The sequence below is a fragment of the Macrosteles quadrilineatus genome, unplaced genomic scaffold, assembly GCF_028750875.1.
Source record: "Macrosteles quadrilineatus isolate MER2022 unplaced genomic scaffold, UCM_ALF_1.0 Scaffold_6__1_contigs__length_79288215, whole genome shotgun sequence".
NCBI lineage: Eukaryota > Metazoa > Arthropoda > Insecta > Hemiptera > Cicadellidae > Macrosteles > Macrosteles quadrilineatus.
The window spans coordinates 72552717-72696895 of record NW_026542599.1 but is presented as its reverse complement, the minus strand read 5'-3'; the positions used below and the strand labels follow the sequence as shown (position 1 = coordinate 72696895).

The following is a 144179-nucleotide window of genomic DNA, read 5'->3' as shown; positions in this document are numbered from 1 at the left end:
CCTTAGTAATATGAACACTGACTTAGTAATTAATTCAGATACGTTGCTAAAAAAACTAGCTAAAAGATATTCACTAAGATAGCTGGGGGTAATTAATTACTTGTTGACAAAATTCAATTACAATTTGTTTACGTTGTTGACTTTTTATGTAATCAAAGTGAATACACACGAGCGCAAGGTCGCTAATTAAATAGTTGGCAATTAATACTTCTTAAAAGATTTATTTTTACAGCTTTCATAAATAGGTCGTGTATATGTTTAGGGTTAGGTTATGCTCATTTACTATCATTTGTTCATAGACTGATGATAAACACAACAAAAACTTATGTGGGAACAACTTATTGTGGGGACCAAAGTTCTGGTAAAAATTTGGTCTTACAGAATTATACATATAGATAAAATGTTTCTCTTGTAAAATTCGGTATTTTTGGTATCTTATGTTAACATTTTCTCATTAGTTTCACAATTCTTGATTAAAAAGAAGTTAGATTTAGCAGTAGAAAGTTTTATAATTAAGAAAAACTTCCTTGGCACTAGAGACTAATCGGTTTTCATTTTCAGAAAGGATCTCAGGGACTTTCTTATTTATGAAAGGTAACTTTCTCTTTAATGTTTGTCAATACATTTTGATTTTTAAAGTGTTTTTTGTTATTCGTAAAGAGAAAAGGTTAATAGTTAGGTTTTAGATGACAAAAAAACACTGAAAAAGCTAAACGCTTAAATTATTTAACTGTTTACCTGGTTTTAGTGTCCATAAGTTTGTGATATATGTTATAGGTGTAGGATATTGTTAAAATAATAGTTTTGCATTACCATACGTATATACAATTTTACTTTTTATCTTTCACAAGAACAGATTAAAAGTCCTTATTTGGAAGATCCAGTAAAGTTACGAAAAGTGATGTTTATTGAAGTAGGATATAATTATTCCATCAAAAGTTATCTTAAAGTACAAACGTCGTAATACCCATCAGCTTAGGGCCAGACGTTAACTGCTTTTGGCCAAGACCCAACTTTGTACAAACGCAACTGTAAAGCAACTCTATTGTTTAAACAGGTGTAGTTACAGTTGAATATCTCATGAAACTACACTTAAGGTTGTAGCTAAGAACTGTTGGGTATGATATTATTTTTAAAGAAAATAAATCAGAAAAATGAAATTTAAGGACAGTACTGTATTAAAAAAAAGAACTGTATGAGCTTGATTAAATTCTTTGTTATAAATTATTTATATTATAGCCAAATCATTTAATTTGCATTTTGATGATAGTTTCTTTATTGCAGTTGTGTTAAACCTTTCTATAAACTAAACCGTATCCATAACATTTTCTGATTGAAGCCTGACTATACAAATACAATAATTATATCTATAAAAAATTGAGAAGTTTGTTATAGAACATGAGTGAGTGTATGGTTAATTTATGTGTTCATTCTAATTTTATTTAACGATATAATTGAATTATGAATTAAAATATTATCATTACTTTTGCAGGAAAAGCTGCTAAATTAATAATATCTAAAAATATGTATACACGACGTAATATGTGAGCAATACATATTGTGTATGTAACATATTATGTAACTATCGTATTTTAAAATTAACAATAACAGTGACTAAGTGAGTAAAATAATTCTAATTTGGGAACAATTTGTTTTCTAAACAATACAGAATAATAAGCTATCACTGTATAAAGAAAGTTTTATTTTTCAAGGTTAAACAATACCAAATTGGTTGATTTTATTTAAAATTGGCATATTAATAAAGTTTGTTTGTTGTTAAAGTGTTCTTTAAACACTCATTTATATTTATAGTAAGCTTTTATTGGCTTAATAAAATAATTTCCATGAAATTTTAAGTATCATTTATTTAAGAAACTAACACCTTTAGGAACTTACTATCTATAATCTATTTTAGTCGAGTGAAGTAAGTTCCTTCTAGTTGCAATGGTCAGGAGTTAGAGGTTAGACGTTACGCTCACTAAATTTCACAAGTTATTATCTCACTCTTGAAACCTGATTTTAAAAATCCTTTGGTTTTGTCGCAAAAGCAAAACAATTCAAAATACATAGCTCTTGCTTTATGTGAAATAATAATTTGTACATCTTATGGTAAAGTTCTACTTTGTTGAATTGGAAATGAACGAATAAGTACAAATTATATATTTTTAAAACAAATTGCACATCGTATTTTGCAGCCACAAAAATGAAAGTACATATTTTAAACTTAAGATTTGATAAGAAAACAGTTCAGACGTATACGAATATTCAATAATTTATAAACCTAAATATCCTGGAGCAACCTTAGAGCACAATTTTTTATCTGGATTTGTTATATCTTTTATATCTATATCTATATATATATATTAATAGGCAAGCATGTTTATTTAAAACCCTTTTTCTCAGCTCATGTGTATCGCAGGAAAAATCTACGCATACTGTTAGAAACCCATTTTCCTGTAGATGTGCAGAATCTCTTTATAAATTGAAATAGGCTAAGTAGGAGTAATAGGAAATCAGTAAAAAAGTATGTCCCAAAGATTCCAACTAATCGTAGGTGAAAATTTGTAAGATAATTTACAGAATGAAAAATTCTTTAGAGATTTAAAAAGCTCTTAAGCTCGCAGCTACCCTTGTCGGATAGAGGGACAAGTCAATACTACAAGGACAGAGTTAGCAATCAATCTTGGAGAGTGAGAGGCCTTATTACAGCTAAAGTTTGACTGATTCTAATACGACGATCCAACTTAATAATAACTCAGATCTAAATTGAAGGGACAAGTTAGCTGTGACTATTTAGTAAGTAAAATAAATACTACCCAATAAAGAAATGTTTAGTGAAATCTTCATATAGAATTAAAGGTGTTAGAATTAAAATAGTATCAAAAATAAGCACAAGAAACTAATTTTAAAATTTTATAAAACTTAACATTGGCATTATGGGTTTCTATGCTGGCGACACAATAACAACGAAATATAAACAGAAATAAAAAAAATGGAAGAAAGTCCAATCAAATGTTTTATGTACAGTGTGCAGTGAAAATAGAGAGGTCTGTACATTACATATTTTTGGTAGATTTTTCAACAACTGGACGACCTCTAATTTACATTGAAGCGTGTCTCCTACATTACTGTTTATATTTTATCACTTAATGATATAGAGTTGTCTTTAGTGACGTGTCGATAATTCACTCTGTTGTCTCTTTTATTGATACACTTTCACTGAATGTCACATTGTTGTCTCATTTGATGTCACAGCCAACACTTTAACCTGATCATACCTGCCAACATATAGAAAAGAGTTCCGATTATTTGCATTTCTACGTAAACATGCATTTTACCTACGAATAACTCTTTTGGGATTGAGTAATGGAAAAAACATGCAATGTGTATTAATCTGCATTGTAAATCATTCATGGACTTGTATAATCTCACTCCGTCACAGATAAAGTTAGTTTTTATGTATTTTCGATTACTTAGGCCCTAGTCTGGGATAGTTGATCAAATTACTTGAAGCCAGGCCTAGAGATTGTGGCATTAACACTTTGAAAACTTTTTTTGTGATTGGCGGAATGTGAACCCGAAACTTTGTGGACCGAAGTTCCGCACTCTACCACTAGACCAGCTCACTCCCAACACGAATAATTATGACGAAACTTCAACTGTTTTAAAAGTCATGTTTAATTGAACCAAGGTATAACAAGAGAACTGAAATCGATGTGATGCTTCGTGCACTCATTTCCAAAAACCAAGACTAAGTAATTACTCAGACTCTTAATTAATACCATCACAATGAAAAAAAATACTCTTTGGTTCATCATTGGTTATTAACATGTATGATCGCTTAACGGTTGTTGACATCTATTATCCAAGCTTAGGCCTGTTATTGACATCTGCTGTCCAAGCTTAGGCCTGTTATTAACATCTGCTGTCAACATTAACTATATACTGTACTCTATACCCTGATAGTCATCTACTGATTGACAATCAAACAAATCAATCAGCACTCGTAACGCCTAATACCATTCAAGTAGTTTATGTTGAACCGTAAATTAATTTTGTTTGTTTGCCATTACATGTTGTGTAATATATATTTTAAATCTACACCTATACGTTATCCAAAAAATTTAAATTTTACTGATAAAAGTAATAATTTTATCAGTATGCAGATTTTTTTTACAGTTTTAAGAATATCTATTAAATTGACCAAATTATTAACTGATTAAAAAAGGAAAATTTAATATTTCGAATAAATAGAACAGAATGAAAAAATACATAACCCTATTTTGTAGATAAAAAAGATATTTTTTATGGTGAATTTCAAGACTTTAAGTAGCTAAAGTGAATAAAAAGTTCTATGCAAAAGAGGGAAATAATCATTACTCTTAAAATCGGTGGAAACTCTACAGTTTGAAACAAAAATACATATTAATTAAATATTTTAAGCTTAAGAACAGAACAGGGATCGTAGCAGTTGCTAAGGTCCAGACATTATCTTTAATATACGATGACACTTTCCTGTTAGTAAAGAATTGATATCATTTAGCCAAGTGTTGTAAGGTGATGAGAATGTAATAAAGTTTTATGATTTTCAGTAACATAGAAAATGTAATATTTTAGTTTTTTGACATAAGCATGATCATATAAGTATGGACTTGTAGATGGTTTTACTTAATTTGCCACCTAAAATAAAAACCCAACTATACTTATTACTGCGTTTTCAGTTTTCATTATATCTTTTCTTGTAGCCCACACCTTTAGGTCCTAGGAAGAAAACAAATCAAAGTAAATACAAAAATGATAAAAGCACATTGGCTATTTAGGTTTCAGTTAAAAAATCAAATCATTCAATTATACACACAATTTGATAATATTTACAAACATACATTTAAGTTTCTTTAATAAAAGCAATAGTGTTAAGAGTCATTGATTAAAATCAATATTTATGTTTGACAAACTAAAAAAATGAATAAATTTAGGTAAGAGCAAACTGATTTTAAAATATTTTAAATTTATGACTATATTTGTAAGTACATAAACCTTGGTTGTAAGTTTAATCAATCTTAACACTTTAAACAATTGTCAACGCAAGAGTTTTCACAGAATCGTTTCCCTTACATTTTATTAATGTATTCCCGCAACCACTTAATGTCCAAGTGGGTCTCACTTAGCTGTGATGGAAAACCCGATCGATTAATCATGTGATCAAATATTAAAATGTGCTGAGTCATCAAAGTGGTTAAGGGTCAAGTAATTGGTTAAACATAATCAATCATCAATTTCTGGATAAAATGTGTAATGGATCTTAATTTCACATAAATATATTTATATTGCAAAAACATATGAATTAAACCAAGCGATATTATTTAGGATTAATCATCCTATCAATTATTAGAAGGTCCTTAGGGATAAAAACGGTTTAATTTTGTTTAATTTAGCTAAAACGTGCTACGATTGTTATCCCATGGCATCAAGGACGGACTTCAATTAATTGTTCCGGTTACAAATATATAACAAGAAAATATGTAATTGTGTATCAAGTATATACGTATATGTATATATGTGTTACACAACGCATTTGAACCAATCCATTTACAAAGACAATTAAATATGTAAAAAATAAGATTTATAACATTTTGTAAGTTAAATATCAACTAGTTTAGAAGTTTTAACTATACCCTAAGGGAAGGAAAAAGTTTACAATTAGGGTAAAAAGTTGAAAATCATACTTTTTTATCCATCCAACAAATACATATAAAGGTTACCCAATATTTTTATGGAATCACATATTGCTAAGTGTTTATGGTTTAGGCAAGACCAGCATATCGGTTTGAATGTAGTAAAGACAGTGTTAACAATGCTAACGGTTACAAATAATGTAGGCCTAATTAGAACGAAGATCTTTGGAATTTTACTGATTACCAATAATTATGTTTACACAATTCCGTTTGATACACTACCAAGATGTATTTCTCGTATCATAGTTGGCAACCGCATCTGGAAAACCTCCAAGTAACAGAACCAAACAATGTTTAATAAACAATATTGCTGTGTTTTACTGAATCAACCATATATTATAGGAACTTGCTATTCAACGAGTTGAAATACATCTTCCATCCAAAGTCAATTTATTTTTCTGATTTCTTTTACTGCAGAGATCTGAATGTTGTTAAAGATAATTTCAAGACCAGGAACTTAGTATAAAACACACATATCTTATATGATTAGAGCTTATAAATATTTAATAACTAAAATTAAATATTTTATAGTTTTTAATAATGTACTCTATTTGCAGTTTTAACAATAATTAAATATTACTCTCAGAAACCACAATCAGATATTGCGTCTTGCTATTTTGTCGTTGATTTCATTCTAACGGCGTCCTAAAGTTGGTCAATGAACATAGATTGACTTGCAACATCTAGAGGTCAATTTAATTTTGTGTTGGTAAGACTGGACGTGCTGAGAATAGTGTGACCTTTAATTGTAGAGGTAACTTCGGTCGAAACCTCTCACCAAAATTTCATCCTCTGGTGAAAATGTTAACGCCGTGACAAAGACAAATTTAAACAATTGTACATATATAAAAGTAACAAAATAATTGAGATAGTATATATGTTAAGTATGTTTTTACTACAAGTACGTAGAAATCTGGGGTTCATTCAAATAAGAAATAATATTGGTTCAGTTTTCAAAGTATACATTTAATAACACATGTTATATTTTAGAAAATTTGTCTTTGGAAGGGGAGAGGAAAGGATTCTATGTATTAGGAAATAAACTAGAATAAATACAACGGTTGCAATGGATTAGTAATTTGAGAAGACGATTGTAATTTAAGTTTTATGTCTATTTTTAGGCTCAAATATTTACATCGAAGGGGTAACCTGTTATTTTCACATATACATTGAAACTGTCTAGTGACCAATCCTTTTTGGATGGTTTTGACTCACTGTAGTTAATTAGACTGTGCATGCGTTATATGTTCTACCGGGTCCAATAAATTAAAAACCATAAATAAGTAAAATAAGGTTTAATTACGAAGTGATAAAAATAGTAAGACAAGTATGTTTACCTCTGACAACTATGTGTAAGAAGTAGTGTACAATGATTTAATTATTTTAGTACAGCTTAGTCCATTTGTGGCGAGCCTTGAAAGAACCAAAACGATAACATTATTCGTTTTTGTAAGATCGTACTTAAATAATAGTTATTATCCTCAATATCTAGTTCAGTCTAAAATTTACCCCCATGTAACAGAGGAAAAAAACAGAAAATATAATATACAGTACTTGAAATTAAAATATAAAATACACACATTCCTAAACAGAATTTTTTTTTCAATCAATCCATCCTTAATAAGAGTGATAAGTAATGTTTGCCACATTTATTTGTTTTTACTTGCGTAATAAGATTATATGTTAAATAAACCATATAAGCTCGATAAGATCAAGCATACAAGATAAATGTTTCAAGTTCTAATATTAAATAAAATATTTAAAATAAGATTTTCCAGATGTGTGAACTTGAATTTAACAAATGGCTTTCGATTATTAAGAAACGAGTTTAGGATAATGAAATGGAACCGAAAACTAAGACCTCCAACTAGAGAACTTTTCAACTAAAGAAAGATATATTTGACAGGTTTACTGTCTTTTCCTTACTAACCAGCCTTTCTTAAATTAGAGTTTGTTTAACTTAATTAGCTAGTATTTTTGGTTTTTGTAGAACTTTAAACTTTTCTTATTTACTGTTTAATATGCAAACTTAATAAATCAATGTTTTACAATTAGTTTTTCACTGTACGTTGTATGATCCTATTTAATCTCTTTGTCTTTCAGTTAGTTTTCAATATAACTTGTTCAGTTAAAAATTATTATTTTCATACGTGAACAAATTAAATAACACAACTGGTTTCTACATATGCTATAATTTTACACTGATAAAATTAAACTATAAAATAGTTTGTTTTAGCTTTGTTCCAAAACGATTTATAAAAAAAAGTTTAGAAAAAACCTTGATCTTATAATTTTTTCTACTTGTTGAAAATACACGTGTATGAACAATTTTTGATAATAAATTTCTTAAACATAAGTATAAAAATACTCTATATTTTTATTTAAGTATAACCTTAACTATACAGCCTATGATCAAATCTAAATAAACACTATGTATCTAGCTTGCATCTATTATATCAGATTAAATCCATTGTTTTGTAATGAACGTAAACATTTGTTCAAATCAAATTTTTTGACAAGGGCAACTCCATTTATTGCATTTATTTTATAGAATACCGTTCTATTAATTGACACATTTAATCCATTTTTGTACGAAGAAAATTGCAACAATATAAAAAAGAACACCAAAAAAGTACACAATATTTATTTAGTTTTATATTATAAAAGTCTAGATAAATCTCAAACTAGAACTTAAGTGACTAAATATTATCCTTTTACAGTTATTAGCAAGTAACAATCATGTTTGTATTAACTACAATACTAGTAACTCAAGTTTCCAGAAATGTTCAAAGTAACAAGTTCTAACTCACAGAATTGTTGAACAGCTGATCTAGATAACCAACGACAAGTGACGCGACAAGATAAGATGATAATTAAGTTCATACAGAGACATGTTAAGGGTGAGTGACAAACTGCCTTAAGAGGGAGCGTTTATCACGTCATCAATGTTATAGTGTTATATGATGTCTTTCAAAAGAATATGAGACTTCAAAAGGCACTGCATTATTATTTATATTATTCATAGTAACTGTAGGAAAGATATAACGTGTAACACGAGTGCAAACTACCTTTGCTGCATTAGAGAAACTTAACACACTCGCCTAAGCCTCGTGCGTAAACATTTCTCTCGTGTGCAGCAAAGTGCCACATTGCCCACTAGTTACACAAATATTTATTTTGAGTATAAACTGAGGAAATCTAATAGTACAATATTCCACAATTAAGATTTGTTCTGTGACAATATAGACCAATGTATGGTCCCAAATGGTGAGCTGTCAATAAATTAGGTCGCAGATATCACAATGTCATATATCTATGTGTCAATATTAGTGCTAACTCCTGAGGTGTGGCGGTTTGTGTATACAGCGTGATACATATATTTGATTTATTTAGTTTTGTAAATCTTTATGTTATTTTTTTATTTAATTAATTGCTGGAATGGGTTCGCTCACCTTTTACGTAATCGTAGTTTTAGAAAAAACTTCTCACTACCAAGTGATGACAAATTCTACTATCAAAAACACTTAGTGTTTTCAGTCTTTTGTATTGACGAAATTTAATCAACAGCTTTGTCAATTGGATAGTTTATACAGGTTTCTATTATTGTGCAATATGATAAACATTATTCAAATACACAGCAATGTTAGGTTGTAATACAAAGATTCATAATTTTATGCTTTTACTGCATAAGTTGTAAGAAACAAAGTCAATATTATGATAATTTAATGTACAAGATGTTCCGTAAGTAAGTATACATTATTTTGGAATAGGTTTTTAAAACGGTTAAACAACAAACGAAAGTTGAGGAAAATATTAACAAAACGAGTCTTTAGCAAAATATCTGCTATTTAACTTTTGTATTTTAATTTATCCCTTACAAGGCATTCACGATAAAATTATGAAATTTAGTAAAGAATCATGGGCTAAAGCTTAACTTTTTTAATATTTTGATTAGGTTCATTAATTAAAAAATACTTTTTAGGTATTAAAAATGTTTTATATAAAATATTGTTCTATAATAATATGGTGGTAATTTCAATTTTTGTTAACCTAAACTACAAAAAAGAAACTGCTAATTTTGTAAACTTTTTATAAATAATTTAAACACATATTTTATGCATTATAACACATTAAAAAACAGTATCTCACTTGAAATAACGATAACTAACAAACAAAACTTTACAGTTGTAATGTTTTACACAGATATAATTATTGCAGGTAGTATTATAAATGCAAATTATTATAACACTCTAGCAATAGAAACTCAAAATATGTAAAACCATAACCATACAAGTGGTTAAGTAGTGAGCCATCAGAGCAATATCTCATTAATACCGGGGAAAAAAAAAATTAGTAGCAACTTTTCTCTTGAAGCGATAAGACTTCACAAACCCAGACAAAGATTTATTGCCAGTTTTGTCTTGCCAGCATTGATCAACATCTTTTAGCTACACTTCTTTCATGTTCTCTTTCTAGGATTTCCGTTTCTTGTATCAGTTCAGTCGGTCAGCTATGTATTTTAGTTACAGATCCAAATCTTCTAGCTATACATTTTACATTTTCCCTTTTTACAATTTCTATTTTCTTACATAGATCAATCAGTCAACTATATATATTGCCAACAACACAAACAAATTATTACCAAATTAGTTATAATTTTGGTTTTTGAGTTATTAAGGTGTGAACAATTAAAACGGCCACCATTTTGAAATAATACAATGTAGAACCTTGATGCTTTGTGAAAAAATAGTTTCTATTAGTCTCGTACCAAGTCTGAAGTCGTTTCAAAGTTATGGGAAGTTATGTAAAAAATACAAACACACTGACAGATGGAAAACGAATCGATGCACTGATAGGGCATATGTTTATATGATGTTTTTGGTCTCTTTTGACCTAAGGACCATGCCTACGGAGTTTCGGGAGAGAGTTTCGAAACACCCTGTATATCAGTTATACCACTGTCAAACATAGCCCAGAGGGAATATATTAAATCCGTTGGATTAGCTTCATTGGTTGTTTAAATACGTAAACGCATTCACACTACACATAGGACATAGAATTAATATTTGCAATAAGGCCTATAACGGGAATACGACATTGTCGGCGCGAGAGCAGGTTACTACGGAACATATTTTACAAACCTACGGGCCTATAGTCAATAATGAAGTTTCTTGGCTGTCACAATTAAATTATTAAATTGGTCCATCTAGAATAAAAAAAAATATTATAGAGATGCGGTACAATACTATATGAACAACTCGCAAACCTTTTGTGTCCATAGCTACCTCACTAAACTCATATGGTAGGAAATTTATTTCTAAGGAATGGAATCCATCCATATAGTCAACTTAAGTACGATTTTACGTAATTTTTTATATTGTAAAACATATATTACAAAAGTGGAAACAAAGATACTTCGTCACTAAGAACACCCTTGGGGTGGTCTTAAAACGGAAAGGGTTAAGTAGATAGATTGGCTCTTGTTACGTGACAAAGGGTTTTTGGACAAGTGCCTTACATTAGTGCTCTAAATTACAATTTACCACTCTTTCTGTCTTACTCTTCCAAACTTTAATGTCTGAGTTAAAAGCCCCGTTCACACGGGGCGAGTTTACAAGCTACACGCCGGCTTTTTTACACGCAGCTGGTAAAATAGCTCAGTGTGAATGACGTACTCGCTCAAAAGCTGCTTGTAAAAAAGCCCTGGAAAAAGTTGACGCTGCCGCTACTTTACACGCCAACTCGCCAGCTTTTGAGCGAGTATGCGTGTAAAGTAGCCCAGTGTGAACACAGTTGCTTGTGCTTGTGCGCTTGTTACTCAAAGATGTTGGAGGATTTGGTTCAAGCCAGCTACTGAGCGAGTGGAAAAAGCATCGTGTGAACGACTACAAGCGCACTCGCCGACTCGCCGGCGTCTTTCTACACGTCTGCGAGTTGGCGAGTGGACAAGCTCCGTATGAACGAATACAAGCACACTCGCCAACTCGCCGGCTTCTTACACGCTGGCGAGTAGCTTGTAAACTCGCCCCGTGTGAACGGGCCTTATGTGTCTAGTAACATATTTCAACTTGGACAGAAAATTTATTTTACTGTAATTATATAAACAAATTAAACATGGAAAAGCTAGTAGGGCAATTTAAAAAACTCTTTTACAGGGTTGCTTTTTGCTTTAAATTAATGTGTAAAAAATGGTTAAGATTTTAAAACCTTAAGAAAACTGTGTTTTAAAGCTGTGCATCTGCGTAAAACAGAAACTAAGACACTAAGAAGATTTGGAATATTTAACAGAATTGTAAGATTCTTTTATTTACTTACTGTTGTGGCTTTTCTGTACTTTTTATAGTAAATAAACGATGATAAAAGGCTTAATATTTTTAAGAAGGATAATAAGTCCACTAGCCCTATTAAAAGTCAATGTCATTACGCTGCTTAGAAAAATAAATATATCATCCACTATAATATTCAAATAATTGTTCGTGTCTTCCCTTCCACATATTATGGATTTCAAAAACAGGTTGCTATCTATATATAGGCAAGGATGTTTCTTTAAAACATCTTCAGCTCGTGAGCATCGTAGGGAAAATCTACGCATCTGTTAGAAATATATTTTTCTATAGATGTGGAGAATCCCCTTATAAATTAAAATAGGCGAAAACATAAGCACAAAAAATTAATTCAAAATAAAAAAAATATCATGGGTCTTATGGGTTGCCATGCTGGTGAGGAAATAACAAAGAAATATAAACATAAAATCAAAACTAATGGAAGAAATTACAATCACATGTTTCATTTACAGCATGGGGTAAAAATAGAGAAGTCTGTACATTAGATATTTTTGGCCGAGTTTTCGACCATTGGACGACATCTAGTTTACTTATATATCAAACCTCAAACCCCACTCCGTCAAGCTGGAATAAAGATAAAGGCAGAATTTCATATTGGAATTGAAGAATGAGGACCATATATTTTACAGGTATTGTTTAACCTTTTGTGTACTAGAACGAACAAAATGGCAAATTGGTGACATGAAACAAGATTTGTCAATTTACTTAACTGTTGAGATTGAAACATAAAACCATGTAAATAAACATTGCAGATAATATACAGTTATTGTAATTTATTGTTTTAATGATTTTTTGTATTATTGTTAGTTCTCTAAAGTATCTTTGGTTTGAAGATTTTTTTAGACTCAGAAAAAACCAACGAGTTAAAAGATATGATATTTTGTTATAGATAAAAGTATTGTTGGTTTTGTTGTTTCACGTTATTAATTGATGCATTATTAGTTCCAACACAAATTTCTACATAAAATTATAGCAGTTAAATCTTTATTTAATATAAAAAACATTTGCAATAAAATCTTTCTAAAAAAAAGAAGCTATCCTATTGAAGTCAGCTTATTTTCTGAACACGTTTTACAGTCAAAGCAAAACAGTTTTAACGATTCGCAGAAATGTATTTCGTCACATAAGGGGCTTAGGTATTGACAAAATGTTTCTTACCAGCAACGCAGTTACTTGAAAGTAAACTCTTACGATATTTATGAGATTTTACAAGAAATTCAAATCAGTTCTTACGTACCTTTCTCGTTTTAATGTGGCAGTATTAAAGAGAACAGTATGTTTAATAGAGTTAGCTCTGCACATATTTTAATATTCGTATGGTGTGTAATATTGCAATGAATCTTGTTAAAAAATAATTTTAACATTACAATGAGGTTCAATTACAGTTGCAAATTTAATCGAGATAAAAAAAGCGTAAATGCTATAAATATTAAATAATACCCCTGCCGTAGCAACCCTGCAGTGAATTTTCAATTGCCCGATTGGTTTTTCAATTAAATATATTTAAATACCATTATGTTTAACAAGCACCTAGGTTTGCTGCTAAAGGGAGGGTAATAGTTTGAGGTTTTTAGTAGAATATCAATTGCTTAGTATAAAATAAGTTAATTTGCCAAGTTTGATCAAAATATATCCGTAAACGAGCAAACTACAAGAGTTTGCGTATTCTCCTTAATAATAGCATGGTAATTTTACATTACCAATTTTTTGAATTTTCTCCGTAACCAATAAAAGTACAAAACACTTCAATATACTAAATTATTTGTTTTTAAGCTTAAAAAAATGGTTCTATTGGAATTTTTGTTTTGTTTTGAGGGTCAAAAATGAGAAAAACCAATATTTATCCCATAAAACCCCCCGTAAACCCCTGTTCCCATAGTCCGATCATGCTGGTTTGCAAACTCATTCAAGTTTATCCGGCCCTACAACTTCAAGCCAAACTTAATCAAAAACGGACAAAAATTACTCAAGTTATCGGTTCAGGACACACATATATAAACATGTGAACGAATAGTGTTTTTGGCCTCTAGGGACCTTAAAAATGAAAAAAATAAATCGCTCCCGGGCCCAGGTCTTACCATAATACGGTAATAGCTACTTCCCTATAAGGAAATTTAGTGAATTTCCTTATAGGGAAGTAGCTATTACCGTATTATGGTAAGACCTGGGCCCGGGAGCGATTTACTTTTACATTTTACATACTTTTACTGCAGAAATGTAGACATTCAGGATACACAAATTGCAAGGAATGAAAACAGAACATGTAACATTGCGTTATTAGAATCTTCCGCATATTCCTGCTACTTCTACTTCAAAGCAGCTATTAAATGTTATTTGCATTGCAAGAGGAGGAAATGGTATTCAAGGCATTTGCGTCCAACATAGCGATGTATAATAAACCTTTAATCTGTTCCTAGACTTAGTAGGTAATCTGTTCTTTATTTTGTATTTCAATACTGTATGCATTTCAGTATTGAGTACGTTTTGTGAAAGAAAATATTAGGCCCTACTATGAAAATATTCTTAAAATGGGTTAAAGAAGGTATAGTAACTAAATTTCCAATAGCCAAAGGTACAGTTGGTCCTTAAAGGACCTATTTTCTCATTGAAATTAAATTTGTTAAAATATCTCTATCTAATCTATATCGATGAATAAACCATTTCACCACCTATTGGAGGTATTACAACAAATTATTTACATCAAAAGGAATATTTTTGCGAGAGAAATATTTTTTTGAAATAGTGTCTGTTATATTAACGAAACTAAAATCAATAGCCTTATTTCAAATGAATGCGTAATAAATGTACAGTTATAGTTGTAATTAAGTCCAGTTGATGAATAACGACAAAGAGAATGTACTTAATGGTTGGAATGTTTAATTGTGAGCTATTCTGATACACACCTATTATAGAGAGTATAAAACTGGTTAGAACATAATTTTGTTATGATATTTAGAGTAGGTTACTAAGCCAATGATTCCTTTCAACGTCGGTTTAGACCTCCTACTACAAACCAAATACAACAGCTCTTCACAAAAAAAAACCTTTAGTGAGCTCCATATAATTGACATAAGAAACTGTTTCTGTTTTCATGTACTGGTTTCAAGAACCTCTCGATTTTAATTTAAAATAATTTGCTTCAAATAATTATAATACAATTTTTTTTACAATTTATGAGAAAATTTGAAATTTACACCAACAAAACTCTAGTTGTGAGTGAAAACTTAAATCTTAACTCAGTTTAAAGTTGTTTAGTAAATCAAAGTTAGTGTAAGCGTACAGATGTCTGGAAGGAAGCCAAGCGAAAACTTCATCTTCTCAAAGTATCCGTGATGAAAAATACCCTATACGTTACATATTTTATATAATAAAAGGTCATTAAAGTTGTAAAGATTCGCCTCATCTTGATAACAGTATAAACTTAATAAAAATATTTACAGTTAAACATAGTTCCTAACAAATATTGCTACAATAATATATAGCATACACATTTGACCAATAAGTGGTATCTAATGTTTGACATTTATCTAAAAAGGTAACTAATCCTAAAAATGTAGCTCTCACTCTTTAAGTATTTTAAAAATAATTTAAATATATTTATTACTCCAACAATAAGGATTTTTAAATAACAGCGCAAAAAATTTTAAAACTTGAAATGACCACAATTTTGTAATTTTTTATTCGATCAAAATAATTTTTTTAATGTGTATCTTTTACCTTACCATACAGGCCTACCAAGTTTCATAAAGATCGGTTGGAAAAATCTAATGATAAAAATGTTTATTTTTAAAATTCAAAATGGCATATATCTGGTTAACTAAGAGATATAAGGGGGAAGATACTTATTTTATCTTTATTTGAACCTATAGAACAGTTTCCTGGAATTTGGCTGTTTATTTTCGGGACATGGTGTACAATGACGCAAAATTTGCCAGATAATCTAGTTTTATTTCGGTACAGTGACTAATAATAAAAAAAATAAATGTACATGATCAAAAGCTTAACAGCTCATTCTATTAGTTTTTAAGTACTAAAGAAAAAGAAAAATAGCACTACAATTGTGAGTGAAGAAGAGATATGGTTCAGAAACATGTAATAAAGACAGAGTTTCTTTTCCAAATGAATCACTTGGATTGAATTACTCCTATGGACCTTTCCACCTTTCCTAAGTTTCTTATTGCCGTTTTTGTGATCCGTTGTTGTAGAATTAACTCAATACTTGTTTTCTTGTCTCTGGAAAAATTGAATTCTCTCACAATTATGTTTCTATACAAAATATCTTTATGGCATAAAAGGTACAATAAATACAAGAAGTGTCTTGTATCATCACAATAAAACATGATGAAATTTGATTGAAATGTACAAGTTTAGGCTAGGCATACTTTTAAGAAGTTGTTTATATGTTAACTTTGTGTTTTTTACTTAAATTATAAGATTTTAAGATATTACTTTTGAAAAAATAAAAAAACTTTAAAAACCAAATTAAGTACTTAGGCCGTAATTATGTGACCAAAATTAAAGGAAAGGTACATATTCAATAAACAATATAAAAAAATAACAAATTTTCAAAATCATTCTTCCTCAATTTAAGGTATTTATAAAACTTAAAACTTAATTAGAAATTTGTTCTATTACTTTATTAATTAATATTTTCCCCTCATCAAACTAATGGGAGGTTTATGTAACTCATAAACCCTTGTCAGTCAAAAATTAGCATAAAAAACAATCATGTCTATGAAGCTTAACTAATTTTATCTTGGTAAACAAGTGTTTCCACCTTTCTGAAGGACCAAAGTCTTAGTGAACGATAAGACAATCTTTCTAATGGTAAAGTTGTAATCTATTTGTGAGACCAAATTGCTTTCTTTCACTTGTCTTAACAATTACGTCTCCTGGGTCTCCTAATAAACTTTACTTTTTGTACACAACATGAGTAAACGAATGTTACCTTTTGAAATTTACGTTCCCTTACTTGTTTGTAATTTTCTTTTAGTTACATTATTTTTTGGTTCAGTATTTATAATGATTTGGTAACTGCTTCTAAAATCATACGTCATTATTTTTCAGATATAATTATAGTTGACAAATCAAGCTAATAAAAACTTCCGATTAACTTGGTGTTTATATTATAGAAACATAAATAATAATCTACCCCATAAAAATGCAAGTGCAGAAATGTGTGTGCAAGAACTATGATTTTTAGTTAGATTAATCTAAAAAATATATATATATTTTCCAAGTCAGTATGACATTCCATTATGCCCGATCATCGTACATATTCACCAATTCCACGTGGTTTTTAAGATGGTTGGTAATAATGAAAGGCTAAATCACCTTACCAATTTCCGTTAAAAAGGAACAATTTTTTTCAGTGCCTGTTTCGTTATTGGAACACAATCTTACGCAGTAAGAAGCGCATTACAAATGACAAGCAATAAGATGCAAAAACAATGACAACAGGCTAGTTGTGACAAAGCACACTGATATTATAGAACAGACCATGCACGATTGGTCAATTGGGAATTCAAATTTGGTCAGTGAAAACTTTCTCAAACAAAGATAAACTTTGTATGCGAGAATGGTTCATCTCAAAAGGATTTCACTTCAAAAAAATACTTAACCAAAGAGAAACAAATCTCCATGTGTCTCAAAGATAATACAATACAAAGAGTACAATACCAAACGATTCTTTAATGTATTGAGATTTTTGCACAAACACTTGTGTGAAGGAATGGAAAACCACATTCTTTCAAATCTTTGAAGTAGCCTCTATCTAATCTTATGAGTTGAAAAGTGGTAGTATACTTCTTTCAAGCACCAGGATTCGTTATAAAAAACTATAAAATAAACTAACATATTTTATATTTTATTTATATTACAACTACCTATAACAGAGGGGAGCGAGCTGTTCTAGTGGTTAGAGTGCGGGACTTCGGTTCCAGAGGTCCCGGGTTCAAATCCCGCCAAATTACCAATGTATTTTATCTATGTAATAATGCCGCAACCCCTAGGTCTAGCCTGAAGTAATGGGATAATTCCAGGCTAGCGTCCTAGGAAAAAAATAACTGACGAGAAGATCATTTAAATTGCTATGACCCATTATCTTACTCGATATTACTTAACAGATATGTTTTTGTTTGCTGCCCGTGCACCCGTATTAAAAACAATTTGAAGAGGCCTTGAAATAAATTATTACAAAATCAATAAAGGAACTTTAGAACCATTCTTGGAACCAATTTTGGGAAAATATCAAGCATTACTCATGCTTTCAACTCCTTCCTTCGGTCTAGTTAAAAGAGTTTTAGCATATTATAGACAGATTATTTTTTTCTTTAAAACTTTCTAATGATGATTGACTAGTGACTAAACCTTGAAATTTTCTTAGGCCCTTAATTTTTGACACTATAAATAATTGTCTTGAAAATATCTAAACTTTATAAAACCAATAAAAATTTTATTACTATTCGTTGTGTTTTCAATCGTATCAATAAAAAGGAATATGTTTGTTGATTTGATTCAACATTTTGATTGTAAAGGAAACTCAATAAGCTGATGACACAAGAAAGATATTCAACAGAACAAACGTTGATGTTGAACCTTTGCTAGTGTAAGGTACAATAACAATGTTAAAGGGTTACAGAGGAACCTTTGAACTCAATTATGTTATTGGTCAAAGTGTACTGATAAAACTTTAGTGGGATATAACCTTATATAACCTTTGACACAATAGAAGCACATTGTACAGTCTGCCTCTTACAACCTGTTTGGTTAAAGTGGTAAAAGGCTTTGATTTTATAGATACAACAATTCAGGAAGTATGTTTGATAAAACTAGTCACTGTACAAGTAAATTTATTAACTGATTCTGAGTAAGATTTTTTAACAAATCAAAACATACACTAGCGATCTTTCATCCTTTATTCATTAACACTAGGTTAATACATTTTGCAACCTGATTTTGTGATTACAGATTTTGATGAAAAAAAGTAATTTATCATCTACATTTTAAGTGGGCTGGCATCAGGTTGAGTACAGAATGTTTTTACTAAATATAGTCCAAAGCTACTTCCTCATCCTTGGCTAGATTTGAACTCTGTACTCCAAAACAGAGGTCTTGCACTATATTCACTAGACCAGACACACTCAATGAGAAGTGATAAGCAAAATTGTGTGTTCTTGAATGAATTGTACCACCTCAAAATTAAGTGTAACACATGAAATTAAAATGTTCCTAATGTTTTACAGCAAAAACTCAAGAAAAAATATTAAAACATAATCCATCGAAGGACCAAAATTATTTAAATTTGGCTTCAAACAGTATTTAAAACTTGGATGTAAGATATCTATTATATATAATATATTTTATATCTACTCAAAAACTATTTAGCTACAATATACTAGTGACGACATATTTGTAATTTAGTTAAAATAAAACCAATATGACGAATTGATATGATGCGGTAAAATGTAGCCGAGAGTCTAGAATTTTGTCACTTCATTTAATTGCATGTAATATTGGAGAAAGGATGGTTTGGTTTTCAGTTTAAAGTCTGGATATTTTAACGGTAATATTGTTTTTTGTACACGATACATTCTGAAATTCCTTCTATTTCATCAAACATTTTATTATATTCATTTTCATCTTTAGCAAATTTATTATATCAAAATAAAATTATTATTTGTATATTTTTTTACGGACAAGCTCACAGTATCCAGAAGAAATGAACAATCTATCATCGTAGAGCAAACTAAATAAACAAATACCGAAAGTTTTACATTTTTTAAATTCCTCCTTAAAATAATGAACAAGTATGAACAACAAGTGAACTTTGCCTGTTTAAATAAATAATTTTCATTTCAAGTATAGAAATCACAAGTACTCTGTTCCTATTATTGAAATTCACTAAAATGTGTGTATCGTGATTTTTTTTATACATATTTTAGGAGTCTTTGATCCTGTCGTATACTTATAGGGTTTGTTATGGCAGGGATTTACATTTTTATTTGTCACACAAGCTATTTTTCGGGTTCGATTTACAATGTTGTTAGTTGAACATAAAGGAACTGGTATTCATATTACCTTTGTTTTACAAAAACGTTGTTACTTTTCTTCCAATCCAGTTTGAAGCCCTGAGTCAAATTACAACACATGACTTGCTTTTAAGTGTTTACTTCGTTGATTATCTTGTTGCTGGTGAACATCAAAAGTTAATACAATCATGGTTCTTCAAACATATGTAACAATTTTTGAAATAGGTGATCTATCTTCTCCCATTTATAATTGAGTATATACCTCATTGAGGTAAGTAATTCACCATTAATGGTACATACAGCGTGTTTTCAAACTGTTTGGACATGATTTTGTGGTCTTGGTCCTTGGACAAACATAGGACAAACATAAAATGCTATAAGTATGGGTCTAAAATGTCTTGATTCCTGTTTGTCGGTTTTTTGTGATTTTTAAAAACTATTGTATATTTTTTGCATTTTTCAAGATACAAATTTCAAAATTGGTATAAACGTGTAATTTAGAAGGTAAAAAGTACTTAAACATTCGTTTCAATATCCAAAGCCGTTTCAATATAGCAGCCATTTAAAATCCTTAACGCAAAATTTCATGAAAACAATAAATATTAAGATTATTAATTGTTTTCACAATAAAAAAGATAGAGAATGTAAATCCTAATCAAATGAGACCTTGTTTGTTAAAATCGGATGACAAACAACCAAGTTATCAGTTTTTTTCTACATTCGGTTACGAAATTTAATAGGACCTAACTCAAGGGCAGTAGGTAGTCCTTTAGAAAAAACTGATAACTCGGTTGCTTGTCATTTGATTTTAACTCAAACAAGGTCTCATTTTATTAGGATTTAAATGTTTGATCTTTTCAATCATGAAAACAATGTTATTAATATTTTCGGTTCTCATGAAATTTGTCATTTAAAATTTTAACTGGCTGCCATCCTTAAATGGATTGAGATATTGGAACGAAATGTTTTAAGCCATTTTTACGTTCAAAATTTTACATTTATACAAAATTTTGAAATATTTATCTTTAAAAATGCCCAAGGTATTAAATACTGTAAATAAAAAAATCACAAATCCAACAGATAGAAATCTGTCATTTTAGACCCATACTATGGCATTTATGTTTGTCTTAGCCCAAGGAACAAATCCACAAAATATGTCCAGAGAGTTTTGAAACACCCTGTATGGATTTACAGTCAACAAGTGTAATTTATTGTACATTAGCAGTTTCATTCATGTGATAAGCGTGTTAAACGAACATTCATTTAGAAAGCTACTGCAATTATTCCTTGAAAACGAGTTTAAATTTATTGAAATGCCACACTTTCGTATAACCACTCCTCGTTATTAGTTATAAATTGTGTACTTAAATGCATAATTTACTGTTTTTTTTCGGATAAAATATTGTTGACTTACTTTAAACCAAATCATTAACTTCAGTGTAAAAGAAACCTGTATACAAAATATTCGGAGATTAAAATTTTTTTGTATAAACACCAAAGAAATATATTCAGCCACTATATATTCAAAAATATATTATGTATATTTCAAATATATGTATATTTAAAAATATATATTTGAATACATAAATATATTAAATACTGCGTCTTGTTACCTGAATTGAACTTTAATTTTGCTAAGTAAATATTGTAGTATGGTATTTTAGGAAAAATCGTTTAGTTTTTGACTTTGAAATGAAAAAAAGGTGATAAATAAAAGCAAGATAATATAAACGTAATAAATACCCGCTCAGAATTCCGCCGTCCGTTCTATTCATTCATTGCTATGCTTTGATTTTTGGTTTCAATGGACATTTAATACGAGCTTTTCATCCTTTGCAAGACATAAAGTAGTAATTTTCCCTTTCAATCTTTCTTTGCAAGTACTTTTATTGAGAGTTTATGCAGCATCTAAATCATTATGCTGGAAAATTATTCTTGCTTGGCATTTTCAAATATTATAAAGCAGACATACGCTATTAATACCACTATCTTTCCACTATGTGTGCATAAGAAGATTAAAGATTTATCAGTCAGTATAAAAATACAATTGAACTGCTGGAATCCATATTTTCATACTAAACATACAACTGGTATGCAAACTACTTACACCATCAACCTATATTTTTGCATCGACAATGATTTATTTTCATGTTTTCAAATAATCTTCTAAGGGCTTTACTGAGGTTTACGTCAATGTAAGTGGAAAACCGAGATTTAACTGGAAAACATCTTTTGCAGAAGTTACTTCTCGTCGTCAATAGAGTTATCTTGTTGAGTGTCACAGCAACAGAAGCTATTCCTGAAAGTGTTAAAAACTCAAGTCTGGCAATCATTTTATATCCAGACTCTAATCTCCTTGCATACATATTATATAAGTATCTTAAGCCACTTTTGAAAATCACACAAGGTTAATAAAAGTTTCTGGAACTTTTTACTCAATCTACAGTTATCACCCCATTTTCCAGCATTAGAAAAATTATATCATCTCTCCTGGTTTTATCATCAATATTGTATGTAAAATATATAGATTTTTTCAAAGCTTACACATGTGGTAACTTAAAGAGTTACAAATGAGGTATAAAGTTAGACGTTGCTTGGAATCGTAGATGTTTAATGAAGTTAATTTGTTTAATTAAAGCCAAAGGTGGGAAATAACAAAGGGGAATTGCTTAACCCTTTCAGTGCTAGGCCAATAATTCATATTTTATAAGACTTTTTTGTTTGCCTTTTAATTCCATTACCCGTTGTTGAATTTTAACTGTCATGTTGTCACTATTTTATTAATTAGGCTAATTTTGAATAATAACACAATAAGAAAATATATAAAAAAGATAAATCCCGGTATTTGTAGTAAACATCAAATAAAACTTAGTTTTTGTTGTAATTTTCCTGGTTTTCCTATAAATTTTTATGTTCTGATAGCATTATTTGAAACCGAAATCTCACAAAATCAAAAGACATATAGTTTACAATTTAATATTGAATTTAACCCTGATTTAGTTGGACGAGGTTATTGTAATATAGCAATTTTAGGGAAACTAATGTTTTGCAGCAAAGTCTCAGGAACACATTTACTACTACTAAAACTAAAAGATTGCATCTAAATAGTCCGTGACTAGCTGGTGCTGCTACCTAGTAACGCATTGAACAACTATCTGCAGCGCCATCTGTTCGCAATCGGTGGCGACAGCTTAAATACCGGGTTTTGACTCCCCAGTCTTCAAGCACAGATAGCCGAGAAGGCTAGGGCGTGTGTCACTTGGCCGGTGGCATTCGTCTGCTCGGGTTCGAATCCCGTCCTGTGTGGCAAATAATTGGTGACCTGTGTGTTTGTAGCGATATACTACAACCACTGGGGCATAGTGAGGTGTTCATAATCCTTGGTTTAGACATACACCTCGAAATCATCGGATTGGGCGAATCTTTTAGCTAAGTGGTTGGTAGTGTATCCTATGAACATGCAGGTCACCAATGGCCGTTTTGCTATTTTTTTTTTAAATAACCTTCCTCTCTACCTCCTAAACAGAGGGACTCTTTGAACTCAATTATTAGTGCAGTAGAAATAACTGAAAATATAGCTTAAGGTGGAACTAATTGCAACAGAAATGATTCTTGCTGTGAATGGTAGGTAGTATGCTTCTAATCAACATACTAAAAGTATACATCCGTACTGTGGCGCAAAATACGTTTTTTTGGCCGCCATCTTGAAAAAAATGTCAAAATTGGAATATTCGTAAAAATAACTTTTTGGGTATCAAATTATAGGAAATTTAATGCTGAAAAATGTTATAATAGTGGTTATAAGCACTATTTAGAAATCGTAGTAAAAAATACCCCTGCCGCAGCAAAGCTGCAGACTAAACGAATTACCATTTGTCTTAATTGATTTTCAAATAAATCTAGTAATTCAGTTTTAAAAATCTTTATACAACTAAATCTAGACTTCTACTAGACCGATTGTATTGCCTAATGGGTCGTTGGAAAGCTTAATTTGTGTAGATTTTCAAATAATTATGAAAGTTTGATTTTTTTAAAGATTTGCTAGGTGAAACCAAGATTTGTTGAGGTTGCAAGCATGATCTTTTGACTATAAATCGATGATAAATAACTCAATTTTTAAACAATACAGGTTGTTTGTGATTTAGCAGTGTGCTTTAGGTAGATCCAATCTTAATAATCAATAATTCCAATGGAAGCTGGTATTTCACTGAAGGTTTTAAGATAAAAACAAAACATATAGGATATTTTTAACCGACTTCCCCACTACCAACAAAAGGAGGAGGTTCTCAATTTGTTTGTGGCGATGTTTTTTTTTTTCTATGTATGTTCACCAATTTCTCTGTGATTCTCTTACCGATCAGTGTGGTTCCACCACCAAAATAACCAGGAGAGCTTCTATGTGGTACCTTATATATTATGTTTAAGTATAATATTGGTTTCGGTGAAAAATTCTGAAACCCTTAAATATTCAACATTCATTTTGTTTACATTTGTGCAGATTGTTTACATTTGTGCAGAGAAGGCAATAAATAATAATAACATTCCTACAGCTGTTAGTTAAACCCTTTTAAATGAAGCTACAGACAGTTTCTTCATGAAACAGTTGCTTCATATTGATTAATAAACTATTTCTTGCCATGGAGCCTAAATAAGTTACATTGAAAAAATGCTTCTTGTTTTGGTTACTATAAAAAAGGTATTTAAACGTTTGGCCTGATTTGTGTATGATTCTGTTTTGAGTATTGAATGTTCTGACTTATAAAAACATAGTGAATTACATGGTGTATGATATTGACAATTTATTATGGAATATTTATTGTAGAATGTTTATTAATATTCTTCACTGTCAATAATATTATGCCTGCTTCGGAAATGGGAAGCTGATTTGCAATTTCGACTACATCTTGAGCAAACAAAACCACCTACCCCTTACAGCAATTTTAGCTGAACCAATCTTTCATACACGTATTTTTCAAAGGTAATATACGTGATAACAACCAATTTTCTACTTTTAAGAGATTTTTTAGTGCTGGTGGCTGAGGAATAACTTTCTTATTGTTCCAAAAGGCTTGAGACATTACTGTATTTCGTTTTATAATGTAGAAGTACACCAATTGCAGGAAACGATGTCTGGCATTTCAATGTCTCTAGGAAAGACATTCTTTTTTCATTAGGCCTAATATAATGGACAACTCTTTGTTTTTTTAAAGGAAAATCCAAAAATGTTAATTTTTATACCCATTGATTATGTAAACTGAACAGGTGACTCAAGCAGTTTAAAAATAATGATTGTTCTGTGGCACTTTTGATTGTTTCAAGCAGTTTTGCTTATCAAAAAACTTCAAGTAATTAATATAAAATAACAAATTATACAGTCACTAAAAATCATGAAATAATTTATTTTTGTAAAAAAATACGACCGACTTCAAAATGCTCTAAAAAGAATGAAATAATTTCAATAAAGTAAACTTTTGTATTAGGCAAGCTCACGTATTTTAAGTCGGCGCGGCTCTATGATGATTTTTGATACAAAATTGAAAGAGGGTGTCCATATTGCAGGTGACTATCTATAACTAAAGGTGTTAATCTGCATGTCTTTTTCATAGTGTTATGCGTTAAGTGTATTTTATTACCGTCATCAGAGATCGGCATTATAGTGGTATTAACGAGTATCTTTAAAAAGATTATAACGCATTTAAATGTTTCTAACTTGGAAAAGTGACGTTTAATACTAAACTAGCTTCTTTTCCCTATCATAATATCAAACTAAATTATTTTTCTATTCATATAGAACATTTGTGTGTGTTATTTTCATAATGCATTTATTCTGAAGTAAACATAAAATACAAGAAAATATTTCCTTTAATATATTAACAAAACAGTTCAGTATGTTTTTTTATATATTTATGTTATCCAGCTACAATTTATTGATTTTCAAAATACACACACAATATTTAATTTAAATCATATTTGCAGTTTGAGCCACGCCGACTTAAAATATGTGAGCTTGCCTAATACAAAAGTTTACTTTATTGAAATTATTTCATTCTTTTTAGAGCATTTTGAAGTCGGTCGTATTTTTTTACAAAAATAAATTATAACTGCTGGAATACATTTTTAATTGAAGTAAAAAATGAAAAATTCCAATTTAATTTTTTTCGTAGAGTAATACATTTGATGGATTAATGATGATGCTTGATGACAAATATGTCCTTGCATAGCTTTGAGACCAAAATTATGAAAATCGATCGGGTAGAAGAGCCAAACGAACTAAAAAAAAAAAAAAAATTATCTCCCGTAAGTAATGTACAGGGAGGCAGTTTGTGCATGACTCGAAATATACGTCAAAATGAGTGCTGATGCTTGATAGCAAATCTATGGGGCGTCCATAGGTTTAGTTTAAAGCCGGATTTACACTATGTAGCAAAACCTGCTATATAACTTTTGCTATATACTATTGCTATATAACTTTTGCTGTATGAACAATTTACGGACAATTTTTGTGATTCTATGGTGCTCGTGCTATATGCTATATGTAGCACAACCTCTTTCGCATTCCGTATCGAAATGTGCGTTGAAGAGACATGGTTCGTGGCAGCTATTGCGGGGATCTTGGAAGTCAGATAGAGAGGCGGAAGCGAAGATTCTAGCAAGTTTTAGGTTCGACTGCTTCTTGCTTCGAGAAATAAGTACAGTATAGCAGATTTATTACGGGACCTAAATGATGACGAATACGCTGACAGTCCATGATTAAAACGGGAAATACGGCTTCAAAAACGTTTTACGTATAACCACAACACCGGTTGTCCACAGACCAGTTCAATTAAGTTTATAATTGCATCCCGATCCTACGCACTTTCCGTCACTTTCCGTTTCCAGTCCCTCCCAAAGATCGCTGAGCAAAACCGTCCGCACCCAGGAGGCTACAACTGTGAACTGTTGGCACTAAATGATAGCAGATGCTAGGCAAAAAAATATATGTTTATCATTGCTAAATATGGCAATGTTAGATGTAGCACGTATTTCTTTTTCTATTTACCTACTCCCGATGGATAGCACAATTTTAGCTACATATAGCAGGATCTGCTACATATAGCAGTATTATATAGCACTTTTGACAAGTTACTTTTTCTTCTTGCAAATTTTATACAACATTGCTAGATGTTACAAAAATCTGCTATATAGCAGGTTTAGCTACATACAGTAGTGTAAACCCGGCTTAAGGCCAAAATTATGAAAACCGGTCTAGAAGAGCTAACCCGACTTGGAAAAGAAAAACCAATTGTTTTTATAGATGGCAATAATTGATTTACCAGTATGTATAATCTAATCATACGAAAAATGAGTTAATAATTTAACAGCTTATCGTTATATTGTTATTTATTAGATTTTTCTTTGATTAAATATTGTTGTTAACAATTTGCATTTGTGTTTAAAGTGTGTTCCTTATGTTAAGTGTGTGATTCTAATGTTATGAGCTTAATCTGTACCAAAATATTAGTGAGTAAAGTGGTGTACGGATTTCAACCCCATTATTTTACTAGAGACTGTTGTATTTAACCCACAATGGGCTCTGTTGCTAGTCTATTAACCTCTTCAGGGAGTAAGGCTCATATGGGTACATTAACTTTTTTAAATTTTTTGTATTATTCTCAAACACCCACATTTGTGCAGTGGTTATTTTATTATTTTATAAAATAAATAAATCTGCAAAGTTTTATCAAAATATATCCATAAAGAAGCAAACTACAACATTTTACAATATTCTCCATAAGAATAACATGGGGATTTAAAATTTCCAATTTTTTGAATTTTCTCCGTTACCAATAACCGTACAAAAACACTTTGATAAACTTAACTATTGGTTTTTTAAGCTCTTTAAAAAGGTCTAGAGAGAAATTGGGAAATTTTATGTTTTAAGGGTCAAAAATGAAAAAAACAAATTTAAAGTATAAATTAACTTATAAATAAAAAACCGTTTAAATGGCACGTTTTTAAACGCACCTTTTTTCACCCATAGTGCATCACTGTTAACAGTATATCTTAAATTCAACCATTATATTCTTTTCCAGCATGATATTTTCTATAATTTGATACCAAACCAGATTTTTTAACAATAATTTAAAATTAAACACTTTTTTTAAATGGCGACCAAAAACCCGTATTTTGCGTAACAGTACAAATGTATATTTTTAGTATGTTTTTTATAAGTGTATTACCTATCATTTATAACTGAAATAATTTATGTTGCAATTAGTTCCACCTCCAACACTATTTCTACTGCACTATATGTTATTGGTCAAAGTGTACTAATAAACTTTTAGTTGCATATAACCTTTGACACAATATAAACACATTGTACAGTCTGCCTCTTACAACCTGTTGGGTAAAGTGGTAAAAGGCTTTGATTTTAGAGATACAACAATTCAGGAAGTATGTTTGATAAAACTAGTCACTGTACAAGTAAATTTATTAACTGATTCTCAGTGGGATTTTTTTTAACAAATGGAAACATACACTATAGATCTTTCATACTTTCTTCATTAATACTAGGTTGATACATTTTGTAGCCTGATTTTGTGATTACAGTATTCGATGAAAAAAAGTAATTTATCACCTACATTTTAAGTGGGCTGGCATCAGGTTGAGTGCAGAATGCTTATACTAAATATAGTCCAAAACATTTGCCTCGTCCTTGGTTAGATTTGAACTCTGTACTCTAAAACAGAGGTCTTGCACTTTATTCACTAGACCAGACACACTCACTGAACGAGAACTGATGAGCAAAATTGTATGTTCTTGAATAAATTGTACCACCTCAAAATTAAGTGTACCACATGAAATTAAAATGTTCCTAATGTTTTAAAGCAAAAACTCAAAACTTACAGGAAAACTATTAAAACTTAATCCATCAAAGGACCAAAATTATAAAAATCTGGTTTCAAACCGTTTTTAAAACTTAGATGTAATACATCTATTGAAGATTTATTTTATATCTACTCAAAAACTATTTAGCTACAATATACTAGTGACGACATATTTGTAATTTAGTTAAAATAAAACCAATATGATGAATTGATATGATGCGGTAAAATGTAGCCGAGAGTCTAGAATTTTATCACTTCATTTAATTGCATGTAATATTGGAGAAAGGATGGTTTGGTTTTCAGTTTAATGTCTGAATATTTTAGCTACAAAATATTGTTTTTTTATACACAATATATTCTGTAATCCCTTCTGTTTCATAAATATTTAATCATATTAATTTCATCTTTCGCAAATTTATTATATCAAAATAACATTATTATTTGTATATTATTTGTACGGACAAACTCACAGTATCCAGTAGAAATAAACAATCTATCTTCGTATAATATACTAAATAAACAAATACCAAGAGTTTTAAATTTTTTAACTCACCCTTAAAATAATGAACAAGTATGAACAACAAGTGAACTTTGCCTGTTTAAATAAACCATTTTCATTTCATTTCAAGTATAGAAATCACAAGTAGCCTACACTGTTCCTATTATTGAAATTCACTAAAATGTTTGTATCGTGATTTATTTTATAGATATTTTAGGAGACTTTGATCCTGTCGTATACTTGTAGGATTTGTTATGGCAGGGATTTACATTTTTATTTGTCACACAAGCTATTTTTTGGGTTAGATTTACAATGTTGTTAGTTGAACACAAAGGAACCGGTATTCATATTACCTGATCTTGGCTTGATCTTGGACAGCTGGCTCTCATGGACTGACCACGTGGACGAACTTTGCATGAGGCTGAGTACTGCAATCTTCGCTCTGTGGCGCATTAAGACTGTTAGCACAGTGGCAGCTCTTAAAAACATCTCATACCACGCCCTCTTTGAGAGTCGTCTGAGATATGGGATTCAGCACCTCCCTCACAAACATCAAACGTGTGCTGATCCTGCAGAAGATAGCACTGAGGATAATGGCGGGCCTGAGTTGGAAGGAGAGCTATCGAGTACCTTTTAAGCAGTGGCACATACTTACTGTGGTGAACGTAAACTTATTGGAAGTGATCTCACTAGCTTGCCCGAAGGGCCTTCCCAAAAATGAAGACACACACCACTACAACACCCGAAATGCTGGAAATTTTAACCTTCCTGTTCATCACAGCAAACGGTACGAGATGAAGCCGTCATACAATGGGGCTAAGTACTTCAACCTGTTGCCAACTGAGGTCAGGAACACAAGTCCAAGGCTGCTCAAGTCGAGGCTGAACGAGTGGTTGCTAAATCACCCTTTCTACTGCATCAACGAGTTCATCGAGTGGAGGAACAGCTGAAATTAGAAAATCTGAAATTTCCCAAATCCAAAGACTTTATTGCACTAATGTATACTACTGTAAATTCTCTGACACTATTACAATCTTGAAGATTAAAGATAAAGATCTCTCTCTCTCTCTCTCTCTCTCTCTCTCTCTCACCTTTGTTTTACAAAAACGTTACTTTTCTTCCAATCCAGTTAGAAGCCCTGAGTCAAATTACACATGACTTGCTTTGAGTGTTCACTTCGTTGATTATCTTTGTTGCTTTTAAACATCAACAGTTAATACAACTATGGTTCTTAAACAAATGTGACAATGTTTGAAAGAGGCGATTTATCTTCTCCTATCGGCAATTGCGTACGTACCTCATTGAGGTAAGTAATTCACCCTTAATTGTACATACAGGGTGTTTTCACACTGTCTGGACATGATTTTGTGGACTTGATCCTTTGGCTCAGACAAACATAATATGCTATATGTATAAAATATCTAGATTCCTGTCTGTCGGTTTGTTTGTGATTTTTAAAAACTATTGTATATCTTTTGCATTTTTCAAGATATAAATTTTAAAATTGGTATAAATGTATAATTTAGAAGCTGAAAAGATTTAAAAAATTCGTTCCAATATCCCAATCCATATCAATATGGTGGCCATTTAAAATCTTTTTAATGCCAAATATTATGAAAACAGTAAATATTAAGAAAACTGTTATCATGATTAAAAAGATTGAGAATGTAAATCCTAATCAAATGAGACCTTGTTTGTTAAAATCGGATGACAAACAACCGAGTTAGCAATTATTTTCTAGATTCGGTTACGCAATAGGACTTAACCTAAGAGAAGTAATAGTTCTTTTTGAATTGAGTAACCGAATGTAAAAAAAAACTGACAACTCAGTTGTTTGTCATCTGATTTTAACAAACATGGTCTAATTTTATTAGGATTTTATTTGTCTATATTTTTTCTCGTAAAAACTGTTCTTAATATTTACGGTTTATATGAAATTTGGCATTTAAAATTTTAACTTGCTGCCATCCGTAAATTGATTGAAATATTTGAACGAAATTTTTTAAGCCATTTTTATCTTCTAAATTTCACATTTATAGAAAATATTAAAATATTTATCTTTAAAAATGCCCAAGATATTAAATAATTTTAAAAAATCACAAACAGTCCAACCGAAAGAAATCTGCCATTTTAGACCTATACTATGGCATGTATGTTTGTCTTATTCCAAGGAACAAGTCCACAAAATATGTTCAGACAATTTTGAAACACCCTGTATAGATTTACAGTCAACAAGTGTAATTTATTGTAGATTAGCAGTTTCATTCATCCGATAAGCGTGTTAAACGAACATTCATTTTGAAAGCTACTGCAATTCTTCCTCGAAAACGAGTTTAAATTTATTGAAATGCCACACTTTTGTATAACCACACCTCGTAAATAATTATAAATTGTGTACTTAAAAGCATAATTTACTGAATTTAATTCGGATAAAATATTGTTGACTTACTTTAAACCAAATCATTCACTACAGTGTAAAAGGTACCTGTATACAAAATACTCGGAAATTAACCTTTTTTCTAAAGTATAAACAACAAAGAAATATATTCAGCCACTATATCAAAAATATATTATGTATATTTAAAATATATGTATATTTAAAAACATATATTTGAATACATAAATATATTCAATACTGCGTCTTGAACTATAATTTTGCTAAGTAAATATTGTAGTATGGTATTTAAGTAAAAATCGTTTAGTTTTTGACTTTGAAATGAAAAAAGGTGATAAATAAAAGCAAGATAATATAAACGTAATAAATACCCGCTCAGAATTCCGCCGTCCGTTCTATTCATTCATTGCTATGCTTTGATTTTTGGTTTCAATGGACATTTAATACGAGCTTTTCATCCTTTGCAAGACATAAAGTAGTAATTTTCCCTTTCAATCTTTCTTTGCAAGTACTTTTATTGAGAGTTTATGCAGCATCTAAATCATTATGCTGGAAAATTATTCTTGCTTGGCATTTTCAAATATTATAAAGCAGACATACGCTATTAATACCACTATCTTTCCACTATGTGTGCATAAGAAGATTAAAGATTTATCAGTCAGTATAAAAATACAATTGAACTGCTGGAATCCATATTTTCATACTAAACATACAACTGGTATGCAAACTACTTACACCATCAACCTATATTTTTGCATCGACAATGATTTATTTTCATGTTTTCAAATAATCTTCTAAGGGCTTTACTGAGGTTTACGTCAATGTAAGTGGAAAACCGAGATTTAACTGGAAAACATCTTTTGCAGAAGTTACTTCTCGTCGTCAATAGAGTTATCTTGTTGAGTGTCACAGCAACAGAAGCTATTCCTGAAAGTGTTAAAAACTCAAGTCTGGCAATCATTTTATATCCAGACTCTAATCTCCTTGCATACATATTATATAAGTATCTTAAGCCACTTTTGAAAATCACACAAGGTTAATAAAAGTTTCTGGAACTTTTTACTCAATCTACAGTTATCACCCCATTTTCCAGCATTAGAAAAATTATATCATCTCTCCTGGTTTTATCATCAATATTGTATGTAAAATATATAGATTTTTTCAAAGCTTACACATGTGGTAACTTAAAGAGTTACAAATGAGGTATAAAGTTAGACGTTGCTTGGAATCGTAGATGTTTAATGAAGTTAATTTGTTTAATTAAAGCCAAAGGTGGGAAATAACAAAGGGGAATTGCTTAACCCTTTCAGTGCTAGGCCAATAATTCATATTTTATAAGACTTTTTTGTTTGCCTTTTAATTCCATTACCCGTTGTTGAATTTTAACTGTCATGTTGTCACTATTTTATTAATTAGGCTAATTTTGAATAATAACACAATAAGAAAATATATAAAAAAGATAAATCCCGGTATTTGTAGTAAACATCAAATAAAACTTAGTTTTTGTTGTAATTTTCCTGGTTTTCCTATAAATTTTTATGTTCTGATAGCATTATTTGAAACCGAAATCTCACAAAATCAAAAGACATATAGTTTACAATTTAATATTGAATTTAACCCTGATTTAGTTGGACGAGGTTATTGTAATATAGCAATTTTAGGGAAACTAATGTTTTGCAGCAAAGTCTCAGGAACACATTTACTACTACTAAAACTAAAAGATTGCATCTAAATAGTCCGTGACTAGCTGGTGCTGCTACCTAGTAACGCATTGAACAACTATCTGCAGCGCCATCTGTTCGCAATCGGTGGCGACAGCTTAAATACCGGGTTTTGACTCCCCAGTCTTCAAGCACAGATAGCCGAGAAGGCTAGGGCGTGTGTCACTTGGCCGGTGGCATTCGTCTGCTCGGGTTCGAATCCCGTCCTGTGTGGCAAATAATTGGTGACCTGTGTGTTTGTAGCGATATACTACAACCACTGGGGCATAGTGAGGTGTTCATAATCCTTGGTTTAGACATACACCTCGAAATCATCGGATTGGGCGAATCTTTTAGCTAAGTGGTTGGTAGTGTATCCTATGAACATGCAGGTCACCAATGGCCGTTTTGCTATTTTTTTTTTAAATAACCTTCCTCTGGAGGTCTTGCACTTTATTCACTAGACCAGACACACTCACTGAACGAGAACTGATGAGCAAAATTGTATGTTCTTGAATAAATTGTACCACCTCAAAATTAAGTGTACCACATGAAATTAAAATGTTCCTAATGTTTTAAAGCAAAAACTCAAAACTTACAGGAAAACTATTAAAACTTAATCCATCAAAGGACCAAAATTATAAAAATCTGGTTTCAAACCGTTTTTAAAACTTAGATGTAATACATCTATTGAAGATTTATTTTATATCTACTCAAAAACTATTTAGCTACAATATACTAGTGACGACATATTTGTAATTTAGTTAAAATAAAACCAATATGATGAATTGATATGATGCGGTAAAATGTAGCCGAGAGTCTAGAATTTTATCACTTCATTTAATTGCATGTAATATTGGAGAAAGGATGGTTTGGTTTTCAGTTTAATGTCTGAATATTTTAGCTACAAAATATTGTTTTTTTATACACAATATATTCTGTAATCCCTTCTGTTTCATAAATATTTAATCATATTAATTTCATCTTTCGCAAATTTATTATATCAAAATAACATTATTATTTGTATATTATTTGTACGGACAAACTCACAGTATCCAGTAGAAATAAACAATCTATCTTCGTATAATATACTAAATAAACAAATACCAAGAGTTTTAAATTTTTTAACTCACCCTTAAAATAATGAACAAGTATGAACAACAAGTGAACTTTGCCTGTTTAAATAAACCATTTTCATTTCATTTCAAGTATAGAAATCACAAGTAGCCTACACTGTTCCTATTATTGAAATTCACTAAAATGTTTGTATCGTGATTTATTTTATAGATATTTTAGGAGACTTTGATCCTGTCGTATACTTGTAGGATTTGTTATGGCAGGGATTTACATTTTTATTTGTCACACAAGCTATTTTTTGGGTTAGATTTACAATGTTGTTAGTTGAACACAAAGGAACCGGTATTCATATTACCTGATCTTGGCTTGATCTTGGACAGCTGGCTCTCATGGACTGACCACGTGGACGAACTTTGCATGAGGCTGAGTACTGCAATCTTCGCTCTGTGGCGCATTAAGACTGTTAGCACAGTGGCAGCTCTTAAAAACATCTCATACCACGCCCTCTTTGAGAGTCGTCTGAGATATGGGATTCAGCACCTCCCTCACAAACATCAAACGTGTGCTGATCCTGCAGAAGATAGCACTGAGGATAATGGCGGGCCTGAGTTGGAAGGAGAGCTATCGAGTACCTTTTAAGCAGTGGCACATACTTACTGTGGTGAACGTAAACTTATTGGAAGTGATCTCACTAGCTTGCCCGAAGGGCCTTCCCAAAAATGAAGACACACACCACTACAACACCCGAAATGCTGGAAATTTTAACCTTCCTGTTCATCACAGCAAACGGTACGAGATGAAGCCGTCATACAATGGGGCTAAGTACTTCAACCTGTTGCCAACTGAGGTCAGGAACACAAGTCCAAGGCTGCTCAAGTCGAGGCTGAACGAGTGGTTGCTAAATCACCCTTTCTACTGCATCAACGAGTTCATCGAGTGGAGGAACAGCTGAAATTAGAAAATCTGAAATTTCCCAAATCCAAAGACTTTATTGCACTAATGTATACTACTGTAAATTCTCTGACACTATTACAATCTTGAAGATTAAAGATAAAGATCTCTCTCTCTCTCTCTCTCTCTCTCTCTCTCTCTCTCACCTTTGTTTTACAAAAACGTTACTTTTCTTCCAATCCAGTTAGAAGCCCTGAGTCAAATTACACATGACTTGCTTTGAGTGTTCACTTCGTTGATTATCTTTGTTGCTTTTAAACATCAACAGTTAATACAACTATGGTTCTTAAACAAATGTGACAATGTTTGAAAGAGGCGATTTATCTTCTCCTATCGGCAATTGCGTACGTACCTCATTGAGGTAAGTAATTCACCCTTAATTGTACATACAGGGTGTTTTCACACTGTCTGGACATGATTTTGTGGACTTGATCCTTTGGCTCAGACAAACATAATATGCTATATGTATAAAATATCTAGATTCCTGTCTGTCGGTTTGTTTGTGATTTTTAAAAACTATTGTATATCTTTTGCATTTTTCAAGATATAAATTTTAAAATTGGTATAAATGTATAATTTAGAAGCTGAAAAGATTTAAAAAATTCGTTCCAATATCCCAATCCATATCAATATGGTGGCCATTTAAAATCTTTTTAATGCCAAATATTATGAAAACAGTAAATATTAAGAAAACTGTTATCATGATTAAAAAGATTGAGAATGTAAATCCTAATCAAATGAGACCTTGTTTGTTAAAATCGGATGACAAACAACCGAGTTAGCAATTATTTTCTAGATTCGGTTACGCAATAGGACTTAACCTAAGAGAAGTAATAGTTCTTTTTGAATTGAGTAACCGAATGTAAAAAAAAACTGACAACTCAGTTGTTTGTCATCTGATTTTAACAAACATGGTCTAATTTTATTAGGATTTTATTTGTCTATATTTTTTCTCGTAAAAACTGTTCTTAATATTTACGGTTTATATGAAATTTGGCATTTAAAATTTTAACTTGCTGCCATCCGTAAATTGATTGAAATATTTGAACGAAATTTTTTAAGCCATTTTTATCTTCTAAATTTCACATTTATAGAAAATATTAAAATATTTATCTTTAAAAATGCCCAAGATATTAAATAATTTTAAAAAATCACAAACAGTCCAACCGAAAGAAATCTGCCATTTTAGACCTATACTATGGCATGTATGTTTGTCTTATTCCAAGGAACAAGTCCACAAAATATGTTCAGACAATTTTGAAACACCCTGTATAGATTTACAGTCAACAAGTGTAATTTATTGTAGATTAGCAGTTTCATTCATCCGATAAGCGTGTTAAACGAACATTCATTTTGAAAGCTACTGCAATTCTTCCTCGAAAACGAGTTTAAATTTATTGAAATGCCACACTTTTGTATAACCACACCTCGTAAATAATTATAAATTGTGTACTTAAAAGCATAATTTACTGAATTTAATTCGGATAAAATATTGTTGACTTACTTTAAACCAAATCATTCACTACAGTGTAAAAGGTACCTGTATACAAAATACTCGGAAATTAACCTTTTTTCTAAAGTATAAACAACAAAGAAATATATTCAGCCACTATATCAAAAATATATTATGTATATTTAAAATATATGTATATTTAAAAACATATATTTGAATACATAAATATATTCAATACTGCGTCTTGAACTATAATTTTGCTAAGTAAATATTGTAGTATGGTATTTAAGTAAAAATCGTTTAGTTTTTGACTTTGAAATGAAAAAAGGTGATAAATAAAAGCAAGATAATATAAACGTAATAAATACCCGCTCAGAATTCCGCCGTCCGTTCTATTCATTCATTGCTATGCTTTGATTTTTGGTTTCAATGGACATTTAATACGAGCTTTTCATCCTTTGCAAGACATAAAGTAGTAATTTTCCCTTTCAATCTTTCTTTGCAAGTACTTTTATTGAGAGTTTATGCAGCATCTAAATCATTATGCTGGAAAATTATTCTTGCTTGGCATTTTCAAATATTATAAAGCAGACATACGCTATTAATACCACTATCTTTCCACTATGTGTGCATAAGAAGATTAAAGATTTATCAGTCAGTATAAAAATACAATTGAACTGCTGGAATCCATATTTTCATACTAAACATACAACTGGTATGCAAACTACTTACACCATCAACCTATATTTTTGCATCGACAATGATTTATTTTCATGTTTTCAAATAATCTTCTAAGGGCTTTACTGAGGTTTACGTCAATGTATGTATTTAAGTGGAAAACCGAGATTTAACTGCAAAACGTCTTTTGCTGATGTTACTTCTCGTCGTCAATAGAGTTATCTCGTTGAGTGTCACAGCAACAGAAGCTATTCCTGAAAGTGTTAAAAACTCAAGTCTGGCAATCATTTTATATCCAGACTCTAATCTCCTTGCATACATATTATATAAGTATCTTAAGCCACTTTTGAAAATCACACAAGGTTAAGAAAAACGTGTTTGGAAATGTTTTACTCAATCTACAGTATTGCACCATTATTCGGCATTAGAAAAATCATATCATCACTTCTAGTTTTATCATCAATATTGTATGTAAAATATATAGATTTTTTCAAAGCTTACACATGTGGTAACTTAAAGAGTTACAAATGAGATATAAAGTTAGACGTTGCTTGGAATCGTAGACGTTTAATGAAGTTAATTTGTTTAATTAAAGCCAAAGGTGGCAAATAACAAAAGGGAATTGCTTAAACAAATTAGAAATTGGTTCACAGAAGCACCTCTTTACCTTGTAAAGTTAATCAACGACACAAAGCTTTTAATCACTAAATGTGATGAAGAAAGACCTTCAAATGTTTTTGTCACATGGTAAATCATAATAGACTGATATATTTTGTTAAATAATTAATTTGCTAAGCGTTTCCTCATTTGCTACACTTTATTGAACGATTTAAACCAAACACAGGTAGATTACAAATGAAATAGTTATATAAAACTACATAACTGAATATTCTATCTTTACATACGATTCAACGATCACAGTAACTTATATAAAACTACTATAGTTTCAGTAGATATATCTGACAGCTTTACGCCCCGTGTCTTATAACTACTCCGTTGGGTGTTGTAAACCACTTATCAGGAAACCCAAGTGAATCAAACAATGTAGTCCTTAGTTTTTTAAATATATAGTTAGACTTTAAAATTAAAGAATGCTTCTCTTATATGCAGGAAAAATAATTTTGTAATTACCTTGTATGTCCCTTAATTTTTTTAATTTTTGAAAAGTATTCGCAATAGAGGGTTTAGTTTGATGTCGACACTAGACTATTATAATAAAAATTTTAAATGTGAAAGATGAGTTGGTAAGATTTGTATATAGAAAATAACTGTGAGATTGCATTCACAAAAAAGAAATTGAAAAAAGAACAAAGGAACTTAGTGTGATAACCATTTTTTTTATTTTGGACTGGTTTGAAGTTTAAATAAATAACTGAAAAATTTCTTGTTTACAATTTCCGATCTAAGTATTTCAGAAATTACATAAAACTTTTGTTTGGATCAAATGGCTTACATTTAGTTGACAAAGCAAAAAACTGCTAAAACACCACTTTTTTCTTTCCATAAGTATAACTATTCCTGCATCATAAGTATTATCAATATATGACTAAGGATTGAAGTGATATCCCCAATATACAAATAAAACGTTTCTTGTATGTAAAATTAATTCAGTAAAGCACAGCAATATTGTTTTTCAAACAACGTTTGTTTCTGTTATTTGGAGGTTTTCCAAATGTAGTTGCCAACATAAGAAACAAATCGTGGTGTGATTTATCTAATAGAAATTGCTGTAAACATAGGTAGTGACCAATTTTGAAAAAGCCACATAAAATATCTGTTAGAGTTAAACCCAATTAAAATATTTCCAGACTGGTAACCATATAACCATGGCTCCAAAGAAAAATGCATTCTGATGTCGACTCAAATTGTTAATTTGTCTAATTTGGGACGTCAATTAGAATTGCAAATAGCCAATGTAGTAGTTTAATTTATTACTTTTATAGATATGGGCAAAACAACCTGTGTCTGAGATACAAGACATAATAAATCATTAAAACTTTTATAGGAAATTACTCCGTAGGTGAAGAATTGACTGAATACCATTCAAAAGTAAACCACAAATGCTAATGTCGAAATTTAAAATATTCAAACCCCTTATAACTAAACAACAAAGATAAATATTTGTTTGTGTAATTGTGCTTTTATTACTTTTTTTTTAATGGTTACCATACGAAGGTAGGTATTATAAAGCCAAGTGTAAATGGTAATGAGTTTAGGATGTGTAGCACTATCTTGTAGTCTCGTTAATGACTAAGGCCTACATGTTCCTTAGACACGACTGTTGATTAACTTTTTGTTTATTATAGCACGTCGTACTATTTTGGCCGAAAAATATTCGGGAATTAGTAACAAGGTAGTGTTAGCGTAAATCAGTGATTATGTTACCCTTATGAAGATAGGGACTGGACCTGAACCTTGATATAGTTTAAGACCTCAATTCTGTTCCTAAAATGAAACCACTGCAATAGGAGTGCTACAGTTTAAATGTAATCAATATCTGCTTTATAATAAACTCAACTTTTGATTAAGAACACTGTTTATCAAAATGTCATAATTTATAGCTTTTCAAATAGATTACCCATCTAATAAAGAAGAAGATTAGCCATGAATGCTTTTGCCTAAAAAATAAGTCAGCAGTTAAAGAAAATACTCATTGATGTGATATTATAAATAACCTAGTACTGTATATAATAAAACAATATTTGTTGACGACTGATAAATTAGATATTTTTGACAACAAATTATGCAACAAGGACTATTTCAAATGGTAATAATGTTTCAAACACGATTGTTTCTACTGAAATATATGCATTAAAATTAATGTCCTCAACACCATTTATATGAAGAGCGGATATATGGTTATTTTATGATTGGGATGGTATTTGAAATGTTTGTCTTGATACATAATTCATCATGATAGAATATACATTAGCTAAGATAAAATATACAACTTAGACGTAATGCATTGAGCAACTCAAATGCTGATCGATTTGTCTGATTGTTAATCAGCTGATTACTATCAGCGTCAAATATGGCACACATTGACAGCTGTAGGCCTACTGTTAGCTCGGACAGGGGAAAGACGGTTTTGCTTATTAATATTTAACAATAGGGTCTCCAATTATAAAAAACCAATGGAAATCAATTCAATAGGCCTACTTTCAGAAAATGTAATGCAATTTTTTTCCTAAGATGAGAGGGATGAACGTAAAACAAAACCAATCATTTGTATCGTTTGTAGATCAATCGCAAAACCTGAAGTAAAACGTTCCGTTATTCCAATGGCAATTTTAACAATGCTTTGTAAGTAATGGTGAATATGCTGGGCTTACAAACTAACTTTGATATGCTTGTGATGATTGATAATTACTAGTTTCCTATACAATAACTATTGAACTCCTTTTGTAAAACGTTCATTGATGTGATATGAATTGTACATTTGCGTTTCAAACACAAAGCCTAAACTGGATCCAAATTCAAAAGTAGATTTGCTTTGATTCTATTTCAATACACGTAATTTTGTATTGATAGTTTCTGTTCATTGCGTATCCAAATAGTTAGATTATATGGTAAAAACATAGTGCCTTTGTGGGCATCAAATAGTTAACTTAAATCCTCATAGAGTGATATGAACCCTTTTATCTTTTATACTTTGAATGCTATACATTAGTACACCAAATTGTACAGATCTACAGAATCCTTTTCCAAATTATTTGCTTTTAGTGATTTCTGATTTTTATAAAAAGCACCAATATCATTGTTGGTAACAACTAAGTTTTGCAGCATTATAAACCAATTAACCCCTTCAGTATTTTTTTTTTCAAATACTTGGTAATATCAGACCAATTGCAACACTATTCGTCATTTTGCTCAATTACTTATACATAATATCGCTACGATTGTTTCTATATTTTCGTAGTTTAACTTTTTTATGATTTTTACGTCATATTTCCATTATTATTGCAAAATCAAAGATAAGTGCGATCAGTTGGGTTCTACCAAGACCTAGAATTATGTGCATTCTCCTGAATATCATACACAATCTGAATCCTTTTCAAAGGAAAAGCGATTATGGTAAATGATTCATCAACACATTTTTTTCCTTACAAAAGTACAATTGTCCTGCACTAACTGAAAAAACAAATTGGAAAGTTTAGGAAAAAAGTTTTGGAAAGTTTTTTTCTGTTATTTACGCATTTAATTTAAAACTGAAGTATTCAAATTCCATGTCAGTTGTACATAGCTCAAAATAGGTTTTTATACATTGTTAAAAAAAATGTATTATTTACCTGTAAGATACTTATCTATTCTTCCGTTGTCTGGTACGCATCTGTTCTTCTTCTTGCTTTATTTTTGTTGTCTGTAAATACTCAAAGCGTTTTTACATGAGGTGATGTACTCAAATACTTTTTCGGGAAAACCACACATATGGGTTTGATTTTTGATCTTCCCCCACGCTGTTCAGACATATTAAATGATTAAAGTGGGTGCCAAAGAAATTTCTAATAGACTTAGGAAGAGTTATAGAGTTTCGGAGAGTGAACACAAAAGAAACCTCAACAAAGGGGTCTGAAAGACTTCGAAAACTTTGGCTGACCTGGACTCATTAGGCAAGCTTTCTCTTCTATCTCCGTTTCCAAGAATATGCAAAGAGATTAAATCCTAAATTACCACTAATTATGTTACTAAGCTTGCTTGCGCATTCATAAAATTTAAAATACAAGGTCAAAATCCATTACGTGCCCACAACTCTATTTTTTCCAATTACACTTCTATAACTTATTGAAACATTTTACAGGTAATAAATAATGAAAAGAACAATATTTAGAAAAGGTTTTTGATCACACGATGTATAAATTTGGAGAGAACACACATAATAGTAGAACAACTAGTGCCAATCTTAAGCTGTTCTAACCTAACCTAACCCCACCATACATCTAAAAAATTGTTATTTTAAGAAACTGAACTAAAATTAATTGTTATCTCATTGTTGTGACAAAGTCAACAGTGTTTCATAACCGCGGGCCGCTGATACCATAATTATTATTATTAATTTTAATTACGAGGTGTTTTTTTTAAAGCGCAACCCATATTCCAAGTACTGTGAGGCACCGATTAACGACAAAATAAGCTTATATGTTGGTATCCCTGTTCTCATTACTTCATTTCTTATCAGCTGATAAGTACTGTACTATAGTTACCAATGAGGTTTAGTATTATTGGAAATTTATTGGAAATAAGACTCAACCTGGACTCAACATAGTGTTTTCTCAAGCTCTAAGGGTTAGTTGAATAAGTTCATGATAAATCATTGGTTACTGCCAAGAAAGACAAAGACAAAGAAAGAGTTTACAGGTGTGATTCCAGTACATAATAAATTAGATATTACTGACATGAAAAAATTTAATTAAACTGGATTCGTAGTAATAAAAAAAAATTACCTATATACATATATTTGACCTTGTGAAAACGCAATGAGTATTATTTACAATACATTTCCAATAGCACTAAACCACATCGATAAATAAGCAACAGTGCATATCAGCTGATCGGAAATGAAGTAAAGAAACCAGGCATACCAACATAAGCTTTATGTTTTATGTCAAAACACTCTGTACCTATTAAAGTTATTTAAGCATGAATCACCTGAAATGTAGTTTAGTTCACACCTAAATATACCACAAAAAGCAATATGTTTATTGGTATAGTGGTTTATTAAATGTTTATTTTATCCCTCAAAGATATATTTCGGATAAAACACATTAATAAGAAGGTCGGTAAATAATTTTACAAGAAACATGTATCTTGATATAAACTCTAAATAATAACCACTGTTATTCTGTAGCTACTACTGCTAAAGCTATTTTATGCTGAGGTAAATAATCGTAAAATGCTACCAAAACTCTACTCAGTATCAATATCCGAAACTGTAAAATAATCTAGACTGGTTTTATTTCATACTAAGCTATCAACATTTTAATACAAAAACACAACTTTCATACCTTCCCTGAAGCAACAAACCTGCTCAATAAAAATCAATATTATTTAAATAGAGGAAAAATACCTAAAAAAATTAGGCTATATTTAAGTAGAAATCCAGCAAGGTAAATATAAATTCGCTTAGTCTGCAGGTTTGCTGCGGCGGGGGTATTTTTACTAGCGATTTAAAAAATACATGTACAGGTACGTGTTTTTTAGTATGTACCTAAAATATGATCATCGCGTCCAAAAAAATATGGGAGCCTTAACCTTTGGTATAATATGAACCTATTCCTTGCTTTAGAGGTGATATGTTTGCGCCATAAAATACATTAAACAGAGTATAACATAAAACATTTCCACCAATGTGTTGGCTCAACACCTTGTCGACTTACCTTATTTGCTTTCCAAGTTAATGTGCGTTTAAGCCTAATTCCCGTACTAATTAAGCCTAACGAATCAAAGTAGGGTCAGAGATTTGATACCCTGTGTGGTGCTATTTTAGCTTTGTAACGAGAGATTTATGGTGTTTATAATGGCATTTGTACGTTTGTTCACCACATGAGACTGTCTTTGTAAATTAATTATGTTAAAAGCAAGAGTGTTCTGCTAAAATACAATTCCATTACGGTATTAAATATTGTATGTTTTATAAGTACATTTCATACCTTAATAATGATTTTGATGGGATTCTCGCCTTGAAAAATGTGATAAATATTGGACTTTTCTAAAACTTTATTAATTTAATTATTGTAGTAGCCTGGGGGCAGCGAGCTGGTTTAGTGGTAAGAGCGCGGGACTCCGGTTCCTGGGGTCCCGGGTTTAAACTCCACCAAATCTCCAATGGATTTTATCCAAATGATATTGCCGCAACCCCTAGGTCTAGCCTGAAGTAATGTGAAAAATTATTCCGGGCTCGTGCCTAGCGTCCTAAGAAAAAAAGATTTTGTAGACTAAAAAGTAGGCCTAGGGACTACAATAGATTATTAATTCAGTAAAGTCTATAATATTTATTTTTTCTGTTAGGAAATGATCAACCATTTTTAAACCGAAAAATTTTACAGGTGAGTTCAACACATGTGTATTAGTAAAAAATATCTTCAATCACACAAATAAATATAGAGAAAAATAGTCTCAGATTAAACCTAAATATTTTTATGTTCATTGAGAAATACTGCAGCAAAATACATAATGGGTTAACTCAAACCACATACAAGGAAATTTGAATAAGATATATTTTACACGTGTAGGATTGACATATTCTACATCCATTACGGATTCTTCTAAAACCACGTCACAAAATAGAGGTTAAAATTTAAAATAAAAATATTCGAAGTGGTAAGTTTAATATTGTCATACTAATTGGAAAAAAGTAAAGATTATACTGAAATAGCTTGTTTGAAGCTACACAGGTAAACAAAACAAATGTAAACAAATCCATACTTTACCAGTATTTAACTATTGAATTTGCGAACCAAAACACAGCACAACACTACACATTCAATCCAAGTTCCGGCATCGTCCTTTGTTGTCCGGTTTGGTTCCGGGAGGACATGCTATCCTGGGAGCGTCGAATATGTTGCGGTTCATGTCGTTGTCCTCTTCCTGGATCTTCCGTCCAGGATTGTCCTCTGGGAACATTATTGGGTGCTCTGTATAACTCACTTTTGTGACTTTATCAGGCTTGAAACTGCCTTCTCCACCTACTTCAATCTTCTTTGTTGAACTGAATTGTATCGACTTCATCCTCTCATCTTTGACACTAGCTGCTAAACAGTTGAGAAACAAAACTGTTAGAAAAAATGCAACAATGGGGTTTGTCATTGTGAACTATGAATATGATAGAGACTAACTGAAACCTGTTGTCTAAGTTGAACTGATCGGAGATGACACATATTGGCAAACTATAAACATAGTGATATCTCACTCAGATAACAAAAGATTACTAAGGACAGAGGTCAGAAATACTTTGCTTTGGCCTTTATCACCTTACAAATGTTTACATTGAAACAACCCTAACGAACGGAATTTTTTTATCAGTTTCCTGAACTATTTGGGTAGGATTGATGACAAACTGAGCACTACGGAGTTTGTATGTTTGTTTACGTTTAGCTTCAAATATTAAATAGAGCCTCCTTCAAGATAAGTCTTTAGCTAAAATAGTTACGCCACCAAATTTGTACAACATAGTAACATGGTCTCAGACCACATAGACATAAGGCAGTAGGGTAAGTGTATGTTTTCGCCTTAAACACAGCAAAATTAATCAATAGCTAAACAAGCCAAAATTTAATATCACAGATAGTTTCTTGTTTTGAGACATCCTTTGACCTGTAAATCGTAATATTACGTTTAAGTTTGTTGTCAACAGCAGTCAAGATGAAAGGCAAGAAACAATGAATTGTCTTTGTAACAAAGTCACCATCATTATTTTTATATTACTTCATAGTAATTAATACTATTTTGTTTCTATTTTAACCTATAAGCTCGTCCATGCAAATAATTATGAGTAGAACAAATTCAGAGTGCTACTTTGAATTTATATATAACTTTCTGTTAAGTGAAGACGGCAAAATATAACCAAGCAATATTTTGTAAAGCTGGTATATAACTCAACAGTTAACCATTCAAAAGTTAGTGTGACTGTGACAAATTCTAAAGAAATCAAAAATACTTTGATCCAAATTGTTTGAAGTTTGTCAAAGTTGACTCTCTGAAGATTCCATTGGTATAGCGATACAAGTTCGTTATATAGTGAAGCCAAGAGACGTGTCGTCCTTAGCGACCTGGCGTCGTCAAACTTAGTTATAAACGTCAGTTTGTCACAACCAGGATAAAATCGACGTAGAATTTTAAATTAGATATCGGGTTTAGCTGAAATTCAGTAACTAAATTGCGAATAAAAAATAATTTGAAGATGTTTTTTTACTTACAATATGTTGAAATTAACTTTTAAACTAATGTAAAAACTATACCTAAAAAGGGTTTTCAAATCAACTAACTTTCATCAACTGACGTTTCGGCCTCGATGTGACAAGTGCCATCATCAGGGTGAATTGACTTACGCAAAATTATCGCAATGACTACATCCACATTGGTATCTCCACATCTTTCTTTAAAAATATATTTATTACGTAACTAAAGTTATTAAAATTTGAAACTAAATAATAGAGGATGTAACCATTTCATGATTGAGTAATAATTTGAAAAAGAAAGTTAGTTGACGACAGTCAATATTTTTTCGGTTTCATTGTTTTACTGTTTCTATGATTCTTGTTTATTTTTATGGCTTCAAATAGTAAATACAGACAAATAAATAGAACAACCTTTCCTAGACACATTTCTCAGTAACACAATTAATTATGTAGATACATGTTGGTATATTTAAACAACAGAGACATGTAATCGTAACCATTTGTTAACATTAAAATATTCAGCTATTCAACTATTCAAATATTCAACTATTCAAGTATTTGAATATGCAACAATTGATACATTGAATACACTGAATCACACCAACCATCCGACATTGGTTTGTAAATATTTATAAAGAAACCCCAACTGTGCATCTTCTTGAACAACAATAGGAAATGAGGTTTCATTTTGAAAATCTTTCGTAGAAGAAATAGCTGTCTGTATTCTGATGACAATGTAATATAAATAACATACGATTTAAAGTACTTTATAGGTTATTGTACTCCACAAACAATTGTTTTGGATAAAAACCTCTAAATTGTTGTTAGTTTTATGTAGGTTGTTGTATTGGTGTAATAGCTAAATAAGTTTTTAGAGGGAGAACTGCAGATTAAATAATGTTTGATATAAAATTAAATGAACTATTTTTTACAGTAAACTCACCTTATCCTCCAAAGAAACGCCTAGTTTGTAAGGATATTTACTAAAGGGTTAAAAATTTTCTAGTAGAATCAAATGTATTAATACCAATTGCACACCTGTTCATAATTATATAATATTGGAAGTTTAATCTACTTAGTGAAATACGGTGTTAAAAGCTTATCCTAAAACTCTAAAACTGTTAACGTAATTTTTGAGCTAGCTATTGCCAAATCACATCACATCGTATTTTTACAGCGGTTAAACATTACCTTTGTCATTTTGAACTTTAGAAATTGTTCTACATGTTGTACTATTTAACACATAAAAATATATTTACAATATAAAATTGCTATTGGTAGAAAAAAACAACTTATTTTACTGATTTTAGATCTATTTATGAATGAATTTTATGCCAAACGGAATACAAAAAAATTATATTAAAAAAGGTACTTAGTGGTTTTATTTTCCAGGTAAGAAATACATTTTGAAGGCAATAATTCCTCAAATCGCGGCACTTCAAGCGTTACGTGATTAATGGTTGTTGAGTTTCATCAAGGTTAAGTGTTTTCATTAAGAGGCTTTCGCCTCAAGAGAAAATCACGTTAGAAAAGTAAAATTATCACTGTGTTTAAAAGCGTGAAAATACTTTTAAAGCTCCTTCGGTTGATGGTTGGTGTTAATAAACAATTTTTCAGTTCTTATTACATTTCCAGATTCTGTTAATAATAATATTATTACATTATTCTTAGTTTCTGGATATTTTTGTAATACATTAGTGGTATCAGTAGTAAATGGTTGGCAAAGTTGCCTTATGATAGGTGCCATATAGCTATAAGTCATATTATACGAACACTTAATATTTAACTATGTAATTTGTATCCACATCATTAGGCACTGCATTGTGCAGGACTTGCTCAGTCAGTAGCGAAAAGGACTAAAAATCCAGAAGGACTGTAGTTGGTGTCAAACATTAAATTGTATTGGTCCATGTAATCATTCCTGATCTAGTTCATTCCTTTTTTAGCTCAATATATTTTACGAACAAACTCAATGGGCGAATACAAGGTGTGAAAAGAGTAAAATTTATTGTTGAAGAAGTACTTCTTTCAATCAGCTGATCTAGAATAACCCCCAGAAGGGTAATTTTGAGTTGTTTTGCACTGATTTTGTTTTCTAAGGATCTTGAAAAAAATGTACAGTGGTTCTAGAAATAGGCAAATCCTCTTAAGAGTTCTTGGAGGCTAGCGGCAATCTTGGATAGTTCCAAACAGCTGCTGAAAAGTTACTTATCGTAAAAAAATATTTTTTTAAACACCAATGTGATTAAAATTTAAATATTAAGTAAAATGTGGGATTAGGAATGTTCTTTGTAGTTTTAAAATCTTCTTCAAGGGAGTCCATGGAACCTAACGGCCATTTTGGATTTGCACTTAACAGTAATGTTAATTTTGTTAATTTCAAACAGCCGGTGAGAAGATATTTACCATTTTATAATATTTAACACCAGAGTGATTGTAATTGAAATATATATATAATAAAATGTAGGATTCGAAATTTTCATAGTAGTGTTTTAATTGTTTTAAGAGATAGAATGTTTAGGCTCCAAGGAATCTTAAGTACATAGTATTGAAATTATATAGTAATTAGATAGTAAGTAATCATTTAATATATAATCTATGATATCCCCTGTAATGTTTGAATATAAAATACTCTCGCGTGATAAAATTTCGCTTTAACTCTAGAAACGCAAAGATACAGGTAGACCGTACAGATGTAGTTGTAATAGTTCTAGCAGTCATGTTTTAATTAAGTCTAGTTGATTCATTTGACGCAGGAAATGCTAGTGAATCGCAGGTTGGAATGTAATGTAATTTTAGTTTCAATTTCGCCTTTACATTGTTTAGTAGCATGCCTTTAAGACTGCTCTCATTTCAATCTCATACATACTTCGGTATACCTTTCTAGAAATGGTCGACTAATTTTAAGAGTCCTTGGAGGCTAGCGGCCCTCTTGGATTATTTCAAACAGCTGTTGAAGAGATTATTTATCATCCAAAAATATTTTTTCAAATACCAACGTTATTGCAATTTAAATAGGTATCTGGTGCACAGTGAGATTAGAAATTTATTGTTTTTCTACTTTTGTAATCGTTTTATGAGCTAGAACGTCTAGGCTCATAATAATTTAAAGCTGTGAATACTCGGTTTTAGCCCGGAAAAAATGAAAGAACACCGTTTTTATACTGCCTATAGTGGAAAATACTATTGTTTTTTTTTTATCACAATTGAATGTCTAATAATAGTATTCTTAAATTTCCACTTATTGTAAGCTATATTTTAGCTCATTTATTAATCAATAACATTATTAAGGCTTAAATTATGTGCAGAATTAGTATGCTCCTTAAATTGCTTCCACGCAAAGATTTTGGTTCTTCTAAAATAATTTTATTAAAAATATTTACATGATCAAAATTAGTTTTAATTTATCAGTTGAATCATGGAATGATGAAGCTACATGGTTTGAAACATTGCATAGTTGTATTTATATTAGATACATTTCCCTTAAATATAGGTCGATCCATATTCCTGATCTATATTTGACATTTGGGTTGGAAAGTAAAAAATACAAATTAAAGTGTAGTAAGTATTTTATATTAATATGAAAGACCAAAAAGTTAAAGAAACATATGTCGTACTAGCTGCCATAAGCCATCCTGTTACCTAAATGTTATTTATTCAGAAAATGCATCACCCTTTATGTAAGTTTATGTAAATGTTTACAAAAGTAAATGGGTTACGTCGATTTTTTGTACACATATTATACAATAGGTAAAAGCACGGCTGTCATTTTCAGATTTACAAATAAGTTACTTTTCAGATGCATAGGCGCCTCTTACAGCTCAATATTTAATTCAGGTACCAAAATTCTTCTCTTTTCAAATATAACACCTGTTAAGATAAAATATTATCTTGATAGTTTTTTTACACTTTACACCAATGAGTACAAAATCATTCTTTTTATCTTAAATCAACATCTTTCTTAATAACTAAGTTTTGTTATAATCTATTTAGGGTATATCTACAATTACAATTTATTAGCTTCGATTTTGTAACAAAGTATGTAAAACACATACAAACAACGAAAACCATTTTTTTTGGGGTCAGGGGAACCCAGAATGAATATTTCTGCCAAAAAATCAAACTTAAATATTTTGATGAAAACAATACTTCTCGTATACTAAAATTCTTCGTGTAAAGGCTATAGTAAAAACTATAACTGTGCACCTCTATACTTTCTATAAGGTACTTTATATGTATTATTATTAAAAAGGAATATGCTTTCTTACTTGACTTTGCATAAACAAGTAAAAGATGTAGACTTTAGTAAAGTTTTCAATAATGAGCAAATTATCACACCTCAGTAGAACTTTATTGGCTACAATATTGCTTCAGCGGAAAGTTGCATTGACTTGAATAATGAGAGTTCATTTGTAACGCAGCAAAGTTTGCCCAACAATAAAGTTTCAAACCATTAAAGGTTTGATGGGCTTTTCATGTAGTTTAAAGTTTAAGGCTTAGTTTTCACACATTTTACTTGACCTTTTGCTTATTTTATGTGAAACATCATGTCAAAGTTTGATTAAATACTAAAATAGAGTTTAGCTAATAAACTTTCTTATATTATTTTTCCATTCCTATAGATGATGGATAAAACACATGACAATTCACTGGTTCTTAGTTATAACCAATATATTTTCATATTACACAACTAATTGACTAAACGATCTGTAAGTATTAAAACAAAAAAATAAAACCTCTTATTCTTAAGAATATATTTACTTGTGTAAAATTAAATCCCTTAAGTTTAGTAGCTACATAAGATTTTATTTATTTCAATACAGTTAATTGATTTCCACATTTGTAGGGTTGCAATTTTGCTTCCCATTTTGAAATAAATATTGTCAATAGCATATGATTGTTTTGATATCAGAGATATTGTACTTTTATATTTTAATTGAATAAAATTCAAAACACGTTCGAAAATTGATAAATGAACATATATTACTCGACGCAGCGTCCAGACACCAATTTAATTTTGAGTTGGTTGAAGTAAGTCTGGACGTGCCCGGAATTGTGTGTCTAATTGGGATAGGCATACTTCGGTTGGTAGATTGCTAAACTTAGATGGACATTCGTTTTATAAATATTTTTTTTTATGTATACAATTAATTATTTTATCAATCTAATAAGATTTTATATATTAGGAAATGTCGAGTGTGAGATCACACAATAGTTAAATGTTTGGTTTTAATTTAATAAATATTTTAAAATGTTGTAGATTTTTCTTGGTTTAATATTTTTAGTAAAAACCTTTATCAATAAACCTATTATGGAATTGATCACATATTGCTACCAAAATTAAGACTTGACAATAAGTTCAGAGTCTAATTAAATAATTACGAATGGGTAACAATTACCTATTATTTTTAGTTAAATACCCGTTTCGATTTAATAATGCCATAAAACAGATACGGAGACGTTAAGGAGAACTTTAACGTTATATAAATATTGGTATAATCCAAATGATTAAAATAAATCTAAAATTGAAAAAATTTTAGTATTTGTCCATGCTTTTAACGACAATATTGTATATATGCTTGTAAATATTGTGCAATTAACTCTTGCTATAAATTGTTACTATACAAATTAAATTTTCTAATTACTTTCCAGTTACAACCATGCATCAACCCAAACTCGTTTTTACATAATTTGATGTAAAATTTTGATAAAAGCCTCTTTGTAAAAGGAAGAGAGTGTTTGCTACCATCTTATTTTCCTGGAACAATGGAAAATACGACAAGTGGTTACTCTTTGTTGTGATATTTTTATCGCTCTTTTGTATGAGGGATGAAGATTTTTCTAAGGAAATATTATTTTACTTCTATTTCAGTAAATATGAAAACTTACTTTTAAAATTGAAATGATGGGAAATATTTCTCATTCCAATTATATTTATCAAATTAAATTACGTTACATGTTATCCGAAAAGGCTCACTTTACATAAACAATTTAAATTGTTGCCTTTAGTTAAATATTACTTTTTAACCACATTAAAGATAAGAAAAATGGGATGCATCAGCTTTAGTATCGATGGTATAATCTATAATAGCCCATAAAAGTTAATAGCCCATGATAGAATTAAGAGTTGCATTGCAGAAATTTTGAGAGGGCCGAGTGGGCTCAGTGGTAGATTTGAGTTGATAAGCCAGTCTTCGTTGATTAGACCTAGGGGTTGCGGCATTATCACTTGGATAAAATCCGTTAGTAATTTGGCGGGATTTGAACCCGGGACCCCAGGAAAGTCCTGCACTCTACCACTAGACCAGCTCGCTCCCGGATATAACCAATACCATAGCGATACTTCACTGTACATCCTTAAACCATCAAACAAGTAAGAAGTCTGTTGACAACCAGTTAAGGTTATTTAGAAAATTACTAAGAAATTACTTCAAGCTTTTAAGCTTTTAGATACTTTGAGTCCCAACGTCTCACCCTGAAGTGATAAATGACTTTTAAAAGTCATAAAACACTAAGTGTTTTCAGTACTTGGCGCCCACTTTAGTTAATTACTTTATCTTTTTATTATGGATGTACCGTAAAAAGTATAGAAAATTAGGCAGTTAATATATATTTATGTCGATGTAGTAAATAAATTGATCACTAAACTGTTTTGTTCATGAAAAAAGGGGAATGATGTTAAATCATTATTTTTATTGATAACAAAACTTTAGGGAAACATGTGTTTGTTTTTGCAATTACCTTTAAATTGATTAGACTTTAATTGTGTGTTTCACTAAATGTTTTACACTATTGTATTGGTGTTATGCAATCATGGAAACACTAAATAAAACAAATGACATGACAAGTGTCACCCTAGACCAGTCACACATTTGTCGTGTAATTTGTTTTATTTTGTACGTTTCAGATTTACTGATTAAATAATCAATGTTTTAATTTTAAATTATATTGTACAATCAATTAATGATTTTAATTACCTAGCAGAACACTTTTCAATCCGCTGCGATATGTACTTATTAAAATAATATACCTTTTAATCTTAGAAGTGGCATAACTCAAACAAATAACTCCTCCTAGTAGTATAAGTAGTTATAGATAAAACCTATAAAACTAATCTGAGGAATTTTTTTAAAGAGGAATTTGCAACAATTTTGTTTATAAAATCAGTGATTAATTTAAAACTTAAAAAGAGATCTTTTCACAGCAAACTTCTCCTGGATGTTTTTTTTTTAATACAAAAGAGCTCAGCAGATAAATTGGGCCTTGTTAAGTGAGAAGGAATTTTTGGACAAGTGCCTGACATTAGTTTGCTTAAATTAGGATCTACCAAGCCTTTCTTTTCAAGAGTATAAAGAAGGAAATGACTTTTATTAAATTTGTTTAAAAAGTCGAGTCAAAAATAATGTTTTATTACAACCTATACAAAAAATCCTGGGAAATAAAAAGAATAAATCGCTGAACCAAATTAAACGGGTGTTCTAATTTGGGTGTTTAAATTTTTTTTTAAACATAAATTATTTTAAATAATTTATTTACCAAGAATTACCAGTAACCATAGAAAATGTCCTTATTACTTTTTAAAATGTAAATCTGAATGGTTTCCATTACTACTTACTTGATCCTACTAAAAATTAATTTTCCAAACAATTTTATATTAATTCAAAACTTATAATTATTGATAAATGACATTTATTACTATTTATCACCTATTTATCTATTTATATTATTCGTCAGTATATAGCTACGAAATATATTTAATTTTATATTAATGCATTATGAGCTATATATTAACGGCATAACAAATTAAACAAAAGGTTTGTCTGATAAAGTTTGCTTGACACTTTTCAATCCACCCTTTATTCATGTTTTTTACCAATGCATAAGTTCTCCCCTGAAATATCTAGACGTACGACCTCCATCAACATCAACAACAAAAACCTCTGATTTAAGGATTATAATGAGTAAAATATTATCTCTTGAAGAAAAAACATGATTCCAAGTATGGTTCTAGTTTTTTTTTAAGTGTAAAATGGGAGTTCCGCTAACATAAAAGTCGGATTGAAGCATGTCCAAAAACAGTTTTCAATTATATGTTATTCAATTAATTGTGTGTAAATGTATTTTATTAATGGAAGCATTTTGTGACTAATTACAATTAGCAAAAACTCGTTTAACGGTAGTTAATTTTGATGTGTACTTCAACTAAAAGTAAATAACAATGAATTATATTTTAAAGTATACGTACGTAACAAAATTTGTACAATTTATATAAATTCACCTATGTTTATCAAATAAACTAAAAGAAGTAAATCTGTTGGTACACTACATAATCAACACGTTTAAATACTTTTAAATGTTTTATCACTAACTGTTATAAGCCTCTAAAAATTCAATGTTGTAACTATTTTGCATAAAAATATATATTTTTTATTAAAATTTATAATATCATTTTTATAAAAGCCTCTTGGTTAACAACAAGGAAAAAATGTTTACCTACGACCGTTTTTTAAAGTAGCCATTTCAGTCCAGTTCTTAGAATTGAAAAGTTTCACTTTACAGCTGTTTACTTTCATATCCGCATAGTTTCATTTCATATCCGCATAGTTTTCTCATATCCACACAGGTGACGGACCAATGAGGTTCAAGTATTGAGAGAAAAGAATTAAAATTGTAATGCTTCGAACGTCAACTAATCAGCTGATCAGCTGATCAGTTGACCAATTTAATTGTTGATCCAACTTGTTCATGTTGATACTCGCGTATTCTTAATTAAGTTGGTAGAAGTCCAAAAATAAATGAAATATTTGCTGAATTGTACCTGATACAATATTATTTATGGTAAGAATACTGCTAGCAATGTAATATTTAACGAAGTTTAACAAACACGTAATTACAGGAAATCAGCTGATTATACAACAAGTCGTTGCATCACTTTCAGTGGCAATGGCAATACACGAAAACATAACCTCTCTAAAAAGTTATCAGTAGTTATTGTTAGTAATTAAATCCAGATTGATAGTAATTAAAAAACGGTCGTAGGTAAAGTAGTGTACGCAACTCGCGTTAATAGTCTTTACGACACTCGTAGAAGTTTTTAAGGCACTCGCCAAGGCTCGTGCCTTAAATTTTCTACTCGTGTCGTAAAGACTCACTTAACGCAATCGTTGCGTAAACTACTATTTCTTTATCTTATTTTATTTTGAACAATGGAAAATGCAATACAAGTGGTTGCTCTTTGTTAAATTATTGTCATTGTACTTTTGTATGAGAGTTCGAGTTTCTTAAAACACATATTATTTACTTCTATTGGGTTAAATATTAAACCTACGGTCTAAAATTTCCTTACAAAAATGTTGTTCTAATAAATTGCTTAACACATTTTAACATTGACTTGTTATTTATATGCTTAGTAACTGTAGGAAAAATATAATTTGTATCACGAGTGCAAACTGATTTTGCTGCACTCGAGAAACTTTCCACACTCGCCTACGGCTCGTGCGTAAACATTTATCTCGTGTGCAGCAAAGTGCCACTTCGCCCACTAGTTCCACAAATAGCCATTTACTTTTAATACAGCTAAAATTTCATAGGTAAAAGTGGGTTTCACTAATTTTAAAAATCAAATTGGAGGTACCTGTGTTGAGCCGCCGACAGAATGCACTGACGTAAATAACTGATTTCTGACGAATTCACCAATAGAAACGTTAAAATTACGGAGAAAAATATCATAAAGAAAAATATCGTAATTTTTATAACTGTGTGAAATATATGCTAAATCAACAAAAAAATGAGACAGAATACAGTATTTTAGGTTAGCACTATGCAAGCTGCTAATTTACTATGTTCCTAAAAATATTACAGCTGGCCAAATAGCTACATAGGTATTCTACCTCAGTATCTAAAGGCCAATGATTATATTCAGATTATGTATTATCAAATAGTTTTTATGTTTCCTATATGGTCTGTTGTGGTTTTTGATTTGTTAAAATATAAGGCATGTTTTAAGATCCAAATTATTTTATAGTCCTAGTTTTCTACGTCTAAAAATTATCGTTCATTGTCTCAGAGCTAAACCTTTATTTTTCCATCTCTTACTTGAGATATTGCTGATTTGATCGAATTAGCACAAACGTTGAAGACACAAATATTTACAAATACATAAATATAAAGATCTCAGACGCATAGCCATGAACTTCTTTTTCAACCCTAACCTTTTATACATGTAACAGTATGTTAGTCTTGGATGAAGAAATGCAATTTTAAAGATGTATAAAATGGCTAAAAGCATGACATAAAATAAAGGTAATGGGAAGATGTTAGAGCTTCTGAATGTTTAACAAGTCGTAAGAGTATTTTATCTACTGTTCTTTTTCAGGATAAGCTTAGGAAATTGAAAACAATCTTCTTAATTTTGGATTAAACGTAAGTGTTTCGTATGGTTTATGAATATATGATACAAGTGACACCTGTAAAGGAAATATTAAATCAATCAAAGTTTATCCTGACTGATTATTAAAGCTTGTATCGGTCTTTTACGTAACCAATCCAATTTGTACGTAAACAATACAACTAAGATAGTGAAAGTAATATTATCAATTTTTAAAGAGTATTTAGTTGAAAAGGAAAGGATGTTTTTAATTTGTAGAATTAAATCCAAGACTGAATATACATTACGTATTCTTACATTATATAATCACTTTCAAAAAATCTGATTTATATATTATTCATATGGTTTAATCCCAAATCTTTCAACCAAGAAAAAAATTCGGTCTGGTGAAATATTTGTATAGCATGATTTTTGTGGACAAATCCTATAGCTAATGCTTTTTAATGAATGTGCATAGTAAGCTTATGATACCAAACCATTGTTACAGTTTTACTAGTACTTTAGAAGTGTAAAGGTTGAGTAAGTCAGTCTAGTGTTAAAACGAATATCTACATATTTACTCCAGTCTTATCTTATTTCAATACTATTCTAAGCCTAATTTACAATTCAAACTTCAATCAAAAACCCTTTGATTAGAGTTCGCAAGAAAGGAGATTAAAGAGATTTTCAAAATAAACTGACTACTATAAAATAAACCCCTGAAACCAGTGATATTTATTTATTTTATTTTTGCTATTTCTGGCGTGTCAAATGGGTAACAGGATTATGCTAGTGCCTGATCCACAGAAATTAAACTCAGGGTTTGCCATGCTACATATATTTTTTAAGATATTTTAGTTTCAAATTTATTCACAGACATAAAGCAAAATCCACCCTTTTAAATTAGTTTGCCAAACGAATTTTCGAAACTTTTATTTCATTTGCATTTTTGTTTTACTATCATTATACTTTAGACATGGTAAAGAGTTTTTTGATAAACTATTATTCATAATCTTTAACATCTGTATTCATTTATTAAAGAATTATTTGAACAAAAAAACAAAACTAAGAGTTAAACGGAATACGAAATACGAAGACGAGGCGTTAACAAATTACGCCTCACAAAATGGGAAAACCCAATTCGTGCGTTTTAAGATGGTGTTTAATACTTGACATATTTCTTAAAGGCTTATTAAAATGGCCTGATTTGATAAAAAAAAATATCCTTAAGGCTTCGTTACCAATTGTTAGTACCCAAATTTATTATATCGTATTGTAACCATCTGAGAAAGTTAAACACCTAAACAAAATTATCCGATCAAATTCAAAACATACAATAGTAAAATTGTCTAGACTAACAATCAAAATGAAGAAAATTGTGCCAGTTTTTATTTTTAAGTGGATAAAAATTGGAATGAAATATTTCAAAGAGTAATGGAATGGTCTTTTTTAACACTGGCCAAATTATATAAAGAAACCTATTTAGTTACTGCTATCAAATTTTAATAAGCACAGTGATAATGACTAATAATTAGTTATTTTGCTTAGTGCATATAATCCAGGGCAATATATAAGACCGTGTAAACCAAGCAAAGTGGTAAAGGGATGTGACACGAACAAAGCTGACTGCTTTAAACAGATTACGTTCAGTAGAGGAGAACCAAGACTACTTTAGCTTTGCTAATTTGCTTAGCAGAATGCTTTGTAAAGCTGCTAAAACTGCTTTGGTTTGTTTATTACGATAATTCTCTTAGCTACATTAACATACCATTAAAAAAGTACAATGTTTTGTATATTGATATTAATGTTTACATACAATAGCAAAGCTGGGATACTTTATCATTAATGTATCTTTTTGCCCGAGGAATAGATATACGAATAATTAATGATTTTGTAACGGTTGAGTTCTGAGATATATTTAATCAAGTGTTATGTATAATTAGTTAACTGTCTTAAACATTGTTTAGCTTCAGCTTCATAGGGTAATTAAACCTTGTAATATAAGTGGTTTGTCATATTTTAACTCTGAAAGATGTTAACACCTTTGCCGATTTCTTTAAACCAAGATTTTGCCCGTCTTCATAAGCCTTTCCCCCACCTGCGCGTGGAGCAACATGGTAAAAGATAGCATTTTATGGAGGCAAAGTGGCAACATTGCATCCCCGGCCTACTAAAACAGCTGTTCCACTAGTTCATAATGGAGCTTCTGTGCAATGTTTACAAGCTTGTTATTACTGTTACCATGGCAACAGACCGATGTGATGTTACCACATCAACGTAATGGCCTTGTATTAGAGGGGGCTTTGCTTTTGACCAAAAAGAATGTTGTAGGACCTGCCTCCGGGAGCTCTAGTAGGTAAGCCCGGTTAAGTCAACGTAAAAGTTGTTTGACCGCCAAAGTCAATAGTTCCTTGTCCTTTTTGGGTATTTAATATGATATTAAAACCGGTGTCTACTTTTAATAGTAGTTTGGCACGACATATCTAAGAATAAGCCAATCTTAGATGAAAGGTTCAGTGTAAAAATTGAAATAACCTTAGATTAGCAATCAATGAGATGTTTATACTTACAAACTATCAAACATTTACAGTAAGCGAATCCCATCATGCATGGCTTGTTTCTAATAGTCAAAGTAACTGTCTCACTCCGGTTTAAACTACTTAGCTACTGTAGGAAACGTGACTAGAAAAATAAAGCAGGGAACAGTGATAGTTTATTTAGTTCCAGGATTATAAAACGGTCAACAGGTGATTTAGTTTTTTCAGGTGGATTATATATTTATTGACAATTTTGAACTTTACCAAACATATTCAAAAAATGCTCTACGTTAAAAACACTGAAAAAGTTATATCAATGTTTAGTTTTAATAAAATGACTTGATTAGATTAAAGTAAAGTGTGGAATTTCAACCCTGAATGCAACGGTTTAATTTAAAATAGTGGTTCCTTTGTAATAATATTTTGGTGACTCGGTGGTTCGAGACCCACCCTTATTTGTGGACCAATCTCCCTGAAAAATATAGGTTCTAGGGTAAGGAGAAACCTATTTTACCTCACTTAAAGTCTTAATAAAAAATTTAATCGATGAAAAGTCAGAAATTTTTCAAAAATGTAATATACAAAAAACCATGTCAAGCACCGAAGTTGAAAAAAAAAATCGTAAATACTTTATGGTATATTACTTTCCTCTGATTCCACATACAATTGTGGGATGTACAATTTACTATTGCTCAAAATCAACCAATATTTTCAATCATAACATGACCTAAAATTGGTGGGCAGCATTAAGAGCACAATACAAAATTGTGAAAATTAACACAGAGCCAATCAATAAGCATTATGCAGTTTTAATATTTAAAAACGTTTAATTTTCTCACAAACATATATGAAAAGGACAAGAAAAACTTTATTATTCTATCTCAACTTGTGAAGAATCAATCAAGAGCTCAATACAATAACCCCATCCATTTTGTCACAGAGGTTTTAACCTGATTGGTTAAAAAGCACAATGTTTCATTACACTAAGAGTTTCATTGTATTAATGTTTTGTTGTATTTGTGTTGCATTACCTTTAATCTCAGTTTATTACTATATTGATAACTTTTAACTTAAATTATAGAAAATTCAGTAAAACATAAAATATATTATTGAATTTGACAATAAAAGAATAAGACACATGTAGTTTTTATGATTACAATTTATTGTACTAGCATCATGGCTAATTTTGTTTATAATTGACTTTTGAAAGGTAATTGTTGTGAATTTGCTATGAAAAGTGTTGGTGTTTTTTGTATATTGTCCGAATCGTGTTTAAATTGTCTTAAGATTTTTTGCCTACCGAACAATTCTATTCACACTATCATTACTAATGTTCAACTTGGGGGAGCGAGCTGGTCTAGTGGTCAGAGCGCGGGACTTCGGTTCCAGAGGTCCCGGGTTCAAATCCCGCCTAATCACCAATGGATTCTATCCATGTGATAATACCGCAACCCGTAGGTCTAGCCTGAAGTAATGTGAAAAACAATTCCGGGCTCTTGCCTAGCGTACTAGGAAAAAAACGAATATTCAACTATCACTTGGACATAATCTGTAGTAAGATTTTGGAAAAAGACAAAAATGAATCTCTTACACTGTCGTTACAGTAATCCATAAAATTAGCTCTTAGTTTAGAGAATAAGTGCACATATTGAAACATGTGAATCAGTAACAGACTTTATTAAAAATTGGTAAAGCAAATTATTTTATTTAAACAGTATAAACTTATTATTTCAACAAAGAACGTTTTGAATGCCGTTTTTGTAAGAAATAATTTTATCAATTTGATTAATTAAAATTTGATAAAAACAAATACATTGATATCTAATGTAATTCACCTTTAGAAATAATTGCATCACTCAGTGGCTGTAATTTAATAATTTAAGAGTAGGCGTTGATACAACATAAGAAAGAAAAGTAAGTTGATTATGTTCACAACTATAAACTTAATTTAAGTCAAACGAGTAACCAGTTTGTTAACGGACCACTCATCAAGCATCAGAGGACGGAATTGATTTAAGCTTAAGATGTTTGGCAGACTCCCAAATGCTCCTGTCCCTGCAACATAACACAGTTAAATCTTTGAATCTGCTAGTAACGTCATTTTTTTAAATAAGAAAGCAAATTCCCAACAACCACAAGTTTGTTGTTCTAAATTACACTGTTATAAAATTAATTAATTAACGTGCATAATGTGCAGGATTAACAATGAGTAAGAAAAAATGTATTTATAACATGGAATTCTTTCTGATTTCATGTAAATTTCAAAAACACAATCTAGCTTTGAGCTTAGCTTATTCTTATGTTACTGGAATAACCTTTACACTGTATAAGCTGCAGACATTTTTAATTAGATTTCCTAACAATAAACCACCATATTGCTTAATATTATACGATGGTCATCAAAACATAATTCTTATAGCTAATGAACTATATTCGACATTTTAAAGTGTTATTGTTAGTAAAAATGTTATGGTAAACATAAATGTGGATGGATATTTTTTATTAATTCAGATCAAAATAAATTCGTCTTTAATTTTTTCAGGATTACTATTGATTATTTACGTTAACTCTACATACCATTACACAGATTTATCTGCACAGAAACGCAACTAAAATGTCAAATAAACACCTTTATTGTAAAACAAATCTAAACTACCTTATTATTTACATATTTCCTACTTAACTACCAACACAAAAGCACTAATCTAAGTTGGAAAAACCTGCTATGATATGAGATTAATTTATCCTACTTATGCCTGAAAAAATTGGCAAATAAAAGCATAAACGAAACACATGTTTTGTTGATTTACAATATCTTAAAACATGTAAGTACCCAGGTACAGAAGAAATGTTGAACACTCAAAGGTGCACAGGAATTTGAGTGGAAAGAAAGTTATAACATGGCATTCCAATCTTTTCTACATCTTTCGCATATTCCTTGTACGTTTACTTCAAAGCAGCTATTAAATGTTATTTGCATTGTAAGAGAAAACGGTATTCCAGGCATTCGCGTTTAACTTACTTTGCCTTATTAAGTTATTCTGAAGTTCCTGCTGAAATGATTTAAATACTATATTTATCGTAAGTAAAACCAGGAAAGAGAATGGTATATGCCAAGGAGATCACATTGTATATATATATATGTGCAAGGATTTGTCTAACATATTAGCATAAACAATACTACAAGAAATGTTCCGATTTCTTAGGAATATTCTAATGCTTGATATATTGATTAATGTATATTGAATACTAAAGGGTAATGATTAATTTATCATGTTTATTGGTTAGCTCTTTAAACAAGTAATATATGATTTATTTGTGTGTCTAATTCTAAGTTAGAAACACTAAAAGTGAATTATCATAAAGTTTAATTGCAGTAAGAGTATTTTGTAATGTGCCTAAGTATTATAATTACTATTAGTAATTTACTTATGTTCTGTAAAAATCAAAGGATTAAATAGAAACTTTTGACAGTTATAAAATTAGTTTTCGGTGTTAACATGTCATAAATTGTCTCATTTACAAAATCCCCAACAATTCTTTCCTACTAAAACTACTTTACAAAGGGGTTATTAAAAAAAAGACTGGCTAATTAAAGCGGGAATGTTAAGCTTTTATGAGTTCTACTTAAAACCGACAGATAGTTGCTGTTTTGGATCATATCAAATACTTAGAGCGTCGGGTGATATCAATGGACTTTTATACTTTTATACTACAGACTTTTATACTATGTTCTGCTCCCATTAACCAACAAATGAATAGTTTATAATTGCTTAGAAATAATATAAAAGTTGTCATTGTTTTAAGTGCTAAAAAGCTGTTAGTCAAATAAATTATTTTCAAAAACAAAATTGGATTTTTTCAAATAAAATAATTAGAGGAATTTTATTTTCATAACTAATACCCAGAAAACCCGTATGTCTATATGTAATTTAATGTAAAATCTGTTTGATATTGATTTAAAAATCTTACAAAAGAGATTCTTTGCTAAGTCTGTCGCATTCCTGTAAAAGAATACATAGTGAGTTTTTTAGATTTTATTTTAACCATATAGTTTGTTTACGGTAAAATCTAGGGGGTAAAAAACTAAAACCCTTCCTCAGAGGAAGTTTATTAAATCAATCCAAGTGACAGAGGAGGGTCTGATGTCTGGAAGATGGCCAAACATTGTGTTACATTCAAACTACTTTAACACCGAACTACTTATATTATTAATCCTAGGTAGAGTAGTATGTCGTACGTATACAAATTAAAATAAGTAAATAAAGACAAAAAAAACATTGACAACTAATAAACATACTTTCACTACACTATTGTGAAATTTCCTTTTTTTGTTCTATGTCATCTGCAATAATAATTCATAAATACATTGTTTACTACACACAAATAATATTTGCTATGCACAAGCTATGTTTTTTATCACTTTTGGATTTTTTCCGACGCAAATAAACAAAGATGTGTTACAATTTAAAACTGTACAATCAATAAAAATATTAAATATTATAAAATTCTATGAGTCTTTTAATGTTCCTAACTGAAATAAAGAAATAACCAATGACTGTTTTAATAAAACAAGTAATTATCCTTGTGGTTTAGTGAAAAGTAACGTTCAAAACACGAGTGAAATTATACATATTTGAGTTTCAAGAGCAAGATTTTTCGAGGATAATGCATGCTGATTTCAATTTTTAAGTTTAAGTTTTTACAGATCTGTTATTTTTGCTGTTGGTATATAAAACAGAATAACTAACAAAATACCTGTGAATTTCTGAACAAAAGCATATACTTACAACTAAACCAGTTTTGAACAATCATTAAATCTAAGCCTCGTGTATTATCTAAAGAATCAAACTAGTTAGAATCATACGACAAACAATTCGAAAAGAACTTTTTAGTATTTAAATGTAAGCAGTAATAAAGTTAGGTCTCTCCTTTAATAAAACACGAACCTTAAATAAAACCTTAACTGGAAGATATGTTCATATCAAGGCATTATTAAGGTAAGGCAGTAACACATTACCTTCTTGATCTGCTTTTCACAGCAACGTTAAATTCTATTAGATGTAAGAGGTCTGACACTTTATCACTAAGGTTCAGAAATATTGAGACGGATTTAGTAAAGCCACAAAATAATATAAGTATGTATATAAATATTATGCCATAATTGATCCATTTTAAGGGTTCATATTTTTTGTAAAAAATTCTTAGAATGTTTGGTATGGATTAATATATCATATACATTTTATCTTCACGTCAATTACACATTTGAATTAAATGTAAACCATCATTATGGATATATCTTTGTTATCTTTATTATTTTTATATTTTATCGTTACGTATCTACTCTCCACAAACTATAGACCTGTGCACATACGTACTTTATGACTTACTCATTTTCAAATACAGAATGTACGGAACAGCAGCTGTTAAATGCCTGTTTAATATAAAATTCATTGTTTTTAGAGCTACATTGGTAATTTAAACAAATATTTAAGCAAGCAGATTTTTTATATGAATTAACCTAAACAAAACATTGCATCTAGTAAAACAAACTGTACATGGGAGGGATAGTTAGGCTGCTCAAATGTATTTAATTACAAAATGTAGCCTTGCTTGGTCAAGGAGAATTTTGTTTCATACCATGTTAAAACAACTAAGTTGAGTTTCTCTAGGAAAGCTAGTAGTAGACAGAAGGTTTCAAGCTTCATTCCTTCGTTTGACTTGTTAAGCTTGTGTGAAGGTGTCAGCTTATTATATCAAAACAAAAGTTGTATAATAATATATGGTTGCTTCACACAAATTTGGTTTAATCATCCATCATATTTAAGCTAATTATTTTAATACTATTTTAATATAATGTAAGATGGAAAACATTTAAATGGCTTGAGGTATTTGAAGACAATTTTTTAAGCTCTTTATTTAACTTCTAAACTACACATTTATACCAATTTTGATATTTCTTTCTTAAAAAATGCTCAAGTTACAGAAGTTTATATAAATCACAAACAGACCGACAGACAGAAATCCAGGCATGTTACACCTATATTATATGGCATTTAATGTTTGTCTTAGCCCAAGGAAAATGTCCACAAAATATGTGCAGACAATTTGGAAATACCCTGTATATTCCACATTACAAAATTCTCCTTGCGGGGTTAGGATGGGAAGGCAAAGGGTAAACATGACACAATTATCTGAGAAAACGTAAGCTTCTTAAACTAAGTAAACAGCAAATGTGGCAACTTTGTCAAGACACAGTTGCTTTGTATGTGCCACATGTGCACCACATTTTTGACTTCAAATATCGTTTGTGAAAATTATTTACGTATTTAACATCATTGCCAAATCAAATTTACGTGTGAAGAAATGACGCATATTCCTACGAGAGTACTTTAATACTGGTTTCATAGTACGAGTCAAATCGACTGCTAATTGATAACCTAATATAAGTTTTTTTAAGAACTTTTTCAAGCAAAAGTACAAACATATTTTACGCATGTAAATTATTTAAATACACAATATTTATATAATAGACCCGTTATTTAAAATTCACGTTTCGTAAAATGGCTTACACTTATTTACAACAGCCTAAAGCACCGTTGCACATTTTTAATTTTAATCTTTATTCGACTGAACTAATCACTTTGGTACATCATACTATAGCATTTAGTTGTTTTTTTGTTAGGTTTTAGCCTGGATTTTTTCTTAAACATTACTTCAAGTCTGACATAGAGGCTTGTGGCATTACTATTTTGAGAAAATTCATCGGTGATTAGCAGTATTTGAACCTGGTACCTCTGGAACCCAAAGTGCCTCGCCGTACTATTGGACCAGCGCACTACCATTGGTTATTTTGTTAACGATAATACATAATACTTTTAGTGTTAAGTGAACAAAAATAGGTTAATTTAAGTAAAAAATATATTTAGAATACTATTTCCTACTGTCTAAATGTTAATGAAAAATTTTAATCCATGCACATCGAATGCACTCAATAATGATACAAAATCACCAGAAAAACCAGGATCAGGCGTTAATATCTTTCTCCTGAGGAAAAACATCATTTTTTACATTTGATAAAAAAAAATTTATTAAATAACGTTAGCCGATAAATATTTTATTTAAACAAATCGTACATGTAGGCCTACCATTTGCCTATTTGCACACGAAATAAATTTAATACAAAATATAGGGGTGCTTTAATACTGAGCAGAGTGAAAAAAGTAATTATATCAGAATTTAATATTTGCTAATAAATCTATATGTAAACTATTTTGTATTCATGACAATTCTAGGTCGCACTCCATTTTATTTACAGCTGACCTGAAAGCATTGTTGGAAATTTGATTTATTTCTCGTATGGTTTTGGCAGGAAAGTTAACAAAGACAAATACAATGATTTATTCCTTTAATATTACCAACTGGACTAAAATACTATTATTATATTTTCCCGGACATGTTCTTCAAGATATATACGATATCAAAAGAAATCAATAGTATATGTTCGTTAAAATATTTGTCACTACATCCTTTAAATATTTACAATGAAAGTAGGCTTGCCAAGTATAGCTTGATTGTCGTGTGAACTAACCATATGTCTAAGACATTATTCAATATGTGTTGGTGATGTATGTCAGTGACATATGCCACAACACTGCTGTCAAGAAAATACTGGGACAATTTACAGAGGTCTGTAACAAAAATTAAAAATGTAACTTTTTGTCAAATGTAATATTCTTTGTTAAACACAAATGTAGTTTTTCAAAAGAAATCTTTAAATGAATAATGGTTCAATTAGTTTTATAACAAAGTAGGTTTCAAAAATTCTACACATACACAATTCGAACAAATGAAATTCTACTCTGTGTAAAAAACAATAAGGAAAAAAGACTCAACTAAAGTATCATTTTCAATGGAGGAAACAATATCCAAAACAGTTTTCTGCCCCGGCTGACCAATATTTTTATATTGATATTTTCCCTGAAGCTCGTTGTGAGTTCTAAACGAACCAGTCAGTGTATTGTTGCATAACATGAACTCTTTTAGCCTCCGTCAAAAAATGAGCGAGGGATAAAAAGACACTTTTTGCTCGTGTAATGAACTAGTTTTTTTGTCGCATTGCATCATTATTAACAAACTAAGCTAGACTCATATTAATGCAAAGATAACCTCTCAAAACGATTTCAAATTCGTATGTAAACAAGCAGCTGTTTAGTTAGTATTAAATAATTTCGTCTATTATGATGGTATTAGTGTACATTATACTATAATATGCCGAACTATTGACTACAATACAAATAAAAAACTATAATCGATTAAATTAATCAATACATAATTTCAATACATGCGATTGCTTAAAAATCTAAGTTTACAACTTAGATTACAACACCTGTCTTTTATCTTAGGATTAAAAAGGCTTTTTACTCCTGTTTCCCTTTTTGAAAGACAAGTTCCAGTTGTAAAACGCACCAAATATAGTAAAGACCCTAAAAAATGTTAAGTCCTATTCTGATTTCAAAGTAAACATCGAGTTGTTATTTTTAAAAGTAAATTTTGCTGTAAAAAAAATTAAAATTAGCTAGGAATTGCCTAATTACATAAAAGTCAATTAATTACAATAGTTAATGATCACATTTGCTCAATACAAAAGTTAATGCATTTATTAGAGTACGTTGTGCATTTTTAAACAGTTTAATATTCTCTGCGGGTGCCTAAATTTATAATTGAGTAGTAGTATTCACTAACACTAACGTACATTTTTTGCAAAACTTAGGGCTCAAATTGTTTATTTTGTGTATATTTAGAAAATTATGTGTACAGATATAAAAATGATTCTTTTATATACATGAAATCATTAAAATTTTACTATAGATTATTATTACAGTATAACCTAAACGAAGAAAATGTTAAAAAAGATAAATATAGGCCTAACTATACAATAACTGACCGCACTATACATAATTGTTTATACAATGGCACTACAAACTCCATTCTTTCAATCTTAAATTGCCATAATTTAGCGAAGGAAGTCGGGATTATGGGTCTGTTCCAGACTTTTTCCCATAGGGTAAAAACACTCTTTTAAGCTACTAGATTGAACCTTAATTGGCTTATTGTCTTTTAACTATAGACCTACCTCAGTGACCTATAATCTAACGTATACTTAATTCAGCTATTGCCTTAGGTTTAAGGAGGTTACAAGACTGCAAACGATACTTGACCCATAACACAATAGTATTTCACCCAGTGCAATGATATATTTTATTTTCTCCAGTGTTCTCCTAGCCTTAAGAAACTTTTTTTTTAAGCACATAGAAAACAATATACCTACCCAATGTATACTAATTAACCAATACTGCTTTGCCATATAATGCGATTATGATTATTGCCTAAATGACTTCAAAGAGCAACAGGTACAGCTTTACTAATGACGCCAGTGTAGAGAGACTAGCAAATACTGCAATCACTTAGTGTAAGGTTTCTACAATATCTGCTGTTTTGTCATCTCTATGCGTCGTGAATCGTAGAGTGAGCTGCTCAAGTGGTAGAGTACAGTACCTCGGTCTCTGAAGTCCCTTAGTTCAAATCCTGCCAAACACCAAATAATTTTATAAAAAGTGATAATGCCGCTACCTCTAAGCCTAGCCTGAAGTGAATGTGTAAAAAGCGAGCCCAAGCTAGAATCTTTCGACCTATAAATAATGATTAAATACGATGTGAATTAAATTATTGACTTCCGTGGTTAATGTAAATTTTCTCATTTAATAAATGAGGCCAATGCAAAAATTTATAAAAATGCAGGAGCATTGGATTGCTGTTAAATCTTTTACTAACAACATAAATGTCCTAAATATTGTAAAATATAAAACCTCAGAATGTTTTTCAATTATATAAATATTTAATCGGCTAAATGTATTAATAACAAACGTAGGCCTATACAAGAACTATTAATATTTTAGAATAGTTTTTATATGACATAGGCATACTACTTGAAAAACAAAGCACAGTTAACATTTCATCCTAAAATTATAGTTTTTTTAAAAAATAACTCTTCAAACGATTAATTTTTGATGTATGTTTATCATACATATATTACATATAATGCTTAGTAAATTTGTAATCCTTATAAATCAACTATCAATTTTAAAGCTATTCCGTATGGTGCCTCTAAGGGTGGGTTTCTGTTTACTATTTGTTTCATGTTACGAGTACTGTATTTCAGTTAGTTTGATACTAGCTTAACTAAATAACACGATCGATGTACAAACAAAGGCACGACCTATGGATTTACGACAAAATAATAGAGCATAAATCATAAAAGTATTTCTGAAATAAGAGAAACCAACATGGACTAGATATAAAATCCTGATTTTACAATGTGATAAGAAGGCTAGGCATACTTGTGTTGGTAAGTCCAACATGGTTATGTCTTATATATATTTACTGTACTAATACGACAAAAATGTTTACAGAATATGATGACGATATAGAACATCTGTGATTATTTATAAATGGAAGTATGCAGCCTGTTCTAAATAAGTACCGAAAAAAACCTTTTAAATTATTCATTACCTATTTTGTTGATTCCGTTAAGGTGGATCGACAGTGTCAAAAGTTGAAATGGACTACCTTGTTGTGACGTCAGTAATATCCTAGGGATGAGTGTTTTATTTCAGGACGGATGTTAGTCATAACTCATTTGATAACGAAAAATGAGGCTATATATATTTATCGTATTTTTATAATAGTTTACAGCGGTCCATAACATTAAATTATTCTAAACAGCCTACACGTCAACTTTATGTTAAGGTAATATTGTATCAGTTGGTTATTGAGACAATATGACATTTTTCTCTACAGCTGAAGGTATTTCAATTCGTATGTAATAGCAATATTCTAAAATATTATCATATATCAAGATTTTCGCAGTTTTGTGTTAGGTATGAAATATTCTAGGAGGAACATCTGATATTATTTAATTTACATAGATCCTTTGACTTGTATGTTAAAACATGGTAAAACTTAAAACAAAATGAGTCTAATACCCCACAAAACTGGGGTTTTGATTGTTAGTTTTTTTATTACCAAAGGACGTAGACACGTCTCAAGTAATTATACACCTTCTCATGCATGTAGAGAATACATACGAAATAGTTTAATCATAATCTGTTTTGTCGTTTTCCCGGAGAAGAGAGCGTAAAATGCCATCTTGAGTGTTACAAACAGACAGAAATGCAGACAGACAACAGACAGACAGTAGACAGCCAGACAGACAAAAATGAAGATAACACGCGTTTTGGCTTTCCTATCGTATGAAATGAAAAAATAACTGAAAAATTTATGATTCTATTCAATGTACAGACAAAACCCTAATTTTATAATTAGGGCTAATTTTATATATTACTTACCTTCACGTGCTTAATTCGTCATCGGAAATTAGTAATTGGGATTCCAGGCATCGATAAAACCATTTAAAAATTATTGGGGTATCTAATTCAACGTTTTATTTTGTCAAGATTTACTCTTCTTTTTGTTCAAACCTTCCATTATTTCGTTCTTATAATCACAGATTCAGCTGCTATTATAAGCTACATTATATTAGTGTATAATAAACGGCGTGTAAAAGGATTATCAGATACCCATATCTATTTTAGTATATAGAACGGTGATAAACCTATGTTATATGTATGAAATTGTATATTGTCAATTATAATTTTAGAACTTGATCTTGAAAGAGCTATAACCGTAGACATTTTGATAAGACTTAACTCTGAGCTCACCGTCATTTATTACTTTTAGGATTCCAACAAGTCAGAAACTCAGTTTGTTTGAATATTAAACATCAATGTTCGAAGGTAGTGTAACAGCCTACAAACGGTTTTTGGAGTTCAAAGCTAGTCAAAGTCAAATTAATTTATTCAGTTAGATTAACAAACTTAGGGTTAGTTTTGTTTGTTTAGCATTAGAAATTTTTTTTTTCTAATTTTAATATTAAATAGAATACATGTAATTTCAATCTATTCAAAACACCTGTATTAACGCTACTTCCCCGAGTAATTATACAACTACTAATTAAATAATTTTCTCTTCCTGAAAGATTAAAATTTTTAAACGAGTTGTAATTTTTGCAATTTTACGCAATAAACAGGGCAAGAACAGATGGAATCTGAATCCAGAATTAATCTTGATGGATGAAACAGGCAAACGTAATATTTTGATGGAAACATTGTGTTAAAGTGTGATCGAGAACTTTTGACTGATCGGTTATCTTATTATTGAAATGATCACTTTTAAATCTTTACTATACAAACTTCTATGTTTGCAGAACATTGTGGTAATTCTTGTATTCTAAGCCAAGTACCTAAAGCATAAGTTTACATAGGCCACTTAAAAAAATACTCTAGGAAAGAAGTTAATGAATGACATAATTTACGAATATTCAAACGCCAATTCATTAAGTAAATATGAGTAAATGCAAACAATTAAGAAATGATTCAGAAGTTTGAAATAAATCAGACAGAGTGCATACTGTGTTATTCAATTTAATTCAATTTGGTTTACCACTCTTTTCTATCACAATGTTAACATTTTATCCTTCACTTCTTCTGCTTTAAGTCCATTAGCTCTGATTGATTTTAAAAGCTCTTTCACCATATTGCTTGTTGATAAATGTAATTACACCAAATACTAATAGAACTGTCACTACAATAGGGTGATTGCTGTAAACTTTTGACAAACAGATTCATTATCAAGTAACAAAACTAAAAACAGTAGGTTGTTAAAATAGGACATTCAACTTTTAATTAAAACAATTTAACCGAAAATTGCCATGTGTGTGAAGAATATGAATATTTGCCAAGATAAATAAAGAGGAGCAAGCTGGTCTGGTGATAAAGAGCGGGACTTCGGTCCCTGCGGTTCCTGGTTCTAATCCTGCAAATCACCAATGGATTTTATCTAAGTGATAATATCGCAACCCCCTTGGTCTAGGCTGGAGTAATGTGAAAAAAGTCCTGAGCTAAAAAAGTCCAGCGTCGTAAGGGGAAAATTATATTTAGTAGTTTTTAATTTTGTATACAAAAATCATCAGTGAATCTGTTAAGCTTAATGTATAACATGATAATTTTTGCTTCATTTTGGCTGTGTAATACTTATCATGTAATGGTATGGTTTTCTTAAGGAAGCATTTTTTTTAACAGGTTGGTGTAATAAACTATTTTAAATAATGTGAGCATGGGCTAGTTTTAATAGGCTTGTTCGGCCTAATTCAGCCGCAAGACAAATAAATTACTGGAATTTTCGAAAAATAAAACATGGTAGCCTATATTACATTATGGCAGCTTACAGTGACAAAGCCTATTATGCCCTTTTGTGTCGAAAAAGCAGGAAGCTTCAAAGAAAGAAATAAGGATTAATGTATATGACGTAATTTCCAGGAAGGGACGCCAAACTGTCCAATTCATTATTCTTAATCCCTAGATCGATCTGTTTTGAAACATCCATTTTGTTGTGCTAAACTTAAAGGTAGCTTTAAGGTTTTGATTTTAAATTTTACCTTCAAACTGAAACATGAATCCTATTATTATAGTCCGAAAACAAGTTTTTGATTATAGCAATACTTTCATAAGATTCATATTTTATAAAAAAAATGCAAGATTTACTATTTTTCTTCAAGATATATGTTTTAAAAACGGTGTCCTGAGATGGTGTAAGTAAGACTTATTCTGTGTATGTTTGTGCAGAAGTAATTTAGTTAACAGTTAACATAGTTTTTACCGAAACAGTGAAAGCTCTGGCCGTAGATAGAGTCAAACTATTTTTTTTTTTTGCGAAGTTGACTTTGTTAGTATTTGTTTTAAAATACGAATATCAAAACAACTCCTCCCCATCTTATAAGTTGGTAAACCTAAAAGACTTTTCCTAATTTTTTAAAAAGTTATTAGCTATCAATTGTGATTTTAAAACAAAACTTTCATATGCTGAAAGTAGGCCTGCATACAAATACGTCTAATAACACATGACACTGTTACACTTGTTATACATTTTATTTAGAAGCCGGTAAATACACATGAAATATGGTAAGTGGTGATCGATTTCGATTGGACTCTCCAATCATCATCAGACCCAATAGGCAAGTTCCAGTTTCCCACTATTTTTCGTTAAATGAAAAAAAACATCTGCAGCTCAATAAAATTGAACCTGGCTATAGAATTGGTATTTGACATGGTTAAAAAAAATAGCTTTGGGTTGAATGAACTGAATGTAAGTTTCAACCTGGAGTAGATTGCACATTACTATTGGCGTTGACAGTTTTATATGCATTGTGTCAATTTGCCGAGCAAATTCTCTGTTTGTATTTGTAGCTTATATTAGCACAATCATAAAGTACACTTAAGTGCCTTGAATTGTTCACACTTTAATATGTTGCTCTGTTTGGTTTTGACAAACCACTATTATTTTGTTTTTAGAAGATATGCATTTGTTTTAAATAACTTTCCCTACTTTCTCTCACTAAAAGTGGAAACATTTATCTCCAGTTTAAATAAACCATCAACACGATTTGTAACCCTAGTTATTTGGCAATATCACATTAAAAATCATAAAGTAATAAAATCTTATAAAAAAAAACAGAGTGCTATTAGCAATAGAAAGTAACAAGTTTTACAATTACTATTGTTTGTTTAGCCACAGCTAAACTTCTTACAACATTCGTTTTACCTTTTAACTAATAGTTATAACAGTGAAATGGGTCTGTCATAACCAAACCAATCAATTAACATGTCCATTTGCACATGTCATTTGTCTAATTAAGTATTTAATTAAATTAATGTTCAGTTTGCTGAAGTATTTTAACCAATATATGCAATAAAAATAACATGAGGATACTTTCACGTAATCATTCTCGTTTTGTACCAAAAATTATCCTTTACTGAAAATTCATGTGGTTTAATATTACAAATTATTATATTATTATTACACATTAAACTCAGATTGTACTAATTTAGAGATACGTTATAGATTATATTAAAAAAAGTAAAAATACTAAATAGTTTGGTTTAGTTAAAAAAACGTCTCTTTCATCACAATGGAAAGCTCTGTATGTAAAAAAGAAAAGAAATTCGTATTTATAAAATAGCTTTTGACATGGGTGTGATTTTCCTGTTTGCTAACTACAAAACGACTTAAAACTACTCAACTAAGTATAATGCAACTAACATTTGCCACGTGGGAATAAGAACATTGTGGTGAAGCTGAATATATCTTATATTTAATTAACAAGCCATCGGAATCTCAATTTGTGAATTGCAACAGCTCAGTTTTAAGGAGCGTACCATAAAATATTTAAATTAAAAAAATATAAACGCAAAATATAAACTGAAGGAAAGGAAGATTAACATGCATTATACTTGCAAACAAAATTCATGTTTCGAGTTTATTACTAACTCTTGTGAACCTTAACTTTGACCCTTGAAAATTAATAAAATAAATGTCCAAAATATCTTTGTATGCAATTAGACTACGTTTAGACTTATAAAGGACAAAACGGTTGATATATTAAATGATCAACAATTTCAGTAAATCTTTATTGTGTTGAGGTGGAAAATCTGTAAAGGACTCGCTAAATTTTAAAATATCATCAATCATATTTTTCCAATGGTTTTGCAACTTTGATGGATCAGTTTTGTAATCATAATCATGAGCGCAATAGCAAATTAGTTCTTAAAACTTTGACATGTTCAACATAATTTGTTTTAACATTTAATGTTTATTATTATTATGTTAATTTACGTAATACACTATTGTTCATTTATGTAGCTGTAAGAAAAAGTTTTCGTATTATTTTCATACAGGGCGAATAAAAGGGCACCCCCATCCAATAATTTTCTAGCACGAAGAGGTCGTGAAATCTTAGCAGTTAGTTTCATTTTATGATTATAAAATCTTTGAGTGTCCCCCAAAAATGGGGGATTATTTTAATTACATTGATTTCTTCCTATATTTTTCAACAAATTCGATCTCTGGTTTTCACCATTCTTTAAATTTTTGTAAATAGTTGAAAATGGGGTGTCACTTGATGGGGGTTTATATTAAAAACATTAGACTTTACCTCACAATCCTCCCTTTTTTAACCAAAAGTATATCTATGTTTATTTCCTTAGGAAAAAAATTAGATGGAGGGTTTCGAATTTCTCGTCACCTAGCATATTTACTCAATAACTTCATTTTTTTAAATAAACTGGACTTCCATACATTTCATACACATAGAGTAAGTTACAGTATATTAACTCATAGAGTTAATTGGAGGTGGCTATAAGTATAAATACTAAGGGAGAAATCAACAATAATTTCCTCTCCCACTTTATAAATATAAGTACTCTAATACAACAATTATATATTTAAAATATCAATGTTAAATTAATACACTTTTGTATGACTAAAAGGCAATTTTCGAAAATATTCCTTTGTTAGTAATCCTATAAATTTTAATAGGATTAAAATAATTAATATGTATAATGGTTAGTATTAATATGTATATGGTCATAATTAATATGTATGTATATGGTTAGTAATAATTAATATGTAATTCACATTTTCAGATAAGTGAGCAAAAAGGATTCGTTCATTAAATTTCACAACCAAACCAAAGATTTATTTCTTGTACCATAGCTGGCAACTACGACTGGAAATGGTCCAAGTAATAGAAATGCACATTGTTAGAAAACAATATTGCTGTGTTTTACGGAATGAATAAAACATTACTGTATCGTCCTATTTCCAAAATTGAAATATTTCGCCCTTAGAAAATTATATTTGGAACATGTCCGTACATTGAAGAATGTTTATGTACTGAACTTAAATACTTGGATATGAGGTTTCATACTTTTGTTTTTCAAAAGCATCTGAAATTTAAAATTTGTATTCTAATTACTTTCTCTTTACTGAAGATAGTTCAAAAGTTTACCCATTCTCTTTATACCGTGGTTGCAAGATATAGGATTAGTAATTATTTTTTTAGCTTTAGCAGAGATTAGATAATTTCATCTAGCCATTTTAAATAAACATTTAGCCAGTTATTGGATAGTTACAAAATCGTGAATTTAATTTTGGGAATTATAGTTTTGCAGTGATATTTATACGCTAAGCTGTTATGTGGTTTTCAAACGTTATGATTCAGATGTATTATCTACCGATCTTCACTTCACACAATAAAAGACACTCTAAGCTTTAGACATTAATTCGGTCACTTAATCTTACGCTATTAAAAAATTGTATAGATTGTGTTTTCAAAATATCCCGAAGATTTACGACTAAAAGGTTGATATAGAGTTAAAATTTGGTTTATTCATATTAACTATCAAGTTCCAGTAGATTTTTTCCATTTGATTCCAAGTAATAAACCCAAAACAACTGCTCAACCATGCCTAAAACAAACCTAGCAGGCTTACAAAAGGTTATTACATCCAAGCAAAGGAATTTAGTTCTAAAAGAACAAAATTTTACCTACGTACAATAAATAGCAAGAACATACAAGATGTAAGAACTTGCCATTTTAATCTAATCTGGTCTCGAGTTAAAGGGTTTACAACACCCATGGGTACAGTTATAAGACACGGAACATAAAAACACTATCAGATAAATCTACTGCAACTATTGTGGTTTTATTGGACTTATTTCGCTTTGTAAAGATACTTAGAAATGAGGTATCATCTAGATTCGTATACGTCTATTTAAGTAAACCTAAAACTTTGTAAGCTATGTAAGGTTATACTAAAAAATAACTAAACGAAAGGTTATACAGTAAAGTTATTATATACTTACGTTCTTTTTCGACAAAATATTACTAAATGAACCAAATAGTTAGTTCGTTTTTCGACTAAACTAAATGAACCAAATTTGAAACAGTAATGCAAAAATAAAGCATTTTTCGTCCCACCTCTACATCATAAGATGGTACTCAATGGAAATAAATTAATTTATTTATTTATTCATTGTAGTATACTAGACTCTAGTTCATAATATTTTCACACATTACCTTAGGATATAGGCCCCAAGGGTTGCAGCATTATTTAAGTAGACTATTTAAGTAGTAATAAATGGTTTTGTTGTATACATCTATAAGTATATTTTATTGGTGATTGGTAAAATTTGAATCCAAGACCTCGAGGACCGATAAACTCTCTTAGGACCTACTAAAATCAGAATTATTAAAAACAATGTGGTTAAAATGATTTAAAATTGAAAAGTCGTTAGAAATAAATTACAAAAAGGCATTGAGTATAGTGAAAAATTTACGTTTATTCTTAGACCGATTGGACAGATATTTAGTTGGTATTAGTCTGTATTGGGTCAAATCATTATAAACAAGACAGATGCGTGAAGGTCTCCAACAATAATTAACAAAGTCGCTCAGGTAAAAATTTCGAAAAAATTCAAATTATTTCTGAAAGTCTCGACTATGAAAATTCTGACATTGGTTAATCACAAGCTCACGTTTACGTTGATTAACTTACACAAATTCAAAGAAATAATTCTGGGAACCAGGATTTAATTTGTTTGTGTAATTGTGCTTTACCTTGATTTTATATCTCGTGTTTTCGAGGGTTTTCAGTATTTACCCTTACGAAAACCTTATTTTAATTAAATTTGCTTTATGAAATGTTTTATCCTACCGTGGTTGGAGCGCACTCTTTAAATTTAGTTTGATAATTAAGTTTAGTTTCTCACACTTAGAAATATTTATAAAATAAAAAAAGATTAATTACGAAATAAAAGGTGTATTGTAAAAAAGAAAGAAGGTTGGTTCACAACCACAAAAGTTATTCGGTGAAAACTCATAGGCATTAATAATTCAGTTTGTTTGCTTCAAAGCATTAGGCCGCTTTGTGGAAACGTTTCTCTCTAAAAAAACGGTATTACATATTCTAACAGTATGACCGTCCCATTATATAATATATTCAATTTAGAAACTGCCGCCAAACATATTATGACTTGCTTGTGTTCAGTTGGTTACGATTAAGATAACATATTTTTAGTCCATACCGATCATTGTAATAAAATCAAAACTACTGTCTTCAAATTTCACTTTTAATCGACAAAACAATTGAAAAAATCCTAAACCTGGTTTCTAAAATGATGTAGAGATATATCATATAAAGTTCATGTAGTCAACTTACTACCACATCAATATGCTCCTACAAGATCAAGTTTAGGAGATATCGCAAACATGATATCATTGTCTTATGAAGCTTAGGCTTCATAAACTAAATAAGCAGCATGTGGTAACTTTGTCAAGTCATAGTTACTTCAAGTTTTCCATGTGTACACAACTTTTATCGCAGTTAAAACATTTTTAAGAGAAACTATTTACGTTCTGTTTAACAATATTGACTGTTTCGCATTAGCAGTTTGGCAAATTGGTTTTGACAGGATTTGAACCCGGGAATGCATGATTGAGCTTCTGTGTTGTAGCCAATGGATCAGCTTTAGCTAATCTAACTTTAAGCAGCTTTACCTTTAAATTATGAAATGCGTAAGGCAAATAGCATAATAGAATTTCTTAAATACGTGTACTATACAGCTTAATAAAAAAAACGCGCATTTCGTCATCAAACAAATTATTTATAATTAAAGATTTTGTAAAAAATTTAAATACAAAATCGGAAATAATTTGTATGTATAATGATAGTACAAACAAATATTAGGGTTGTAAAATTACCTATAAAATTTTATAAATAATTCCTATAAACGGCTGACTATATCAAGTGTTTATAAAACCTTATTGGACATATTTTAAAATAAAGTATCCTATACGAGCAGCTTGAAGAGTTCTAGAAAAATTGGGAACGTTCTGAGCTTGTAGACTAACAGCATTGGCTGAGAACGGGTCAATGCTGTTAAGGCAAAGTGGGCAATTCGTCTTATTCTGAGTTTGAGAAGTCTTATCGCAATGAGAGTTTGGACGGGAAACATTTGTTCATTTCGTAATCGAACATGGCAAAACTTATAACAAATTGAGTGAGCAGATGTAAAAGTCCTTTAACTCGGTACAACCAATTTTGCCCTACAAAATATTGCTTTACTTTATTTAATTTTAAGTCTGTGAATCTTTGTGAATTCTATAGATTTTTCATCAAACTATGTATTGACCCTAACTTGCTATGTAATTTTGAGTATTATCGGTCTTCTCTATGTTTTTTCGAAAGACAAATTGCAAACTTGAAACTAAGTAATGAAAATTGATAACTATTTTATTTAGTCAAACTAAAAATGTACACTACATTAATCAAGTTAGAATTAACAGTTAAAATCGTTTTAGAGGTTGTGTGTGGATGTAATCTGTAAAAAACCTAGACTTAAAATGAAATAAAATATTTAGCTAGAATTAACAATACAATTTACATTAGCTAAATTATTTATGCTTTCAACTATCCTGAACAAAAATAATTTCCTATGAAAGAATTATTTACTTGAAAGAATTTAGACCGATTGGTTTATTTAAACATGAAACATGAGTAACGCAATAGTCCAAAAACAACAAGAATCGAAAAAACTTATAAAATCCAGTTATTAAATAATGCTAATTCATGTGGAATATTGGGATTAAACAAAACATCGTCAAGACTTGTTTTAACAATGGATACTGACAAGATAACTCGAATTCATAGCACAATAATGTAAAGTTTGAATCTAATACAATTAAACAAAAACTAAGTTTATAGATTCCTTTAGGATGATTCATCACAGAAACGTCAATACATCACTTAGTGACGCTCAAGGTAGAAAACTAAGTCATTGTAATATTTTAAATAAAATAAATTTTTCTTTCATAATATCAAAGTAAATGTTTGTAACTTTATGGACAAATGAACCTAATATGGTTAGAGAACGAAAGCTGTGATTATAAGGGACCAGAGGCCATATGCCAGGTGGATTTTGATAGAAAAGCCGGGCACATAACATACAAGGTTTACAAGTCAAAGGAAGGTATGAGGCTTGAAACCTTCTGAAAGGCTACTCTAGCTTTTCAAGATAAGCTTGAGCATTAGTTATTACGACATCGTATGTAATAACACTCTCCTTTGTCCAAGGCAGTGCTACTTTATGTAATAAATATATTTGAATACCACCTTCATTACTCTTCGGATCTGTTTGTCTTATTTAAGTGTAGTTAAGTAATTGGGTAATTCTATGTTAATGTAAATGAATCTAGATCTAATCCTAAAAAATCATTTTACAGTATTATAATTGAAATATACATTTTTATAACAAAGTACTGTAGTTTCCACCAGTTATTAAATTTGGTATATGTTTTTATACTTTTAATATAATTATAATCGACTTTTTTCAATTAAAATTATTTTAGGCAGCCATCTCAATGAAATGTTTTGTTAGCTGACTCACAAAAGTATAGTAGTTAGTTTGCTAAAAATTACGTTATAAAGTAGCCTATATTTTTTATGGTTTTACCTTAAGCTGGATTAAAAAGATGAAAGTGTGTTAAGTGTAACCAAGTGTTTGGCAATCTTCCAAACATCTGACCCCGCCACTGTGACTGGTTGATTCAACAGATTTATCACTGAGCAGAGTTTTGAGTTGTGTACCAAAAATATTTCACAGATAGTAAAATTTATATTACTTGTTAAATATATTTGCATTATTGAATTTGATCCATTCATGTATGGAATTGTTCAACTCTTCATTATTAGTGTTCATAGCAGCTCAATAGGCTTGTGAGCAATAATATAAACCTGATATGTTGATTGGGAATTAACGTTTTTGAATATTCGCGAAGTATTTAAAAGAAACAACATATTGTTCAGTATTTTTACGAGACTATCTCAATTATAAAAAACGAAAATATGAACGTTTATTTATTATATTGAACCAATATGTTTTTTTACACTTGAACAAAAATTGTACCTTCTTACAAGATTTATTGTGTAGTATCTGCAAAATCAATATGCTCACTCTTCAATAATCAGTAATCACATCTTCCTGAGTTCTCTAAAAAAGATTTATTTCTCTTCATGCAAGTCTCATATAACCGTATTGATATTCACATTAATTTGATGGAGACGCCACCTAGGTGCGTATTCTAACCCAAATATAAGTGAAGGATGAGTGTAGAATGGAGCGTGATGCCTTGTGTAGCTTTGCTACTGACTTAGATCAGCTGTTTCATTAGTGAAGATCATGTATTAAAAGGTAATTATCAAGGACAGCTGGATCAACGAAAAAAGGTTGGCTTAGTATCGAACAATATCGAAATATCGGAATATCGAAAAATCACACTCTTTTTTATAAAAAAATTTGATAGAAGCCATACAATATAAAGTAGAAAAGCCAATTCCATTTTAAATCGACATAGCTTAAATAGAGCCATACTCACCTATGAAATAACCTTTTTTTTATTTGAAGCCTTTGTTTATAATGTTAAGCGAAAGTTAGTTTAGTAATTGTCTCAACGAATTAATAAACGAAATAAACAAACCCAATCACTAAACTGTTATTAAAGCAGTTTAGAAATCTTAAACCAAATTCAACGAGCACTTTTCATCTATTTGACTACGCCAGTCACGTTTTCTACTCAACATTAGTTAAGTAGTGGAAACCTCAGCGAGGGAATTACTTTGTCTGTTTGTAACTAGTGTTTCGTGCATAATGTAATTTGCCCAATGTTAATTCCTGTATTTCTAAAGATATATCAACTGAGTATAATTAATAAATGTATACAACTTTCATTCCATATTTTAGCTTATTTTAAATAATTAATATCATCTTTCCTTCTTATTCATGAAAAAAAGAAATTTTGACAAAAGTAGAAATCAAACATAACTTCACCTATAGAAAACGGGTTTTAATATTGGTAGTAGGCGGCTTGCAGAGGTAGAATCTGCCAAAATATAACAGTTTTTACAGTGATGCAGGAATATATACTTAAGAGTTACAGAGACACAGGTGTCTACGAGTTATAACTCTTAAACTTCACTATTATTTGTAAAAATTGTCGAACTCATGTTACTGTTGAATTCGTTGTAATGTTTAGGGGCCGCTCAAAATATTGTAATGTTGACGGATGAATTGGTCTGCGATGTTACTATGAAGAATGATGGTAACTAAGACTGATGGTCGCATTGCGAAATATTATATTTTAAAATAAACAGAATACCTAAAACAGAGTGAATTAATTTGAGAAGAGCTAGACTGTACTGGGGAAAGCTAGTTCTGTTGAAATGTGATAAGTGGTCCCGGTTGGCCAAAGTGTGGATAATATAATCAGGTAAAGTCTAAGGGTTTTAAATCTGCAGAGGTCTCGAACTACAGAAATGAAAGTTTATGTGCGTAAACTCATTTTCAAGTTTCTTTCAAAATTCTTAAAAGCCCCCTTTGCTTATTCTGGTATCAAACCATGTAAGATCAAATTCAATGTATAGTTTAAGGGTTATAACAATACAGTGTCACAAAGGCACCTTTAGCAATATGTAAGCCGATTAGGACAAAATGTGTTGGGCAATATTTTAAGATGTTTAATTGTGACAGTAGAAGCGTTTGAAAAATACGAGTAGTCACCAAAGTCATAGTTTAATTTTAGGACTCGAATATTTTACCAAACGTTTTGAAGGTATGTAATTATACATTTAATAGTCATATTAAAAAATCCATCGCTCTTACAAAATTCTATACATAAAAAGGAACCTTTTATTACAAACTTTTGTTTTGAGCAGAAAATTATTTAAGATTAATAACTTTTCTCCACATGAGTATAAGTAGGTGACATATAAGTGTAACGCCAATTCCAAATTAGTAAAAAAGTTTCATTACAAGATAGTTATAATCAACATGAATAAATAACTAATCTTACTCACTATCATGGCAAACCTAAAAAAAAACACTACTTTGAAATATTACTGAAATTATACCTCACATTCATAGAGCTAATACAGCAGTACCTTCCATTATTGACGTAGCTCAATTTTCATATCTAGTATATAAAATTAAAATACATGTTTATATTTTCATCTTTATTAAAGGAAAAGAAATAATGCAATAAACAACTAAAACAGTTTTAGCAGTTTCACAAACATTCTGCTAAGCAAATTAGCTAAGCTAAAGTAGTCTTGGTTCTCCTCTACTGAACGTAATCTGTTTAAAGCAGTCAGCTTTGTTCATGTCACATTCCTTTATCACTTTTCTTTAGTACATCTAGAAACACGTATTCCAGTGGAAAAACAATTCTTATCTGTGTTTATCCAACGCATTTTTATTTAATTTAATTCCTTTATACCTGTCTCAACATTTAAGAGAACCCCCCAGAGATGTATATTTTCTAGTATATACCTGTACAATTCGGTTAGATGGGCGATTAGATCACAGGCAATCATATCACCACTCAAAGATGGTTTTAACCATTGTGTTTACCCTAACAATTAGTCAGGTAATATCATGTGGAAAGTTAAAGAGTTTGTTGATCAGTGTGAGATCAAAACCCGAAGATAACCGACCATATGGAAAACTTATGAACATCATAGTAAAGTATAATTTTTTTTGTCCTAGGACGCTAGACACAAACGGAATAGTTTCGCACATTACCTTAGGGTTGCAGCATTTTAACTTAGATAAAAACCATAGGTGACTTGTAGAGATTTGAACCCGGGACCTCAGGGACCGAAGTATCGCACTCTAACCACTAGACCATCTCGCTCCCCAAGCACAAATATACCTAATAACAATCACTCTTTACTAAAAAAAATATTTTTTTGGAGACCTTACGTAAATTTATTACAGAAGGTTTATTTTATTGTAAACACAAAACTCGATCATAACAAAGAAACGTTTGCATTTGCCAAAATTATATTTGATTACAGAAATTTGAACTCTTATACAGGAGGACGATAAAAATATCACAACAAAGAGCAACCACTTGTATTGTACTTTCCATTGTTCAGAAGAAAATAAGATGGAAGCAAACAATCTTGCTTTGTTATTTACGAAGAGGCTTTTATAGTTATGTCAACATCAAATTAAAAAGGTTTGGGTTAGAGTATTACAGTAATTGTAAAGTAATTGTTATATTTGTCTGTTAGCATTACATTCTATTTTACAGAAGTGACACGTATTTTAAGTAAAATTTAATTAAACGTATTATTTAGTACTTTACTTGAATATTTCATTGTTTTTTATTAAACAACAAAGATTTTATTCACATTTTATTATAGTCGGAAATATGTGATAAATTAAAACAATACTTTTGTAAAAAATATTTACTAAGAAAGTTTTTGACTGATCGCATATTTTCACCTAGCATTAAAGTACACCAAAGTTTATAGTATATTGTGCATTAAAGTTTATTAGTTGTTAACTTAAATAGGTATTTTCGGATTTATCAAACTACATATAATAGTTAGTTTCAATAAAATAGGAGGACTCGGACTTTTTTTGGAATAAGTTTTAGATATTCAAAACAAAACTCGAAATAAATGGTAGAATAAACGTGCTTAAATTATTTAATTGAAATTGTATAACACCCATTTCTACTTATCGGTATGCATATGAATACCTAAAAATAAAATTAGTTGATTGCTGATATACTTATTGTTGTGAGACTAGTTTATTTCATATCACCTGTTAATTTCTATTAATTATAATCAGATGTGTATTTGTTATTCTATGTTTGTAAAAAGGTAAATAAAGTTAGTTGAGTTTGAGTTATGACATAAAACAGTGCATCCACTTAATTCTTAGTAAAATAGTACACTTATAAAAATTAATTAATTTTGTAAATGAGAATACAGTTATTATAATCTACCACATTTTAGTCCCATCAACAAATTTAATTCATAAAACCTACATTTAGGCATGTAAACATTTTATAATTTATATATTTTTTTAAAGCTATTATAACGGAATTTTACAGGTTAAGAGAAAATTAGTAAATTATGACTTGAAAACTGGAAACATGTTCTCAATCCAGAAGAAAATATTACAATTATTGTAATGTTTATCCCAGAGCTATTCTTGATGGATCTAGTGTATATTCCAAAGTAAATAATAGTAATTTAAGAAAGTAAAATATTTTTTAAACATAACTATACTGTATACTACAATAGTTAAACAAAATCTAAATCACGTAAGAGTTAATAAATATCTGGCCTTACATTGAGTAAAGATGACGAGTTGAGTACCTAAGGTTTCAAAATGCTGAGACGCGGCCATTTATCAAGGAAAGTCTGCGTAAGACCGTTATCTAGGGACAGCTTAACAAAACAATTCTTCATACAACCCCTTGACTGCAAATCCTTGCAGCCGACACTTTCAAAATAAATCTTTCCTTTTGAAACATTGATTTCTTATTCCCTTGGTTACAACAATAAAAGTATTTAGTCATAGGTGCGTGTTGGCATATTGATTTTTGGTTCCAGTGTATATTTGTTGCACCTAATGATAAAATTTTCTTTTACACTTTTTCATATGCATTTGGTAGATAAAAAGGTGTATCGTTTGTGTGAACTGAAACTTATGTATTACACAACATTTTTGGACAACGCTGCTAACGTTTAAGTTATAATTACAGAATATTAGGCTATATTTTAAAATTTATACTTCTAACATACCACTTGAAAGCTACTTTTATCAATGTTATTAGAAATTGTAAGATCCTAGGTCTATTCTATTAATTGTTTTCCAATTGAGTTTCCAAAATATATCAAAAATATCTAGAGAGAGAGAAAAAATAGTTTTATAGTTGTTATTTAGTCAAATGAATAAATGGTAACGTAATCCTGAAAGAGTCAGTTTATAAGACCTGTGTTAGTTAAAAAAATCAACAATATACTAAAATATTATTTTGTTATAAAATTACGTGTATTTTAAATGCTACCACTTCATCAAAAATAAAAAACGTTAGATTAAATCTAAGTGTAGTCGCCACAAATTTTGAGGTTCCACAATTCCAAGCACGTTTAGTGTTACTTCAACCAACGCAAAAATTAAATAGACCCCTGGATGTTGCGTCAAGTAATTTAGGCCCATTGATCAAGATTTGGACGTGCTTTGAATTGAAATTTTTTTAAATATGTCATAAAATATCTGATATTCAATATATTTCTTAAACCTGAAAATAACTATTACTTAGACATAACGTATGTATAAAAAACTTGAAACTTTTTAATTATAAAACGTACTAGTTTGTAAATACAACAATTGGTTCAATGAAAAGGTTGTCGTCTAGAAAACGCAAATATGATGTAAGTGGTTGCAATATTTAGAACCTAATTCACCTACCACTGATTTAATAAGCCTTAACCTTATAGGAACTTTAAGGTCGCTGGCGGAATTGTGCGAATTGGAACTCCCATTTTTGTAGATGGTTAATTTTAGATAGCCCCGATTAGGTCCGCAAGAATATGAAAAATATTTGAAATGTAAAAATATCGTATTATAGGGACATGTGATGACACCTAACTATGATTATTATTAACTCTTATTAACGGAAAAATTAAATAATACACGGAGTGCATAGCATTTTTGACCATGTCTACTTTTTCACAATTATTCCAAGGTAAATATCTACTAAGAAACCTAGTTACAATATTGTACCATAAAGCTAATAAATTAACTGTAGTTGTAAAAATATTTGAATTAAATGAACTAATTTGGTTTAATTGACTGAGATTTTGAACGAATGTATAATGAATATGATTTTTATTTGCTTTATTATGGAAAATAGTAGTATCTTAAAAATGTTCAAACATAATATCGCATTAGAGTTTATAAAAAAAACTTATTTGAGCTCTTAATAATCAAATAGCTGTCATAAAGGCCTAATGCAACCGAAAAGTAACTTATATGCAAATCTGAAACTGACAGATGCACTTAACCGACAAAAAACGTTTTACTTTTGTAAATATGTTCTCAGCCTAACATAGAGGTGAAATGTCAATTTTTCGGGAAAAATGATTGGTTTAGTACAGTGATTTTCCTTTATCTAGTACTATTTTTATAATGCAAATAACTTTTTCTACTATATAAATATATAAAGAATCCTACAACAGCAATGATTTATAGCATTCCTTATATTAGAAAACCCCTAGTTTTGTACTGTTTTATTTGTACTCTTGGACTATAGGCTTTAGTCCAGGTAAAGTGTTCTACCTTACTTTAGGCTAGACCATATAACCTCGGTTTTGTGTGTACGTTGAGCTAGGGTCTACCTCGATAATCATTGGTGAACTGGCTGGATTTGAACCCGGGAACAGAGGGACCGAAGTCTCTCGCTTTACTACCAGACCAGCTTGCTCCCCATAACTCGTAGGTTGATAACTGTGTTAATCCATAATTAAATATTTCAATAAGTGACCATATTTAAATTGAACATTTCAATCGATTTTCTATATTTAACCAATAAAACAACAATATACTTGCTCAAGTAAGAACAAAGTAATTATGGTTTCACATGAATAAGTCACTGAGCACAACACAGCCTAAAAATAGCTTAGGTAAGTTATTTGCCAAAATGAAACAGTTTTTTTCATACCTTTATGATTGGTAAAAGAGACATTAAAATTTTAATTTTTTGACTCTTTGCATACTATATTATTTTGATTAGCTCGTAAGACAACTAAAATTATCAATACATTATTTGTATAATTTAATAATCACCTGAAACAAATATTTATGGAATTTTATAGCCTTTTTTACTCATATATGAAATTAAATAAGAGAAACCATAAAGGCATAGACCTACCCAATGTGTTTGCTAGAACCATCATTTAAATAACATTACATTCCGACGTGGAATACAATAACATTTCCTGCGTCAAATGAATCAACCAGACTAAATTACAGTAGTGCTAGAGCTATTAAAACAACTCTTACTATTACAACTCTATTACAACTTCATGTGTAATAGTCTACCTGTGTCTTTGCATTATGTAGAAGTTATGAGTAAGTTTGTTGGTAACATTAGATAAGATGAGTTAAGATTAGATAAGATTAGTTAAGATTAGATCAGATTTGATAAGATTAGGTAAGATTAGATAAGACTAGATAAGATAAGTTTAGGGCACATGTAAATCAGACTTTAAAGGATGCGTAACATATAAAATATTTTATCACAACATATTATAAATATATAAACGAGCAGAGTACTACCCAACAAACAAAGCAGTTAAAATGACTCATTGAAACATTTAAAGTAACATTTTATGTTGAAAGAAAGTTATGTCTGTTTAAATACAACCTATATTAATTGTGTTAGTAATTTGTTTTAGAAATCTCCAGAGTGTTATGCTTGTATAATACAATTTTATATACCATCGTACTATTTCATCTAATTTATAATACAGTAGTACACAATTTATGAACACCTGCAATTTATATTATTAATACTACAAAGTACTTTATTGACACTATAAATTTATGAAGCGAAAACGTTTTAAAAGTAATTTACTATAAAATAAAAATCTGTGGTCTTTTTATTTTTCTAACAAGATTTTCTCTTGAGGTGAAAGCCTCTTAATGAAAACACTTAACCTTGACAAAACCCAACAGCTTTTAATAACGGTTGAAGTGTCACGTTTTCAGGGAATTATTGCCTTGAAAACATTTGTTACTCTGAAATATACAACCACAAAATACCATCTTGCTAATACAATTTTATTTTTAAAATTTAAACATAACAAATTATTCCATCTACTATTTCGGAATTTACAAAATGTATTTAAGGGGCAACCTCAAATAAAAAAAAAACTAAAATATTTTTTAAGTCTAAGAAAAAGTTTCTTAAATTACAGAATACATTTTTAATATAAAGTAATGCTAAGTCATGTTAACTCTTGGATCAGAAGCAATATGACAGTAATTTACCAGTATAGCCAATATGAGCTGTAAAATCGTTCAGCTGTAATGAAAATAGCAGGAGAGTTAATTTCACGGATTTTTAGATTAATCAATTATTTAATGACATTTTAATTTAAATGTTGGAATAAAGAACGTACGTATTACACACATTATTACAATTTAAGGTCAATTTGTTCCTATTTATGATTCGTAAAGACACTTTGTGATTTATTATTTAGTTTTATAAATTTGAACGTAATAACACAATTTTATACATTCTTAATATATATTTTTTTATTTGGTGATGTACCTGTCATGTGAATAAACATGACACATAATATAATTTACAATTCTCATCCACAAAACTAAATCAACTTAATTAGTTGGCTCAAAATGAATAAACGTAATGGTAAAAGTAATATGTACATATTTGTCCGGTTTAAATATTATTACTTCGTTTAAAGTACTGATACTTAAAGTAAATGTGTACTTTAATATGAATGTTTAAAATAATCTTTTAGATACTTTGAATCTTAATCTTACAAATATAGTCCAATCCAGATTCACACAACTCAATCTTTTTCTTTTGCAAAATGAAACCTTATTTCCTATTGTTATGTATAGAGAAGCTTAGTCTGGGTTTCTTATAAATATTTAAAAACCAATGACAAATGTTGGATGTGCTCCAGTATGTCTTGTAATGTATCAATTGTTGAGTATTAAAGAATCGCCAGCTGCATATTTGAATGTTCACAGCTTTCAAATTTAAATGTTAATAAAACACATGTTAATCTATTCCCAATCGGTGTTACAGAATATTTAGCTTTTTGATGTAAGTTTACCGTTTTTATACATCACATATTGAACTACTTAATCTTTTAAACCAACGCTTTATTTCCTGGGTTCTATTGCTTCAATTTAGACTAGATTTGATTTTTATTAGTAACTTTTATATCAGTGATTAACCTAAGATATACGTCAAACGATTGATCCTGGTTGTGACACACTGACATTTATAACCGAGTTTGTTTGATTGCAGGTCGCTAAGGACGACACGTCACTTGGTTACACTGTGTAACGAATCTGTATCGCTATAATGATGGAATCTTCAGGGAGTCAACTTTGACAAACTTCAAAACAGAATTCAGGACATGATTGACTTTTCGATCTAGGTTGTTTTCCATTTCTATATAAATATTGTTTCTACATTAAACTAACTTTTTATAATAAACTATCGTAAGTTAGTGCGATTCAAATAATTAATGTGTATTCGGTTGTATTAGCCACCATACTTTTAGTTTGAAATGAGTTCAAAGAAATATCCTGAATTTCTTAAGACAGAAAATAATTTGCATGGATTACCGTTATACATACAATCATAATCATCAACTACAATTAATGAATATAAAAGAAGTACAATAAATGAATACTGTCAGGAAGTTACTAACCAGCATTTATAGATGTCATATTTGTAGGAATTCATAATAAATCGATGATTAAATAGGTCTCATTTAATTCAAAGACCTATAATGTTTTATTGAAATTATGTAAAATTTTGCAATAGAGAGAATATACTTTTCATTGACGAATAACATAATAGTGAATAATATTTGAAAGTTAAAAAAAAATAAAATGAAAGTTGTTATACTTAGATTAAAAAAAAAAAAAACTTTGCTTTCAACCTGTAAATCTTTACGGAATATGGTAAAATACATTTATAACATTAGTAAACTAAATTCGACAACCCTTAACCAAAATGTAAGTCTTAAATTACTTTTACTTAAATATATTTAAAACGATTGAAATAACTGTTCAATATGTGTTAGTTGTGTATTCGTCATATTCTTGTAGCAAATGTAATCGACTGTCAATAATGATGTAGAAGGCCAATCTTACCACGTCAAAGCTGAGGTGTTTGGTTCAAGCTGATAACAGTGTTTCAATATTTATAGCTTTTAGTGTCTTCAACATCAGAAATGAATCAATACTGACTGACAAACAACCTAAAGATATCATCAACTCCCCCTCTATGCCAATATAAATTGTTACTTTCTCAAATAATGTTGTTGTCAGTTTGGTTGAAACTATGTCGACAAACAAAATAATAATTTTGAAGTGCATTTTCACAATGAATCGGTGTTTAGTTAGCCTTTAAACTAGTACATAGCCTTGAAAATAAGTAAATAGTTGATTTCCTATCATGGAACGGACTTTATTTTATCTGTGCTTAAATGTGTCTATTTGTTCTCAAATATAAATATAATTACACTAGTCTAGGGGTGACTATGCAGATAATAAACGAAAACTAGTCAGAATCGATTTTAAGATTATGTTTCGTAGTATTTTCCGAATTTATAAGGTTGCAATATTAATTTTACTATTGAAAGAAATCCCTCACCAGATTTTACAATATTTTATTTTATGACATCGCTTACTTTCAAATGAAATTTATTCAAAATATCAGGTAAATACTATAATGCATAGCTGAATAAACAAAAACAAATATATATGGTAGTGTAGATAATTCGCAATATAAATTATTACACCACGAAACTCTCCGCGTATAATAATACAATGTAATATTTTGGAACTTAAGAAATAAAATAGTCTATATAGCAATTGTTGCAGTTGTTACCTTGTATAGAGTAACAGGGGTTTCGATAGCTTGGAATGGGTCAATGCTGTTAAGGCAGAGTGGGCAATTTATCTTATTCTGAGTTTGAGAAGTCTTATCGCAATGAGAGTTTGGACTGGAAACATTTGTTACTTGAAACTAATCGTTGCCGTAATAATACTGCTGTAGTTAAATTCTTTATGTTTTAGAGAACATAATTGTTTGTATAGATTGCAGACAAAATATAACACGATACACATGTTTTACTGAGGTTTACCCCTACTAGTGGTTTTAAGCTTCTTAGATAGTGTTGCCTTATTAATGTCTAATATTATAGCGTGTAAAAGGTAAAAAAAAACAAAAACAAAACCAATACACATAATCAGCCTACAAATGTAGATTAAACTTTGGTTTACTTACTGTATGCAAAAAATACGAGTTTCGAGTGTAGTTTAATTTAAATTCTGGATACAGCGTGATATCCTAAAAGCGTACATGCGTATGTGCTTAAATAGAACATAAAATAACGTAATGTTCCTGTAAAACTGAAATATTTTCTTACAGTCTCATTCAGGAGATGAGTAGGCTAGCTTGACTCCGTGCCCTACTTGAAGGTTTACTATATCCATATATCATTACTTGATGAGGGTTAATTGGTAAGTAAATACCACAGAATTAACAGTAAAGATTTTTTTTTATTATATTTTTTATACCGTAAGACATTACAAGAGCTCCTGTGGTTTATTTGTGTATCTTATTTATTAAATACCTCAGCTCGCTGATTATATTATTAACAGTCAGTGTGGTAATAAAAGTTCAAATTATTTGCGTACTAATTTACTTTTGAAGTGACGTGGTAGGAAAGGTATTCCACAATTTTACTCAGGGCTAAAGAATATTTGCACTTGTTAAAGTTAAGCAAAGAGATAGGAATTTTTTAAATAATCAAAAACATATTTATTCTTTTAAAATATACTATAGGGTAGAATATACTTGTTATTTATTAATTACCTCAACTAAAAATTTATTTGTTTGTCCAATCTTAGATGTTATGACAGTTCGAATATGACAAATCGAAATGGAATTGACCTTAAACCACACATTATCAATAAAATAAGAGTACAACTGTATGACCAATATTTTAAATTGGTTTTAATTTACTTAACACCTTTTAAATACGAAATAAATGCAGATTTTAATATGTAATATCATATTTTAGCGTATAATACAAGTTTTTCAAGTACAGTATTCAATACGTAAATATCTTAAAGGGGTTAAAGTCAACATATTTGTGCGAGAACCCGTAAACAACTTCAACTTAAGTAGTAAATGTGGTAACTTTGTCAAGTCCCAGTTTGTTAACTTGTTCCACATGTACATTGAATTTTTGTTTGTTTATCCCAAACATTTGAAGCAGAATTTTGTATGTTCTGTTTAACTTCATTGCTTGGTTAAATTTACGGTCAAGTTCCTAAAACATAAAATGACTATGTGCTGAATTGCTGTATCATCGAATATACGTTTTCCTGAAGCGGATGTTTTTCTGTGAAAAATCATATACAATCATTGACACAGGCATCAAAATTTAAAATTACTGTACAAGTTTTTTGTGTGCGCAAAAAAGTTTACTGCCCTTTAATGCACTGTGGTAGCAATTTTTATTGCGTGCGAAAAACATGTGGCCCGACTAGTGTTTATATCAACTGTAGTGGTGGAGGAAAGTGCTGCCAAATGTTTTCTGTAATTATTTAACCGTTGCATTTGTTTTGTCAACTACTATCACTGGCACGCCAATCGTTTTCATCCAAAATCTTAGAGTAGTTACTTCCTTTCTCCAACTTTCCTTAGTTTATTAGCTTTTGTTTTCTTGAAAAATATTTCTACTTATTTCTTATATTTGAAAACTAGTTCGTCACTTCTACTTTCCCTACTCACAATGAAACAAAAAATTAACACATCCTTCATAAAATAATAATAGTTACGAATTCTTTCGATTTGTTAGAATTTAGGAACTCTAATGTGCCGCTACTTTATACATGAATTGAGTTGTACAATAATTGAGGCTAAATAATTGTGCAAGTTTCATTTCTGTCATCATATACCGTAGTTATTATATAAAAAATCAAATAACCTAGCTACAGTGAGGGTAGTACTTGAATTGCTAGAGTTTAAAAACTTGTCATTTTAACTACGTAAAACAATTGGTAAAATTAAAAAAAATCTACTACATTTTAATTTTGACTAATAGGTATACAATGATTATGAACTTCAAAATAAAAATGGAGTAGGTTCATAGCTTTATATTTATTTTAACTCTGATTTTGTAATTATATTTAGAGGACGATTTAAGAGGAACAAGTGGGAGCTTTTCAGATGGAACTTCATAAAGGTCTTGGCCAAATTATATCAAGGATTTAGTAAGAAGAAAGTGTCATCGTATGTCACAGATAATACTACCCTTGTGGAGAGAAGAGCTGGACCTGAGCCACTGATATAATTTAGGTTTCATTTTAATACTATTTATATTACAGTGTATTAGGAGTTCAGTTAAAAATACTTGCATCAAAATGTTATTGTTCACCAAAACATTTTAACATCGGCTTTATCTTTTGCCTTTGCCAAGTTTAGGGTTACTAATGTTATAGTGTAAACGGGCAACTGCGTGCTGCTTAATAAAAGAAAACAAAAGTAATATATGGAAATTAGTTATTATTATCATAGCTTTAACAACTAAAATAGCTTATACAATCTATATTAAAAGTCAAGTTGCTTTTACCAAAGATAAAACGTGCTCCCTGATGTCCTATTTGGGAAACGAAAACTGATTGGTCTCTCAGGCCACGAATCTTGTTCTTAAAGTTAAAAGTTTCCTCTTCTAAAACCAACATGTTTTAAGATAGAATTAATGAAAACATAACTTCCCTTAAATTATACAGTATATTGAGAAATGTTGTAAAAACATAAATTTAGTAGAAGCTGAAATTATTTCCGTTAAAATCTTTTTCCATAGAATTGTCTCTGTAAAGGGATTTTTTTTTAGCATATAACCTTCTAGGTTCAAGCTGTTTTTGCACAAAAACTTACCATGCGAATGTTAAAGAATAAAAACATATATTAGTTTTGAAAACGTTATGGGTTTAGATAACTTTGACTTATTCATTTCACTCTTGCCTTAAAAAATTAAAAAAAAACTTACAAAAATCTTCTCGTGCTGTAATATCAAGCTTATTACTTTATACAATTTATTGTATAACACATGTGAGAAAAAGTCATTTGGCATGTGATTAAAATATAATAAAACAAATTACAAACATTTAAAGATATTGTTAGGTTTTGGGTTGATAAAGATTTTTATTGTATTACATTAATACACTAATTTAATTTTTTACATATCCTCTATTTTTCAAGTTTAACAAAGGGGATTATTGGAAAACAGTAAGAATAATAAACAAGCTACCACAAAGTTCAAGTTTAGCAGCACAAAATGGAAGTGTCAAAACCGGTTTGATAAAGGGATTAAGAATGACGTATCGTGCAGGCCTACGTCACATCCTGTAAACGACATTATGTACCATTAATCTTTACCCTCCCTTTGTTGTTATTCTTGGTTTTCTGATTCCCAAATAAATGATAGGCTTTCTCACACTATATATCATTGTCGCCTGTTTCTAGAAGTAGAACTAAGTATATTTATGCTGTTTAATTCGGTTAAACTTTGTATCATGGTTAGCAAAACCAAAGTTTTCACTACTACTGGGGTAGGTATATATATATATATATATATATATATATATATATAACTTTTAATTACAACAATGTATTCCTTTTATTAAAGTAATATTGCTAACTTAATTTTTATACAATCAAAGCTTTACCATCAAATTAGTTATTAAAAGTAACCTAAAAAATCATGTCCGACAAACATGTATCTTAAAATGAGAGTTAAAATGCACAAACTATTAATTTAGAGTATTATTTTATTAATCTTGAAATTACTGTAGAGAAAAGCTTACATATTTTAAAACTCGTTGTTTAAAAGTGATTTTCTAAGGATTTTGTTATATAAAAGAATCATACATATTGGTGGTTTCTATTCTTAAATTGCATTGAATTAATTCCTATACTTTCCTACCTTTGATCAATTCGAAAAGTCGGAAACCTTTTTTTCTGAATCATCATGTCTACCGTCTTAGGCATATAAATTTTAAGACCTCAGTGTTCAACTTCTTAAGATTAAACAACATTGGAAATTGTGTTTCCCCCTATAGGCTGTACCAAAACAACCATTTAAAAAATTATAATAATGTTTCTGTATACATCAATAGTCAAGTAATTCACTCAGGTTTTCACAACAAAATACACAATAAAATAGTAATGAATCGAATAAAATTAATCACTACAACACCATTAATGTAAGGCTAAAAAGGTGCCTTTTACAATTGTAAACTATTACACTGAGTTTATAAAGCTGTAAGCAATTTCGGAACTCATTTGGTAGGCAGTGAAACACAAAGATCACGGCTATAAATTCAGATTCAACATTAATCGGCCTTTGAGGGAATTGTTCAGTGTATTATTGTAGGGACTTATTACTTTGGTCAATTAAAACTCGGTTTTGTAATTGTATTTTAACAATATAAATGGTTAGTTAGATGAAGAAGTATGTATTGTAGTTTATGTAGTTTAATATAGGTCTAATTATATTTATAAGTGATGCATAAGTTGAAACTAAAAATAATATTTAAGTCGAATAATTGTTTTGTTTGGATTGATAAGAGTGATAATTAACCAAATGCATAACATCACTCAATGTATATACACTAACAGCTGCTTTATTAATTATTAAGGGCCCACATAGTTTTAACTCACTAAAATTGCTCACTTACGATGTTTCAAAATGAAAAAAATCCACAACTTACAGGGGCAATATCAGTTTTACAAGGTTATCTAAAAGAAATTTGGACGAAACAGTTTATCATCCAAAAACTTGACTTACAAACTAATACTTATTCATGATGGGTTTATGATGCTTTTGTATAGTTTATGACTCAATTTTGTAATACAATATAAAACCATGATGGAAACATCAATTAATGTAAAAAAACAAATAAAAAAAAAATTATCATTTATATTAGTTTATCAATTTATTACAATCATTTACTTGGAAAAGAAAATTAAACCTGTGTTCCTATTGAAAAGAAAATATATTTAAGTAAAATATAAGTAAATATACTCGAGTAAAAATAAACTGTTTTACTAAACAAACCCACTGTCACAACTTGGAAAACTATACTTTTTCGGTTCAGGGGGGCACAAAACAGGTATTTCCACCCACAACTGTTATTTAAACATTTTTTGCGAAACGATACTGTTTTTATATAACTATTTACAGAAAGATAAAGTCTTTTATGCATTTATTTTGATCAGATTTCGAGTATTGTTCTCTTTCTCAATAAGTTCAAAATAGTTTTATTCAGTGACATAAAATCAAGTCTGGCAAATATCTCGTGACAAAAACTACGGACCAATAAGATCCATTACTCTCACCAAATATTACGTGGACCTCTAAATACTACAAAACTCAATTAATTAACAATGTTATAAATAAATATAAAATAACAATGATGTAAATGAGCTCGTCGTGGTGTATGTTATTTGTTGTTATTGTGTATGTTTTATTGTTGTTATTTGTATGTTATGTATATTTGACGTTTTATTGTTGAATTTTACACTATTTAAATATATTATCTCCAAAAATATAATTTATATTTAATATTAGCAATAAAAATCCAAAAGAACTAATGGTTTTAGCGAATTTCCCTATAGGGAAGTAGCTATTACCGTAGGTCTCATGGTAAGACTTAAGCCCGGGACCGATTTACTTTTTCATTTTAATGTCCCCAGAGGCCAAAAACACCATTCGTTCAAATTTTTATATATGTATATATATATATATATATATATATAGATTTATATATATATATGTGTCCGTGAACACGATAACTTGAGTAATTTTTATCCGATTTTGATAAAATTTGGTTTGAAGGTGTAAGGTGGGATAAACTTGAATGAGTTCACGATCCAGCATGATCGGACCATGGGAACAGGGTTTTATGGGGGGTTTTATGGGGTAAAAATTGGTTTTTCTCACTTTTGACCCTCAAAACAAAAAATTTCCCAATTTTCCTCTAAACCTTCTTAAAGAGCCTAAAAAAACAAACAATTCAGAATATATCAAAGTGTTTTTGTACGGTTATTGGTTACGGAGAAAACTAAAAAATGGTCAATTTAAAATTCCCATGTTATTCTTATGGAGAATATTGTAAAATGTTGTAGTTTGCTTGTTTATGGATATCTTTTGATCAAACTTGGCAAATATATTCATTTTATACTAAGCAATAATTATTTTACTTAAAACACACACTTTATTAGTTTCCTTGTAGCAGCAAACCTAGGTACTCGTTAAACCTAATGTTATTTAAATAGATCAATTGAAAATCAATTCAGCCAAATGAAAATTCGCTAAGACAGCAGGTTTGCTGCGGCGGGGGTATTTTTGTAAACTGTAGTAATCCTGTTAGCTTTGTTTATGACTAGGATCAGCTGTTTTATTAAATCAAATCAAATCAAATTATCTTTATTCACTTAGTACATTTTATATACGAAGTTAGAGAAAGCAAGTTTTTACGTAAGAGACAAAAGATTGATTCAAGGAGTTTGATGAGCTAGCAGGTTGAATGACTTCGAATCACTTGTTCTTCCTTACTGTAAGGTAAACGGCAAATTAGGACTCTCAAAGAACTGAGGAACCTGGAAAGGATCTGTTGACTAAAGCTAAACTGGGTCCTGGACTGTTGATAAGGACTTCTAATCTCCTGCTGCTTTTGAAAATACTCCAGACCAAATTTGTTGAAAATGTAAGAAACCTTAAGTAACAAAATAGAGGCCAGTAAACAAACCTAAAAATATAAAGTATTCAGCCTGAAACAAAATTTATTATGATTGACGAATATTTAACAATAATATAATGCGTATAGAAGTTTAAAAAAAAAATTAATTTTTGTGTTTTATAACTTTGGGATACAAATACTGTACTCTGTCAGTCTACGTTATTGCCAGTTACACCATCAAGGCTGTAATATGACATTCAGCTAAAGCTACATCTGTCTAAACATAACAGTTGCTTTACAGTTTAGTTTATACAAAGTTGGGCTTCAGCCAAAAGCAGATTTCTGCACCAACTAGCTCTAAGTAACGCATATTACTGTAACGTTAATATGTTGACTTTATCACTTGGCTCATACAAAATAGCAATCCCCTTTTATAGTTTGAACTCCTAAATCTTGAAATAATTTAAATAATCCATTTAAACATACAACCTTTTATTAAGTATCTGTAGCCAAGTGAAAAAGTTTTGTAAGATTGATTTAAAAAAATGAATCTCAAGTTATTATGCTCAATTTTACTTCGAAGCCAGAATAATTGGTCGATGAACATTGTGAATTAGGGTAAAGTTAAATCGTTAAAACATTGAAATGAAATAAAAATTACCACAGGAAAAAAAATAAAAAATAAACAAAAAGGAAACAGACTAAGCGGAAGCAAACTCCTATTACCCAAAAGATCGCTTACTTCACTTATTGTGATGATATGTTTCCGTTACAAAGTAAACACAAAATTCCTTAACATACGTCGAATACTTTGTCATATTCGTATAGCATCTTGAGACATTATTTAGTATATTTATAAGATGATAGATTAGGATGAATAAACATAAACGTACTAGCATTGAACAAGTTTATACTGACGTTAAAATTAAAATTGACAAAGTCACATAGAAAATGTTTGGGTTAGGCAAGTAGGCCTAAACAATTAGGATTCAATTGCATATTGATATACTAGCTCTACAAATGTTTGCTTTGCCCTTTGATGATATCTGTGATGACTAAATCACATCCCCTATATACGTCTTATGCATGTTTTATAACGAATTTTGTTTGTGGGGTAAAATAAAATATGTGTTCCCTATGTTAAGAGAAATGTTCTGTTTTCACAAACAGAAATACAGAGATTGATGAATCAAAAGGTGATTACGCTATGTCGAACTAATTTGATATCAGTTTGTTTGTAATTAGTTTCGGTGTATCTGCAAATACTTTGCAAATTAGTAACATCAAAGTTTTCCAACAAAAAAGTAGCAACATACACGTCATGATGTAATGAAAAATTCCCCGCACGTTTAGTCCTTAACTGAAACCAAATTAAATTGTCTCCAAACAAATACTGTGTCAATCGTGGCTCCTCTGACTAACTTTAGAACATCGCTAGATTTAGTGCTAACACTAAACTAGAAAATATAAGTCGGAGGGTTGAGGTTAGTATTCTAAATGGATGGTAATCTAAGGATATATCACTGACAGTTAAATTTACATTGCCAGACATAATTGTGAAATTGTAGTTTTTATTGTAATTAGATCCAAAGCAGCTTTTTTTCAATGTAATCCATTACAAGCTCTTAATTTTTTTTTAGGTCATGTGGATTATGCACAACCTGTAATACCATTAATTATGTATTTAGAAATTATAACAACGAAAATCCTAAAAAAGCTTTACTGAATAGGTGTTTACTTTTCAAAAACCCATTTAGATGAAAAAAAAAAACTCTTTCTTTAAACAACGATATAAGTGACAAGTATTTCATGCCAAAAATGGCTGTTGAGTAAAATAACAAATGGGCCTATTGGAAAATTTGTTTTTCACCTTGGGAGTTTTATTAGTCAATCCTTTAAAATCCATTAAATCTCCTTAAAATTGTCCATATTTTTTTATTACAATCATAAAATATACCTTGGACCACCTCCATTCTTGAACCCCAATCACTAAACCATTCTTGAGATAAATCGGCTATGCTATGTTAGAGCTAATATTTGTCATAAAAATCTTATTTTAATATTTCTATTACCTTGTTAACCATAATTGAAGACAATTACATAAAAGACAATGGAATCATCGTTACTTGATAATTCATCACTTACTAAAATTTAATAAGTAAATATGAATTTTTAAATAACCTTGTACAGTTATTTATATGTTACACTAATCTATGACTAACTTTTTTGAATGAGATACTTTTTTTAATTAAATAATATTCTTTATGTTACATCTGCATAAAGTAATAAAATTATTCATATCACAAAAGGTAAGAAATATAATAGTTGGCAAAGAATGAAGTATTTTATGAAACTGTCTGGATATGTAGAAATGCAATGCATATAATACATCTGTCTCATAGTAGTTTGATTCTATATTCGAGATTATATTCAGGATTCAAGATATAATTTACATGTAATTTCTTAAAATATATATCCTAAACGATATCAGTGGCTCAGGTCCAGCCCTTCTCTCCACAAGGGTAGTATTATCTGTGATATACGATGACACTTTCTTGTTACTAAATCCTTGATATCGTTTGGCCAAGACCTTTATGAAGTTCCATTAAAAATATATATAATTTATTTCTATGGAATTATCTCCAAACTAGTCAAAACTAAAGGTAAGTTAAATTAATATGAAAGTCGTATTTAAAGACAATGTATGGAAATGATGTATATGAAGGTATAAACCTGGTTCATACTTGTAAAATTTCATTTCCAGCGTATATGATTCCAAGTGCTTATTTGAAAAGTGGTAGGCATTTCACACCATTTTTAACTCAAAAACCATTTAATATCAATCAATCTTACAAGAATGTGTCTTGTATCTCTAATCAATCTATTTGTTATGTTTTCTTCTCAAATCATTTCGTAAACATATATATATATATATAAATAAATAACATACAGGGTGATTCCAAACTCTCTACCAGCATTTTGATGTATCTTTCCTTGACCCTCCACGTCCCAGGTGTAAATTCCACCAATTACCCAGTGATCTTAGTACATAGCCTAAAGTAATGTGTAAAAGTATCGGGGGTTGCTTCCTAGGATGTTAAGGAAGAACAAATATAAAACGCTGCACAAATGTTTGTGATAAGAAAACGTGGTATATATGACATAACCCTTTTAGAAAAATAATCTTCTTCGACCCAGAACTCAGCAAAGGTGGAAAGTTTGTCAAGAAAAATAGCCATACATTTGTGGAAAATAGTCACCTCGCATGCACCACCCCTTAGAATATTATCTTAGGCCCTGTGAGAATCAAATTCTGAACTATAACTATCTAAAATCTATTAGTGTAAAAATATATATATAATTTAAAATATAGGGGAAAAGTAGTTATAATAAAGTGCAAATTTATAACAAGTCAAATTACAATTATGTCAAAAACAAATTAGATCCTACTTCCCAGAAACATATCATCGAGCTTCATCAACCGTGTGATAATTTAACAAAGGTCTACTACATTTGCACAGGTTAAGATAATCAACGAAAATTCCAATATTTGGGACCTATTTTGGTTTTGTGACTTAATACACGCCATAAAGTAGATCTTTTATGAAGACGGGTTTAATTTCTCCTAATGCAAGCTTAATTTGTTTAAACCTAGACTAAATTAATAACAAGGTTCGGATTATCTTTTGTAGTGCTTTACTAGAAAAAATTGGTTCAATTACTTTATCTCAAGAATAGTTTTTTACCTTTTTGAGAAAAAATAAAAAGTAAAAAGTATATTCAGATATACGTATACACGATTCTGAAGATGTTATAACCTTATCCAACATAAACAACTAGTTGTTCATAGAGCAAACTAACTCCAGTAAAAACTACAATAGTTTCAGCAGATTTATCTGACAGTTTTATGTTCCGTGTCTTCTAACTTGCCCCCTGAGTGTTGTAAACCCTTTAACTGGAGACCAGAGAAGTAAAATAGTAAGTTCTTAAAAGATTGTTTAGTCATTTGTCATACTTTTGTAAAGTAGAAGATTGCTCTCACATAACTGAAACTACTATACTTAGATGTAAATATTTTGACCTACGACCATTTGTTTAAACTAGCCTTTTCAATTCAGTTCTTAGAATTGAAAATATTCAATTTACAGTATTGTTTACTTACTTTACAGTACAAGTCTGGACCAATGAGGTTAAAGTGTTGAGAGAAAAGAAGTAAAACTGCAATACTTATCAGCTGTTAAAATTAATTAAATTTGATTATACAATGAGTGAATGTTTGGGACAATAAGTCATTACATCACAATCAGTGGCAATTAAAGGTTATAAACAAAACATAACCTATCTTAGAAATTATGAGTAGTGATTTAAAGTAATAAAAAACGGTCATAGTGCTGTACGAGACTCGTGTAAATAGCCTTCCACGATTGTATAGACTACTATTTGTACACCAGTTGTACTTGTAATTTCCAGAGGATTTGCAATTTTTCTTCTGTTATTTGATCAAAATATCATAAAATAAATGTCATAAGAAATTGTAACATAGGGTTCAAGTAGAAGCACGTGCACACACAATGTGAATTCTGTTAAGAAATAATTTCAGTATTATTTACGTTTCATCTATATTTTTTATGAATAAGTATTGAGAACTATGACCTTGGTTATTAAGCTATCTATGGATCTATTTATACATGCATAAATATAAAAAAGAGAATCTTGCCTAATGAGTTTAGCACAGCTAAGGTGTTGGAGGATTTCAGACCTCTTTGTTGAGGTTTCTTTTGTGTTCATACTCGCAAAGTCGAAAGATCTCTTGGAAAATACATACAGTCATTTCTTTGGCACTTATTCAGGGTTCATTGCAGTATTATCGAATGGGAAAACGAAGATAAAATAGGGAATCGGTTTGGATATATCCTAGAGAACTATAGTAAAACGATGTATGACACAACCATTTAAGAGGAATCAACCTTAAACAAATACGTATGGACATTGTTATATTAAACAAATGGGGCACAAATAAGTCTTATACTTGTTAGCTTTTCATACCTTTGGTTTGATAATATTATTTAACATTCTTTTCTCCTTCAGTTTCTTTTATTTAACTACATATCAACGATTATAAGGACGCTATGTTCAACAAAAAAGGTAAATGTTTAACCTGAAATACAGATTTTAGATTTATTTTTAACAAAATGGTCTAAGAATAGTATAATTTTCAATACTCACTAGGTTTACAAGTCCTTAAAAACTTATTCCAAGAGGTTGATAAACTATGAGACAGAGTCAGCTTATTTAACCACAATGCTCTTATCCTCAAGTGGCAACAACTAGTTGGATTATAATTAGTTGAGTAGCATTACTCTAATGCCCTTAGATGGATCAGTTTCTTAGTAAGGAAAATATTAATCATAATCCATTATGCTCAAAACATTTCCTCGGTTGGATTAAGCTGATTTTAAAGTTCAGCTTATGTTAGTCCTACCCTGAACCGTAAACTTGGTTTGGTAGCATTTTTATGTAGTAGGCTTTTAGACTATATTTGGCAGAGTAAAAACTAATTAATGCTCCCCAAAGGATTTTCAGAGTCACTATAATGCCACGAACTGTATTCCAATGTTAGGCTACTATTCAAATCTGAATTAAAGCTTCTAACACTTAATATTTAATTGTAATTCTAATGTAATAAAATGATTGGAAGTAATGGCTGTGAAAAGCTGTCCTAAAATAACGCATTCGTCTCCAGGATATCGTGAACGTCACAACAAGTCTGTCCATTTCCGTGTTTGAAACTCTGAAAAATTATCTTGACTTTATTAATGAAAATAAAAATTGAATCTTTAAGTGTGTGTATTAAGTGTTGATTAATGTAAATTACAGAATACATACGAATTAGTCAAAATATTTTTTATTTTGCATACTGTAGTCGGAAATAAAGATTAAAGAAAAGTTTAAGGGAAAATATTTCAAGAACGGACACAAAATTTAACGTTCGCTGAATACCATGAAGAAAATGAAATTCATGATAGGATTTTATAATACACAAGAGTACTATGGACCGAAGAACATTTTAATTTATTTATGATCTTCTCGTCGATTCTAGTCGATTATGAAAGTTTTACATTTTAATAGAAGAGATATTTCGAACCGATTACTCTTAAGAAAAAAAAAATAAACATAGTTCGTATCTTCATATATCTATATTTCTTTTAAATTGTTTAAATGACTTTTTAAAGTAAAGGATACTATTGGTTAATTTTGTTTTGCGAAGTTTTATAGATTTATTTGTGAAGAAATGGATACGTATCACATTTTGACCACAGATCGTATATTTTCAAGTAATATAAATATTATTTGCAAGGCCAGCAATTGCTCTGAAAAAGGTTAATAAATGCATACATAAAAAATTTCTAACTTAAAAAGTTACTTTTAAGTTTTTGCAGACTCGTAACACCAAATCCATTACCACACGGCAGTTAATTTCTTAATGCTGAATGAAAAAAGTACCTAAAATAGAAATATTGCTTATTAAACATATGTTGCCTATAGTTTCTGGATCAGACAAAAAAAATATTGTTTAAAACTCATGTTAAAAATAAACTTCTCGTAAAACTGCAATTGCCAGGGTACGAGTGCGCTTTTTGCAATTAGTTACTAATAAACTCAGCTTATAAAGCTGTAGCAATTTTAAAACTCATTTGGCTGGCGGTAAAACACAAAGATCACAGCCATAAATTCAGATTTAGTAACGAACTGCTTTAGAGGGAACTGTTCAGAGAATTCAATGAGGGACTTATAACACATACAGTCAATTAAATTCAGATTCACCTTTGTTATTTTATTTTATTTTATTTACATGCTTCAATACAGCTTACACCGTTTACATTGACGCGCTACATTGAATTGGGATTGATTTAAATAAAATATCAGAAATATTTTTTGTTTTAAAAAATATTTCTTATTTTTGAAGGGAAGGATGCGTTAAAAATAGTATGACTCCCTAACTTGATTCGATAATTGATTAGGTTCACATTATAACACACAGTAAAACTGTCACAAAACAACTAATTTCGTACTCATCAATAGCAATTATTAATCATCTATTACAGAAATATATTTGTTGTATTAAATTATAAATACGTTTATCTCTTAAAGTGTTTCAAAACGAGAAGCCCCAACAATATATCAGTAAGTCACTTTGAGACGGTTATCAAGATGAAGGTTCAACGAAACAATTTATCATACAAACACTTGTGTGAAAATGAAAGTCTTGTTTGTCACAAGCGATTGAATTTTTACGGTATTGTAAAATATTTTATGACTTCCTTTTCAAAACATTACAACTGAAGCACTCATAAAAAATAATGTTAATTAAATAGGAAATACAAAATACAATCAAAGGAAATAATTTAGTGCAATTCAAGCCAGGACATGGAAATGCCCTTGGTCTCCAGGTTTCCTGTGGTGGGGGTATTACATAGTTTTTGTTATAAGCATTAATTCTGAAAAAATTCAAAATACGAGTAAATCTGTTTTGGAACATTTATTATGCAAAACCGAACAAAGTGATAAAATAAACATTTTTAATTAATACAAAATAATGTAATTACGTTTGTAGCAGTAAATTGTCTAGATTGTAAAGGAACTGTCACACGTAATGGGCTTAGTTAGTATTCTATGTCTTACAAATGTATTGGCTTTTTACAATAAATTGTAAATAGATTGTAGGATATGTTATAAAGTATTGTATATGTTAAGATTTGAATCCACAGGTTAAGTGTAGGAGAGGACCATGTGGCCCTAACTTTGCCTGTATAAATAACCCCTTTTTCATTTCATTTCATTTTAGTCGCTTATACGTTTGGATATCTGTGACATAATTTGAAAACTTAAAATATACTGCAATCTATGATCCTTTAAGTGGTACTGGTTGACGTAGATGTGACACTCTTAGTAAATATCTGAATGAAACCATTGTACAAGGTTTGTTAGATAGTTGAATTTTATACTTCATGTAAGAAACAGCTGTATATATTTTTAATTTATAATTTACTATTGTGCTATCAAATAAAAACTATAACAAATAATCGTGTTTTAAAAATAAAAACCGAAACTTAATTTATGTTTTTTTAATAACGTGTTCACTATTTTATCTGAACAGTTTCATTAAAAACTCAAATAAAAATTAAGGCTAAAGAAACTATTAAGTAATTATATAACCTTCGGAAAATTAATTTAATACCAGTTTATAATGAATTTTCAAAACGAGACAATTGAATGATTTATCTTTATGTATATAATTTAATATTTATTACATTAAGGTGTTATCAATTTCATGTTGTAATACAGATTATTAAACCACCTTTAAATTATCGATTTTATTTGAATTATCTCTATTAAATTAGCAAATAATTATTTATTATATACGAAAATTCTTTGTTTACATGACTATATGTGTTTGTTTTTGTTTCATGTTTATTGTCAACGTTGCATGAGATATTAATGCAATGGTACACTTGTATAAACGACACTATTGCCTTACAGTTGTGTTTATACAAAGTTGGGCCTTGTTCATAAGGATATGTGTTCACTAACCCTCGATAATGCTTATTATGGCGTTATATACCTTCAAATTACCTCTAAAAGTTAATATAGCAAATGTAAAAAAAATTCTTTTAAATACTAAATTTTCTTTTACAAACACTAATGATTTAAATAAATCTTTACACACACCTTAAAAATATTTTGTAAATATAGCCCTATCAAAAATCCAACAAAGTTATAGACTTTTTACAATCATGGTATTAACTGAACCAATATGTAATTACTTGGCAATTATATTTACCAAAGATATTTAAAAATCTAAAACACATTTCAAAGGTGGAAACATGTTGATAAATGCTGTGCTATTGTGAGCATGAAGCTGTGTTATCAAATTCTATTCCAAATTTCCAGGTGTAGTTTCATGTGCAATAGAGCTCCAATATTACATATTCCACAAAGACACGAATTTAACTTCACAAAGTTAATTGTTACACAAAGCATGGGTAGTGCATACGTTATATTTGTAGAACATTCGTCCTAAATATGTACAGGTGCCTTTTGCTCATTGTTGTTGGTGTACATTGTAGGGTTAAGTTGCAAGCTGTAATGCAACATCATTAAGGTTTGGAAAAACTGTATAAAATATTTAGTAACCAGAAAATGTCATTGTATTTCACAGACATGTAGTGAGAAGGGCCAAACCTAGGTATTTAGTAACGTTTGATAATTTTCTTTTATTTATTTATTTTAACGAACTTTTCTAAGGACTTTGATAAAATTAATTGCATGTATAAAGTTAAATGTTTGTGGCAACTGATGTCAGTAGCATGTCTCAGCTGATAAATGTGAAGACTATATTTAATGCAGTATAAACACATATTATTGTGGTCTAAGGTGTCGATTGTCATTTCCACTTTGAAATAAACAGTCACTAACAAACTCATACAATGCACCGGACATGTTTTACAATAGGCCTAATATGCACTTTTATCTATCAGTCCTTAATGGCCATTTAGTTAAATCTGTATCTCATTGGATATAATAAAAAAATATATGCAATATCATAGTTGAACAAAAATAATGTGAATATAAATGGCCCGTATTAAAAGTAATATTACTTTTCTCATAGATAAGATATGTTCCCTGACGTCTTCTATGGAAAATGAAAACTTATTGGTCTCTTAGGCCAATAATGTTTCTCCTAAAGGTAAACTATGTTTTCCAGAACTAAGAAGTTTTAGTGGGTACAATTGATTATACTTTTAAAGCCAAAAGGGAGTCAGTTATGTTGTAAAAACAAAAAAATACAATATTTTCTTGCATCATGTTTTGTCGTGAAATTTAAAATTTTTAAATGCAATCGTTCAGTAAAACCACCTTTTAGAATCTATTCTGTTTGATTATTCTGTATATCGTTCATTTAACTTACAAGAGAATGTTTAGAAAAATAAAGGTTTTATAGTAGTAACGTCATTTTTGCGGATTCAACCTTCACTTAGAACTTTTAGCCAGTCAACTATGAAATGTATACTATAATAAAACTGAAATATTGAAGATTAGTCGGAAAAACGTCTGCATTCTTTGTTTATATTTAAATCATATACTCAAGTTTCATTTTTTCATGCTTTTACGTTATTGTCGTGTTAAAGGAATAAACGACATAGAATAAATATTCTGTATAAATAATCAAAGAGTCGAAATTAAATCTAACTTCTGTTTTGTTTTTATTTTTAAATCATATGTTCAAGTTTATTTTAAATTATGTTGTTTTCTTTATATTTCTACACATTTTAAGGTTAAGGTTGTGTGAATATATACAACTAAAATAACCTATAAATGTTATTGGTTCTAAAATGGTGTATTTGCATTCCTTCGTAAGTAAATTTTTTTAGTGCAGTGAATATACAACGTAGAGTAATCATATTCGATCATACTTTTATAAAATCACCAGGGATTCAAGATGTTTTGGTATGTAGGCTGCTGGATATATATTCTTTTCATTATAAGTACTGTAATTAATATGAACGCCAGGGGAATACCACAAAGGAGGGGAACTGTTCATAGGAATGACAGTGCGCGTAGGAGAGCAAGAGTAGATAATGACGAACTTAATCAAGATATGTTACAACCCCTTTTTAGGAGACCCATGGTAGCGAGAGAAATGTAAAGATCCATGATGCAGGATTATTGGACCAAGAGTGCATTCAATGTAGTGCTCTTCATTTTAGAGAAGAACTAACGAATAATCATTTTATGACATGTTGCCATAACGGACTTATTAACCTTCCTCAGTCAAAAACTAATGTAGAACTTAAAAGTTTGTTTGAAGAGAGCCCACAACTGTATAAATTCATTCGACAATGCAACAGTGCGATGGCTTTTGTTTATTTTTCAGCCAGTAAGAAAGATATTCCAGGAAAAGGACCATACTGTTTCAAAATTCAAGGACAGATTTATCGTTCAATCTCAGATTTGCTGCCTCAACATGATGAAGACCCCGTGTATGGCCAATTGTACATTATTGACACATCAACAGCAACAGAAATTCGTCAAAGGCGTCGAGAAAATAGTGACTTAAAACCTGAAATATTGTCAAAACTAGCTGAAATTCTATTAGAAAATCCATTTGCACAAATTTACAAAAGAGCTTCGGAAGAAATGGTTGTAGAAGGTGACAGTGAATTAGAACTTAGGTTTGTAGACAGGATAAATATGGATCGTCGTAGGTATAATAAGCCTACTGCAGATGAAATTGCAGGCGTCTTCAATTCATCTGAAGGCGAACCTCCAATGAATTTTTAAAATTCCAAACAGGGAAGCTTTTATTTATCCTCATTAACCACAAGACCAAAGCTACCTTAGTAAACCAGTATTTATTCACAAACAATGCTATGTTTGGTGCCTTTTCATGAAACCACTGGAGTGATTCAAATTATTTATTGAAAATGACATCAACAAAAGCAAACAAAGAAGAACAACAAACTGGTTTTTACACAAAAGATATGGTGTAGGGATGCCTATTCTGACACATAGATAATGTTATTCTGAGTTTGTTTAAATGCAGGTATTGCAAAAAGTTGTTTTACATTTGAGCTTTTTAGGGACTTATGTCCCTACAAGCCACTAGTACCTATGTAAACCAGATGTGTTATGGTACAAATAGACTGTGATTTAAATAACCTTTGACAACAAAACCCCTCAAACCGACGAGAAACCATTTGAAGTTATGTTAACCTATTCATTTCGTAAATTAAACCGCAGCTTATTAAAATTTTAGGCTAGGTTAAAGTAAGTACAAGTATTTATTCTTATAGAAAATACCCTACTTCCCCTATTATGATGTAGTTTATTCATCGATGAACATGGTTAGACAATATAGATTGATGAGTTTTGAGTTTATGTAACAGATAAACCGTAGCCATGAATAAAAAGTGGTAATTATTTATCAATAAAAATTAGGCTATTTAGGCAAACAATGAGAGTTATAAAACTCCTTTAAGTGGTTTATGGTGTATTTCCCGGAACTGAATGATAACTAAAAGCCATTAAATGTAAATATTTTTATACCCTATAATAAACTAGTATCAAACCAATTGTTCTATTTATGAGGTTATTTAAAGAAAAGCTTAGGCCTATATAAAATGTCATCAAGTTGTCATGAAATCATCATCGTTTTATCCATCCATTATAACTTTTTTTATTAAAAGCTGATATTGGTTCTACTAGTTTTGTTAGATTTACTGACTGAAAATGTTCAATTATTTTATATATTAAGCTCTTTCCTTCTATCTTAGTTGTGTATATTTATCTTCGATAGGCGTGCTGAATAACAAATTCCAAAGAACATTTTTTTATTTTTATGATCAAAATATTATTAAATGAGGATGTCACTTTATTTATAACTCATGGCAAAAACGACTACTGTTTTGTGTTTGGTTTTTCTGAAATACAGTGTCATTCGTTGTCAAAAGGAATTCTCTATAAAACAGTTTAAGAAGTTAGAGAGTCATCACTTTTCTAAATATCTGATATCTTATATAAAAAAAAACCTACTTGTCCTATGGGTTTATCGACGATATTAAGTCATACGAATTTTCAAATAAAATAAATAAGCTGTTGAACTAATTTGATTTTAACACGGTATCTAATTTCCTGAATGAAATTTCCTGTATAATGTTACTGCGACACGAAAGCACGGAATATTAGTTTAATTACTTGCCTAATTAGAGAACTGCCATAAGCTAATGTACACATTAACACATCGAAATGGTGTGCATATAACCAATCTAGCCATTAATACTTTTAATTATTACATACATGGATTATCATTGGATATTTACCAATAATAATAATAAAAAATAATACTAAGATTTCTTTATTTATGGTATTTTTATATAAACCGTTTCCATATTTATAATAATTTAATGTAATTTACTTCTTTGCTTTTCTTATACTACAAATACATTTTTTTTATGTGAAATGTTAGGACCACTTTTTTTTCCAAAGTGAGATGATCAAAAATAGTTTAAGCTTTGTACATACGCAATTGAGCATTTCCATTATCAACATAATGTACAATTATTGTACATATATCAGCAATTTGACATATATTTGAATATACTGTTACTCACAAGACGGTAAATATATACAAAAGATGGTAAGTGGTGATCGATTTCGATTTGACACTCCAATCATCATCAGACCCAATAGGCGACATTCGCCTATTGATATATATCTTATTGATATATATATTTTGCATCTTTTGTATATATTTACCGTCTTGTGAGTAACAGTATAAGCGTAAATATATGTTTTAAGTGTTATAAGACGTATCTTTATTTACTTTTCATATATTTAAAGTATAAATAGCAAGGAGCTGAGTTAAATTCATATTACACGTATTTGACTAGAAAATTAAACTTTAAGCTTCAGGATTCTTTAAAAATTATCCTGTTACACACATCTATTAACATTAAGAAACATTGTTATATCAATCAAACGCGTATAATATTTTAGCTGGTTACGGTGAATTAAATTAACACAGTGTACTAGTTTAATCCAATGCTTATTTTAGAAAGTACCATAAATATTAGGTATTTCTACATAAAATCACAGATAAGCACAACAAACTTGGAACTAATTAGACCTAGTTTCTTACCGTGTTTTGTGTTAGAATTCTAATAGTGTACTAAAATACAGCTTTAATTTATCTGGTTAATTAAATGATGCATATACTTTTGCCAACATACATATATTACTTTTTCAATCTTTTGCAAACCATACTTTACATTAAATTTTATCACATAAAAGAATATCTTTAATGCATACACAAATACATGACAGTCATAAATATGTATATACATGTATACATACAATATATACATGTATGTTACTTTTTTATATCCAAGTTTTTGTAATTGACATTTTTTGTAATGCACGAAATTTAGACTGTTAATACCTTCCGTAAAAATGTAATACAGAAACTAATTTTATTTCATTTTACACACGTATAAATGAGTATGATGAAGCAGCAAAATTCCTGACACGTTTATACTTATTTCAACCAACCCCAATTTAAATCAGTGCCTGGACATAAAGCTGTATCAACTCTAGTCTCTTCAACCAACTTTAAAACGTTGTTTGAATGGCTGATGTGGCTCAACTACATTGATCTGCTGAAATAGTCAAAGCCTTATTGGTGTGGATATCAAGTATTCAGTATACCGTTTAGAAGAGTCTAGATAATATTTTATATATTTTAGATCTTTATTTCAGAGAGACTTTTTATTCAGCCATTTCCTCCTTAAGTATCATAGTTCATTCAATATTTTTTAAGACCTTGGAGAATAAGGCATAAATGTCTAAATTTAAGAAACACCAAATACTTTAAATTTAGATCGCACCCGTTTAGTAACCTGAATATCATGAAGTTTTAGGTTGGTCTAGATTTGTTAATTTGGGTATGTTTGATTTACTTTGTTTGTTTACATTTAATATTGAATTTTTCAAAAGCAATGATTTCAGTATTTGTTACCAGGAAATAAGGAGAATTTGTCCCTAACCAGGACATTCACTTAATAACTGATTTACTAAGTAAAGGATCGTTGGGGCATAGACTAAGGAGAATTTGGGGCTTCCATTGGAGTTTTTGAATATGGTTTTGGTCACAATTACAATTTAAACATCTTTGCCACCAAGACTGATATTCGAATATATAATAGGTTACGTACCTTGTTCCGTCTATATACCAAGACGGAATAAGGTGCGTAACCTATTATATACACAATTACAAGTTTTGCATTGACGAGACTGGAAATTGAAAAATTGTTGCTTCAAATTGTCAACTAAAGTATGACCTACTCTGAAAAGTTGGATTCTATTAAATCACTATTAAAATGAAGTGGGAGGTTAATTTACACTTTGAAAAATAAAGGCAACGTACATGCTACACATGCTACAGTTTGCTACATTAAGTAATTAATTGTATTTCACAGCAAATCTGATCAAAACTTCGCCATACTCTTTTTCAAATTACATGATAGGTTACGATTTGTGTTGTGCATTTTTGAACATGGTTTAATAACTGCAGCCCTATGACGTTGCTTAAAATAAAAATATAACAAATTATACTTTAATAATGTACTGGTTTATAGTTATTGGTATCTCTCTAGCGTGTTTAGTATTATATACATGTAAGAAAATAAGAAATAAGTTACTTTTATTGGCTAGGATTTAAAACAATATATACCTTACACTGGTTATTAGACAATTCCTCATTAATTATGGAATATTTTCATTATAATACCACACACTATAATCAACTGCTATCACACAAACATAATAGACTTACTAAGTGTTGTAGAAGTTCCCAAGCCTGCGGTGTGACCGAAAAGTTCCAACCAACTTTATCCTTTGTTCTGTTGGTGTAATGTTCAAACCTACAAGTGTTTAGGTAATGAATTATACTTTAATGTTTTGTAAAATATTGTTGCATTGTGGTACTTATTGCACAAAATTGAAATTATCAATAAATTTCTGTCAGGAAGTAAGAAAATACTCATTTTTTAAATATTCCCAAGAAAAATCTTATTACTTATTACATTTTATTGAATCTCCCTAAGGGAAGTAGCTATTACTGTAGGTATCTTGGTAAGACCTAAACCCGGGACCGATTTGTGTTTTCGTTTTAAGTCTTCAGTGGCCAAAAACACTGTTCATCAAAATTTTTATACAGGTAATTTTTTTATGTGATTATTTTTTGTATACATTTATTCTTACGAATATTTTATGTATATATATATATATATATATATATATATATACACACACATATTTAATGTGTTTTACATATATTTTATGTGTATCGTATACAAATTGTATACATATATTCTTTATAAAAAATCAATTAAATTTAATATTTACTTGTGGTCGTTCTAGACAACATTTTGTACTATAACAGTAAAAATTATACAAGTAAACATATAACCTTGTTTTAACCTATAACAAAACAGTTATGGCTATGAATAGCCCCAAATAAATCACCCATCTAAAGGATATTGCTGACGTCACAACAAGTCAGTCAATTTCCGCTTTTGACATTCTGTCGATTCATCTTCACTTAAATCACAGAATAATAACCGAATCAAATGCCAGGTTTTTGTTTATTTTAAAGTCAGTCATTGTATGTCAATCACTCTTGTTGTAGACATATGTCGAGGCATAGTTATTGTTCAATAAAATCTAATAGTGTTATATGGGAGAGCGAGCTAGTGGTTAGAGCGCAGGACATAGTCCCTGAGATCCCGAGTTCAAATCCCGCCAATCACTAATGGAATTTATCCAAGTTATAATGCCGCAACCCCTTGGTCTAGCCTGAAGCAATGTGAAAAGCTATCCCAGGCTCGTGCCTAGCTCTTAGCACAAAAATAGGGTTAGTCAGAGACTACAAATTTGTTATTGTTGTGTTCTGATGATTTTTTGACAAAAAAAGATTATGAAAAAGCATATAGTGTTTCCATTACACATACTTTGACTGATTGCTGTATTTGCTAGTCTGTTTTTCGCCCGGCTTATTGGATAAAGCAGCGTTGGTAGATATGCTCTTTGAAACAATTGTGGTCTATCCAACTTAGTTAACAACCGTAAAACTTATTCACGTTTGGCAAAAATAGTTTTTCTCACCATTGTTAATACTTAAGATTTATTAAACACATACGAAAGAAAAATGTGATACAGTATTGTATTATTTATAATGTTAATGTTAAGAACATTTGTTCTTATTTTTTTTTCTTTGTCAGTTATTGCTGAATAAGGTGTACGGCTTAAACCATAGAGTAATCAGAGTATTATTACGATTAATTGGATAGTATAATTTGAGAAATAGCTTGAGAGGAAAAGATTATGTAATAATAGTTTCTCACGAAAATACGATCTCTGGGCCATACTAGCAAATTTACTATAGAATAAATTGACTTTCAACTTGTCGTAAAACGATAATTGGCCAGCTACAAAGGTTTGTGTTACAATTAGTTAAGACTTAACTCAATTTACAATGCTGTAAGCTGAGCAATTTAGAAAGTAGGTAATTTGGTTAGAGTTCAAGGATGGCAGTCATAAATTTAGATTCAACATCAAAAGGCTTAGGACTGAATTGCAATGTGTGGGCCTATTCATTCAAGGTTATTACATTTACAGCCAATTAAAAGCAAATACTGCTCTATACTTGTGATTGAAATTAATCTAAAAATAGTAATAACAGGTTATCAGAGGAAAAGGCGGAACTTGTAGTTTTAGAGTATGTTATAAGAAATCAAAAACAAACCTCAAGAATCAAATTAACTTAAAGAAATGTAACACTTTTTAAAGACGCAATACTGTTATATTTCATCTCAAAATAACTTTTTGACTTAAAGTGTTTCTAAACGAAAGACGCCACAATATATCAGGGTGAACTCAGTTTGAGACGGTTATCTAGAAGAAAGTTCAACGAAACAATTTATCATCCAAACACTCGTGCGAAAACCTTGTTTATCCTTAGCGATGGAGTGCTTAGGTTGTTGTTGTATATTCTATAATTTAATTTTAAAATTGTTAAAGTTGTTGTTGTTGTGTTCATTTTAGTACTGTAAGGATGTAAAAAATTTGGAATGATCTATCCAAACAAAACATTTATATCATGAAATAATTAAGTTTTTCACATATCCATAGGTGAGCACACAAGAGTCTTATTGCGAGATCGCAGAATCATATATTAGATAGTATCCGCTATACCCGTGCTTTAAGGATGGGGTGAGAAAAATGGTTCTTCAAGTACATCGTATAAAATAGTTACAAATCCATCATCAATTTCAAAACAAAATTCAACTATGCCCTATTTCATTTGATATAAGTTAACATTGTTTTCGTTATACTGTAGCAAAAACTGTCGTTTTTAATGCATGTGTTGCGGGTCTAAAGTATCACCTTTTACTCTCTAGGGAGTATAAATCATTTTTAGTCAAACTACTATGTTTTTAAGTTAGTCGGTGGCTACGATTAACTCTGATTATGCTAGGAGGCCAATTTAATTTCGTGCTGGAAAGCAAGCCTAAACAAGAGATATTTACTATCTCATAATGTAAATGTTGTTTGATGCTTGAAAAGATAGATTTTTTAAAATATCAAATTGAATTGTAGCAACCCAAGTACTTTTTTAACTAATGTAATTTAAGTAGGGGTCAATACATCAATTTTAAGGAGTTTTTTTTAAATAAGTATTTAGACAGGCAAATGTCAATTTGCTTAGTCTGTAGGTTTGCTGTGGAGGGTTTATTTTTAATCCATACAAGTGGTCAAATAATTCAACAAAAATATTTAAAACCAGTTGCATTTCCTATACAGCAATGACGTAGTTTTAACGTTGTTTTACTAAAAGCATCCTAAATTAACGTTGTCTCTCACAAACTATGTTTAATGGAATTATTGTTTAGCAGCATTATGTTCCAGGGAAATGGAGATGGGCAAGAGGAAAGAGCAATCCATTAAAACTTGAAATAGCCATTTATTCAGGTCATTTTTAACCCAAGGTATTCATAGTTTACTATTGTATTATATCACTTTTGTTCATTACTAATCAATAAAAAAATATATAATTATTATTTTAAAACAATTGATATTTCTTACAATTTAGATTACTGTGACTGACGTCATAACAGACTAACTGCAAGGGAATTAGGAATTTTCTATCGACTCAACATTACTGTGTTATAGAGGGCACCGTTTTCGAGATATTTACAGAAAACCGAAAATTTGTGCATTTACACCCCCCTCTCACCCATAGCACACACCCCATCAGTCAGGACTTTTAGTATGTTGTTCAGGAGGGTATCCCCTACAACTGTACAGAAATCCGGGACTACACCATTTTTTCCCACTCATTCAGCTTCGTTGACTGGACTATTACACCTCTTGCTATAAGGTGTTTCCTTAGCCCAGAACCGTCACAACATTTATGCAGAATTTTCAGATGTTACATTATTAAAATCATGTTTAACAAACTGGCACATACTTGTTCCCAATAGCTTGATAAAACCCCTTATAATGGACAGGAGTAACTATAATTAAACGTAAAATAAGAAAAACTGCAATAACCTTTGCACCGTAATTTTTTAAGGCTTTGGGGTTGTACACTTTTTTTTAGAAATGATCATCACATACGAAATTTTAATCAATATATTTTTTAGATGCATTTGTGAAAATCAGATGATTGATTTTCACAGGGAAAACCTTTTAAAATCTCAATTTCAAAGCAATGATAAAAACCACAATATAACATGGAATGTAGTGGTGTAATTGTTTATATTGTATTAATTTAGTATTCAAAAATATTTATTGTAATATAGTAACACCAATTACATACCACCGATTACGCAAATAGATAGACAAAAGTGATTTGAGTCCTTTCCGTGGACAGTATTTTACTAAGAGAGTTTTGAAAAAGCTTGCTTGGCCTATGAGAATGCTTCGGACTTATATTTGTGCAAAGAGTCGAAACAAAGTCATTAAGCCAATTACATACCAATATGTAATACAGTTACATGTTTTTATATTGATTCTTGTTATAAACACGGTAATTTCGCCTAGCAAGCACGATGTAGAATTTAAATACTAACAGTGTTTGTGGAATTAACAATATTGTTTACACGCTCCGCCAAGTTTCTAACGTTATTTGCATCGAAGCAGAATATGTAGACTGTAGACTGTCAAACTAAAACATTATCTACAGCACGTTAACGTTTCCTATTAAATGTATAATATTGTTAGCTCAGCTTGTGAAGTTTACATGTCTTGTGAAGCTTGTTTGAATGCAGTTTGTAAACTGCATCTTACGAGATATGGTTGAGTTAAGTTAGAAAATTATTTTATATATTGATTTAACAGTTGGTTCTATAAGTTTATAGCATATTATGGAAAAATATTTAAATGTCGATTTACATTTCTTTGGTCTATTCCATTAAATAAGTCAAGCAGACAAATGGTTTTCCTGACATAAAAAATACATACATTTTTTAAATGGGATTTTCGCAGAGTGAAGTGTTTATGGATTTGGCCAAAATAGGGGTTTAAATAATGGCTGGAATTTGATAACGTTTAAGGTTTAGAACTAGTTTTAATAAGATAATTTAATATTCAACACTGTTATAATTCTCTTAGTTTTAAGTAAAGATAAACAGAGATACTAGTGCGTATGAGAGGATGAGGGTGAGCCATTGGATAGTTTTTTTACATAATTTTACTACAATATTTCTCAAACTAATGCTAAAAACTTAAATAACCCGATTCTTATTTCTATTTTGCTTTGGTCATATTCTTACCCAAACCAAACAAAAAACATATTAAATTCTTGCAAGCCTTTTTGTTCGACTATAAATTAAACAGAATGCAATCTAAAATGTTAATAAATTTGAAAAAGGACTGATTTTTAAAATTATTTGTATATAAAATTCATCAAATCCTATTTCAGCTTACACGTGATTTTATTCTTAAATAGAGTTCTAACCTGGGATACAAAATCTTTTATTTAATATGCACTAATATATCAAGTTTTTGATATAGTGAAAAGTTTTCGTAAAATGTAAAAACTGGTCATGAAAACTTGACTGATATTGAAAACTTTCAGTTTGAGTATAATATTTTATCCTTCTTCTTTTATTTCTTACCAATTGATTTTCATTTTTATTCACGGAAACCGTATGAATATTATCCGTCATCCGATTAAAAAAATAGATAGACGAAAGAGATTTGAGTTATTTTCCATGGACAGTATTTTATTAAGAGAGTTTTGAAAAAGCTGCTTGGCCTATACTTACTTACTTGTAATACTTGAAGTTTCCGTCCGTAGTCCAGGGCAGGAATTGGACAGGTCAATAGGTTAGGTCTAATAATGAGAAGGCTTCGGACTTTTAATTATGTAAAAACTTGAAACAAAGTCTTAAAAATAAAATATTTATGTAATTTTCAATTAAAATGCAGTATATCTTAGAATAAATAATATATAATTATTGGAATATTACAAATACAATACGATGTTTTACAATAAAAAAAGTTTCGTGGTTAATCTTTTTAATCTATTATAAAACATCGACAAAAAACATTATTGGCTGGTATAATACGAAAGTGGCGTTTAATGCCTCTGAATGTATTAAACACTTCTCTGTAATATCCATGATTGCATGCAAAAAATAATATTTAATGAACCAGTACCACTTAAGCAGGAAAATGTATTATCATTGTGTTTAAATATTTAACGGCATGGCAACGGTGTGTTAAGCTCTGGATTCTTGTATTAGAAGATAATATTTAAAGAAAGTTGTATGATATTCACATTAACATTGTTTGTAGAGTTTACAATATTGTTAACATAGGAAGTTTCTAAAGCCACGAGAATCAGTACACCATTTGTCAAACTAAACTTTGTCGAGACTCCAGTTCACTCAATAAATGTCCAATGATTATGGTTATTTGTGTATGATTTTAAATCAATTTTGTAAAGACTACGTTTTTTGTGTAATGTATTACCCCAAACCAAACGAATATACACTTTTTAGTATGAACGTTCAACTAAGTGGAAAACACATCAAACTAAAAATTAGTTTGCTATTATGTTTTAACTAAAATGATATAATGAAACTGTTATAACTAAAAGGATATAGATGATATTATATTGACGTAAAACTAGTAAAACGATAGTAATGATATTATCAAAAAAGAAAATAGTATTTCCATGCTATTGTATAGACCCTTCAATGTTAAGACAATTCAAAAGATTCTATTGATTCATTAAATTATAATGGACACTACCAAATAATCTAATACAACTCTTTTACTGTATTTTTTATACAGTATTTCACAAACATACCGTTAGAATTTCGTTACGATATATGAATACATTGTTGTTCAAGAAAAATCACATACGTACATAATTTAAAATATTATTTGATGTATGTTTTCCTGTTTTCTGTAGATAGGACCCAATGGCCCAGGGTCTGTTAGAGCTTACTATCTTAAAGGGTTTAAGTAGTGTGAGAAAGTAACATAAGGATGTGTGTTTAAGGGTTATTTTGCTTCTTTATTCTGAAATGTTGTTGGTGTAAAGTATGTTAACATAGTTTCTACAGTGGTTTTGTTCATGTGAAATATGTATCATGTATTTTTTTTTTGGAAACGTGCTTAACTATTATACTTTTTTATTTTGATGTCCTATTATGACAAAACCACTATCTGTTGTATAAATATGTGTGTAGCGAGTTTATTTTGTATGCACAATATGGACTAATTTTAATATTTTTTCATCTAGAATATTCTACTATTCTTTCAGAAATCAATGCATTACATTTTATGGCTGATTTAAGTGAAAACATATCACACTCAGTTATAATAAAATTTATGATTTAAGTTTTATAAGCTGTGCACTTTTTACAGCAAAAAAAAAAAATCTGGTAAATTACCAGAAGGTGTGAAATGTAGACTTTATCCTCATAATTAACAACTTTCTAGCGAAATAATCATAACTATAGTTCGGCCGCTTAGAAAGCGACCTCCTCCAGCATTGGTTTAGCATTAGCGCGAAGGTCGTTTTCTAAGCGGCCGAACTATAGTTTTTTAATTAACTAATTACTTGGATATTGTTAAAAACCATATGTCATACAGACAGTATAGCCTACGAGTAAAAGAATTGTAAGCTTTTCTTCCAACAGGATATTAAAATGACCTATACCTTTTTTAGATTAGATAAGTTAAACATGCTTTTTTTGCTTTTTTATGCAATGTATGTATTCATTAAAAAAAGTGAAGGCGAATGATGTAATAATATGTAACCAAACCTATGAAACGATTGATCCTAATTCATTTCTCTCAAATACATATTTGTTCAATTGAATACAACTATTTGTAAATGGAAAAAATCCACATTTTTTGTTGGGTGAACTTTCATTGCCTGGTGCCTGTGCTGGCTTATATAATAAATCTGTCATTTGAATTGCTGGACAAAAGATGGATTCTCAGAACTCTGTTAAGCTCTTTAATCTATTTTTTTTATTTTTTCCAATACTGTTTACATTTTCATGAGAGGGAAATGTTTTAAACCCTTGAGGTACAATATTTTTATATCACATGAAATAAATTACCAACAATTGTTTTAATCTTAATTTAACAACCACTAAAGCGTATGGGGCGTTTACTATGGTAGAGGAACTACCAGGCAAAGTTCGTCCCCTCCTTGTTCATTTTTCCTTGGACAAGCCAGGATATATTTGCGTTTGTTTAGGCTATCTATCCTAATCATTGCATTACTTATAGGAAATCTTTTTCAAAATCAACATTCAAATTTAAATGCTAAAGCAATGAGAAATTAACCTTAGACTACACCTGTATAAACAACACTTAGGTGCTTTATAGTTGAGTTTATACAAAGTTGGGCCTTGGCCAGAAGTAGCTACCTGCCCTAACTAGCCCTTGCTAAAGTTACTACAGTAACATTGTTACTATAACATTGTAACATGGATTTTGCTAATTACTTTTCTCTTTTACTGCATGTTTTCTAAAGAAACTAAACAATTTTATAAAATAACTCTAACAAACAACCATGAATCTATTTTATGGATAGCTATAAAATAACTTACTACAATTTCAACGCATGATGGCTTGGTATAAAATCAAGTTAGGGGATCAATAAAAATAAAAATAAATCCATAATCATCAGCTGATGAAAATTGATTTAGATCAAATCTTCAATTAATAACGAATTGGCCCATACTAAACACATTATGAATAATGTCTACCTTAGGAATTTGATTTATTCAGTATGGTACCAATATAAAATGTATAGATAGGTATTTCATATGTTTCACCTAATAACAAATGAGTTATAAGTTAGCAAAATAAATGTAAACATTCTGTTATAAAAGTAGAGATACACATCACGGTGTAATGAAAATGCCTCGCACGTTTAGTCTTACTTAAACCAAAGACAAATTAAATTGCTCTCCCAACAAACACTGTGTCAATCGTGCACCTTTGACTAACCTTAGAACACTATTTGAATTCCAAAAAGTACTATACCATTGAACAGAAAACATGAATTTATAAGATTATGTTGATATTTTTGACATCCCATTATCTTAAATTGAAGTTTCTTTATTGAAAAATGTAAATTAAATTCATTGTCAAATAAAGACTGACTTTTTAAATTTAAGATCAAGTTTTGTTGGTATTTCTATAAATATAAATTGCAGGTTATGGACACTGCACACATTAAATCTGTGAATAGCCCATAAAGATAATGGTGAACAATTAAGTGTCTGTCAACTTATCAACTAACTTTGCTGCAACTTTATTAAAAATAAACTATCAGATCTTGCTAATTAATAGCTAAAAAGGGGATTCTGGTTACGAGGTTATAAATTCTGTCAACATAAAACAATTCAAAATAGTAATATTTGACATTAAACTTTCTCTTGATTAAAATCCATTCATATTTTATAAACGCACCTTAAGTGGTTTAACTTTTTTTAATTCCTGCAAAAGTTTAGTGATTGCATAAAAATTTTAGGTCCATGATACTCTTGCTGTTTATAATTATTGTTTAATCAATATAAACTTACATTGCACCTACGTTCGTGTGAATGGTATTTATTTATCTATAGTCACTCTAACCGTAGGCCTAACAAACTTTACAAAGTTGTTATTTGCACGAATCGTTGATGCAGTACCGTACACACTTAATAGTATACAATCTTTCACCCCAAATAGTCATGATAATATTTTTTTTACTTAAACTTTTAAATAGATTGGTTTGTTTGTATTTAGCTGGATTTCTTTACGTTTTCCATTGCTTTTTGCTATTTTATAGATAGGGTTTTTATTATTTTCCCGATTGCTAAAGCTTAAACATTTTCCGTCCAATTTACATAGTAAAATGCTTTGGTTGAAATATATACCTTGGATATTACAAGGTATACACAGCATTTTACAACTTTAAAGCTTAGAACACCTTCTAAAGGCGACCAAGAGCACAGTCTCCTTAAGGTTAAAATTAAATTAAGTCTTCAAAATAGGGTTTAAAATCCCATTACCTTCGCTTGAACTTATAATATATACACACTTAAAACTTGCGCATGATGCATGTAAATATTTTTTATTACAGTATTTTAATATTTAGAAAACTACGTAAGTTTTAAATATGTCCAACAAAGTATCTTACATAATATAAAGTATATTTCGATCGGATTGTAAATACCATAGGTAGAAGCAGTCTGTTTGAAATTACCACTGCTGTGGCATGTGTCACTAACATACAAACTGATCAATACATCTTGAATAATATCTTAGTCACGTGGTCAGTTCACACGACAATCATGCTACTCTTGGCACACTTGTGGTACATATGTTACGTGAGAGTATAAAAAGCTTCAAATAAAATTACTAATAGTATATTTGCACTTATACTATTTACATACAAGATGGTTAATACATATGAAAGATGGTAAGTGGTGATCAATTTCGATTGTACACTCCAATCATCATCAGACCCAATAGGTGAATGGACAAGAATCTCTAAAGGCGTTCCTTATATACTATTTGCTACTGGAAGTATCAGCTAAAAAGTTATTTAATTATTTTACGTATATATCGATACAAAAAATATTATAGAGTAGTATATTTCGAAGTACTTTTACTCTAATCAATAACGTATAATTATGTAACTAGGTTATATTTAGTTACCCATAGATGAATAATTAAGATAATTAAGTTAAAACAACTAAAAAACACTTCTACTCAAGAAATGATTTACTATTTCCATAGTTAAAATGAACACGATATTTACTCTTAGTAGTCGAACCAATTTATTTATTTTTCTTTAAGATTACATTTTGAGGTAACTAAATTTCCCATATAATGTCTTTGTGGAGCAAAGATTATTGTTAATTTTAGTATGTAGTCACGAGCTAGAATTTCAAACTAACAATATTGTTTACACGTTTCAGCAGGATTATAAGGTTACATGCGAGATTCAGAGTATGTAGACCAATAAACTAAACCATTGTTAGTTAAATGTTTAACTCTTTCAATAAAAAAAAATTCTACAAGTTTTACTTAAGTACAGAAATGCAATTCTACTGTTTTTAGCTTCAAAATTCAAACTATTTGTTATTGGCTATCGTTTTTGACCATGAATGCTTTTAATCGTACCCCGTTATATGAAAGTAACTACATTGAATGTATATATTATTTTGCATTGTATAAAAAAAATCTATAATGTGATATTACAATGTATTATAAAATATATTGTAAACAAAAAGTTTATTAATCATAAAATATACGATCTTTTTAAAATTGTAATATTTAGTGCTATTAATGTAAGTGTATTGATAAGTGCATGTAAACAATTATTAAACTTTAAACATTAAACTAAATCAAATAGATAAAAAATCTGAAAGAAAATAAGTATAAAATGGTTGTATTACATATAAATTCGCTTTTCATATTACATTTATATTTATATTCCACCAAAATATATTATATTCGCATTTATATTTATTTATTTATTCCGCAGTTAGTTTGCTTTAAAAACTAATTAATGGATACGCAAACAATTTCCGTTTTCTGTTTCGGAATTTCTAATTAACAAGTGAAACTCAAAGAGCAACATCTCCAGTTTCACAGTAAATTCAATTTATTTAGTCAATTAGTGGATGTAAATTAAACACGTAGACTTTATTGATACCAATAAATTAAATGTTTTCTGATACAAATTTTAGCGTTACTCTTAATAAAGACATATGTATACAAATTCAAGATTTCTTCATTCTCTACATACAACAGTACATTAAAAATCGTTTATATAAAATCATGGACCTTATAAGAGATTTTTGAAAGTAACACATAACAATATAAAATATGTTTTATAATAATAAAAAAGATAAAGTAAAATTAATTTATAATTATTTCAATAAGACTTTCAGCAATTAGTAGGTTGTCTCGTCTAAATAAAATCATTATGGCTAGTTGTTTTTACTATGGGATTATCTTATGCTTAGCAATTAATTTAATTGCATATCGGAACCTGTAATCTGTATTTATAAAAAGCATCTCCTTATAAAGCAATACTATTAAAAAGGTTATACATAATTTTAGAATAATAATTTCACAAAATTGGTTTCGTTGAACTCTTCATATATCCAGAAGTGTATTACATGCTAATATTGGTTCAACGTAATATTCACAGTAGCATAAGTTTTACTTTGTATAACTTTATTGTCAACATAGGAAGTTTCTAAAGTAACAAGTCAATACATCGTGTGCAGACAAACTAAAACATGGTTAACACAAGTCTAGCTACTACATAGAACGAGCTCCAACCTAAAGATGAGTGAGCGTAGCGAACAAACTTCAACCAAGACGTGATTGAGCCATGCGAACGAGATAATCTTGAAAATTAAGAAGTTAAACCGGGCAAAGCCCGCGGGTTACAGCTAGTAGTTAATACGTATAGGATAAATTAGAGGTGGTTGATAGTTAATATGCCTGCCACGAAATAGTTTGGAGCAATCTTGGCATTCCAATCTTTTCTACATCTTTCGCATATTCCTGGTACTTCTACTTCAAAGTAGCTATTAAATGTTATTTGCGTTGCAAGGAAGAAACGGTATTCCAGACATTCACGTTTAACTTATTTGATCGTATTATCAAGTTATTCTGAAGTTCCTGCTGAAATGAAATACTGAATTTATAGTAAATAAATCCAGGAAAATGAACGATATATGCCAAAGAGATCACATTGCATATATTTCTGTGCAATTCGTCTAACATATTCGCATAAACAATACTACAAGATATAATCCGATTTTTTAGGAACCTTCTAATGTTTGATGGTTTTAAATGTATATTGAATACCAAAGGGTAATGATTAATTTATCATGTGTATATCGGTTAGCTCTTAAAAAAAGTAATATATTATTTGTGTGTCTAATGTTCAAGGTTATAAACACTAAACGTGAATTATCATAAAGTTTTATTGCAGTAAGAGTATTTAGTAATGTGCCTAATTATAATTACTATTAGTAATTTAATTATGTTCTGTAAAAATCAAAGGATTAAATATAAACTTTTGACAGTTATAAAATTAGTTTTCGGTGTTAACATGTCATAAATTGTCTCATTTACAAAATCCCTAACAATTCTTTCCCACTAAAACTACTTTACAATGGGGTTATTAAAAAAAGACTGGCTAATTAAAGCGGTAACGTTAAGCTTTTATGAGTTCTACTTAAAACCGACAGATAGTTGCTGCATGTTTTGGATCATATCAAATACTTACAACGTCGGGTGATATCAATGGACTTTTATACTTTTATACTACAGACTTTTATACTATGTTCTGCTCCCATCAACCAACAAATGAATAGTTTATAATTGCTTAGAAATAATATAAAAGTTTTCATTGTTTTAAGTGCTAAAAAGCTGTTAGTCAAATAAATTATTTCCAAAATCAAAGGTGGATTTATCACGTAAAATATTTATAGGAACGTTAAAACCTACTACTTAAATAAAATAACACTGGTTGATCAATTTAGTTTTATATTGTATCCAAAAAGTAGCGTGTTGTATATTTAGAACTATAATGGTCTATATACATTTACAGAATATATGAAGTTAAAATATATAAATAACTTGTTGTGTATGGTGACAAATAGTTTCCATTCATAACTTACACCGTCTTCAGGCCGTACAAGGAGTTAACAAACACTTCATAGAGGTCACCGGTTAAATTCCACGAGATCTGAACTGGACCTAGATGCCATTTGTCATTTGACTATTAATTGCGATATCTAACATTAGGTGGACGTTATACAATGACAATACCAGGGGTTGGACCGTTTCCTTACTAAAAAAAAAACTTTAAAAACTCCACATGCGTAGATATACACAATACAAAATATTGATAGTGGGCCTACCACATTGTCATGTGCACAGTTATAAGCGAAACCCTCCGCTAAAAGTCTATAAGTCCACTAAGTTTCGCAATTAATTGTCTATAGACCTCCCATTCAAAGTAAATTCTAATTATTAACTTACTGTAATAAGAGAAACATTTGATGCTTTTTAAGTTTAATTTTAGTTAAAATTCACTAGTAAGTAGTTTAGGTTTGATTGTAGTAAATTATTTTGTATCAGCTTCAAACTGATGCCGTTCGATTTGAATTGTATTTTATTTTAATTTATAATACCCAGAAAAACCAGTATTTTAATAAATGTCTATATGTAATTTAATGTAAAATCTCTTTTTTTATCGTTTAAGAAATTGTATAAAAGAAATTGTTTGCAATGTCCGTCGCATTCCTTTAAAATAATACATAGTGACTTTTTAGAGTTTATTTTAACCATATAGTTTGTTTATATGTGGTAAAAAACGAAACCCCTTCCCAGAGGAAGTTTACTGAATCAATCTTAGTGACAGTGTCGGGGTCTGATGTCTGGAAGATGGCCAAACATTTTGTTACATTCGAACTACTTTATCACCAAATTACTTAATCGTAGGTAGAGTAAAATGTCAAAATATACGTATACAAATTAAAATTAGTAAATAAATACTAAAAAAAACATTGACAACTAATAAACATACTTTCGCTACACTATTGTGAAATAACCTTTTTTCGTCCTATGATCACCTGCAATAGTTACATTGTTTACTACACAAAAATAATATTTGCTATGCACAAGCTATGTTTTTTTATCACTTTTGGATTTTGCCGACGTAAATAAACAACGATTTTTAATTTTTTTGTCAAATGATAAAATTTTCAACAACTAAAACTGTACAATCAATGTAAATAATAAATATAAATAAATTCTATGAGTTTTGTAATGTTTCGAACTGTAATAAAGAAATAACCAATGACTCTGTTTTGATAAAAAAGTTACATCTTTTTAGTGTAGCGAAAAGTAACGTTCAAAACATGAGTAAAATTATACATATTTGAGTTTCAAGTGCAAGATTTTTTAAGGGTTTTAACAGAACTATTATTTTTGCTGTTGGTGTATAGCACGGAATAACCAACAAAATATCTGTGAATTTCTGAACATAAGGATATACTTTACAACTAAACTAATTTCAAACTATCATTAAAACTAAGCCTCGTGTATTAACTAAATAATCAAACTAGTTAGAATCATACGACAAACAATTTGAACAAAACTCTATAGTATTTAAATTTAAGCATTAATAATGTTAGGTCTTTAATTAAACACGAACCCTTTAATAAAACCTTAACTGGAAGATATGTTCATATCAAAGTAAGGGATAAATTGACGCAGTAACACTTTACCTTCTTGATCTGCTTTTCGCAGCAACGTTAAATTCTATTGAATGTTAGAGGTCTGACACTTTATCACTAAGGTTCAGAAATATTGAGACGGATTTAGTAAAGCCACAAAATAATATTAACATTAATAATAATATAAACATTATGCTATAATTGATCCATTTTAAGGGTTTATAGCTTTTTGTTAGACATTTTTAGAATGTTTGATACGGATTAATGTATCATATACATTTAATCTTCGCGTCAATTAAACCTTTGAATTAAATGTGAACTAAACTTATGAGTTAATCTTTATTCCATATTTTATCGTTACGAACTCCACTCTTCGCAAACTATAGACCAGTGCGCATACATACTTTATGACTTACTCATTTTCAAATACAGAATGTACAAAATAGCAAAACTATAAACATTTCTGTTAAATGTAAAATTCATAGTTTTTCAGCTACTCTGGTAATTTAAACAAATCTTTAAGCAAAGCACATTAAATATTAATTCATCTAATATTTACGAGATGAATTAACTCAAACATTGCATCAATGAGTAAATCAAACTGTATCTTGTAGGGATAGTTAGGTTGCTCAAATGTATTTAATTACAAAATGTAGCCTTGCTTCGGACACATGAGAGTTTTGGTTCATTCCATGTTAAACAACTAAGTTAAGCTTCTCTAGGAAAGCTAGTAGTAGACAGGAGGTTTCAAGCTTCATTCCTTCCTTTGACTCGTAAAGCTTGTGTAAAAAAAATAGTCTGGCAAGATAAAATAACCACCGGAAGTGTCTGGACGTCTCATCATAGCTTCCCAAGTAACATATATCAAATTCAGCCTTTATACTATAGTTCGGCCGCTTAGAAAACGACCTGCGCGCTAATGCTAAACCAATGCTGGAGGAGGTCGCTTTCTAAGCGGCCGAACTATATGATGTAAATTAACAACATTACGATGTGTTACTAACGAACCCAGATTACAAATTATCACAATTATTTTGTAACTAAATCGTAATTTATTTCTTACTTTTTCACTAAAAAAACGAGTTAAATTATCTCCCAAGGTCTTAGAACATAATTACGTATTTTCAAAACACTGAAGGAATAAACAAACTATTAAATGCAAATATAACCGAATGGGAATACGGGAGGGACGATGGCTAAAGGTGTGGTGACGTCATCTCTCTAGTGGCTAATATCTTCTCTTGAGGCAACACGGTTACCATAACGAGACCTATGCGGTCGTGGCATAGATGATAGCGCATCGGACTAGTGTGCAGGTGGTCTCGAGTTAGAAACACGTCGGGGACACTAAATTTTTGTCAAAGATTTTGCTTTATTTGATTTTTATCTTATATCTTTTTTATATTATCAGCAAGTTTTTTTGGTTAGGTTAGGTTATGACAGTTTAGTTTCATAATTAAAAAGTTAGTTTTAGCGATTCTAGCGGCGAACGCTGACACTATGTTAGCCATCGTCCCTCCCGTGTGCCCCACCGCAAATATAACATATGTTTACCTCAAACATATGGTTTATTATAAAAACTGATTGTGAAGAAGAAAGTAGTAATTTCACCGTTTACATTTGGCAAAGAAATCTGTTCAAAACTGGAACTGAATCCATTGTTTGCGGGTGACAGATAAGCTTATCATGGCAGACTTTAAAGTGTCTGGCAAGATAAAATAACCAACGAAAGTGTCTGGCTTTTGAGAAAACGTCTTTTGATAGCTCCCCAAGTAACATATATCAATTTCAGCTTTTATAAAATGACGAAAATTAATCTTCGTCATACCTAGATTTTAGGTTACATAGCCGTACATATGTTAGATAAACGGTGCCTAGTAATTATTTGCCACTAACTAATTAGACAACTAAACTACGTACTGTACATCCAGAGATCGTAATGTATGTGCGCGTCTCGCTCTACCTTTAAAATGAAACTAATATTTACTGTGGTTTTCGGATCATTTCTGGTAAGATTTCATCCGTATGAACTAATTTGCTTTAATTACCCTTTTCACAATTTCTAAGTATTTGATTAAATACAAATTACATGTTTTATGTGTGGTTTTTATTGTTTATTAAATATCATAAATTACATCTCTGTATCGAGATTCATAATCTAATATCATGAGTTAAGGTCTAAATCATCAACCGATATATACTTTTCCTTCTTCAAAAAAAAAAAAAAAACATTTTATGAGAAAATTATATAATTTTGTATTGATCCCATTCTTTAATCACAGTTATCTGCCACTTTGGAATAAATAATAACGTATGATAGTTGTTGTTTTTTAAATAAATTTTAAACCCTTCAATTGGCAATGCAGTTATAATAGTGGCGATAGTTAGTGTCTGATTGCAGAGTTTATAATATTTGCTTTTTGTAAGGTTTATCATGACGCTGTTTAAAAATGAATTTTCAAAGAGTTTTTTGCCTCTATATTACTCTATATAAGCCGCCAGTCACGCCCCTAGCCAAGTCACCAGCCACGTCACGAGTCACGTCACCAGTCACATCCCTAGCCAAGTAGCCAGCTACTTCACCAGTCACGTCACCAGCTACGTCACCAGTCACATCACTAGCCACGTCACCAGTCACGTAACCAGTCACATCCCTAGTCAAGTAGCCAGCCACGTCACCAGTCACATCACCAGCTACGTCACCAGTCACATCACTAGCCACGTCACCAGCCACGTCACCAGTCACATCCCGAGTCAAGTAGCCAGCCACGTCACCAGTCACGTCACCAGCTACGTCACCAGTCACATCACTAGCCACGTCACCAGCCACGTCACCAGTCACATCCCTAGTCAAGTAATCAGCCACGTCACCAGTCACGTCACCAGCTACGTCACCAGTCACATCACTAGCCACGTCACCAGCCACGTCACGAGTCACGTCACCAGTCACATCCCTAGCCAAGTAGCCAGCTACTTCATCAGTCACGTCACCAGCTACGTCACCAGTCACATCACTAGCCACGTCACCAGCCACGTCACCAGTCACATCCCTAGTCAAGTAGCCGGCCACGTCACCAGTCACGTCACCAGCTACGTCACCAGTCACATCACTAGCCACGTCACCAGCCACGTCACCAGTCACATCCCTAGCCAAGTAGCCAGCTACTTCACCAGTCACGTCACCAGCTACGTCACCAGTCACATCACTAGCCACGTCACCAGTCACGTAACCAGTCACATCCCTAGTCAAGTAGCCAGCCACGTCACCAGTCACATCACCAGCTACGTCACCAGTCACATCACTAGCCACGTCACCAGCCACGTCACCAGTCACATCCCTAGTCAAGTGACCAGCCACGTCACCAGTCACGTCACCAGCTACGTCACCAGTCACATCACTAGCCACGTCACCAGCCACGTCACCAGTCACATCCCTAGTCAAGTAGCCAGCCACGTCACCAGTCACGTCACCAGCTACGTCACCAGTCACATCACTAGCCACGTCACCAGCCACGTCACCAGTCACATCCCTAGTCAAGTAGCCAGCCACGTCACCAGCCACGTCACGAGTCACGTCACCAGTCACATCCCTAGCCAAGTAGCCAGCTACTTCACGAGTCACGTCACCAGCTACGTCACCAGTCACATCACTAGCCACGTCACCAGCCACGTCACCAGTCACATCCCTAGTCAAGTAGCCAGCCACGTCACCAGTCACGTCACCAGCTACGTCACCAGTCACATCACTAGCCACGTCACCAGTCACATCCCTAGTCAAGTAGCCAGCCACGTCACCAGTCACGTCACCAGCTACGTCACCAGTCACATCGCTAGCCACGACACCAGCCACGTCACCAGTCACGTAACCAGTCACGCCCCTAGCCAAGTCGCCAGCCACGTCACCAGTCACGTCGCCAGCCACGTCGCCAGCCACGTCACCAGTCACGTCGCAAGCCACGTCACGTAAAAGAACTGATTCAGTCCCGCACCGAGTGTATTAAAACGGCTGTATTTTCTGTTTAAAATAGGGAAACTAATTTTTTTAAGCAACGCTGAACCTTTAGAAGTGAAATCTAGAAAAAAGAAAAACGGTAGTGCTAAGTTCTAAATGACACTCCGGTACTTATGTATTACACCGACCGCACCGATAAATTAGCTTCCGAATAAGATTTTATTCGGTTAAATAACACATACTAATTGAATTGTATTGTCTATCGAACCAATACATTGTTTTAACCTAACCTGTCTACACTTACGATCAGGTTAGGTAAGGTGTGGTCGGTATAACACGTAAGTACTTAAACTCTCTTTTTATTTATATTCATCCAAATGCTGACCTCTCAAATGCAACCTCTTACAATAAGGCCTAAGGTATCAAATGATTCTTCAGTCTTAAACATCGATTAAACAGGATAGCCAAAAACGTTATGTGACTGAGATTATTTGTAATTTTACAATTATTTAAATATTTAGAACACCCATCTTATTGAATTTTAATTTAAATGTACAGTGCTGTCCTCAAATGCTAGTCAAAAATCAAAAGTATTAAAAAGTCATCTGTTCAATAATGTTAGCATTAATAATGTTCACAGCTTTTTGCATAAGAGAATCCATACCAGCCTATACAGGATTTATGATAAGTATAACAGAAAAATATTTTGTTACACTGAGTTAAACCATAGACTAACCAACACAAGTAGACTTCTCATCTCATTGTAAATTTTGAAGCACGTTTTTCGTGTCTAGTTCATGTACGTGACGAATGGGCGCTAGTGTCGACGAAATTTTGTTTCTATTATTTTAGGGCTAATTTCTTGATTTGTGCTTTACTGTTTGGTTATATAACTAGGGGACAAGTTATTGTTTTTGATTAGATCGTATTATTTGGTTAAACGAGGTTTTAAATGGCTGTAATAACGGGAAACAAATTGTAAACAAAACACGACCTCTACATAAACCGTACAGAACTAACAATAAAATTGTCTTCAGCTGTTCCATAAGGATGAGAAGTCTACTAAGGGAGTATGTTTTATCTATGGTTAAACACTGACGCTGCACCATGTAAAAAAACAGCCCTGCCACAGCAAACCTGCAGACTAAGCGAATTCCAATTTGTCTGGTTGGATTATTTTTCCTTCACCTGGTCACATTTATTCTCCTTTTAAACAACATCAGATCTACTAATAGTCCAGTCAATGAATGATCCAAAAGTGAGAGTGTAGAGTGCTTGAGCAGGTAACCAAGCAAATCCTTCAGAAACTTGTTCAGGGGGCTTAGGGTGTTAAAATACCAAAAGTCCTGACTCCTAGGTGTTGTACCAGGGGGATGAGGGGGGAAAGGGGGGGGGGGTAAAGGTATGCATTTTGGGTTTTTTGATTATATATCGAAAACTATCAACTTTTTGTATATAATACTAAATTAAGAAATTTAAGAAGATTAAATTTTCTACAAGAAAAGTAAATAATGCATTTACTTTGGTTTAACCATTTACAAGTTATTACTAACTTAATTAATATCTTATTAAAATACTCCTTCCATAAGAAATACATGTAAACAAGTATGCAAAATGGGGCAAATCCTATCCACCCAAAAGAAATATAACCGATATTCTTAAAAACTTGACAACATTTCCAGTAATTTGACACTTTAATAATAAAAAAATGATCCAAAATTAGGGCGTGAGCGAGGTAACAAAAATGTCATGTTTTGGTGTTTTTTTTTAATCATAAAGAAAAAACGGTACTTTCCTGTTAAAGGGAACATTCATTATTATCGATGATTTTTTCGATATATCGATATTTTTGTTTTCCGATCCATTACAAATTGACAACAACTAACTAACTGATCTTGTTTAGGCTAAAACAGTCTACTATATGGATTAAGAAATTAAACTGTTCTAACCTAAGCTAACCTAACATAACCAACCAAACTTGCCGTACCATTTAAAAACTCCGTTTGATAACAGAAAAGGCAAGTTAATTAAATGTTACAGCAAGTTTGGTTAGTTATGTTAGGTTATTTTTTTAGATCAGTTTCATTTTATTATTGTTTGTTGATACTGAACAATATTTATCGTAGTTGTCAGCTGATATGTTTCAATTTGTTAATATCGATGTATCGAGAAAAAACCATCGATAATAATTAATGTTCCCTTTAACAGGAAAGTACCGAAAAAACTAAAATTATCCCGTTTTAAGTGCTCACCCTCGCTTTAATTTTTGACCAAATTTTATGATTAAAGTTTCAAATTGCTGGATATTTTACCAAGATTTACAGAATATCGGTTATATTTCCTTTGGGTGGATAGGGTTTGCCCCATTTTGCATACTAATTTACATGTATTTCTTATGGAAGGAGTATTTTATTAAGATATTAATTCAGTTAGTAATAACTCGTAAATGGTGTAACCAAAATAAACACATTATATACTTTTCTTGAAGAAAATTTCATCTTCTTCAACTTTACAATTTAGTATAGGCCTAGTATACACAAAGATGATAGTTTTCGAGATATAATCGAAAACCTCAAAATGCGTACCTTTGCCCCCCTTTCACCCCTCCACCCCCTGGCTCAACATCTAGGAGTTAGGACTTTTGGTATGTTAACACCCTAAACACCCTGAACAAGTTTCTAAAGGAATCGCTTAGTTACCTGCTCACGCACTCTACACCTCATTCATTGACTGGACTATTAGGTTTGCTTCTAAATAACAGGTAAACGGGTGTTTTCAGTGAAATGTAGGTTGGTATTGAATAAATAAATTTACCAAATTGAATCAAGATATATCCATAAACAAGTAAACGACAACATTTTACTTTTTCTTAATGAAAATAGATTGGATTTTTTAATTATTTTCTCCGTTATATTCATTTCTACAACAACGGTTCCTTGTACACTTAGTTTGGGCCCCACTGGTTTCAAAGAAAATTTGGCATCGTTATGTTTTAAAAGATTATGAAAACTCTAATTTTTCATAATATTGGCTGGATACTTTTTTATATAATGTGATCTACAACTTCAAACAGAAGTACACTACAACTTTACACAGTCAATTAATTTCAAACCCCATAACACGAGATTGCCATGACCCCATCTTGCTGGTTCAAAATTTTTGTGATCAATATGTTTATGTTTATCATTTACACAATTAATCAGGATAAAAAGATTTTGTTCAATCTGAAATGGGATTATTCTGTTGCAGATTAGTCAAAGCTTAGCTGATATTTTATCATTTTCGGAGAAGGAGACGGAAATCAAAGGCCATGGTAAAACCGATGTTCATTTAATAATTATTCTTTAATTTAGCATTTCTTTTTTAGTTAGTTTAAAACATAGGTAACAAGATGTATGCGTGTTTGTTTGTTTGAGTGTAAGTCTGATCCAGCTTAAAACCAAACTAAACTATAGCGATGTTTAATCTGAATGAAATAATATCACCACTATATGAACGAACTTTGATAAGTTTTATTTACAAACGTATGAAGAAAAGTGTTGAATCATGACATGTTCAAAACTAAACAGTTTTAACAATCTAACAACAGCTGTAACATAATAAATATTAAAATAAAGTGAAGACCAAAGGCATCACAGCTGTGGCTAAGTTGATGCCACATCAGCCCCCCGCAGAGACTGGAAGTCCAGGAAGCTTGAGCTTTACATTTCGACCAGATCGAGTTGTATAGTTTGGAGGTTTGAGGGATGTGCTCGAAGATTGTATATTTTGTGGCTCTTTGATTGTTGGATGATTACATTTGTCAGGTAACACATATGCAGGCTTCACCCCGTTTAAGCTCACTCACACTTGTTTGCCATTCTGTGATATTACTAAGGATTTTACATCACGAGAAATTACAGGATATGGTCCGTTGTAGGGAGGCTGTAGAGCACGTTTTACAGGGTCATCTCTTAGGAAAACATCGGTGCACTTTCTAAGATCTTGAAATATAAAAGTTTTGGGTTTGACGTGGCGATGGTGTGAAGCTTGGACAGATCTCATTGAAGACATGTGTTGACGGAGTTGTACAACATAATCAGTAAGATCTTCATGCCTGGGTCCGTCAACAGAGAGATCAAACAATTCTCCTGGAAGTCTCAACTGTTGTCCGAAAACAATTTCTGCCGTTGATGCTTGAAGATCCTTGCGGTACGCAATCGCTAAAATCGACCAAAGTAAAGCATTTATTGTCCGATGTTTTATATTTAAAACAGAATGTTTCGATTTAATACTTTCTGGTGTGGGAATGTATGACTTTGGTGTTAAGGGGTTATACTTGTAATTATGCAACTGTCAATATTTAGTATGGTCATACATCCATCCACTACCTTGGGCTTGATATTTCTGCATCGATGTGTCAATCTTTAAAAGAGCATTTACAATATGAGGTTGAATCTCATTTCTTAATGGTTAGGATGGTAATGCTTCATAAATCTGCAATACATTCTTTTACATTAATTAATTTTCCATTTTGATCCATTGGATATTTCATAAATTTGATTCTCCTTACCAAAGTCCATTTTATCGGCAGAGAACAAGACTTAAGAGTATTCTCAAGTTCAGTTCTAGTCGATTCGCCAACGAATTTAATCATTGTATATGGACAATAGTTGCAAACATTTATACGTCTTATTAAATGACCAACAAAATTTGTTTTACAAAAATTGTGACTTTAAGACTTTTTTGGGATTTAAGAGCCATGTTGCTTTCGCAGATTAAATCACAAACGTTGTACAGTTTCACCTTCATTTGATGTATTAACTTGTAGTGGCGAATCAGTTTTTTTTTTTGGAGAGCGACACGGAGCAGTGTTGTCATGACTGCTCATTCATGTTTAGGAATGAGGTCTCGGGCTGATGTCACCTCTATATAGTATATAGACTTTTTGTAAAATTTCAAAATTTGTAAATAGAAACAAACAAATTTATAAATCATTTCAACAAGAGATGAAGTTTGGAAAGCCCGACCATGGGTAGGGAGCGGGGAGTATGGCCATGTCCGCGGCAGTGAGCGCGCCCGAGTTCTCATGCAAATCTCGCATGATTTTGAAATTATACGTGGGAATGGATATCGATTTCTAATGTTTATAAAGTTAAAAAATAGTATGGAACATTTATATAGGGATGTATTGGCCCTGGGCAGGATTTTTTTTTAAGTGACTAAAAAAGCCCAACATGTAATTTTTATGGGAAAAACGACCCAAGTGCCGTCATATTGTCATATTGCTCTACTTTACATTTACACCTGCATGGGTTAATAAATGAAAGAATTAGCTTTTTAAGCTTAATTTTGAAAATATATAGGGGATAAATGGATTCGTCATATTTATAAGGTTGGACAATTATATAGGGATATGTAGGCAAAGATAAGGAATTTTGAAAAAGTGGCCAAAAAATGATCCCCATGTTATTCTTATGTAAAAAATTGTCAAAGTCGTGTCTCTTTAGGTGTCTTAGGTGTACTATAGGTTGTAGGTTAAATTGTTCTACAAGGGAGTTCCTTGAAGCTAACGACCATATTGGATGTGTACTTTACAGCAATGTTAATTTCGTTAATTCCAAACAGCCGCTGAAGAGTTATTTACCATCTCAAAATATTTTTTCAAACACCAAAATGATTGTAATTTAAATATATATACATTAAAATGTAGGATTCGAAATTGTCATAGTAGTGTTTTTATTGTTTTAAGAGTTAGAATGTTTATGCTCCAAGGACTCTTAAGTATATAATAATGAAATTTACGTATATAAGATCCGTTTTTGAATTACATATTTGGAGTTCATATAATGTAAGTAATAATTTAATATATAATCTATGAAATTCCCCTGTAATGTTTGAATATAAAATACTCTTGCGTGATTTAATTTCGCTTTAACTCTAGAAACGCAAAGATACAGGTAGACCGTACAGATGCAGTTGTAATAGTTCTAGCAGTCATGTTTTAATTAAGTCTAGTTGATTCATTTGACGCGGGAAATGCTACTGAAACAGGTTGGAATGTAATTTAATTTTAGTTTCAATCTCGCCTTTACATTGTTTAGGAGCATGCCTTTACTGCTCTCATTTCAATCTCATACATACTTCGGTATACCTTTCTAGAAATGGTCGACTAATTTTAAGAGTCCTCGGAGGCTAGCGGCCATCTTGGATTATTTCAAACAGCTGTTGAAGAGATTATTTATCATCCAAAAATATTTTTTCAAACACCAACGTAATTGAAATTTAAATAGGTATCTCGTGCACTGTGAGATCAGAAATTTATTGTTTTTCTACTTTTGTAATAGTTTTATAGGCTAGAACGTCTAGGCTCCAAGGACTTATAATATAGCATAGGATAATAGCAATCATTACTGATATAGCAAGGACTATTAGATATAAAAAAAAAACTGTAAACTTTTTAAAAAAGCTGTGAATCCTCGGGTTTGACCCGAAAAAATTAAGAACACCGTTTTTATACAAAGTGGAAAATACGATTGTTATTAATTCACAATGAAAGTCAAATAATAGTAGTATTCTTAAATTTCCGTTTTTTGTAAGCTATATTTTAGCTAATTAATAATCAATAACATTATTAAAGCTTAAATTATGTGCAGAATAAGTATGCTCCTTAAATTGCTTCCACGCAAAGATTTTGGTTCTTCTAAAATTATTTTATTAGAAATATTTACATGATCAAAATTAGTTTTAATTTATCAGTTGAAGCATGGAATGATGAAGCTACATAGTTTGAAACATGGCATAGTTGTATTTATATTAGATACATTTCCCTTAAATATAGGTCGATCCATATTCCTGATCTATATTTGACTTTTGTTTAGGTTGGAAAGTAAAAAATACAAAATGAAGTGTAGTAAGTATTTTATATTAATATAAAGGACCAAAAAGTAAAAGAAACATATGTCGTACTAGCTGCCATAAGCCATCCTACTACCTAAATGTTATTTATTCAGAAAATGCATCAACCTTTATTTAAGTATATGTAAATGTTTACAAAAGTAAATGGGTTATGTCGCTTTTTGTACACATATTATACAATTTTGGTAAAAGCACAACTGTCATTTTCAGATTTACAAATATGTTACTTTTCAGGTGCATAAGCTGTCTCTTACAGCTTAATATTTAATTTAGGTACCAAAATTCTCCTCTTTTCAAGCATAACACCTGTTAAGATAAAATATTATTTTGATAGTTTTTTTCCACTTTACATCAATGAGTAGAAAATCATTCTTTTTATCTTTAATCAACATCTTTGTCTATAAGTATAAAAGAGGATGTTTGTATATTTGTTTGGCAGTGACAAACTCAGACACCGCTGAACCGATCGCCACGAAACTTGGTACATACGTGTAGAATTTCATGGAATAGGTTTATACACCATCAATTTCGTGATCCGTCCAATTGGCTCCGCCCCAGTGGCTTTGGAGTTTCCCATGTTAACCTTATGAGAAATGGAATTAATGAATCTTAACAGCTGTTTCAATTAAACAAGTTGGTTCTGTTCTATGATGTTAAATTGCATTAAAGTTACAAGGATTACCAACAGGGTGCATCACTATTATTTCTTTTACATTTATGACAACAACAGCTAATTTGCAACCAAAAGGTGAGTGAGCATAGCGAACGAACTTCAACCTGGAGGCGAGTTAGCGTAGTGAACGAGCTAATAACTAAGTTTTGTTATAATCTATTTAGGGTATATCTACAATTACAATTTATTAGCTTCGATTTTGTAACAAAGCATGTAAAACACAACCAAACAAATAAATCCCTCCGAAAACCATTTTTTTGGGTCAGGGGAACCCAGAATGAATATTTCTGCCCAAAAATCAAACTTAAATATTTTGATGAAAACAATACTTCTCGTATAAACTTCTTCGTGTAAAGGGGAGATAGTAAAAATTATAACTGTGCACCTCTATACTTTTTATAAGGTAATTTATATGTATTATTGTTAAAAATAAATATGTTTTCTTACTTGACATTGCATAAAAAAGTAAAAGATGTAGACTTTAGTAAAGTTTATAATAATGAGCAAATTATCACACCTCAGTAGAACTTTATTGGCTACAATATTGTCTCCGCGGAAAGTTGCATTGACTTGAATAATGAGAGTTCATTTGTAACGCAGCAAAGTTTGTTCAACAATAAAGTTTCAAACCATTAAAGGTTTGATGGGCTTTTCATGTAGTTTAAAGTTTAAGGCTTATTAGTTTTCACACATTTTACTTGACCTTTGGCTTATTTTATGTGAAACATTATGTCAAAGTTTGATTAAATATTAAAATAGAGTTAAACTAATAAACTTTCTTATATTATTTTTCCATTCCTATAGATGATTGATAAAACACATGGCAACTCACTGGTTCTTAGTTATAACCAATATATTTTCATTTTACACAACTAAGTGACTAAAACGTTCTGTAAGTATTAAAACTAAAAAAATATAACCTCTTATTCTGAAGAATAAATTTACTTGTGTAAAATTAAATCCCTTAAGTTTAGTAACTACATAACATTTTTGTTTATTTCAAAACAGTTCACTAACACTTCTTTAATTGATGTCCACATGTAGGGTTGTAGTTTTGCATCTCATTTTGAAATAAATATTGTAAATAGCATATGATTGTTTTGATATCAGAGATATTGTACTTTTATATTTTCATTGAATAAAATTCAAAACACGTTCGAAAATTGATAAATGAACATAAATTACTCGACGCAGCGTCCAGACACCAATTTAATTTTGAGTTAGTTGAAGTAAGTCTGGACGTGCTTGGAATTGTGTGTCTAATTGGGATAGGCATACTTCGGTTGGTAGGCTGCTAAACTTTGATGGGAATTCCTTTTTTAGATAAATCTCTTTTTTAATGTATACAATTAATTATTGTATCAATCGAATAAGATTTTATATATTAGGAAATGTCGAGTGTGAGATCACACAATAGTTAAATGTTTGGTTTTAATTTAAAAAATATTTTAAAATGTTGCTGATTTGCTTGGTTTAATATTTTTAGTAAAACCCTTTATAAATAAACCTATTATGGCATCGATCACATATTGCTACCAAAATTAAGACTTGACAATAAGTTCAGTGTCTAATTACAAAACTACGAATGAGTAACAATTGCCTATAATTGTTAGTTAATTACCCTTTTTGATTCAATAACGCCAAAAAACGGATAGTGAGACTATTAAAAAAAAGAACGTTAAGACAAACCTCAACGTAATAAATATTGACATCATCTAAATAATTGAAATAAAACTAAAGTGAAAATAATTTTAGTATTTGTCCATACGTTTGTAACTCTTTTACTTTAAATTGTTACTACCCAAATTAAATTTTCTAATTACTTTCCAGTTACAACAATGCATCAACCCAAACGTGTTTTTACATAATTTTAAGTTAAATTTTGATAAAAAGCCTCTTTGTAAATATGAAGGAGGAGAGTGTTTGCTTCCATCTTATTTTCCTGGAACAATGGAAAATACGACAAGTGGTTACTCTTTGTTGTGATATTTTTATCGCCCTTTTGTATGAGGGATGAAGATTTTTCTAAGGAAATATTATTTTTCTTCTATTCTTGTAAATATGAAAACTTCCTTCTTCGACTTCTTTTTAAAATTGGAATGCTAATTATTTCCCAATATGTTTAATCAATTTATGTTTATAGATTTAAAACATATTTTGATGAAAACAATTGGGAAATATTTCTCATTCCAATTATATTTATCAAATTAAATTACATTACATGTTATCCAAAAAGGCTCATTTTACAAAATTAATTTAAATTTTTGCTTTAAGTTTCAAATTACTTTTTGTAAGAACTTTACCCACATTAAAGATCAGAAATGGATTGCATCAGCTTAAGTATCGTTGATAGAGCCTATAATAGACCATAAAAGTTACTGACAAGATAGAATTAAGAGTTGCATTGCAGAAATTTTAAGAGGGCCGAGTGGGCTCAGTGGTAAATTTGAGTTGATATGCCAGTCTTCGTTGATTAGACCTAGGGGTTGCGGCATTATCACTTGGATAAAATCCGTTAGTGATTTGGAGGGATTTGAACCCGGGCCCCCAGGGAGTGAAGTCCCGCGCTCTACCACTAGACCAGCTCCTTCTCGGATATAACCAATATCATAGCGATACTTCATGGTATATCCTTAAACCATCAAACAAATAAGAAGTCTGTTGACAACCAGTTAAGGTTATTTAGAAAATTATTAAGAAATTACCTCAAGCTTTTAAGCTTTTTAGATACTTTGAGTCCCAACGTCTCACCCTGAAGTGATAAATGACTTTTCAAAGTCATAAAACACTAAGTGTTTTCAGTACTTGGCGCCCACTTTAGTTAATCACTTTATCTTTTTATTATGGATGTAACGTAAGAAGTATAGAAAATTAGGCAGTTAATATATATTTATGTCAGTGTAGTAAATAAATTGATCGCCGAATATTTTTTTTATCAAAAAAAGGGGGGAAAGACGTATAATAATTATTTTTACTAACAAAACTTTAAGGAAACATGTGTTTGTTTTTGCAATTACCTTTAAATTGATTAGATTTTAATTGCGTGTATCACTAAATGTTTTTACACTATTAGATTGGTGTTATCCAATCAGGGAAACACACTAAGTGCCACTCTAGACCAGTCACACATTTTGTCATGTAATTTGTTTTATTTTGTGTGTTTCCAATTGATGATAACCAATTTCCAAAGGATTACATAAAAATATTGATTTTCAATTACATCGTTCAATCAGGTAATTAATTGAAATACCTAGCAGAATACCTTTTAGTATGCTGCGATATGCATTTTTAAAATAATATACACTTTGTTATCTTACGAGTCGGAGATACGCCTAGACTAATTCAAACAACTATTTCCTCCCATGATTCTAAAAAGTTGTTATAGATAAAACTGAAATAAGAAAAAATAGTTATTTGTTATAACTATTAAAATCAG

The 144179-nt window shown here is 30.3% G+C and overlaps 1 protein-coding gene across 1 annotated transcript; it reads right to left on the bottom strand.

Annotated features, from left to right (window-relative positions):
- Window positions 1–45208: 45208 nt before the first annotated feature.
- On the bottom strand, window positions 45209–137033 carry LOC128997636 (cysteine-rich, acidic integral membrane protein-like). The gene is made up of 3 exons (XM_054423275.1): window positions 137021–137033; window positions 131745–133193; window positions 45209–45477 (listed from the first exon to the last, which is right to left on the bottom strand). The coding sequence occupies exons 1-3, from the start codon at window positions 137031–137033 to the stop codon at window positions 45209–45211; spliced, it is 1731 nt and encodes a 576-aa protein (XP_054279250.1).
- Between the last annotated feature and the right edge of the window lie 7146 nt (window positions 137034–144179).

What these genes read in the sequence shown, in the direction of transcription:
- LOC128997636 (XM_054423275.1), bottom strand. An exon ending in CGTGACTCGTGACGTGGCTG is followed by an intron (nt 45,478 to 131,744) that starts GTGACTTGGCTA and finishes TCAACTGTTTAG; the next exon opens with CAGCTAGTGTCAAAGATGAG.